Raw genomic sequence first — 144,179 nt, 5'->3', positions numbered from 1 at the left:
AGTAGGGTAGCTATGGATACTACGAGATTCGAAGAAAAAGAAGTACTGACACTTTTGAAAAATATAAAAGTGGATAAGTCTCCAGGTCCTGACAGGATATTCCCTAGGACATTGAGGGAAGTTAGTGTAGAAATAGCAGGGGCTATGACAGAAATGTTTCAAATGTCATTAGAAACGGGAATAGTGCCCGAGGATTGGCGTACTGCGCATGTTGTTCCATTGTTTAAAAAGGGTTCCAAGAGTAAACCTAGCAATTATAGATTTGTTAGTTTGACTTCAGTGGTGGGCAAATTAATGGAAAAGATACTTAGAGATAATATATATAAGCATCTGGATAAACGGGGTCTGAATAGGAACAGTCAACATGGATTTGTGCCTGGAAGGTCATGTTTGACTAATCTTCTTGAATTTTTTGAAGAGGTTACTAGGGAAATTAATGAGGATAAAGCAGTGGATGTTGTCTATACGGACTTTAGTAAGGCCTTTGACTTGGTTCCTCATGGAAGGTTGGTTAAGAAGGTTCAATTGTTGGGTATAAATGCAGGAGTAGCAAGATGGATTCAACAGTGGCTGAATGGGAGACGCCAGAGAGTAATGGTGAATGGCTGTTTGTCAGGTTGGAGGCAAGTGACTAGTGGGGTGCCTCAGGGATCTGTGTTGGGTCCACTGTTGTTTGTCATGTACATCAATGATCTGGATGAAGGTGTGGTAAATTGGATTAGTAAGTATGCAGATGATACTAAGATAGGTGGTGTTGTGGATAATGAAGTAGATTTCCAAAGTCTACAGAGAGATTTAGGCCATTTGGCAGAATGGGCTGAAAGATGGCAGATGGAGTTTAATGCTGATAAGTGTGAGGTGTTACATCTTGGCAGGACAAATCAAAATAGGACGTACATGGTAAATGGTAGCGAATTGAGGAATGCAGTTGAACAGAGGGATCTAGGAATAACTGTGCATAGTTCCCTGAAGGTGGAATCTCATGTAGATAGGGTGGTAAAGAAAGCTTTTGGTGTGCTGGCCTTTATAAATCAGAGCATTGAGTATAGAAGTTGGGATGTAATGTTAAAATTGTACAAGGCATTGGTGAGACCAATTCTGGAGTATGGTGTACAATTTTGGTCGCCCAATTATAGGAAGGATGTCAACAAAATAGAGAGAGTACAGAGGAGATTTACTAGAATGTTGCCTGGGTTTCAGCAACTAAGTTACAGAGAAAGGTTGAATAAGTTAGGTCTTTATTCTCTAGAGCGCAGAAGGTTAAGGGGGGACTTGATAGAGGTCTTTAAAATGATGAGAGGGATAGACAGAGTTGGCGTGGACAAGCTTTTCCCATTGAGAATAGGGAAGATTCAAACAAGAGGACATGACTTCAGAATTAAGGGACAGAAGTTTAGGGGTAACATGAGGAGGAACGTCTTTACTCAGAGAGTGGTAGCGGTGTGGAATGAGCTTCCAGTGGAAGTGGTGGAGGCAGGTTCGATTTTATCATTTAAAAATAAATTGGATAGGTATATGGATGGGAAAGGAATGGAGGGTTATGGTCTGAGTGCAGGTGGATGGGACTAGGGGAAAATAATTGTTCGGCACGGACTTGTAGGGCCGAGATGGCCTGTTTCTGCGCTGTAATTGTTATATGGTTATATGGTTATTCCCCAACACCCCCCCCCCCCACCCCCCCCCCCCCCCCCCCCCCCCCCCGCGATGGTCTTCCCCTACGGCCTCTCCCCAGAGCCCCTCGGGCTCACCCAAACGTGCCCTTAAATTTTCGGAAGAAAAGGTTAATGAGGCAGCTCCTTACCGTACGAGGACCGGGCGGGTTAGCCAGCCGTCTGTTAGATATGGTGACTATGTTTAATCAATGTTTAACCGATTATGTTTAGCCAATATTATTAGATGTGGCATTTTGCATTTAACAATTTATGTACTCATTGTAGTGATAACGCTGTATCTACTTTTCATTTATAGAAGAGAACAATAAAGATGCTTGTGCTTCAACCTGTGTGAGTCTGAGCTCTTTACAAATGGCCTACCCCTTATTCTTAAACTGTGACCCCCTGGTTCTGGACTCCTGCAATATGGGGACCATATTTCCTGTATCTAGGCTGTCCAATCCCTTAAGAATTGTAAATGTATCTATAAGAACCCCAACATTACATGATTCTTTTCAAAGTATTGTTCCAAATCATTATTTTATGGTAGCTTTTGGATAAAGTGAACAATGTCCAGTGACAGAAAGAATGAAGCAGGTATATGGGGAAATTGGGGCATACATTTCTGGTTTCACATTTCATTACCTTTTTCATGAACAGCTTGGGCGAGAACAATCTCTCAAGGTTGTCTCTTCATCCTCTTCATGCCCCTGCTCCTCAGTTGCATAGCAAGAACCACCATGACACTTGATGTTCTTCTGTTAAATACTACAGGTCTCCTCTGGAGTGGTCCATGCTATTGCATTAGCTTGCCATATATCTTTTATCTCATTTGCCTAGCAGGATGATTTTCATTGTTTACATGCCCTTCAAGTGTGCATGTATTATGTACTGTAGAGTATCAGCTGATTGCTGTCGCCACCTAATGGCCATGTTTTCATTTGCTGTTGGGCTCGGGTGCAACTGGGACAGAGTCCTGAAAGATAATGAAGAGATTATCACCATCAGGCTATTGGCAAAAGGCTGCCAGTAATCTGCATGATTTATTGTCTGTGAGCACACAACAGAATCACCGTTCCAATAAAAGGAATTGTTAACATGTAGTGCCAGTACAGTGACATACCTACACTCAGTGACACACTGTCTCATGACGAAGCAGGGTATGGCATGTGGCTGCTCCTCCTGTTTGGGACTGGGAAAGTAGAATGAAATGTCATTCGATTTTTTTTTCCAAATTAAGAGCTTAGGTCTTCTTTATGCTTTTGAGGCAGCAGAAGTCCGCAGTAGGGTGATGCCATCCGGTTTGACATCCATAGGTGCCTGCCCTCAAAAGGGCGCATGCTCTGGGTTGATGACAAGCTGCCGCGCTGCTGCTGTCTCTGTTTGTTGTCGTTCACCTGACTGAGGTCAGTTGACAGGGCTCACCACGGGGAGGTCGACAACATGAGCCCCAGAGTTTATGTAATGGCTCTTACACAACAGCGAAGAAAAGAATTAGATTCTGGAAAAATTCTCAGCTCTAACTTGGAAAATACACAATGCACAATGTTTCACAGCAGCATGTGGAAAATTACTTTGCTGCTGTCTACCAAACGCATGGTAAATCTTATTCAGCCAATTATAGCCATGTTATTGTATGCTCAAACATCAGCAAAGTTATAGAAGGTGTTGTCGACTATTTACTCAACTATAACCTGTTCATCATTGGTCTGTCTAGATTCCTCTGGGAACACTCATCTGGGTATCTCATTACAGGTGTGGTCCATGCATGAGTCAAAAGAGCAGAAAATAACAGTCCAACATTAATTAACCAAATTAACCAACGATGAATGGTCAGAAGCTGGTTATCATACACTGAGTGACTCCCCTAAGCCTTTCAACAAGGCATTAGTCAGAAGTATGAGGGCGCACTCTCCATTTGTCTGGTGGGTGCAGCTCCAATGATTATGGTCATGTTGAAAGGCTTAGGGGAGTCACTCAGTTTATGATAACCAGCTTCTGACCATTCTTCATTGGTTGGCCCATGTGTGGTAAAACTGTTACTTTTTGCTCTTTTGCCTCATGCATGGACCATGAAGAGTCATAGAATCATACAGAGTGGAAACAGGCCCTTTTGCTCAACTTGCTCACGCCAACCAACATATCCCATCTCCAGTACTTTAGTCCCACCTGCCTGTGCTTGGCCCCTATCCATCTAAACCTATCCTATCCATGTACCTGTCTAAATGCTTCTTAAACATTGCAAAGGTACCTGCCTCATCTACCTCCTTGCAGCTCGTTCCATGCACCCACCACGCTTTGTGTAAAAAAGTTAGCCCTCAGGTTCCTATAAAAGCTTTGCCCCCTCAGCTTAAACCTATGTCTTCTGGTTCTCGATTCCCCTACTCTGGGCAAAAGACGGTGCATTTTTCCGATATATTCCTCTCATGATTTTGTATACCTCTATAAGATCACCCTTAATTCTCCTACACTCCAAAGAATGAAGTCCTGGCCTGCTCAACCTCTCTCTATAACTCAGGCCCTCGGGTCCAGGCAATATCCTTCTCTGCACCTTTTCCAACGACAACATCTTTCCTATAACACGGTGACCAAAACTGAACACAATACTCTAAACCCGCTGAGTTTCTACAGCATTTTTGTCTACCTTTGATTTTCCAGCATCTGCTGTTCCTTCTTAAACAATACTCTAAATGTAGCTTCACCAACGTATTATATAACTCCAAAATGACCTCCCAACTGCAGTATATTCAATACTCTGACTGATGAAGGACAATGTGCCGAAAGCCTTCTTGACCACCTGTCTATCTGCGACACCACTTTCAAAGAACTATGTACCTGCACTCCAAGATCCCTCTGCTCAACAACACTCCTCAAAGCACTACCATTCACTGTGGAGATCTTGCCCATGTTAGACTTCTCAAAATGCAACACCTCACATTTCTCTGTATTAAGTTCCATCAGCCATTCCTCAGCCCACCTGCCAAACCAATCAAGATCCTGCTGAAATTTTTGACAACCATCTTAAATACTTACAATACCACCCACTTCAGCATCATCTGCAAACTTGTTAATCATGCCATGTATATTTTCATCCAAATCTTTGATATAGATGACAAACAGCAAAGGGCTCACAGCTTTCTCCAGAGCAATTAGAGATGAATGATAATGTTTCTTAAACATTGCAAATGTACCTGCCTCAGTAATGCTCTGGTCTCACAGGTGTATGTAACAAAAGATTCAAAATTACTAATCCACTCATACCTGGATTTTTCAGAAACATTGAAATCAGGAAAAAGTCCTTCAGTTGCAGCCATAGCACTTCTATAAACTTATTTAACCTTTCCTTGTATTTCCAAACACTCACGATCCACATCCTCACTTGCGACCCTACACCTTATTAAAACCATTGCTCTCTATCACCCCGACTGCTGACATGGCACTACTCTATATCCACATCCTTAAGTCTACTGAACACACGCTTGAATGAATAAGGTGAATTACAGCATTAATAGTACTGTATATTGCAAGATTTGACCGGCCTCACTGGCTTTTGGTGTCAGCAACAAAACTGCTCACTACCTCAGGTTTATCTTGAATGCTAATATAGACCTCAACTTTGTTTCCTTATTGCACATTGTCTCCATTTATGTCCTCAAGCACAAATGATCAATTCTATAAGAACCTATTCCTACTAAAAATAATTCGAAGTGGTGCTGGACTAAGTCAGGCAGCATCTCTTGACGACACGGATAGAGAGGCAGTTGGAACACTCAGAAAAGGAGCATTAATTGCTCATTTTCCTCATACACAACCAATAATAGCCCCTGGTTAATTATTCCACATTTTGGCTTTAAATGTGGTGCAAAGGCCATGTGTGCAGAGTAGAAGATTGGAAAATCTTTGGTTTGCATAATGTTTGAACAGTCTATACTGATAACAGATAAAACATTTGTTAATCAATTAGACATCCCTGAAACTGCATGTATTGCTTATTTTATGCAATTTTTTATTTCAACATATTGATATATGTTACAACAATGTTGAATCTTTCTCTTAATTTGAACTTGGAGTTATTGAGTTATGTTGCCCTGACCAATGTTGATCCATCAATCAATATCACTGAACAGTTTATCTCGTTGAAAGAAGACACAAAGTGCTGGAGTAATTCAACGGGCCAGGCAGCATCCCTGGAGAACATGGATAGGTGATGTTTCAGGTCGAGACCCTTCTTCAGACTGATGTGGAGGGGAGGGATGAAAGATGGAATACAGGAGGGGCAGGACAAGACATGACAGATAACATGTTGATACATTTGAGGAAGGTTTTTTGATGGTCAGATGGGTGGACAAAGTCCAGAGAAAAAAAGACTTAAGGTGTAAGACACAAGGACTGAAGAGTTGCAAATTGTGAAGCTAGAGAGGGGTATGTTGGTGGAAGAGGAGGGGGAGGGGAGAAATGTGTGCAAGTCCAGGTGGGGTGGAGGGGAGGGGGGAAGTGGGGAGAGGGGGAGGGTTATATAGTTACCCAAAATTGGAAGATTAAATGTTCCAAATGCCATTAGGTTGTATGCTACCTAAGCAGAATATGAGATGTTGTTCCTCTAGTTTATGTGTGACCTCACTCTGGCAGTGGAGGAGGCCCAAGACAGAAAGGTCAGTATGGGAATGAGAAGGGGAGTTAAAATTGTTATCAATCGAGATATCCAGCAGGCTTTGGTGGACCAAGCGTAAGTGTTCAGCAAAATGATCACCAGGTCTATGCTTGGTCCCGTCGATGTATAGGAGGATGCATTTGGAACACCGGATGCAGTAGTTGAGGTTAAAGGAGGTCCACGTGAACCTCTATCTCACCTGGCAGGAATGCTGGGCTTCCTGGATGGAGGTGAGGGAGGAGGAATATGTACATGTGTTACATCTCCTGTGGTTGCAGGGGAAAGTATCTTGGGAGGAGGTGGTTTTTGCGGGAAGGGATGAGTGAACTAAGGAGTTGTGGGGGAGTGATCTATGTGGAAGATAGAAATGTGTGGGGACGGGAAGATGTGAGAAGATGGGATCAAGTTTGAGGTGATGGATATGTCAGAGTATGATGTGTTGGATATGGAGGCTGGTGGGGTGAAAGGTGAGAAACATAGGAACTTATCCTGGTTCTGTCTTGGGGAAGGGGAGCGAGAGCAGAACTAGGGACATAGAGGAGGTGTGGGTGAGAGGTCCATTTATGACAGCGGGGGGAGGGGGAGGGGGGGGAGGGGGGGGTTTGGGGAGGGGGAGGGGGGAGGAGGGGGGGGGGGAGGGACCCTGTTTACTAAAGAACAAGGACATTTTGGATGCCCCAGAATGAAAAGTCTCATTTTAGGAGCAGATGCGGGGGAGATGGAGAAATTGACAGTAGGTGATAGCATCTTTGCTAAAGACAGGGTTGGAGGAAGTGTAGTCCACTTAACTGTGGGAGTCAGTAAGTTTGTAGTGGACGTCAGTTGATAATCTGTCCCCTGTGATAGAGACAGAGAGATCAAGAGAAAAGAGAGAAGTGACAGAGATAGATAGTCAAATGAATAGATTTTAGTTGATAGACAGCCAAGGGAGAGATAGTCAGAGTTTACCACATTGCATTGCGTGTAGCATTGTACACAAATAAGATGCTATGTATTCTATATTATTATTGGGACTACCCTTGAAGAATGTCTCTACTGTAAAACAGTTTGGGAAATCTCAGACTGGTGAAAAGCACTATGTAGAGGCAGGTAGACACAAAAAGCTGGAGTAACTCATGGGTCAGACAGCAAATCTGGAGAAAAGGAATTGTGACGTTTCGGGTTGAGACCCTTCTTCAGACCCCCGTGAGTCTGAAGAAGGGTCTCGACCCGAAACGTCACTTATTGCTTTTCTCCAGAGATGCTGTCTGACCCGCTGATTTACTCCAGCTTTTTGTGTCTATCTTTGGTTTAATCCAGCATCTGCAGTTCTTTCCTGCACACTGTGTAAAGGCAGACCCTGTAATTTTACTTCGGAGTCACGTGAGTGACTACGTGAAGAACCCGCTCAGTGCGCAGGCGCGGCATTACGCCAGCAGTGCAACAGCGGCTTGCAACGGGAGTTAGGCTGTCCCATTACAGGATGAACCGGACCGTCAGGTGAGTACCCTGAGGTCGGGTTTTCTTTTACAGATGAGCCTTTTTCTGCTTGTGTTTTTTACAGGCAGAGAAAAAGACTCTGGAACAAAACTGTCCCTCGTTTTCCCGTTGGGGAGGGGGGCAGCAACAGGCGGTAGGAGCGTTACCCGGTGTTCCGTAATTCCCCGACACCGTGCCGAGGCCAGCCCGCTAGTACCTGAAGCAGCGGGCTGGACGCATAGCCACTCGAGAGGCATCCGGCAGGTGTTCCCGATGTCGGACGGGACGTCTCTCCACCCGCACGGGGGGAGAGAGAGCCGCCTGAGCCGCTGGAGCGGCTCACGGAGCAAGTGCCTGCGAGACGCGCTGCTTGAGGGGCGCTCTCGCTACTACAAGGCAAAAGCTCCAGAAGAACCTGTCCCCCGCTCGACTCCAGCGGAGGAGCGTTCCATTGCAGGGGGGGCAGCAACAGGCGGTAGGAACAATTACCGGTCGCACCGCTCTCCCCATCACCGCGCCGAGCCCAGTCCCGCTAGTGCCTGAACTGCGGGCTGGATGTCTAGCCATCCGAACAGGCATCCGGCCGGTGGCGTCCGATTCGTCGGACGGGGACATGTCTCCACCTAAATGGAGGAGAGACAGCCGCCTGAGCTGCATCCAACAGCAATTGGAGCAGCTCCAGCGAGATGCGCAGAAAGAGCGCTCTCGCGGAGGGAGGTCAGGCACCCCCTCCACAGTGCCTCATGCACTGCCCTCTGCTCCCTCATTACTGGAGGCTAGCATTGGTGACCAGGGCTGGGCTGGTCTGGAACAGGGGCAGGCGGACGAATTCGGGAGTATGCCAGGGGTGCAGGAACATGAAGAGCTGTTGGGTGTGATGGACCGCTTGTAGCAACCCCACGGGCTGGAGCACCGCTGGAACCAAGAATGGCGGCCAGCATCAACCATTACTGGAAAAGGTGCTCGCTGAGGTGCTGAAACAACACAGCACCAGAAAACGGTGAGGCCCTCAAAGTAAAAAGTGTCAACAGCCAAATCTGGGGGTATGTGGGTCACACATCCAGACCCAAGAACTCAAGCTACAGCGGATCCTAAGGCTCCTGACGTCAGCCATCACAGCCTTTGCTCGTTCCGTGGAGACCACGGAGATGGATACCTGCCAGCAGGATGTGCTGGCATTAATGTGTACCACACAATTTGAGATCAACAATCTCCGGAGGGAAACATAAGACCTGCCCTCAATCCCAAATTTGTTGGCTTGTGTAAAGCCCTAGCTGCGGAGACGGACGCGCTGCCATTTGGGAAAGATTTCAATAAAAACTGAAGGAGATGCAGGAAGCATCAAAAACCTTCGGCCTAATGAGGGCAGGCCCCGGGACGCGCAAACCAAGACCTCCGATACCCAAGTGGCAGCACCCCACGGCATCCACCAGTCGACGTCCGCAATATGGGACTGGTGAACGCTTGGGGTCCGCACATTATCCCCAAAGATCTTTCAGATCAGGGCCCGCAGTGGACCCTCTGGAAAATGCGCCTCCCCCCAACATCGCCAGCACGTCAGAACAAAATCTTCAGGAAAATGAAGAAACAGAATCGCCAATAACCATGGAGGTAGGTGGGTCTGGTCCCTACCAGCATATAGAGAATAAGGGTGCTTTATTAACAGGGGGGAGATTACACTTGTTTAAAGAAGCATGGGGTATGGTCACGAGTGACAAGTATATACTCAACAACATTACAGGATATAAAATACAATTCATGTCAGAAAAAACGCCGCCAGTTCAACAAAGGCCCCAAAGGGTATTTCTCCCTCCATCAAAGAGAAACGTGAGGGACAAGCTGAACTGGTGAGACTTATCACAAAGGGGGTCATCGAAAAGACCAAACATGAACCTTTGGAAATTGTATCGAATACATTCACTAAAACCAAAAAAGATGGTGTCTGTCGCATCATCATTGACTTAACATCACTAAACAAATTTGTTAAGTATATACATTTCAAAATGGAGACATATGTTACTGCCAAACAACTGAATTCCAAAGGACACTTCATGGCAAGCATTTATCTTAAAGATGCTTACTATCTAGTACCCATATACAAAGATCATCGCAGATACCTAAAATTTATCTGGATGGTACAAAGCATTGCCCTATGAGCGAACTTCAGCCCAAGATTATTCACCAAAATATTGAACCCAGCCATGGCAATACTAAGAAAACAAAAACATATTGTCATGGCATATCTGGAGGATATTCTCATAGTAGGGAAAACGATGGAATTGGCTGTGGCAGCAGTATCAGCTACAAAACAGCTCCTCGAAACTCTGGGGTTCGTCCTACATCCAGATAAATCTAAGTTGAAGCCATCCACTATCATGGACTACCTGGGCTTCACAATTAACTCAGTCCATATGACTGTTACCTTGCCAAAGGCAAAAATGGTTGAATTAGCACAATCATGCAACAAATTAATGGTCAACGAGCGACCAACTATTCGACAATTAGCAAGAGTAATTGGGGAAATGGTAGCAGCATTTCCGGCTACACAATTCGGACCTTTGCACTATCAAAAATTTTTACAGAGAGCAAAGGTACGGGCAATAAAACGACATACAGGTCACTATGATCGTGTCATGAACTTACCCACTGAAGCAATATCAGAGCTACAGTGGTGGGCAGAAAATGTTTGGCATAGTTTCAGCCCTATCTTTATCACTAACCCTACTTTAGTTATTCAAGGCTGGGGAGCAACTAACTCCATATCCAGCACAAGTGGTAGATGGACTAAACTAGAGTCATCATTACTACTTACACTGGGCATTAACTATCTAGAGATGTTGGGCGCCTTTTATGGTTTAAAAGCATATGTATCTAATATGCAGCACTTGCATGTTCGGTTACAAATTGATAAATACTACGGTGATGGCTTATATTAACCATATGGGTGGCATAAAATCATTATCATGCGACAAATTGGTCAACATGATTTGGCAATGGTATGTCGAAAGACATATTTGGCTATCAGCTACTTACCTACCAGGTAAGCTAAACACCCATGCCATGAGAAAATTAAACGCCAGGATTGCAAGTTTGAACAGACCTTACCTGGAACTGGGATTGTCCAAACAAACCATCACCACCATGTCGGCATCCCTTCGAACATCCACCAAGAGGCAGTACTTAACCAGCATCAAAAAAGGAAGAAGTACTGCCAGGAAACATGGACAACATACGCAACAGCTACAGCCACCAACATACTGGAGTTCCTGGCCATCTACACCACGATGTAGGGATCAGCTACAGTGCCATCAACACAGCGCAGAGTGCTCTTTCTGCTTATCTCAAACCAGCGGCAGGACAACAGGCGATGGGATCCCATCCACTGGTGGTAAAACTGATGAAGGGCATTTACAATATCAAGCCCTAAGCCCAGGTATACCCATATTTGGGATATCAGTGTGGTCCTGACATATCTCAGGGAATGGCCACCAGCCAGATCCCCCGGCCTCGAGCAAGCTACACTAAAGACGCTTAGGTTGATGGCACTTTTATCCGCTCAGAGGGTCCAGTCACTACACCTATTGCGACTGGACAACATGATCACAGCTCCAGACCAGATCTGTCGTTATCCAGCGACTGGTCAAACAGAGCAGACCAGGAACACCTAATCCAGTCGTGGCTTACCCACCAGAACCACGGCTATGTGCCATGACCTACCTACTATCCTACATAGACACAACCAGAATATTCGAGGGAGATGAAAAGCCTTGTGGGTCAGTCACAAAAACCTTATGGTGGGGTACGAGCCAAACCATTGCGAGATGGCTCAAGCAGGTGCTAGAAATTGCTGGGATAAACACTAACATGTACAAATTTTATTCCACCAGGGCAGCATCCATGTCGACGGCTAAAGAATGGACATGCCTATACACCACATCCTGGCTACAGCAGGATGGTGGGAAGGGAAAAGACCGTTCAGAAATTTTATAATAAGCCGTTGGCAAAACCTGGTTTATTTGCAGTAAAGATTTACGAACTGCAAATATTTAATTTAAGCCCAGGGGAGCAACTTAATTCTTTGTTGTTATTGTTTAAAAAATACCATTGTGTTTTTCTACAAATAGACTCATTGGTTCATTACGATAACACTTCCTCCCTCAAGAACTTCGGCAGTGAGTGAAATGAAACTGTTACACGGTTTGAAATCACAGAGCTTTGAAATCTTCACGTAGTCACTCACGTGACTCCGAAGTAAAATAGTAAGATTAAACGAGAACTTACCAGTTTGAAGTTTGATCTGTATTTTATGAGGAGTTACGATGAGGGATTACGTGCCCTCCGCTCCCACCCTCATTATATGGATCAAACTAATAAATTGATGTCTCCTTGTCTTTACTATGTTTACTTCAAAATAACTGTGTCTATCTGTGATTCCATATCTGCTTGGAAGTATGCCGCGCCTGCGCACTGAGCGGGTTCTTCACGTAATCCCTCATCGTAACTCCTCATAAAATACAGATCAAACTTCAAACTGGTAAGTTCTCGTTTAATCTTACTATTATTTCAAAGAAGTGGTTGGTGAGGCAATGATAACTGTGGTTGATGATGGTGAGCTCTTCTGATTGGATGGTTTCTGGGAGGACCAATGATCCTTTCACCTCAGGAGATTGCAACCTTCACGTGGTCCAACCTGTTTCGATTAATGCAATCAACCCGATGTGCACAAACAATTAGATCAAATAGAATAAGTTGACCGACAACTTTAGGCTGTGCACGGCATACGCAAGACAATGAACCTCAGGAGAAGTTGAATCCAGAGCCACTCAAGAGTGTTTTGGTGCAGCTGATTCATCTGATCAGCAAAGGAAGTTTCTACAGCAGTGCAGGCGAGGATCACAGGCAGGCTCCCAGTGAGTACACTAAAGCACCAAGGCTGTTTGAGCCCGTGAAATCCCAGTCACGCCACCACAGATCAGCACATCTGCAGATCAGCGCAACTGCTGACACTGAAATTGAACTCTCAATGTTAACACTGCTGACTGTTTGCAACTGATGGTCCTGTTTGGGAAATATCTACTCCTCAGCCTCAAGCTGACATTCATTTTAAATTAAATCTCTCAAAAATATGTGCTCCATTTCCTCATCTACATTTCAATGGTGTCTTCATCTCAGGAGGTCCCCTGGGGTGAGGATTCCTCCAGTTCTATTGAGGCCAATGTAAGACCTGTGGATTCTGCCACAGGAGATGTTTGACAGGGCTGGTGGATCGGTGGCTTGGAAGGTGGTGGACTTCCTCCACTATTTATATTAGTTTTCTGTGTCATTTGAGTGAATGGATTTGTAGTAATCAATGCCATACTGAATGCTCTTGCTTAATTTTGAACAATTACAGCCCATGCATTCTCTTGAATTTATAATAATGTTAGAATTTTTCAAGGAGCCTTTGAAAGCTGTATCAAAGCTTCAGGTCAGGATCAAGTATCAGGAAAGCACCAGCCATTGCAAGGCCTACTGAAGCCAGCAGAAGGTAATCACGTCCATAATGTTGAGTTTCTATGCCTGGGAGAGGATGCTGATCTTGGTTTGCTCAATATTCCAGTGGAGTTTGAGGATTTTGCACAGAAGATGTTGGCTGTATCTCTCCAGTATGTTTGAGGTCCTTTCTGTCCATGTCCCAGATGCATACAGAGGTTTGTCTCACTGCTGCCCACCAGTAGACCATGAATGTTGTGCCAGACATGATGTCATGAGTTTAAAACATAGCTTTCCTCAGAAATAGGAAAACGCTGTGCTGGTGCAATGATAAATATCATCATTAATGTGAGTCTTTGTTGAGAGATTCCTCCCGAGATATGGGAACGGGTCTTTGTTTTCCAGATATCATGGATTATGTAATGGAATTGTGTTGTGCCATAGAAGCAGGTTGGTATTTGGGAGAGGGCAGGAGAATAGGATTGAGAGGAAAGATGGATCAGCCATGATTGAATGGCGGAGTAGAATCGATGGGCCGAATGGCCTAATTCTGCTCCCATTATTTAAGAATTTATAATCTGCAAATGTTTGGTGTGTCGCCCTTCAATTTATTTCAGTGAATCAGTCAGCAATGACTCCGAATTTAATCCCTGCACTGCAGTTCAATGTCTTGGAGTGACCTTAATTCTGAATGAAATTGGTGTAGATTAAACTGTTTACCTTTTGCTTGTAAATTAGTTCCACTCAAGTAGAAAGCTTGTTGGAAATTACATGCAGAATTGAGAAAAGAATTGGGTCAATGATGCAGACTCATTTTATATCAATCAATTGGTGTCTGCATCAGAACTGCTGCTTAAGATTACATCTTGAATACCACCATGAGACAGCAATAAATATCTGAAGGCAATCAAATTTGAGAAGCTTATTCAATTAATAAGCTTGTTTAATCAACACCTGTTTCAATTGAATTTGTCCTTTTTGATGTTGCAAGACCCCTTCACCCAGGCCTTACACTATTACGCAGGGGTTCACAACCGCAAGCATTTAGTCTTAACACTAAATTAACATTAACACTATCCTACGCACATTTGGGACAATTTTTACATTTATACCAATTAACCTACAAAAGCTGCAGTTCAATGAACACTCCGACAACCTACAAAGCTGTACATCTTTGGAGTGTGGGCGGAAACCGAAGATCTCGGAGAAAACCCATGCAGGCCACAGGGAGAACATACTAACTCATTACAGACAGCACCCATAGTCTGGATCGAACTCGGATCTCTGGCGCTGTTAGTGCTGTAAGGCAGCAACTCTACCACTGTGCTACGGCACCTTGACAATAGAATTGCAGCCAATTTTCACAAGCAATCAGGCAAACTAAAATTATAAAATACATCACAATTTGACCAAATCAGTAAGATGCAAAAGGAATTTTTTTTCTCAAAAGTTGCATTAATAATATAAAATATAATTCTTTGAGGCATAAAGTCAGATGCATGGACCAAAGACCTATGACGACAGGAAGTGAAGACATGCCTAAATAAAACATACAGCGAGTACAGGCCCAGTGCTGTCAAACGCTCATCATATGTTAACCCGATCAGCCCTGGGAACATTCTCGTGAACCTCCTCTGGACACTTTCAAATGCTAGCACATCCTTTTTATCAGATATGGGGCACAAAACTGCTGGCAATACACCAAATGTGGTCTAACCAGTGCCTTATGAAACCTCAGCATTACATGCTGTTTTTATATTATAGTCCTCCTGAAATAAATGCTAACATTGCATTTGTCATCCTTACTATTGGTCCAACTTACAAATTAACCTTTTGGGAATCCTGCACCAGTACTCCCATATCCCTTTGCAGCTCCAATTTCTGATTCTTTGTTGCATAAGGTTGCACTTAAATTAGGTGGAAAAGAAGTACTAGACCAAGTGCAGACCCGTTGCAATCCCCCAACGCAATATTCCACCACTCACCCGTTCCCCCAATGCAATATTCCATCACTCACCCATTGGCCCCAACTGCGCAGGGGCGGCTCATTTACCCCCATCCCCCAGCACTCCATCCCCCTCGTCTTCACCTTCCCTCCTCTTTCCCCTCGCCTCCTCCCCTCCCCATCCCTCCCTCACCTCTCCCTCCCTCTCCTTTCCCTTACCCTCAGTCACTCCCTCCCCTCTCCATAACTCCTCTCCTCCCTACCCCCTCCTATACATCTATCTCCCACCTCCCTCACTCCTCACTTCCCCATCCCCCCACTATCCCTCCTCACCCCCACTGCCCTTCTCTCCCTCTATTCCCCACTCCCTACCTCCCCCACTCCCCCCTCCTCTCCCTTTATTTCCCCCTCTCCCCCACTCTCCCTCCTCACCTCCCACACTCCCCCCCCCCTCTCCCTCCCTACCCCCTTCTCTCCCTCAATCCCCCCAATATTCCTCCTCACCTCCCCAGGATCTCGAGGTTACAGCTGTCAGCCTCAGAGCCAGCTTCAGTGCCCAGGCCCCAGATCATCAATGCCAGGCCCCGAATCGTCGGATCCCAGGCCCTGGATCGTCGGCGCCCGCAGACGCAGCCCCACCCGCTCTTCACCCGGCAGAGCGTTAGTTATGCATACTCTTCTCACTCCACTCCTTCAGCTTTATTTTCCTCGCCGAGTGTGGCGGGCACCGCCAGTGACTGACAGCGGATGCAGCCAATCAGTGCGGCAATGGTGCAGGAAGGGGCGTTTCGCCGGGCAATGGTGGGCAAGGCGGGCGCCGCCGGTGACTGATAGTGGAAGCGGGCAATCAATGTGGCGATGGTGCAGGAAGGGCCGTCGCTGTCCCGGCCATGGCAGTGACTGACAGGAGAGGAGACCAATCTGCATGGCGGTGACAGACAAGAGAGCAGACCAATCTAGGCATGTGCGTTTTGTTAAGGCTTTTAAACCTTAATAACTTTTAAAATATACCATCGATCGGAACAAAACTTGTTGCACTTGCAGCACAGGAGAATGGCGAGTAAGGTGGTGAAAAATCGTAGCACTATCGTGTACCGTTTTTGCACAAATAGAACCACCACACAAACCAGAAGATAACAAGATCAGAGTTTAGTTATATACTCGACCAAGTGCAGACCGTTGGGTCTGCTCCTCCAACGCAATTGTTCCCTACTCGTAGACCCCACTGAAGGCGTGGTCCTCCTGATCACTGCTAGCCGAGCCATTGTGACGTCATCTGTTGAAGCTGGTCGTTTTAAATTCAAAGTCTTTTGATTTTTTTAAAAACTTTAATCAGTAATGTTGAGAAATAAAGTATAAAATGTTCAGTGACAGTGTTCTCTTCCTAGAGGGGGAAAATGTGAATCAGAATATGTAAAAATCTTGTGAAAGTTGGCATTTTCAAAGCTTTAATCGCGAATAACGTGGCAAATATAGGATGAAATCTTCAGTGAGGCGATCACTGCTAGCCGAGCCATTGTGACGTCATCAGTTGAAGCTGGTCGTTTTAATTTCAAAGTCTTTAGACTTTTTTAGACTTTTAATCAGTAATGAGTAGAGAATAAGTTGAGAAATAAAGCATAAATTGTTCCGTGAAGGGGAAAATGTCAATCGGAATATGTAAAAATGTAATCGTTACCGCTTAGTGTTTTTGCGAAGATGTAAAGACAACCACATATATACACACATATACACACATGTACAAGATCAATCTTTTAATAAGTATATCATATCTATATCTATATCATATAATTATTAAAAGTCTGATCTTGTATGTGTGTATGTGTGTGTGTATATTTGTGTGTATATTTGGTTGTCGTTACATACAGGGAGACAGGGGAGTGCTGGAATCTTACGGTCGGGAAGGGCTTGAGTTGGTGGACCATGCCTCCCGTGGGGGCTATGGGTCGGGAACGGGTGCGTTAGGGGAGCAGACCCGTACGGGTCTGCATTTGGTCTAGTATTTATTAAAAGTCTCATCTTGTATGTGTGTGTGTGTGTGTGTGTGTGTGTGTGTGTGTGTGTGTGTGTGTGTGTGTGTGTGTGTGTGTGTGTGTGTGTGTGTGTGTGTGTGTGTGTGCATGTGTGTATGTGTTATTCTACCTTCGTCAAAATGCCAAGCACTAGTGCAGAAATTTTTACAGATTATTAATTACATTAACCCCATCGACAAAATAAACTGCTTCACATTTCATGCTATATTTCACAAGTTATAGCGTTTTTAAAATAGTGAAAACCAAGTTTATAAATGGCAAATGTCCTTTAACCTGCTTCGAGTGACGTCACAAACAGGGGTGGGCATCCACCAAGGTAGAGTGAGTGGCCACCAGCTTCCAGTGACGTCAGGGGGATGGCCGCATTTAAATTAACGTTCCGCTTTTTCCGGCCTGGCCTTCTACAAGTGAAGTCCCGGCTGGGGTTTTACGCGGCCATCAAGGAGGCATCGAGACCACGGTGGAGAAGGAGACATCGAGACCGCAGTGGTGAGGCCCCGTGACAATGGGCCACTGGAGAGGTGAGGAGGGATTGTGGGGGGATTGAGGGAGAGGAGGGGGTAGGGAGGTTATTTGCCACGTCTACACTCCCTCTCTCGCCCCCTCCCTCTCTACCCTCCATCCCCTTCTTTACCCCCTCCCTATCTCCCTTCACTCCCACCCTCTCTACCCCCTCCCTCTCCCTCCCTCACCCTCTCCCTCTCTACCCTCCCTCCCGCCCACTCTACCCCCTCCCTCTCCCTCTACCCCGTCCCCCTGTCTCTCTACCTCCCTCCCTCTCAGCCCCATCTCTCTCAACCCCCTCCCCCTCCCTCCACCCTCCACCCTCCCTCTCTACTCCCCTCCCTCCCTCTCCCCCTCTCTCTCCCTCTCTACCCCCCTTCCTCTCCCTCTCTACCCCCCCTCCCCCTCCCTCTCTACCCCCCGCCTCTCTAGGGATTGAAGAGGGAGGGTGAAGAGGAGGAGGAGGGAGGGCTGGGGGATTAGGAGAAATGAGCCGCACCTGCGCAGTTGGGGGCTATGCGTGAGTGGTGGAATATTGCGTTGGGGGAACGGGTTGTGTTGCGGGAACGGGTGAGTGGTAGAATATTGCATTGGCGGAGCAGATGGGTCTGCACTTGGTCTTGTGTACATATATAGATTGAAGATAATAATTGGTATTTTAATCTGTCTGAACCTGTCAAATATTGCTGTGCAGTCTTTTTCCACTTTGTGAATAGTTTCACCACACTGCTTGTATTGGTTCAACAAAGTAACTCACCAACAGTTGATAATGGGATCATACTGTTTGCTGTCAGTCGTTGAGCAATCTCAATCCGTGGCCCGCAATAGGAAACTATCCATAATGCAATACTAAAGGCAAATCTCAGTCAAATGTGCTTGAGGATAACTGTGTTGGAGAATTTAAAAAGTGCCACAGTAATGCAGCAGGGGGAGCCTTCCCGAAACTTAGGTAAGAACATATTCGTGGGAAAACGAAGGACTTTTGGATGAGAATCTGGCTGGGATTGTTTGGTCTTGGCAGATATCCATTTTTTGATGGACTTACATAAGATGCTGGGATCTGGAGCAATAAAGAAGCTGCTGGAGGAACTCAGTGAGGGACCAGTCCTGATGAAACGTCTCGATCTGAAACATCAACCATTCGTGCATGGATGCTGCCTGATCTGCTGAATTCCTCCAGGAGCTTATTTTTTACTCTAATTTTTTACTTTTAGAGTGAGTTAGATATACTGTGGATGAGCCAATGTCTAAAGCCCAAAATACATCTTTGGCAGTAAGCCACCCTTCTTTCAGCACAACACTAATGTCAGGGTAAATCATGTCTTCAGATCCGTGGAGCAGAATTTGCATTATTGATTATAAGGACATTGTAATGCAGTTGAGTTACTTTTGGATTTGTAAAGAAATGTAAAGAATCCTACTAAAAATCCTGTTCCCATCCCATCCTGGAAGACTTTAGGTTTTGTGATGAGTACATAGAAACATAGAAAATAGGTGCAGGAGTAGGCCTTCGAGCCAGCACCGCCATTCAATATGATCATGGCTGATCATCCAAAATCAGTACCCTGTTCCTGCTTTTTCCCCATATCCCTTGATTCGGTTAGCCCAAAGAGCTATATCTAACTCTCTCTTGAAAACATCCAGTGAATTGGCCTCCACTGCCTTCTATGGCAGAGAATTTCACAGATTTACAACTCTCTGGGTGATCCCACAGATTCACAATTCTCTGGGGGATTCCACAGATTCACAACTCTCCGGGTGATTCCACAGATTCACAACTCTCTGGGTGCACGAGCCCTAAGTAGTTAATAATTCAACGGGATTGGAACTCCCAGTAAACTATGACGATATTGTTAAAGCTTCATGTAACTGGTTTGATGACATACTTGAGAGGGGAAAAAGTGTGATTCACAAGCGAAAGATTTGAAGTTAATCAAAGCTGACTTTGGAAAGATGAGATGGATATTTACCACAATAGATGAAGGAAAGCTATTAATGGATTAAACTGTGGGTGAACAGTAGGAGAGATACAAAGGGACAAAGAGCATGAAGATCTCATGTTATAGCAGAGACATATAGATCTGAGTGGGTGGAAAATAGAGATTACACGGTGAGCCAGGTGCCGAACCAGCGGGATTTCACAATAGTCAGACTATTATCTGGGTTTTACTGCATATCTTTTTCCCAAATAAGGACACCAGAACTGTCCAGTACTTCAGGTGTGATCTCCCAAAAAAACTCTACATTTGTAGCAATACTTCCCTTTTTCTAAATGCCAACCCTTTTGTAAAAAAGGCCAATGGGCCGTTTAGCTTACTAAATGTCCACTACTCCTGCCTGACTTTGTACGGTTCATGTACACAACACCTAGATTTTCTGTACTTAGCCATCTACAGTCTTTCGCCAATTATATATTAGTCTATCTTTCAATTCTTCATGCCGAGGTGCTTAACCTGCCACTCTCCCATGTTAAACTCCAGTTTCCAAGTTTTCACTCACACACTCAATCTATCTTTCTTCATTGCAACATAGCCTCCCGCCTCTTTTTGTACTATCAGCTTTGATATCTTCCATTTATTGCCCATACCTGCCTTTGGTTGCCTTTCTCTTAAACTGCAATGAGAAGCAGCTCTGCAAAGAGCAGTGCAATGAGTGACTGGAGAGGTTTCCTCTAAAGGTAGTTCAGATTCAGGAGCATTGGTGCAGTCTAGAGTTATACTTGGGCCTGACTAGAAAAGGCAGCAAACTTCCTTTCACAAAGAACATCATGAAATAGTTGGGTTTTCATGGTAATCTTAGTTTCTTTAATTCACGAATATCAACTTCTCTTTTCTTAGATATTTTAAGCTTTATTCACAGTTTGGATCTGTTACTGAAATCACGTTTCCTAACAGTAGTTAGTAAATGGTCACTTACGTGTGTCTAGATTGAGGAGCTGTTGAAACGTTGTCGCTCTCCCTCAATATGGTATCTGTACATGGATTGTGCGGAATGTGGAAGTTAAATGTGTAGCTGTTGACCTCAGAGAACATTGAGGAAGTAAAGAGGGACTATGCATGTTGGAGAACTGTGAAGCCCCTCTTTGACTCCCCGACACACTGGTGGGAAGCAACCAAGGAGAACATCAAGAGGTTCTTCATATTTAAGGGGGTTCAGAGAGCAAGACAGAGTCTGTGGGAATTGTGTCAACTCCAGACAGATTTGTAGCAGCTGCTCCTTCTGCAGTCGAGAGGGGTGGATGTGAGGGAGGAACCTAGAGAGTTGAAGGGCCGGCAAGCTTGGCTCTTTACCTCCAAATCCTCCAAGATTATATGCCGATCCAGGGTCCACCACGTGGAGCAGGAAGAGACGTGCTCACGCTCCTTCTTCCATAAGGTTCACAGGGTTCAGTAACACCCTTGCAGACGGACATGCTAAGGATCTGCACATCCTTTTACACGGATTTGTACGACAGAAAGGCCACAGACAGCATTGCCTCCCAGAACTTTCTGTCCTCCATCACGGAGGTCTTGGAGGACAGCAAGCGGGAGAGTCTGGACCAACCACTGACCCTAGAGGAGCTGACTGGCTCCATCCGTTCCTTTGACTCGAGTAAAACTCCCGGAAGCGATGGCTTACCGGCCGAGTTGTATTCAGCTCTGTGGGACAGGGTGGGCCCGGACCTGCTGGAAGTGTACAACGACATGCTTCTAGCCGGCAGCATATCAGACTCCATGAGGAAGGGCAGCATCTCCCTCATCTACAAGCAGAAGGGGGAGATGAATGATAGAAGGAATTGGAGACCCATAACATTGTTGAATGTAGATTACAAGAACCTATCTAAGGCCATCGCCAACCGGGTCAAGTCTGCTCTGGGACGGATGATCCACCCATATAACAATTACAGCACGGAAACAGGCCATCTCGACCCTTCTAGTCCGTGCCGAACACATAATCTCCCCTAGTCCCATATACCTGCGCTCAGACCATAACCCTCCATTCCTTTCCCATCCATATAACTATCCAATTTATTTTTAAATGATAAAAACGAACCTGCCTCCACCACCTTCACTGGAAGCTCATTCCACACAGCTACCACTCTCTGAGTAAAGAAGTTCCCCCTCATGTTACCCCTAAACTTCAGTCCCTTAATTATCAAGTCATGTCCCCTTGTTTGAATCTTCCCTACTCTCAGTGGGAAAAGCTTTTCCACGTCAACTCTGTCTATCCCTCTCATCATTTTAAAAACCTCTATCAAGTCCCCCCTTAACCTTCTGCGCTCCAAAGAATAAAGCCCTAACTTGTTCAACCTTTCTCTGTAACTTAGTTGCTGAAACCCAGGCAACATTCTAGTAAATCTCCTCTGTACTCTCTCTATTTTGTTGACATCCTTCCTATAATTAGGCGACCAAAATTGTACACCATACTCCAGAATTGGCCTCACCAATGCCTTGTACAATTTTAACATTACACCCGGACCAATCCTGTGCTGTACCTGGCAGGAAAATCTCAGACAGCCTTGGGCTGCTGAGAGATACCATCGCCTACGTGCAGGACAGACGGGTGGATGCCTGCCTAGTCAGCTTGGACCAGGAGAAGGCCTTCGACATGATATCATACACGTACATGAGAGACGTGCTCTCCAAAATGGGCTTTGGGGAGGGAATCAGGAATTGGATCCAACTGCTCTACACCAACATCCGTAGTGCAGTCCAAATCAATGGGTGGGAATCAGACAGCTTCCCCGTCAGGTCTGGAGTCAGGCAGGGTTGCCTTCTCTCCCCTGTCTTGTTTGTCTGCTGTATTGAACCTTTTGCCGAGTCCATCAGGAAGGACGCGAGCATAAGAGGAGTGACATTGCCAGGTAGTGGGGGCACTCAGGTCAATACTACCTTGTACATGGACGATGTTGCTGTCATCTGCTCGGATCCAGGGTCGGTCCACAGATTGATCAGCATCTGCGACCAGTTTGAGTCGGCCACGGGAGCCATGGTGAACAGCAGGGAGAGCGAGGCCTTATTCTTTGGCAACTGGCCCGACCGATCTTCTGTCCCCTTCACCATCAAGCCTGACTTCGTGAAGGTGCTGGGGATCTGGTTCGGGGGGGCTGAGGCGTGTGACAAGAATTGGCTGGAGTGGATAGCCAAGGTGGGGAAGAAGCTGGAGCTGAGCTCCATAACGGGGAAAAATTTGGTCATCAGGTGTGAGCTGCTCTCGGGGCTGCTGTACTTGGCACAAGTGTGGCCTGTCCCTCTCTCCTACGCCACAGAGATCACCGGGGCCGTCTTCCAGTTCATCTGGGGGTCGAGGATGGACCAGGTGAATCAGGCCACAATGTATAAGTCAGCAGACAACGGGGGTAGAAGCATGCCCAACGTCGCCCTCGCCCTGGTGGCTGCATCAGGCGGAGTGTAGAGACAAGACACGTGGGCACCAAGTGTCACTACCTGCTGTGGTTCTACCTATCCCCAGCTTTGCTAAGGATGGGCCTGTTGCAGATGCCACACAATGTGCTAGTCAGCTGGACATTGCCGCTTCATCTGTCGTTCATGGAAAGGTTCTTCTGGACCAACACCTTTGATCACAATTCCAATGGGCAGTGGTCAGCATGGAACGTCCTGCAGGCACTGCAGGGAAATGACTCCATGGATCCTGTGGCGTGGTTCCCAGAGCAGACTGCCTAGCACGTCCGGCAAAATGCCTCATCGCCTGAACTCACCAACAAGCACCAAGACCTGGCTTGGCCGGCAGTGAGGGGAGCCCTCCCAGTCAGATCCTTCCTGCTCCGTCGTAATTTCACTACCAGACGCTCTTTGGTCTGCCCGAGCTTCGTTCACCTCCTGGCAGAGCGAGATGTCTGTTGGGGAATGTTGCCAACTGGCCCGCTGCAGACTGCAGGAGTACGTGCTGAGGGATGCACTGAAGCTCGGTGCAGCCAACACTAAGGCTCTATGGGGGAGGACCACAGTCTAGATCCTTCCGCTGCTGGACATGGGGGGGCAGGGTGTGGTGGAGACACACTTCAAAATAATGGAAGGGATTCCACGCCAGTGGGCCACATGAGTGGCAAGGGTGGGGGTAAAATTGTGTAATTTGTGTAAACAGTATTGAATGTATGTAAAGCCTCCAAGAATGTCGGATGGAGTTTTGTAAGGATCATGTATTGTATGTAATTATTTCTCGAATAAAGAATATTTTGAAATTTAAAAAATGTAAATGGATGAAGCGCTTAACCCTGGGTTCTGAGCCCTGTTTTTGCAGGAGGCTCTAATAGATATTTGGTCTCGCTGATGTAAAGGAAGCTACATCAGGAACACCAAATGCAGTACATGAGGTTAGAGGAGATGGAGGAGGTGCAAGTGAAGATCTGCTGGGGTCCCTGGATGGATGTGAGAGAGGAGGCATAGGGCCAGCTGTTACGGCAAGAGGGCCCTGAAAATTATCGGACTGGCTGCAAGGACACAAATGGGCCCCGACCTCGGGTGTTTCACAGAGGAAGAGGACTTAACTTTCTGGTGCCTTTCCCCACAGAGGAATGTTTTGATTCTGCTGTGGGGGGACGTTTGTGTTGAACTGTATAATGTGTTGTGTCCATTTTCTTTATTTTTTTAACCTTTTTCTATGGTTTGTATGGAAACTTATTATTTATTTTATGTAAAACACTTTGGTGTCAATGCGAGTTGACTTAAAACGTGCTATATAAATAAAACTTACTTACTTACTTACTTACTTACTTACTTACTTACTTACTTACTTACTTACTTACTTACTTACTTACTTACTTACTTACATCTCCTGCGATTGTAAGCAAAAGTACCTGTTGAGGGGGTGGTTTTGGGTGGGAAGGGATTAGTGAACCAAGGAGTTGCAGAAGGAGAGGTCCTGGCGGTACAAGGTGGAGGTGGGACGATGTGATGGTTCTGGGCTCACGTTGAAGCCGGCGAAAATATCAGGGATGATGTGTTGGATGAGGGGGCTGTTGGGGTGAAAGGGAAAGATGAGGAGAGCTCCCCTTCCGCCCAGGTGCAACAAGGATGGACTTCCCCTCATCCTTCCCTTCCACCCCACCAGCCTCCCCATTCAACACATCATTCTCCGACATTCTTATTTGGAGTTGAAAATCCAAAAATATTACATTTGATCCTGAGAGACAGGAGCAGTGGGATTCTCCTGATAGTTTTGTGTTAGCTGGTCTGTGAAATTCCAGTTGTAGCGGATTACTTTTTTGGGGAGCTTCAGTGGCCTTGACACAATCTATTTGAACAACTGATTTTTTTTTATTTGCTTGGACCTCACTCATGTTTGCACATTATATAAACATTGCTGACATTTATTTTGTCTCACTGGTATCTTTTTTGACTGCACCCTCCCCCATATGCCAGAAACAAACATAAAGTCGTACTAAAAATAAGTCCAGTAATGGACATTTGAATCCTGTCTGCTTACACATTATCAATGTAACAGTGCAAAGTAGCTCACTATCAATCTGAAACAAATGCACACTAAGCATGTATTTTAAAAGGGTCGACTAAAACATAATCTAGTTTCTCAATATCACAATGAAAAAAATCCTGAGATATATTCAAAAGGTGATTGACTATATCCTTGAAATGGTAGAGAATGTGAGAACAATGAAAAGATTAACTACATTGCTCTTTAAAAGAGCTGGAACACACATAAAATAGACTTATGGCCCTGTCCCACTGCATGAGTTCAAGTGCTCTCCCGAGTTTAAAAAAAAATCACTCGTGGTTAGCACATAGAATGAACGTAGCGGGTACGTCGGAGCTCGGGGACGTCTCTTAGCGGCAGGTACTCGGGAAATGCGGTAAGCTCGGGAAGACTCGTGAAGATTTTTCAACATGTTGAAGAATGTCCACGAGAGCCCCGAGTACCGACGAGCGGCCATTACCGTAAATCTCCGAGTTCGAATCAGGGCAAACTCGGGAGGAATCTTTGAATGAACTCGTACAGTGGGACAGGGCTTTAAAGGGCCTGTCCCACTGTACGAGGTAATTCAAGAGCTCTCTCGAGTTTAAAAAAAATCAAACTCATGGTAAGCACGTAGAATGAACTCGGGAGAACTCTTGAATTAGCTCGTACAGTGGGACAGGCCCTTTATTTAGTTGGATTCTACACTGCGTCTGTGCGTAATTGAATGAGTATGATATTCATTCTGGATCTGAAGCAAACGTTCTAATCCAAATGTAATCATACCTTTGACTACATTGAAGAGCTAAACCATGACAAGACATAACATCACTCCTCCTGTCAGAGAATTCCAGGAATAATATCCAAGATACATTTGCTAGGCACAATTATGATATATTTTTAGTAACAACAACTCACATTTATTTGTGCTTTAAAAATAGGTGAACATCCCTCAATGCCTCATAAAATTGCTGGAAATTGCAAAGTCAAGGAATTAGATTTTAGGAGGATGTACCTATAGGTTGGTTAAAGAGGTGGATTTTTGTACTGGAGTATGAGTAGAGGGAAACCACTTTTATTCCCCATCCTATTCCCAGACCTATCCTGGGCCTCCTCCATTGCTCGAGTGAGGCTACAAGCAGACTGGAGGAACAGCACCTCATGTTCCACTTGGGTAGCTTACAACCCAACGGTATGAACATTGTGTTCTTCCATTTCAAGTAATAATCCCCTACCCACTCTCTCTTTCCTGTTCCCCTCCCCAGCTCATTCCTCCCTATCTCCCACCCCTCCCTATCACCCTATTCCTTTCCCCTTCTTCATACATTCATCCATAGTCGAGTCCCTCATTTCCCTTTTATCCGCCATCCCTCTCTCCCCTCTCCCCTGTCCTCTGTCACATATATTCCTCCCTCTTTACAATTCATTCCTCTCCTTATGTGACATATTACTGTCTCCTTTGACACATGTGCCAATCAATCCTCCTCACCTGTATCCACCTATTCCCGCAAGAAATGCAACACCTGTCCCTTCACCTCCCCCCTCGACTCCATTCAAGGACCCAAGCAGTCGTTCCAGGTGCGACAAAGGTTCACCTGTATCTCCTCCAACCTCATCTACTGCATCCGCTGCTATAGATGTCAGTTGATTTACATCGGGGAGACTAAGCGGAGGTTGGGCGATCGTTTCGCCGAACACCTCAGCTCAGTCCGCAATAACCAACCTGACCTCCCGGTGGCTCAGCACTTCAACTCCCCCTCCCATTCCCAATCCGACCTCTCTGTCCTGGGTCTCCTCCATTGCCAGAGTGAGCACCAGCGGAAATTGGAGGAACAGCACCTCAAGGTCACCTGGGGACCTTGCGTCCGGATGGCATTAACATTGAATTCTCCCAATTTTGCTAGTTCTTGCTGTCTCCTCCCCTTCCTTAACCCTCTAGCTGTCTCCTCCCACCCTCCCACCCGCCCGCCCTTGGGCTCCTCCTCCTCCCCTTTTTCCTTCCTTCTCCCCCCCACCCCCCATCAGTCTGAAGAAGGGTTTCGGCCCGAAACGTCGCCTATTTCCTTCGCTCCATAGATGCTGCTGCACCCGCTGAGTTTCTCCAGCAATTTTGTGTACCTTCCACCTATCACCTGCCAGGCTTGAGACCCCGACAGTCCTTCCAGGTGAGACAGAAGTTCACATGCACCTCCACTAACCTCATCTACTGCATCAGGTGTTCCCGATGTGGGCTACTGTACATTGGCGAGACAAACCGTGTCACTTAATGCTTATGTTCAGTCCTTCTGCTGGATTTTCCCGGTTATTAGCCACTTTAACTCCCCACCGCCCTCTACCACTATCAGTCTGAAGAAGGGTCCTGAGCCAAAACATCACCTATTCATTTTCTCCAGAGATGCTGCTTGAACCGCTGAGTTACTCCAGCATTTTGTGTCTATCTTTCCTATAAACCAGCATCTGCAGTTCCTTATTATTACATGATAGCACTTCTGTTTCTGTTGCAGAGCTTTTGGATCTGAGCCGACAAGAGAGACAGCACACAGGGAATGCTGTGCTGGGATTACTGCCTCCTTTTGTAAGGAACATTAAGGTTCTCTGTTCCTAAACCAACTGCAGTTAACAAACCCCACAGCAAAAAATGAAAAAGAAAAGGGAAATTTTCATGGTTCTTTGGCAACATTTATTAATCAACCAGGAAATTAATCGGAATATTTTGTCACTTTGAGCATGCAGTGTGCAATTTTGTTGCTACATATCCTACTATTCAAATAATGACGATATTTCAAATGTGTTACGCAAGCTACACGTTTGAAATAAGCCCTTGCTCTTTTTTTCCTTAAGATTTCTGCATTTGGCCATTCTTTAGCTCCTGATCTTTAAATATATCAAAAGTGTGAATCAGTTCAAAAAATGAAAATTTTTGACACACAGTATGCTGAAGTAACTCAGCGGGTCGGGCAGCATCTCTGGAGAAAAGGAACAGGTGATGTTTCGGGTCGAGACTGAGGGTCAGGGGAGAGGGAAACTGGAGGAATGACAAGGTTTAGATCACATCAGAGCTGGCATCAGTGACCAAGGAGAGGTGGAGCTCACAATGGTCCATTGTTGGCTGTGGAAGTGGTGATAACAAAGGGATATATGGATGCAAACAATGGAACCAGCAGGTCAACTAGGCTGGGGGAGGGGCGGAGAGAGGGACTACAAGGGTTATTTGAAATTAGAGAAATCAACATTCAATACTCAAAAATGTGCAATTGCTTCCTGTTAAAGCATGAAAGGGACCGCTTTAATTTGCAAGTGTGAATGCGGAAACTGGCTGCAATTAAATTCCCTCAAAGCTAACACCAATTGTAAGGAATAGTCAGCCGTGTTAACGGCAGGTCTTTGCTCTCAGTGTGCAAGAGTGAACAGTGAGGAAGGATATCTAAGTTTGCAACGGATCTTGATCAGTTTGGAAGGTGGTTCAAGGAATGACAAATGGAAGATTTAACTCTGACAATTGTGAGATGCGGCACTTTGGGATGTCAAACCAGGGCAAGACTTTCACAATAAATGGTAGAGCCCTGTAGGGTGTTGCAAATCAGGGAGACCTGGAAGTACAGGTGCATGGTTTCCTAACACAGGAGAATTGTGTGCTAAAGCCTTCAATGGGAAGGATATGGAGCACAAAGTTGTGACATCATGATACAGCTGTACAAGTCCTCAGTGAGATCACACTTGGAGTACTGTGTGCAGTTCTGGTGACCCAGCTACAGGAATGATTTCATTATGCAGGATAAGAGATTCACTTAGATTGAGTGAATCCAAACCCTGAGATTATGGACGAGTTATAAGGAGTGGTTGGATAGGCTGGGGCTTTGTTTGAAGGGTAAGAGGCTGAGGGGTGACTTTTTGAGAAGTGCAAGATCATGAGGGGTATGGATAAAAAGAATGCTCACAGCCTTTTTCCCCATGGTGGAGGGTTTTATATCTAGAGGGTTTAGGCTGAAGAGGAGAGGGGAGAAATTTAAGGGACCTCAGGGACACATTTGTTCACTCGGCGGGTCGTCCATATTTGGAATGAACTGTCAGTGGAAGCTTTTGAAGAAGATACAGTTATGACTTTTAAAAGACATTTAGATAAATATATGGATTGGAAAGATGAAGGGGGGATATTAGCCAAATGAAGGTAAATGGGACTAGCCCAGTGTGTCATATTGGTCTGCATGGACAAGATGAGCTGAAGGGCTTGTTTCCATGCTGTATAGCTCAATGTGCCTGCTACGGCAGCAAATTAGATGATTTATTTACCCGCTGTGGGTGTGACTGGGAACTCATCGGCTCAAATCGCTTGCAGTTTCAGGGTGTCCATTGAGGGTCCGTCTGTGATTCTCATCTGTGCTGGTGTAAACTCCTTTGCTGATGAGATGAATCTGAATGCAACTCCACCAAAAGTGAAGGAATCCCTGGTCCTGTCAGGAATCACCCAAACATAAGAGTATAACAACATCAATGCGGTGAGCACTGTCCCAATAATGACTTCTGTGAAAGAATGATAGAGCCTGCCTTTATACTGTGCTCTCACCAGCCTGAGATGTGCCAAACTCTTTTACCGCAATTTGGTAGTCTTCAAGGGTAACGTAGGAAACTGAGAAACGACTTTATGTGCAAGAGCACTTGCACACCTTGAAAATTCAACACACAAACATGCACAAGCAAACAGGCCACAAACATACATGCAAACATCCTCACGTGCACATCTAAAATACCTGTTTGCATGCAAATACAGGTACACGCAAACACACATATGCAGATAGACAAAAGCACACACACACACTCATATGCACGCAAACAAATGAATACAGACACACAAATGTAACTGTACATATACTACACATGTGCACAAATACATGCACACACCAACACATGCACACATGGTTATAAACACATGCAAAGAAACAAATACACATAAAGCCAAACATGCTTGTATACAGCACAAATACACACATTGATGCATATATACCATATACAGACACGTTCACACACACACACACACACACACACACACACACACACACACACACACACACACACACACACACACACACACACACACACACACACACACACACACACACACATGCAATCCATTCCAGGAAATAAAGTGAGTTACTGTAACAAAGAAGGGTAAAGGAAGGAAGCAGGAAAGGGGGAAGGAGAAATGAGAAATGAGGAAGTGAGCAGAGAGGAGGAACAAAAAAAAGGTTGGAGAAGAAGGGAGTATGTAGGCAGTAGAAGGAGGAGAGAGATGGGACGGAGATAGTTGGAGAGCAGAGAGAGAGCATTGTCGCTATCAATCTTAAAGTGGATGGGACTTCAGTATTTAAATAGGATTCAATATTCAACATAATTTTCTTGCTTAATTTCTCTGACACTCAGCCTTCAAAGACCAAGTCCAGAGCCCATCCTGAATTAAATGATTCCATGACAGTATTAGTCTGGGAGTGTGTTTACCAACCATTATGTATTGCACAGAGCTTGCGATATCTAAATAAATGTTTGACATTGAAGCAGGATGCCAATTTTCCTCAATGTAACTCTATAGCGGTGGTGGGGGTGGGGCCAAGAGTAGCCAGGACAGCCACATCTTCAAAAGGTGTGGCCAGTGTTTACCTTGATCAGCTGGCAGAGCTTGGCGGAGGCCTGGCTGAAGACACCAGTTAAGCAGCCAGTCTATCTAGACACAAGGAACAGCAGATGCTGGTTTTATAAACCCACTCTATCTGCTGTGTGCTGCATTCCCTGGGCCCAGCCTTTGCTGGACCCTGATTTCATGCAATGTTAGACGTGGCCTCCAGAGAGCACCATCTCTCACTGCAACTGCACGGTGCTCTTTTAAAGAGCTTCTACCGGTACCACATGTTGTAAACTTCTGAGAATTACCCTCCCTGCGTCAGCTCCCTCCCTGTCTTAACTCATAAATTTGAGCAATGGTCAGGCTTTAGGAAAAGGTAATTGGCAAATGCCTGTCGAACGTTTTTATTCTCTACTTGTAGGTCTTTAATATCACAATATCCACTGTTACTGGAGATAGTCTGGCTCAGGACCTGTGTTGTTCCCAGAGTTCACTGCCGCTTGTGGCCCCTACTCCCCCTTCCCATCCACTCCCAAAACAAACCTCGAAGCCCATAGTCACCAAGCCCAACTCACAACCTATCCCTAACTGTTGGGACATAGCGCCCTGGAGTCATATGATGCATACATTGGCAAGTCAGAGCAGTCAGAATGCAAATGGCTCCATCCAAGTCCCGATCCTAAACGTCACCCATTCTTTTTCTCCAGATATGCTGCCTGACTTGCTGAGTTACTCCAGCACATTGTGTCTATCTTCAGTATTTACCAGCATCTGCAGTTCCTTTCTACCCAGCCTGACGTATCAACCGGTCACCTCCTGTCCTATCACAGTGAGGGCCTATTCAAGTGTGAGGAACAGCACCTAATCTTCTGTTTGGACAGCCATCCAGACTCAATATTTAATCCTACAACTTCAGGTAACTTGGTTCGTCATTCTGTATCAGTCACTCAGCTGTAATATTACTCAGCCTGATTTTCTTCTCTCTCTGGGAGTGAAGGACATGACTAACCTCACCTGCTGGGTACGTCCTCCTGCCGTACATTTCACAACTTCCACACTCTCTTGTCACAGTTTAGCCCTGACTTCTGAAGTCAGCAACCTGAGGAAATATCCTCTTTTTTTTGCGATATCTAAATCAAACACGATACAAAAACCAAAATAAACCAAAACACATCCACCACCTTAGTACAAAATCACCAACTTATCTAAATGTTCAAATAATGATGTTACAATCCTTACAAATATATTAAATAACTACTATACAACTATCTGTACTATACAACTACTATACGTCCCCCTCTCTAACACCACCCAGGCACGGACGTACCCCCGGTAAAGGAGCAAGCATCTAGCTCGGGCAAAGCCCTTTTCCGCCTGGCGCTGTGACTCGCGATGGCCAGCTTGGCCAGGCCTAGGAGCAACCCAACCAGGACATCTTCGGCCCTGCCCATTCCCTAGATCCCTTCACCAGTCCTTCGGTTGCTGACAGCAGAGCCACTCCTCCCAAGGAAATAGCCTCTTGGCTGTTATCCTGTCAGTGTCTCAAGGAACCTCATATGACTGAGTGGATTCCACTTCTTAATCTGCTAATCTCCAGTGAATGTGGACCAATATTACTCAATGGTTCCCTGTGGAATAACCCCTCATTCCTGGAATTAATCCACACTGACTCCAAGGATAGTATTCCCTTCTTTAGTACAGAGACCAAAAATTCACATGTCTTCCAAACAAAGTCTTGCTAAAGGCCTGTAAAGCCTTAGTAAAATGTCCTTCTCTTTTGTGCTCCAATCTCTTGATAAAAGTACAATAGCCATTTGTTGCCAGATCACACTCTGCACTTAGAAACATAGAAACATAGAAAATAGGTGCAGGAGTAGGCCATTCGGCCCTTCGAGCCTGCACCGCCATTCAATATGATCATGGCTGATCATCCAACTCAGTATCCTGTACCTGCCTTCTCTCCATACCCCTTGATCCCTTTAGCCACAAGGGCCACATCTAACCCCCTCTTAAATATAGCCAATGAACTGGCCTCAACTACCTTCTGTGGCAGAGAATTCCACAGATTCGCCATTCTTGCATGTTGCAACTAGCATGTTAACACCCTGCAGTCTGTAGGTAACTTCATCCTAACCAAACTCTCTTTGTGAATAAAAGAGCCATTGTCAGGGCAGAGAGGAGTGTGCTTCACTTGAGATTTAATATCGAACTTAACTCTTTCAGATGGTGGAACTCCCACATACTTCTACATGTGAAAGAGATATCTCCTTAAATTCTTGGGGAAAAAAGTGAAAATAAATGTCTTTCCCCACCTTTTGGAAATCTAGAATGTTTCAAATATCGATTTGCTGAATTGAAAATCAGCACTCATTTAGCTAAATTAAATCTGCATGTATTAACAGTTTATGAAAAAATATGTCTTTATTCCTGACCAGCATATCTTCCTTGTCAACAGAAGAAGCTTTCCCCTCCTTTTCTAAATCACTTCTTGTTCCACACTGTCACTGTCACCTCCTGTCCCAGATAATTTGCCGTTGTGACCTTAATGTGTTTTCCATATTCTCCTCACATGATGCATATGAAATGGAAACTTTCCAAATGTTCCAGGACAAACTCTTCCTCTCCCAGGCAGCAACCTGAGTGAACCCTGTAACTAATAATAACCAGTTCCATGTAGACTCTTACCAGTGAAGCCGAGTCCAAAATAAATTCAATGTCCCTTTGCTTACTCTACCCTTGGTGTCACTGCTAATCAAATTTGGAACTGCAGATGCTGGTTTACACTGAAGATAGACACAAAATGCTGGAGTAACTCAGCGGGGCAGGCAGCATGAAACTAATATTGTCCTTTCTCATTTTATTATTACCTACTGTAGCAATGTTACAAAATTTTGAGATTTTAAAAATCAAGTCTGTAATTTATCCCATCAGATAAAAAGAAGTTTAATTTGTCACCTAATTCACTTTCATATCTTCAGTATTAAAACAGTTATGGCCATTTTCATACTCGGAAATTAGCATCGTGTTCTCTATTGCTTTTCCATTGACAACACAAAAGCTGTGACCGAGGACAGTCAAAAGGCCATAACTTTCTTAAAAATTAAGAGAACTAAAAGAAATTTTCAGTTATTATAGATTGAAGGATTCTGAAACAAATATGAAACAATCTTACTTAGATGACTTGAAATTAAAGAATATAATTAGTTAGTTACCTAATTGTAGCTAATTACAAAATTCAATTACTAGATCTAAACATCTATCAATTTCTTAAGCATAGATTAACATTTTTAAATAGCCTAAGTGTCCAAATAACATTCACACAAGAATTCACAATATAACATAATTTTAAAATCTCATTATCATGGATTTATAGGCCAAATGGAAGGAATTTAATGTTTAATACCTGTAAATTAATGGCCATTTAAATCAACTTGCCAGTGGGTTTTTCTGGAACGCGACCATTTGGAACGTTGCGGTTTGCAGTGATTTAGACCTCCATATCGGCATGAAAAACGCTGCCGGTTGGTATGGGGACTAAATCACCATTTCGCAACTTAAAATGTGAATTAAAGGCATCTTAAGGACCACTTTTATACATAAAAATAAACAGCTTTCTTTTACCTGTCACCTACATGAAATCCGTCCCCGTTGTCGGCGTTGACGGCTTTAGAAGCTGATTTTAAAATGACTCCAGCGCTGAACGAGTTGGGCGATTAAAAAAAAAAGACACAGAACGGCCGTCGGAACGATTCTTCAGCAAAAGTTTGCACTCCAACCAAATATAATCCAGGACAAGGTAGGAAAAAAAACGCATTTTAACCCCGCCCCCCCTCAAAGGCGCCAAAATCGCGCACACGGCCAGTGGCAGAATTGCAGTGCCGCTGAAGGTAAGTATTGTAACATACCTACCTACTGGCATAACTCCTCAAATAACAAGGTGTCTTTAAAGATTAACTTCCATGGAATAGTCACTGGAGTATCAAACAGCATTATAGATTATTTTTATTTCCTTTGAATATTTCCATTTTAACTATGTTAAATTTGTGGGAGATGTAGATTGAAGTGTTGTTTGCCTGAATCTTGACTACTCATTTTCTATTGAGAACGGCGCCTTGTGGCTGCGGCTGGCTCACCTGCAGTCTGTCTGTCTTTTTTCTGTTTTTCGTCTTGTTAGAGTATATTTTCGGCTTATTTTTAGTTTATTATTAGTTGTGTATATGTGGGGGGGGGGGGGGGGGGGGGGGGGGGGGGTGTAGAGGGGTGGGGGGGAAACTTTTAACTTTTTAATCTCTTCCTTGAACGGAGACGCGACCCTTTCCTTGTCGTGTCTCCGTTTGCTGGGGCCTAATAACATCGTGGAGCCTCGGAGGCCTCACCATCGCGGAGGTGGCTGGCGCAGAGGCTGTGGTGGCGTGGCAGCGTCGACCCGACTGTGGAGCCTCGGAGGCCTCGGCCGCAGGCCCTGTTGAAGGTAAAATCGGGAGCTTGCAGGTCCCTGGTGGGAGACCAAATTCCGAGAGCTCCCGCAACAGCAACTTCGCCCGCTCCAAATCGAGGGGTTTGAATCGGCCCATCGCAGGGCCTTACATCGCCCGGTGCGGCTTAATCAGCCGCAGGACTTACCATCGCCCACCGGGGACTTTAACATCAGGAGCCTCGATGCGGGAGAAGAGTAAAGAACAGAGATGAGATAAGACTTTTGCATTCCATCACAGTGAGGAGGTGTTTGGAGATTCACTGTGATGGATCTTTGTGTGAAATTGTACTGTTTTTGTGTTATGTTTATTTTATTGTTATGACTGCAGGGAACGAAATTTCATTCAAACCTCTGTCTGTTTGAATGACAATAAAGGAAATTTGATTTGATTGATTTGATTGATTGGAAAATGCAAGGGGTCTGGTGTCAGCTGGCCATTGACATCAACATAAGAGCAAGGGCTCATGTGATGAAACCACCAGATGTACATTCGGTTGCATCAGGCAGTGTGAATTTAAACACTGTCTGCATTGCTATGAATAGACACAGGTTAGTTGCGTAGAAGATTCCCCATGCTTGGTTTTGGCAGTTTGCCAATTTAATCTCATAAAACAGGTTGTTTTATTGTCGACATAAGGGACTACTGATGCTGGTTTACAAAAAAAGACGCAAAGTGCTGGATTAACATGGGGGACAGGCAGAACAACCAGAGTCAAGTCCGATAAACGCACTTCAATTGCACAAAGGATTTTAGGACTACCTGATGTGGTGAAAGGGTTTGGACAGATGCAAGTCTGTCGTTCTTGGTGATGACTCTCAGTGCGGGAGAGACTGTTCGTTTTCAAGGCGTTTCAGTAGAGACAATGGGCTGTATGTGGATATGATGTTAATCCACAAGGGGATGTGGTTCAGGAGTAAATTTCAGGTTAAATCTGACAAAATTGACATGGGTAAGCACTCTGTTTAGGAGAGAAACGTTTCCACTTAAGCCAAAGATAGACTCAAAGTACAGGAGTAACTCAGAGGGTCAGGCAGCATCTCTGGAGAAAAAGGATAGGTGATGTTTCGGGGGTCGAGACCCTTTTCCAGACTGGTGGAGTCTGAGAAGGATCCCGACTCAAAATGTCACCTATTCTTTTTCTCCAGAGATTCTGTCTGACTCACTGAGTTACTCCTGCAATTTGTGTCTATCTTTGGTATAAAACAGCATCTGCAGTTGTTTGTTTCTATATTTCCACTTAAGCCTGTCAGTCTTTCAATTATAGTCACAGTTCTTTTGCTTTAAGCTAGTCGGGGTGCTTACTAGACCACCGTAAGTTCCTCAGTGAAAGCAGGACAAAATCTCAGTGGCAACTGTGGAGTCCATAACATTGTCTTGGCCCTCCACAGCAGGCCTGTTGGCTGTAATGTGCATGTCTGCAGAGTCCCTTTAAATCACAGAGAATAGGTCATATCAGAGTGGTCTGGTGCTAAATAGACCAGAAGCCTTGAAAAAACTAATAAGTAAATGGCCAAGTTAAGAAGCCACCAAAAGGGTAGGCCTACTTTTAAAGTTCACATGTCTACTTTATTGAATGGTTATTAAAAAAAGAACATGCATTGAAATACATGCATTGAAGCTTTTCACTGTACCTCAGTACACGTGACAATAAAATAAACTAAACTAAACTAAATACAGTCATTGCAATACTGGAGAAAGTGCAGCAAGTGATGAAAAGGTTGCACAGTGGCGCAGCAGGAGAGTTGCTGCCTTACAGAGACCCGGGTTCAATCCAGACTACGTATGCTGTTTGTACAGTGTTTATACGTTCTCCCTGTGACCGCATAGGTTTCATCCAGGTGCTCCAGTTTTCTCCAACACTCCAAAGACGTCCAGGTTTTTTAGGTTAATTGACTTTGGTAAAATTGTAAAATTGTCCCTAGTGCGTAGGATGTTGCTGGTGTATGGGGTGATCGCTGGTCAGCAGTAAAGTAAAGTGCAGCAGCCATTTGACTAGAGTTATAGAGTCATACAGCAAGGAAACTGGCCATTCTGCCCAACTCATCCATGCCGAAAAAGATGCTCCATCTAAGCTAGTCCCATTTGCCCCGGTTTGGCCCATATCCCTCTAAACCTTTCCTGTCCATGTACCCATCTGTGTCTTTTAAATGCTGCTATTGTACTTGCCTAAACTACTTCCTCTGGCAGCTCATACCTTAAATATCCACCACCCTCTGAATGAAAAAGTTGCCCCTCAGTTTCCTATTAAATCTTACCCCTCATCTTAAACCTATGTCTTCTGGTTTTCGATTCCTTTGCCCTGGGTAAAATACTGTGTGCATTCACTCTATCTATTGTATACCCCTCATGATTTTATACACCTCTATAAGATCACCCCCCAGCCTCCTGCACCCCAGGGAACAAAGACAGCAGCTGAGAGATTAATCTCTGATAGTAGGGGGAAAACTACATTTACCAAACAAAGAGGATATCTCAGATCCTAAAATGACAAGCCTCATCCTGGAAGCAAATGCGACAGAGACGGAGAAATTGACAGTAGAGGATGGCATCTTTGCAAGAGGCAGGTTAGGAGGTGGTTTAGTCCAGATAGTCGATGGGTTTGTAGTAGACATCAGTCAACAATTACTTTGGTTTAGTTTAGTTTAGTTTAAAGATATTGCGCGGAAACAGGCCCTTCGGCCCACCGGGTCTGCACCGACCAGCGATCCCTGCACATTAACACTATCCTACACACACTAGGAACATTTTTTACATTTACCAAGTTAATTGGTGCAAACCTGTACGTCTTTGGAGTGTGGGAAGAAACCGAAGATCTCGGAAAAAACCCACGCAGATTACGGGGAGAACATACAAACTCCATACAGACAGCACCTGTAGTCAGGATCGAACCCAGGTCTCCAGCACTGCATTCGTTGTAAGGCAGCAACTCTACCTGTGCCACTGTGACCACCCTATAATCCATCCCTGTGATGGAGACAGAGATATCAAGAAAGGAGAGACAGTGATAGTCCAAGTGAATTTAAAGGCAGGGTGGAAGTTATTGGTAAAATTAATGAAATCAATGAGTTCTGCATGGGTTCAGGAGGCAGCCCCAGTGCAGTCGTTGATGCAGCAGAGAAAACTCTGGCAGTTGGTGCAGTGTACATTTCGAGCAAGGACTGTTCAACGTAACCGACAAAAAGGCAGTCATAATAATAATAATAATAATAAACTTTATTACGGACTCAAGGTCCAGACAAGGGGCAACATTACATTAAAAATGCATTGCATATTAAATATCATAAATATATATAAAATCATGGTATATCACATAAAAACATCATAATTTATATTTAACAAAAACCCACAACACTTAAGTTAAAAATCCAGATTAAAAGATGATCAATGTCCTACAACGAGACAACGATACCAGTGTCTCCACAGCTGGGATTCGTAGCGTGTAGTGCTAACCCTTATGTTTGTCAAGGCCACAATAAGCACATGTTTAGATTCATTTATCCTGCAAATGAATTTATACATGTGGTGTCTTAGGATAGCTTCTAAAGTACTGACTCCTGCAGCCACAAACATATTACTGGCACTACACCATCTAGGTTGCCTTAGCAGTGTTCTCATGGCATCGTTATATGCCACCTTTAGTCTCTGCATACTTGTCTTTAAATAGTTCGACCACAGGTGCGCAGTGTAGAGGGGTGTGCAGTATGCTCTAAATAGCGACATCTTCACCACATCTGCACACGCACCAAATTTACGCAAGAGGATATTTGCCTGTATATACAGCATGCGTCGTTGCCTATAAATATCCTCATCATCTGTCATTTGTTCTGTAATAATATGCCCTAGATATTTTATCTTATTACAGACACTAAGATTGTTGTCAGATAATTTAAAAACAGGATATTTTAGGCATTTATCCTCTTTGGTTCTACAGACCATAACAGCACTCTTACTAGCATTATATTTAATGTCATGTTCCACACCATACACGGAACATCATAGATGGGTCCCATACAAGAGTCCATAGTTACACCTTTAACCAGTGGCGGACTGGGTCTAAAAATATTGGTTGCCAGAAGACAAAGGGGGCCCACTTCATCAGGGGCCCACTTGCCATCGGGCAAGCTGACACCCTGGCCAGTCCGCCACTGCCTTTAACTTGAAGAAAGTGAGAGGAGTCAAAAGAGAAGTTGATGAGGGTGAGAACAAGTTCCACCAGGCAGAGCAGATTGTTAGTCAGTGGAAACTGATTAGGTCTGTTGAAGAAAAAGAAAAAGACCACAAAAATAAAACATTAGTGCAAAACACAATTCAAATACAAGTAGATAGTAGCGTGAAGGTGGTCCATTATCGAGGTAGGGTTTGGGTTGTGTAGGTTGGTTCATGAACCTGATTGTTGTGGGAAAGATGCTATTGCTGTTCTTGAACCTGGTGGCGGAGGGTTTCAGGCTTCTTTAGTGCCTGTTTGTGAGGCAGCGAGAAGACGGCCTTATCCAGATGGGTGGGATCCATGATAAAAGATGAGGCAGTGCCTCATATAAGTGTTTTCAATGATGGGGAAGCCTGTGCAGCACTGGACTGATCCAGCAGTCTCTGTAGCCTCTTGCATTCCTGTGCATTGGAATTGTGGTATCAGGCCATGGTGCAACCAATCGTGATCATTTTTACAGTACATCTGTAAAGGTTTATTTATTTATTTTTTAATTTCAAAATAGATTTTATTCAGGTAATAAATATGTACAATACATGAACCGTGCGAAGAATTCATCCAACATTTTCGGAGGCTATACAAATTGTTCAATGCAGTTTACATACATTTCTCAAATTTTACAAATCTGTCCCCCACCCGTGCCACTCATGTGGCCCCCTGGCATGGAATACCTTCCCTTATTTTTGAGGGGCGTCTCCACCATACTGTGCCCCCCCATGTCCAGCAGCGGAAGGACCCTAGACTGTGGTCCTCCCCCACCGAGCCTTGGCGTTGGCTGCACCAAGCTTCAGTGCGTCCCTCAGCACGTACTCCTGCAGTCTGCAACGGGCCAGTCGGCAACATTCCCTGACGGACATCTCGCTCTGCTGGGTGGTGAACAACGCTCGGGCAGACCAAAGAACGTCATTTACCGAGTTGATGACCCTCCAGCAGCACTCGATGTCAGTCTATGAATGTGTCCCTGGGAACAGTCCGTAAATCAGAGTCCTCTGTGACGGAGCTGTTCGGGATAAAGTGTGACAGGGAACAAAACTAAATACTAAATTATTTTTTAAATAATTATTACAAGATAGTAACCAGAGACTGTTGGAATTTTTATGTAAATTCCAATATTTACAGTATTCCTTAGTTAAACAGCTGATCAAGCAAATTTCCAAATCTGCATGAGAAAACACATCAGTTTTGACACAATTTCTTAATCTTTACATTACATAACAGAACAAACAATTAAATACATGAACAGGGTGCTAATGAGTGATAAATGGGCACTATAAATAGGCAAGATTATTTGAAAGTCAACAAAAAAGGAAAAACACCGAGGACACTGGAAAAGGACAACAGGTTGAGCAGCTTCACGGAATACTGAGCTGGCATTCAGGGTGTGCTGCTGCTCACATCTATCACCACATTCACATTAACATATCTCAGCAAAAATATACAGCATCCTATCAAAGCTTATTGTCCCATTTATGATTATGACTTCGGCACCACAGTAACCAATTCGTAGATTTACATTCCACAAATATTGTAGAACTTAACTTTTTATGGGCACGATGCAAACTACTTCAGCTTTTTGCTCGGACTAGCAGCAATACCGACAAAAGTACATTAATTACTGGAAAAGCAATAAGAAATCGAAATTGGATAAGGAACAGCAAAACGCTTGTGGTGAGAAGAGACTGGGAAATGAGTATGACAGGGTTTGTATGTTGAAACCTACATGTGTTTCTTCATATAATGAACAATGGCCAAGAAGATTAAATTTCATCACCGTCACCTACAATGATAGAATGAAAGAGACCATGCTCGCATTGTGAAAAATTCTAAATTAAATTTGGATGAGAACATACAGGTCAAGATTAGCAAGTTTGCTGAGGACACAAAAGTAGTGTTTTTACAGGTAGTGAAGATGGTCGTGAACGATCGCAGCAGGATCTGGATTGATTGGCCAGGTGGGTGGAGGAATGGTTGATGGAATTTAATACAGAGAAGTGTGAGGTGTTGCATTTTGGGATGTCGAACAAAAGCAGGACCTACACAGTAAATAATAGGCCTATGGGTAGTGTTGTAGAACAGAGGGATCTAGGAGTACAGGTGCATGGTTCCTCGAAGGTTGAGTCGCAGGTAGATAAGGTGGTCAAAAAGGCTTTTGACACTTTGGCCTTCATCAGTCAGAGTATTGAGTATAGAAGTTGGGAGGTCATGTTGCAGTTGTATAAGGCGTAGGTGAGACCGCATTTAGAATATTGTGTTCAGTTCTGGGCACCATGTTATAGGAAAGATATTGTCAAGCTTGAAAGGGTTCAGAAAAGATTTATGAGGATGTTGCCAGGACTAGAAGGTGTGATTTATAGGGAGAGGTTGAGTAGGCTGGGTCTCTATTCCATGGTGTGCAGGAGGCTGAGGCGAGATCTTATGGATATATACAAAATCATGAGAGGAATAGATCAGGTAGATGCACGGAGTCTTTTGCCTAGAGTAGGGGAATCGAGGACCAGCGGACATAGGTTCAAGGTGAAGGGGAAAAGATTTAATAGGAATCCAAGGGCACACAAAGGGTGGTGGGTGTATGGAACAAGCTGCAAGAGGAGGTAGATGAGGCTGGAAGTATCCCATAGTTTAAGAAACAATTAGACAGGTACATGGATAGGACAGGTTTGGAAGGTTATGGACCAAGCCCAAGCAAGTGGGACTAGTGCAGCTGGGTCATTGTTGGCCGATGTGTGCAAGTTGCGCTGAAGGGCCTGTTTCCACACTGTATCACTCTATGACGATTTCTGCTGTCCTGCTAGAGGAATTAGCCTCAATCTGTGTACTTTATGTCACTGTCACACAGTTGGTACTGTCACAACTCACAGCTATTCAACCGTGGCAGTCACAGTCACAGTCACTGGTCACACTTCCCCCTTTCTTGCAGGAGAGGATGCACATGACAGGTGGCAAGAATGAATATCAGTGAGTTTTAGCTCCATAGTGCTGGCTGACATGAGAATGGTCGGGGATAATGGTGGACATGTCTACGTAGAATATGGAACAGTGTGGCACAGGAACAGGCCCTTCGGCTTGCCATGTCTGCATCGACCATGATGCCGACCTAACTAATTGCATCTGCCTGCGCTTAGTCTGTACATTTCTATTTCCTGCCGGTTAACTGTCTGTCTAAGTGTTTCTCAAATGGCGCTATCATTCTGCTTCCACCACCACAGCTGGCAGCATCCTTCATGCATCCACCACCCCTGTGCAAATAAATTGCATCACACACCTCCTTTACACTTTGCCCCTCTCTCCTTAAACTCTCTGACATTTTGACATTTGACATTTCCACCCTGGGAAAAATATTCTGACCATCAACCCTATGTATGCCTCTCATAATCTTATATACAAGTAGCAAGTCACCCCCTCAGCCTTCAATGCTCCGGAGAAAACAATCCAACTTTGTCCTACCTTTCTCAATAGCTACAGTAATACACCAATCCAGGCAATATCCTGACACAGTGGCATAACGATAGAGCCGCTGCATTACAGCACCAGGGACCTGGGTTCAATCCTGACTATGGGTGCTGTCTGTACAGAATGTGTATGGTCTCCCTGTGAGCACATGGGTTTACTCCGGGTGCTCTGGTTTCCTCCCACACTCCAAAGACAAACAGGTTAGTAGGTTAATTGGTTTTGGTAAAAATAATAAATTATCCCTAGTGTGTAATATGGTGCTAGTGTACAGGGGTGATTGCTGGCCGGCATGGACTTGGTGGGCCAAAGAGCCTGTTTCCACGCCGTATCTCTAGTCTAAATCCTGGTGAACTACTTCTGCACTGTCTGCAAGCCTCAATATGTTTCCTATAGTGTGACAACCATAACTGCACACAATATGCCAAATGTGGCCAAATCAAAGTAATATACAAAACTGCCGATGAATCTGATGAAGGGACCCGACTCAAAACATTGTCTAACCATTCTCTCCATCTATGCTGCTTGACGTGCCAAGCTCTTCCAGCTCTTTGTGTTTTGCTCAGGATTCCAGCATCTGCAGTTCCTTTTGTCAGTCAATTTTGTTCCTTTTGTTTAAGACCAAGTCTGTCTTCATCGACAGGTCGGTGGAGGAGAGAGTCAACAACTTCAAGTTCCTGCTTGTGAATATCTCTGCAAATCTGTCCTGGATCCACCACATTAATGCACACATAAAGAACGCCCTTCAATGCCTCTACTTCCTTAGAAGATTGAGGAGATTCAGCATGTCGACGATTACTCTCTTGAACTTCTACAGGTGTGTGGTAGAGAATATATTGGCTGCTTGCATCATGGCCTGGTTTGGCATGCTCCGGAACGTAGGTGATTATAAAAGTGGTGGACACTTCACAGGTACTGACCTCCCCACCATCAAAGAGATCTATGGGAGGCAATGCTTCAAAAAGGCAGCTAGCATCATCAGGACCCACATCTCCCTAGCCACACTCATTTCACTCCTGCCATCAGGAAGAAGGTGTAGGAGTCTGAAAACCATGACCTCCAAGTTCAGGATCAGCTTCTTCCCAACAACCATCAGGCTATTGACCACTGCAAATACCAACTAAATTACAAATTACAAACTGTCTTGGTTGTAACTAGGACTTCGGACCTTTGTTTTGTTTTGCACTAACATCGTTTTTTTAAATTTATTGAACTTCTTTTTTCTTTGTTTATTACTTTATCTATTGACCACTGTGTTTACAGACCTGCTGTTTATAGCTGCTGCAAAGAATAATTTCAATGTTCCATTTCAGTACATGTGATAATTGAACACTCTTGGCTATTGACTTGAAAAAGGGCTTCCGGGACAGACAGGTAGGCTGGAGTGCCTTATATCTGTGGTAGAGAAATTATTGGAGAAGATTCTCAGAGACAAGATTTACTCACATTTGGAAAGCATGGGCTTATAAGGGAAAGTCATCATGGTTCTGTGCAGAGGAGTACCTGCATCACAAATTTGTTCTGTGTTGAAACATTCAGCATCACCTGTGGCCTTTCCTATGACTGGCAGTATCTCTTGCAAGGGAATTTATAACGCACGCACGCTGGAAGTGATTCAGTGAGCAACCTATGAATGCTTTGATGACTGCCATGGTTGAAGAGCTGTGAGGATAGGGCAGTGGGTTTGTTTTCATTGATTTTAGTATTTCTGTGTTTTTAACCTTCTCCATGCACCGACGACTGACACACAAGAGGTTGGTGATGCAATCACATTTGTAACACTTCCTCCCTCAGCACTTAACAAATCGTGTCCTGTTTTAAATTTCTGAAAACTATTTATTTCCGGTTTATCTGGCAATCTCTAAATTCTGTGATAATGGGTTTGTGCCAGTCTACCTTTCACTGACATGCTGTTAACATGCAATCAGGTACAATATACAAATCCCCAGTGCCCAGATTAATGCTATGGGTAGTGAGGGAGGTGAGGTCGGGAGGAAGAGCAGGGTGGGTTGTGCAAGGCTGGAGCAGCACAGGTTGCTTGATCACCTAACAAGGCCGGTAGTTCTGCTTCAGTAGTCTAGACTACATAAGAAAGGAAGATGGGTGTACATAAGCAAACAGATGGTCCACTGACAATTCTGTCAGGATGCCTACATTTGATCTTAAAAGGAGTGGAAAAACCTGGCTTCAATGGGGCACAGAGCTTTGCATTGATGATGGAACCCATCTTTACCAATGTGGAATGTTGTTCAACAATGGTTCAATGGTTTCTTTATTGTCACGTGTACCACACGTGAAATACATTTTTTGTATATAGCTCAGCAAGACTATCCTCGTACATAAACACAATTGCCCCAGTTAGTGCAGTATGCAGAGAACAGTCCAATGGGTCCAGATGCAAGAGACGCCATTTTTGAGCCATTTTATAGTCCCAGCTGCAGCTGATCACAAAGGCCGTTGCAGCCGTTGCCTCCATTTTGATGTCCCACTCCATGCTTGGCCCTTTCCCTTGTTCCCCAGGGGCGCTTCTCGCAGCCGATCTCAAGCGCGCAGAAGAACCCCCCCCCCCCCCCCCTCCCCCGGTTCCTCTTTCCTGCGTCCACCCCTGTTGCCATCTCCTTCCACCCCATTTCCATTTCCCGATCCACGGGGTGAGCAGGAGCCGGGCTTGGCGGCCTTCCCTCTCTGAGCGAGCAGGGCCTGCGATTGGGATGCAGCCACGGCTTACCGGGCTGCCGGGCCATGCTCCATGCTGCTGTCGTGCCTCCTTCGGCCCTCTCCACCATCGAGGGCCTGCACTGTTTCCCTTCGCCGCTCCGACTCCCTCTCCCGGTCCTCGGATTCTCGTTGCCGTGGCAGCGAGCCAGGCCTGTTGTCGGCATTAGCTGCTGCCCATCGGAAAGCAACCGGGAATCAATTTTCCCAAAGATACCACGACGATGCACCATCGGATGGTCAATATCTTTGCTTCCAGGGCAACACATGTAGCTTCCATCAAAGGTCTTTGGCTTGCACTGAAAGTTCAGAGGGTTCCTGTCACAATTCTAGAAAGCTTGGCTTTTCCAGAGCGTCAGAACAACTGTCAGATGACCAAAGCCAGACTCTGGTACACTGACAGCCCAGAGGCAGGGTTATCAAGCTTCAGACAATACCCTGCCATGAATAGATGAATGAATAACCATGTTGTTCAGGAACCAGCCATTGTTACACTGTCAAAAGCCACAGCCTCAGGGAACTGCCACAGAATGCAGGAATCATAATCACCACCAGGATGACTCGCACTCCCCAGCCTGACTTGCATCCAGCTTCACTGTGATGGAAGAGGCATCCCAGTCAGTACATGGGAGTGGTCCAGTTCATGCAGCAGCCTGCACCATGGGGAACCCAAATAAACTCTTGTGCTCTTTCTGCCAGCTTCTCTCAGGCAAAAGAAAGTGAGATGAAAGATTTCTCTATATCGAGCGCGTCTCAGTGACCTTCCTTACTCAGCAATATTCTGCAAACCACAAGATGCCACTTACAGTAGTGGTAGGAGCCTACAAGGAAACGGCCACATATGTCACCTTGGCACCTTGGTTGTCACAGGCAATGCTTTCCCCTGCTTGTGGTTGCACTTGTGGCTGCAGTAACTGACAATCATACCTTCATTATGAGGCAGAGACCACATCAGAATGGATGCAAACTGTGAGAAGAGGTTTGCTTTAATGACTCTTGATGGGCATGGTATCTGGTAGGAACCCTTCTCCTCTAACCCCACTCCATTTTCTGACAGCTTGTCTCACTCTGTGCTCATTCTGCCTTCTCTAGATTAAAGGTAGACTAAAATGCTAGAGAAACTCAGCGGGTGAGGTAGCATCTATGGAGTGAAGCTTTGGGTCGAAACCCTTCTTCAGACTGATGTGGGGGTGGGGGGCTTGAAGAAGAAAGGAAGAGGCGGAGACAGTGAGCTGTGGGAGAGCTGGGAAGGGGGGGGGGGGGGAAGGAAGGAGAAAGCAAGAACTACCTGAAATTGGAGAAGTGAATGTTCATACCGCTGGGGTGTAAACTACCTAAGCGAAATATGAGGTGCTGCACCTCCAATTTGCAGTGGGACTCAGTTAGAAATTGGCAAATATGATGTTGTGGGAATTACAGATACATGGCTGCAAGAGGGCCAGGGCTGGGAACTGAATATTCAAAGATATATACCGACTATCGAAAAGACAGACAGATGGGCAGAGGGGGTGGGGTAGCTCTGTTGGTGAGGAATGAAATTCAGTCCCTTGCAAGGGGTGACATTGAAACATGAGATGTGGAGTCAGTATGGATAGAACTAAGAAATTGTACGGGTAAAAAGACCCTAATGGGACATCCACAGGCCCCCAAACAGTAGCCTGGATATAGGGTGCAAGTTGAAACAGGAGTTAAAATTGGCATGTAGCAAAGGTAATGTTACGGTTATTATGGGAGATTTCAACATGCAGGTAGACTGGGAAAATCAGGTTGGTACTGGACCACAAGAAAGGGACTTTGTAGAGTGCCTCCGTGATGGATTCTTAGAGCAGCTTGTATTGGAGTCTACCAAGGAGAAGGCAATTCTGGATTTAGTGTTATGTAATGGGCTGGATTTGATAAAGGACCTCGAGGTTAAGGAGCCATTAGGAGGCAGTGACCATAACATGGTCAGGTTTAATCTACAATTGGAGAGGGAGAAGAGTAGATCGGAAGTGTCAGTGTTACAGTTGAATAAAGGGGACTATGGAGCCATGAGGGAGGAGCTGGCCAAAGTTGACTGGAAAGAGACCCTAGCAAGGATGACAGCGGAACAACAATGGCAGGTATTTCTGGGAATAAAACAGAAGGTGCAGGATCAGTTCATTCCAAAGAGGAAGATAGATTCCAAGGAGAGTAAGGGGCGAATGTGGCTGACAAGTGAAGTCAGGGACAGTATAAAAATAAAAGAGAAGTACAATGTAGCAAAGATGAGCGAGAAGCAAGAGGATTCGGTAATATTTAAAGAGCAAAAGAAGATAACTAAAAAGGCAATACAGGGAAAAAAGAAAAGGCATGAAGGTAAGCTAGCCAAGAATATAAAGGAGGATAGTAAAAGCTTCTTTAGGTATGTGAAGAAGAAAAAATTAGTTCAGGCCAAAGTTGGACACTTGAAGACTGAAAAAGGTGAATTTATTATGGGGAACAAGGAAATGGCAGATGAGTTGAACAGTTGGATCCGTCTTCACTAAGGAGGACACAAACAATCTTCCTGATGTACTAGTGACCAGAGGATCTGGGGTGACGGAGGAACTGAAGGAAATCCACATTAGGCAGGAAATGGTGTACTTAAGGAAATAGCTCTAGAAATCATGTACGCATTGGTGATTATTTTCCAATGTTCTATAGATTCATGATCAGTTCCTGTGGATTGGAGGGTAGCTAATGTTATCCCACCTTTTAAGAAAGGCGGGAGAGAGAAAACAGGGAATTATAGGCCAGTTAGTGGTGGGGAAGATGCTGGAGTCAATTATAAACGATGAAATAGCGGCACATTTGGATACCAGTAACAGAATTGGTCCGAGTCAGCATGGATTTACGAAGGGGGAATCATGCTTGACTAATCTTCTGGAGTTTTTTGAGGATGTAACTAGGAAAATGGACAAGGGAGAGCCAGTGGATGTAGTGTATCCACAGACTTTCAGAAAACATTTGATAAGGCTCCACGTAGGAGATTAGTGATTAAAATTAGGGCACATGGTATTGAGGGTAGAGTGCTGATGTGGATAGAAAATTGGTTCGCAGACAGAAAACAAAGAGTAGGGATTAACGGATCCATTTCAGAATGGCAGGCAGTGACTAGTGGGGTACCGCAAGGGACCGCAGCTATTTACAATATACATCAATGATTTAGATGAAGGGAATCAAAGTAACATTAGCAAATTTGCAGATGATACAAAGCTGGGTGGCAGTGTGAACTGTGAGGAGGATGCTATGAGAATGCAGGGTGACTTGGACAGGTTGGGTGAGTGGGCAGATGCATGGCAGATGCAGTTTAATGTGGATAAATGTGAGGTTATCCACTTTGGTAGCAAAAACAGGAAGGCAGATTATTATCTAAATTGTGTCAAATTGGGAAAAGCGGAAGTACAACGGGATCTGGGGGTCCTTGTACATCAGTCTATGAAAGTAAGCATGCAGGTACAGCAGGCAGTGAAGAAAGCGAATGGCATGTTGGCCTTCATAACAAGAGGAGTAGAGTATAGGAGCAAAGAGGTCCTTCTGCAGTTGTACAGAGCCCTAGTGAGACCACACCTGGAGTAATGTGTGCAGTTTTGGTCCCCTAATTTGAGGAAGGACATTATTGCTATAGAGGGTGTGCAGCTTGGATTACAAGGTAAATTCCAGGGATGGCGGGACTGTCATTTGCTGAGAGAATGGAGCGGCTGGGCTTGTATACTCTGGAGTTTAGAAGGATGAGACGGGAACTTATTGAAACATTTAAGATTATTAAGGGTTTGGACACACTAGAGGCAGGAAACATGTTCCCAATGTTGGGGGAGTCCAGAACCAGGGGCCACAGTTTAAGAATAAGGAGCAAGCCATTTAGAACGGGGATGAGGAAACACTTTACCACACAGAGTTGTGAGTCTGTGGAATTCTCTGCCCCAGAGGACAGTGGAGGCCGGTTCTCTGGATACTTTCAAAAGAGATCTAGATAGGGCTCTTAAAGAAAGCGGAGTCAGGGAATATGGGGAGAAGGCAGGAAGGGCTACTGATTGGGGATGATCAGCCATGGTCACATTGAATGGCGGTGCTGGCTCGAAGGGCCAAATGCACGTATTGTCTATTGTTTATTGACAAGGGGGACTCTGTCCTTGTTACGAGTGGGGGGATGGGGAGTGAGAACGGAACTCCAAGATATAAGACCCTGGTGAGAGCCTCATCTATAGTCGAAGAGGAGAATACCATTCCCTAAAGAATGAGGACATCTCCGATGCCTTGATTTGAAACACCTCATCCTGGGTACAGATGCGGCATAGACAGAGGAATTGGGAGTAGGGAATAGAGTCCTTACAGGAAGCAGGGTGGGAAGAAGTGTAGTCCAGATAGCCATGGGAGCCAGTGGGTTTGTAGTAGATGTCGGTCAGTAGTATGTTACCGGCGATGGAGGGTTCCTTCCCAGCTCTCCCACAGCCCACTGTCTCCGCCTCTTCCTTTCTTCTTCCCGCCCCGCCCCCCCCACATCAGTCTGAAGAAGGGTCTCGACCCGAAGCGTCACCTACTCCTTCCCTCCATAGATGCTACCTCACCCACTGAGTTTCTCCAGCATAGGTTAAGCTCAGTTCCCAGAAGCCTTACAATGTCACCCTTCTTAGGTAGCAATTAATTTTCGAGTCATGGAGTCAAACTGCTTGGAAATAGACCCTTTGGCCCAACTAGTCCATGCTGACCAAAATGCCCCATCTACACTAGTCTCACCTGCCCATGTCTGGCCCATATTTCTCTAAGAATCCATGTATCCGTCCAAATGTCTTTCAAATATTATATTACCTGCCTCAACTACCCCATCTGGCAACTCATTCCATATCATTGAAAATATAGGAATGCTCCAAATGTTAATTGAATAACATCAGCAGCCATAGATAATAACCCAGCAACTAAGCTGTAAGTAATTCCTTGTTCTTAAATAGCATTTGCTGCAGGCTCTCTCATTCCATTTAAATAATCGGAAGAATGCTCACATATTTTGTTCCTCATTTTTGACACTTGTGTGTTTTTGTCAAGTTCCTAAAAAGGAAGCCACGCCACGCCACGCCACGCCACGTACTCTGCCCCCAAATGAGGGAAATAAGGTTGAATTTGTTAAAGTGGTGAATTCCAATAAATAATTAAATGGTTGCGGCATGAATGGAAGCTACTATAATTTTGGTCGGTAGGGTGTAGCAGGGAACATTGCATCAGCTGCCAACTAAAAATATCTCCTATTTCATTTCCGTCTATCAATAGAGAGATCAATAATGAGCAGTCAAACTAACCACATGCACTATTCCCAAAGACAAGGTAGAGGCTGCAGTCAGGGGACTTTTAAAATATGTACTTGCACACTGTGAATATAAACAAATCTTTTGCAATGTATTTCAAGGTGCTGAATCATTCATTCTGAAACTTACCCTCTCAAGCATTACTGACTGGTGAACAATTCTTTCTGACCTACACCCAAAGTTTTCTTTGTCATATGAGCAAACAAATCCAAAAGTAGTACAACCCATGTAGGACAACTAGCTTGCTAGTCTGGTTTAATTTGATTGTTGGAGAAGTAGATCAGCTGGATAAACTCCAGATATAACTATCATATGTTGTGATGCCTATCTGAACATTGCACTGACAAAAATATCAGGTTTATTGCTCATCGCAAGATACAATGATGATGAAGCTGATGACTCATTATGACATTTATTCACTATCAATTAATCTGCCCCACATTCAGTTATAAGGTGAGGCAAGGTTCTCTGTCAAGGCAGTCAGTATGATGAAATTCAAATAATCTTTAATGTGCCAGCAATGGCTTTGGTCAATTGAAGAAAAGATTGGGCGGCGCAGTGGTAGAGTTGCTGCCTTGTAGCACTTACAGCGCCGGAGACCCGGGTTCGATCCTGACAACAGGTGTTTGTCTGTATGGAGTTTGTATGTTCTCCACGTGACCGCGTGGGTTTTCTCCGAGATCTTCGGTTTCCTTCCACACTCCAAAGATAGACAGGTATGTAGGTTAATTGGCTTGTTGCAAATGTAAATTGTCCCTAGTGTTAATGTGCGGGGATCGCTGGTCGGTGCGGACTCGGTGGGCCGAAGGCTCTGTTTCCGTGCTGCATCTCTAAACTAAACTAAACTAAAAAATATTAGAATTTCAAGACCTCTGTTCTGGCATAAAACACAGCGTCTACAGGGTAGCAGAGATCTGGACTACGTAAGACAGGAGTCTCAAGGTACTGGGAGATATCACAAGCACACACACACGCACATAATTGTTCAAATTTACTGGAAAGATAAGCAAAGTTATGCTGAATCCCTCTCCCAGGTCAACATCCACAACAGTCAGGCACTAACTACAATTAATTGGCCATGTTCGAAAGCATAACATGCTCCCACTCTTTCTCCAAACTCCATCACAGAAGGAGATTACCAGGCAGACATAGGAAAAGATTCAAGGATATGCTCAAAGCTTCATAAAGAAATGCAACATTCTTGGCCTCTGGGAACCCCAGTCTCATGGCCGTCAAGAATCATGAACGTTAGAGTGTTTATTTCTCACATGTACTGGATATGAACAGGAACAATGAAATGGATATAGAGGATTTGGGATGGCAATGAGAACCTCAAGGCCATTCCCAACCGGACATTTCTGTCCTCGGCATTCTCCATTGCCAGAGTGAGATGATGTCCAAACTGGATGAAAAACACCATATTCTGCTTGGGTGGCTCAATGAAGAGTGACGTTATGTACACTTTAGAACATGCTGATGAATCACCCATATGCCACTGTCCCTGGGTTTCTTCCCATTTCCCAAAGACATAAGGTTGATAGGTCACCTGACCATGGTAATTACCTGGCCAGTGGTAAAATCTGGGGGGAGGGTGATGGAATTTTGGAGAGAATAAAATAAAGGCGGTGTGAAATGGGTCAATGGCATATGGGTTAGTCATCAGCTACAAGCTAGCAGCTCTACTAACTGTGCCACGAGCCGCCTACATTGTCTGGGGCCTTTGCACTCCCATAAATAATAACCATTGCATTTTGATAGGTTACTGAATATTAAGAAATCAAGAGATAGTGCAGGAAAGTGGCATTGAGGCAAAGATTCAGCCTTGATATTTGACAGATGGGATCAGGTGGGAGTGACCAAATGGACGACTCCAGCTTTTGTTGGTTATTCTTATTCTCTAACTTTCTCCAAGGAGAATATGCCCAGTGTTCAATACTCACTTCATTGACCAATTGCAACCCACGCCACTAACCATTATTCTGATCACCCAAACCATACCTGAATTACCAGTCAGAAAATTGAGTCATCAGAAAGATGACACGTTCACCGATGCATGTCCTTAGTGAGGTTGCTTCGAAAGATCAGATTAGGTTTCGTGCTTTAGCTGGAATCAAGAGAGCTAACCACAAAGAGGAAATGATTCAGAATAAGACTGAAATACAATAACCACATTCTGTTGGGTGAACGAATAAATTAAAAGCATCCTGGATGTTGAGAGAATCAAGAGATGCAGGGTTAGTTCAAGAAAGTGGAACTGAGGCAATAGGTTGGCCATGAATAAAGCAGGAATGTAGAGCATGACTTCTGCATCCATTTTTTATGTTCCTATTGTTGATCCTATTACCTATTTAGGGCATCAACTGATGTGTCGAACAAAGAGACTCTAAACCAAGGTTTAGTACAACGAGAAAAACACAGAGTGCTGGAGGACCTCAGCAGGTCAGGCAGCATCTGAATGGATAGGTGACGTTTCGGGTCGAGACCCTTCTGAATGTTTGGGTCCCGACCCAAAAGATCGCCTATCCATTCCTTCCACAAATGCTGCCTCACCTACTGAGTTCCTCCAGGACTTTGTGTTCTGCTTAAGATTCCAGTATCTGCAGTCTTGTGTGTCTCGTTTAGTACAACTTAATCTTTATTAGTACTTCAATTACTTCAGCATGCCACTAACTTCTAATAATTTCTCATTTGAGTTACTGTTCTAGCTTATCGCTTCTTATGCTGAATTACAAGACTCTCGACATGCACTCAAACACTATCCAGGTGAAATGAAGTGAACGGGTTCACACTGCGGATGTTGTCTTCTGAGATCTGAAAATGTGCCCTCCTCGCAATAGTTGTTCCAGATATCTTTACTAAAGTCTCAGACAGTCCATCTTTTAAATGATTTTCCTTCAATTAAATTATTTAATATTGTCACTTATCTAAGGAGTGGATAAACAACACACATTTTCCTCCCTTCTCAAGCTCCAGAATTACAAGAGTGCTATTCCATACTTTCAGTTCACCATACAGTCTCTTCACCGGTTGGCCATTCCCACGCCCACTTGCCTTGTTTATACTGTTTCCCACGGTCAGATCACGTAGCTATGAAGCTACAAATGCTATACTCAGACTCTCAACTAACCTTCCTTCACTGTGCTTTCCTTGTTCTGAGGTCCTGTTGCTCCTGCTCTTTCTGAGTATTTTAACCAATATCCCTCTAGGGTGCTTTAGCCAAGTTTATTTTTTGAGGCAAATCCTGATGTAATCTCACAACTGGTTAATACTTAACTTAAACACCAATTATCCGTCCCAGACACTCTCTTTTAACAAATGTTATCTTTTATCTAGTTTTAAACTAACCTGAGGCAGATTCAATGGAGTTTCAGTTTCTTGCCTCTACCTCACCTGGAGGATTGGATTCAGAGCTTTCTCCAAACTCATTATTTTTAAAGTGACTAGCAGTGGCTTTCCCACTTTGCCATCCAATTGGTCAAGCCAAAAGAAGTTTCTGGAAGGCCACAGCAGGGGTATAACTAAAGTTCATCAGCAAGCCAGGGCAGCAGTAACTCTGCCCTGCTACTGAATCTTAACTTCATCTGGTATTCAGCTGTGATGAGACCTAAACAAGTCAAGTCAAGTCAAGTTTAACAGCAGCCAGCAAAGCCAGTGAGAACCACAACCAGTGAAGGGATCACCTGAGGTTCCACGGAGGAGTGAAGATGGCATTGACACCACCTGTGGCAGGTGAGCAGCCTCCGTGTAGAGCAGAGAACCCTGGACTGTGGAAGTCCAGCGAGGACACTTGTAACCAGCCACTTCCCTCTCCAGAATGTCCCTTCACTCCCCACTGGGTTCCTCCAGCAGTTTGTGTTTTGCTCAAGCCTCCAGCATCTGCAGTCTCTTGTGTCTCCAGCTTCAGACTGTATGTCTGGTCCAGCTAGTTTAGATGTAGATTCCCATCTTCCACTTGTCTAAGATCAGCTTGGCCAACTGTCCCCATGGCTCCCAACTTTCCTGTTCAGGGAGCTGCTTGGCCACAGTTCTCATCATATAGCAGAGTGCCCTTTCACAGCCTGTCATGGTGTTTGAACCTTTTCTCCAGCTACATGTGCATCAATAACATAGATACAAGAAAGTGTTTCTATCATTTTGGCCTGACCAGTGACAGTTAATACATGAATGTTGCATCACATGGATGGGACAGCTGAGATACACCACTTATTGACTCAACTAGCAAGTGCAGCTCTTCACGTAGCAAGGGGCAATGCCTGGCAGCACATCCTTTCAGTCAGAGTAGCAAGGCTGCAGGATTGATGCTGCCTTTTGAGCTGCCAACATTTGGAAGCCAGCCCAGCAGAGTCTGAAGTCTCTGCCAAAAGCCTCAAAGGAGCGGTTTAAAATGACACTCTATTATACCACATTATAACTCTAAAGGAAAGCTTATTTTACTGAAATCAAATGTATTATTTTTCATTCAGTCTGAACAAGGGTCTCGACCCGAAACGTCACCCATTCGTTCTACCCAGAGATGCTGCCTGTCCCGCTGAGTTACTCCAGCATTTTGCGTCTATCTATTAGGTTTCATTGTTGGGGGCTGTTATTTTCCCTGCATGGTTGATAAGTGAATTGTAAGAGCAAAGTCTGTGTTTGAGCAAGCTCTGTAGTGGCATCTTGGTTGCTGTTGTGATGCTTCGCCTCTTACTTCCGGTTCCTTCTGCCTCATGTAATTGATGTTTTGCACAACAATCAGCAGTGTAGAAATGAACTTCCCATGCATTTCCACTGTCATTTTTCCTGCACCATAAATTATTTATAATGCAGAGATATTTTGGCACTGTTTAAAATGACAATATGATTGCCTATAAATAAAGCTGTCTGTTACATGGCCAAGGGATTACTCTGAGACATTTGAAAACATATTCTCATGCCTGGGGGGGTGTAAGCATTATAAACCCTTTAAACCCTGAAGGTGATGATGATGGCCATCATCAGGGCATTAACACTGGTAGCACAGCCATTGTCTTCTTGAATGAAGGTACACAAAATTGCTGGAGAAACTCAGCGGGTGCAGCAGCATCTATGGAGCGAAGGAAATAGGCGACGTTTCGGGCCGAAACCCTTCTTCAAACCCTTCTTCTTGAATGATCTCCTCATCCAGGAATGCTGGTAAAGATGTTAAGTAGCAGCCTCTGGAAGGGCATATACGTACATCCTTAACATTAGCAGAGAAAAATGCTGAATATTGTTAAAGAAGAGGTAGCAGGGCACTCACAAGGGAACAATCGAGCAGAATCAACATGGATTTATGAAAGAAAAATCAATTTAAAATAGTTCAATCTAAAATAGGCTAAGTGAATGGGAAAGGATGAGGCAAATATAATATAATGTGAAAAAAATTGAGATCTTACACTTTGATAGAAGAGTAATCGTTCTCCAATTATATGGCTTGCTCGTGAGATCACATCAAGAGCAGTTTGTATGGGCGTGATCTTACCTAACGAAGGATACGTACAGTATATAATGGAGGGAGACAATAAAAGGCTCTGAGATGGTGAGTTTGTCATATGAGGAGAAATGAAGCAGACTTTGCCAATAGTTTTTGAAGAATGAGAGGTGATCTCTTTTAAATGTATGATATTATTATGCTGCTTGACAGGCTGGATATAGGGTTGATGTTCTGCTGAGCTGGTTGCCGTGTACTAAGGATGACAGTCCCAAACCAAGGCTTGTCCATTCAAGGCAGTGCTGAGAAAAGAAACGTCACCCTAGTGGGGAATGAACCCTACGATTGCCCAAACCAGGAAGGCAGTGCTGAATCTGTGGCTGAGTCTGACTCTATCAGTCTGATTCCAGGCACCAACTCTCAGACACCTCCTCCTACTTATCCTTGGACCATGACCCCACAAACGAGCACGAGGCCATTATCTCAAACACTATCACTGGCTTCATCACTTCAGGCTGCCTACCCTCCCAAGCCTCCAACCTCATCGTTCCCCAGCCCTGCACTGCCCGATTTTCCCTTCTCCCCAAAATCCACAAACCTGACTGTTCTGGCAGACCCATTGTTTCTGCTTGCTCTTGTCCCACCAAACATATCTCCACATACCTCGACTCCATCCTACCTTTGTCCAAGACACCTCGCCAGCTCTTCGTCTCCTCCATGACTTCCATTTTCCAGGCCCTCATTCCCTCATCTTCACCATGGATGCCCAGTCACTCTACACCTCCATCCCCCACAAGAGGGTCTTAAGCCCTCCGTTTCTTCCTCGACCGCAGAACCAACCAATCCCCGTCTACCAATACTCTCCTCTGCCTACCTAAGCTGGTCCTTACTCTCAACAACTTTTCCTTTGACTCCTCCCATTTCCTCCAAATCCAAGGCGTAGCTATGGGCATGCACATAGGCCCCAGCTATGCCTGCCTCTTTATAGGGTACGTCAAACAATCCTTGTCCGAGGCGTACCGTGGCCCTATCCCCGAACCCTACCTTTGCTACATTGACGACTGCGTTGGTGCTACCTCCTGCACCCATGCAGAACACACTGACTTCATCCATTTCACCACTAACTTCCATCTGGCACCCAAATTCACCTGGACCATTTCCGACATCTCCCTACCGTTTCTAGACCTCACTATCTCCATCGCAGGTAACAGACTACTGACCGACATCTACTACAAACCCACTGACTCTCATGGCTATCTGGACTACACTTCTTCCCAGCCTGCTTCCTGTAAGGACTCTATCCCCTACTACTAATTCCTCCGTAAACGCTACATCTGCGCCCAGGATGAGATGTTCCAAACATTGGAGATGTCCTCATTCATTAGAGAACAGGGGTTTCCCTCTTCAACTATAGATGAGGCTCTCACCATGTCTCTTCTATATCTCGTAGCTCCGCACTCACTCCCCACTCCCCTACTCGTAACAAGGAACGAGTCCCCTTGTCCTCACTTTCCACCCTACCTGCCGTCACATACAATAGATAATCCTCCGACATTTTCGCCACCTCCAACGGGATCCCACCACTAGCCACATCTTTCCATCTCCTCCCCTTTCGGATTTCCGCAGAGACCGCTCCCTCCGTAACTCCCTGGTCAATTCGTCCCTTCCCACCCAAACCACTCCCTCCCCTGGTACTTTCCCTTGCAACCACAAGAAATGCTACACTTGTCGCTTTACCTCCCCCCTTTGTCTCTCCAGGTGAGGCAGAGGTTCACCTACACCTCCTCCAACCTCATCAATTGCATCCGCTACTCTAGGTGTCAACTGCTCTACATCGGTGAGACCAAGCGCAGGCTTGGCGATCGCTTCGCCCAACACCTCCGCACAGTTCGCATTAACCAACCTGATCTTCCGGTGGCTCAGCACTTCAACTCCCCCTCCCATTCCGAATCCGCCCTTTCTGTCCTGGGCCTCCTCCATGGCCAAAGTGAGTCCCACTGCAAATTGGAGGAGCAGCACCTCATATTTCGCTTGGGTAGTTTACACCCCAGCGGTATGAACATTGACTTCTCTAATTTCAGTTAATCCTTGCTTTCCCCCTATTTCCCCTCCCCTTCCCAGCTCTCCCACAGCCCACTGTCTCCGCCCCTTCCTTTCTTCTTCTCGACCCCCCCCCCCCCCCCCACCCCTACATCAGTCTGAAGAAGGGACTCGACCCGAAACGTCACCTATTGCTTCGCTCCATAGATGCTGCCTCACCCACTGAGTTTCTCCAGCATTTTTGTCTACCTTCAAGACAGAGATGATATGTTTGTAGATAATAATGCAATCAGGGATATGAGTTTAGTGCGGGAAAGTGAGGTTATGATAAAAGATCAACCATAATTTTACAGAATCACACAGCTGATACAAGGGGCTGAATGGTCTCTCCTGCTCTATCTATGGGATCGTTGTGGGACAGATATACATTTGCACACCCACTACAAATGATAGTGTTTTATAAATTAGAATTAGAATGTCCTTTACCTTTAATTACCCTCCCCCACCATTTACACATAACCTCTGTTCTAATACTTGATTTTCTTTTAAACACTCTTCTGCTTCCATTCTGAATTTCAAAATAGTGGAGCAAACAAGCTCCTGAACTTTCCTCCCACCTTTACCTACTCTTGCACCTTTTTCAAATAAATAGGAATTGCAACCAAGTCAGACAATGGATGAAGAAAATACACGGCGACTCTCTGTTAGATTTATGTGTGTACAGCATATGGAAATGAGTTGTGAGTGTGATATATGTGATATGCCGTAAGCATGCATGCTTCTTGGTTTTAGTCTGCACACGTTCTGAAGAGTTCCATCTCTCCTGGAGTTATTTATGTAGGTTTTCCTTAGTCATATTGATGTAAAATCAACATCGCATTGAACTACATTTAGTCACGATTTCACACGGCCACAAGTACCCTCCACATTGGCAAAAGCAGGGCAAGCAAGCCTCACAAAGTCGAATACTCCTCCTCCGCAAGGTTCCTGGTTAGAAAAAGTGAAATGTAGCTTGTTGCCCTTGATTTATCAGAGACCTCAATTATTCACCAATGAATAAAAAACCGTGAGGTATTGCCAACGTCACTAAACATCAATCTTCAACTTGGAAAAGATGTTGTAAAAGTCAATTGCCATGGTTACCTTGACAGCACATGCTTTGCTCTGAGATTGCATTTGTGCCTGAAAATAGTGGAATGATTCATTATGGTTCATCTCAGTAAAACACATTTAGATTGAGGAAATGCTTGTAGGATACAGATGGACTCCTCTTGCTTGTCCTCCACAGTTTTCCTACATTTGGTTCCTTTGTACAGCTTCCACTCTTTCTCCCTGTCATGCTATTATACATGGGAAGTTTGTGTTTCTGACACCAAGTTTGCAACCACCATTTTTTGAAAATCTTCAAATCAGGAGAAAGTACTTCATTGTTGGCCAAACAATTTTCCATATAATTTAGCAATTTGCCACAAGTCTGGATAACATCCTAAGGCACAGTGAAGCAGCTTGAAGAGCCAGAGACCTTGGTTCAAACCTGGCTGTTTCTTCCTGTGACTGTTGGGGTTTCCCCCTGGAGCTCCTGCCTCCACAACATCTCTAAGATGTGCAAGGTGCTAGTTTAATTGGCCATTGGTGTGCCAGTAAATGGCAGAATCTGGGGGGGAGTTAAATAGAATGGGGGAAGAATATAATAAAATGGGATTAATGTCAGATTAGAGTAAATGGGTTGTTGATGGTCAGTATGTTCTCAGTGGGTTGAAGGTCCTGTTTCTGTGCTGTATCTCTTGATGACTTGATCACCAAGCACCTGCAGAACCAAGCCAAAGGGAATCCACATTAGTCAGGAAATGGTGTTGGGTAAACTGTTGGAACTGAAGGCAGATAAATCCCTAGGGCCTGATGGTCTGCATCCCAGAGTACTCAAGGAGATGGCCCTAGAAATCATGGATGCATTGGTGATCATTTTCCAATGTTCTCTCGAATCTGGATCAGTTCCTGTGGACTGGAGGGTAGCCAATGTAATCCCACTTTTTAAGAAAGGAGGGAGGGAGAAAACGGGGAATTATAGACAAGTTAGCCCTACACTGGTAGTGGAGAAGATGCTTGAGTCGATTGTTAAAGATGTTATAGCAGCGCATGTGGAAAGCAGTGCCAGGATTGGTCAAAGTCAGCATGCATTTATGAAGGGAAATTCATGCTTGACTAGTCTTCTGGAATTTCTTGAGGATGTAACAAGTAGAATGGATAAGGGAGAGTCAGTGGATGGGGTGTATCTGGACTTTCTAAAAGCCATTGACAAGGTCCCACACAAGAGATTAGTGTCAAAATTAGAGCACATGGTATTGGGGGTAGGATATTGACATGGATGGAGAACTGTTTGGCAGACAGGAGACAGGAAGCAAAGAGTAGGAATTAATGGGTCCTTTTCAGAATGGCAGGTAGTGACTAGTGGGGTGCCTCAAGGCTCGGTGCTGGGACCCCAGTTATTTACAATATATATTAATGATTTAGATGAGGGAATTAAATGTGACATCTCTAAGTTTGCGAATGACACAAAGCTGGGTGGTAGTGTGAGCTGCGATGTGAATGCTATGAGGCTGCAGGGTGACTTGGATAGGTTGGATGAGTGAGCAGATGCAGTATAATGTGGATAAATGTGAGGTTATCCACTTTGGTGGTAAGAACAGGAAGGCAGATTATTATCTGATGGTGTCACATTAGGAAAAGGGGAGGTGCAACGAGACCTGGGTGTACTTGTACATCAGTCACTGAAAGTAAGCATGCAGGTACAGCAGGCAGTGAAGAAAGCTAATGGCATGTTGGCCTTCATTGCGAGAGGATTTGAGTTTAGAAGCAAGGAGGTCCTACTGCAGTTGTACAGGGCCCTAGTGTATTGTGTGCAGTTTTGGTCTCCTAATTTGAGGAAGGACATTCTTGCTATTTAGGGAGTGCAGCACAGGTTCACCAGGTTAATTCCCTGGATGGCGGGACTGACATATGATGAAAGAATGGATCGACCGGATTTGTATTCACTGGAATTCAGAAGGATGAGAGGGAATCTTATGGAAACATATTAAATTCTTAAAGGATTGGACAGGCTAGATGCAGGAAAACGTTTCAGATGTTGGGGGAGTCCAGAACCAGGGGTCACAGTTTAAGAATAATGGGTAGGACATTTAGGACTCAGATGAGGAAAAACCTCTTCACCCAGAGAGTTGTGAATCTGTGGTATTCTCTGCCACAGAAGGCAGTGGAGCCCAATTCACTGGATGTTTTCAAGAGGGAGTCAGATTTAGCTCTTAGGGTTAAAGGAATCGAGGGATATGGGGATAAAGCAGGAACGGGGTACTGATATTAGATGATCATCTATGATCAAATTGAATGGCAGTGCTGGCTCAAAGGGCAGAATGGCCTACTCCTGCACCTATTTTTCTATGTTTCTATGTTTCTAAAAAAAAAGAAACCAACAACTAACGTGAATATACTGTGTAATTAAAGAGCTCATTGACTGAGGTTTTTTATCGTAACAATATCCAGCACAATTCCATGAGAGGATTTAAATGGAGAATTGAGTTCTCAAATTGCAGATTTAAAACCAGATAAACAATGCACTCTGATTGATATCTTGGTCTGCCCACATGAATACTTTAAGACCAGGCTAAGCTAAGGCCCTTACCATGATGGCCTCATAACTTGCTCCACATACACTGAGTGCACGATTCTGATACTGAAGAATGGTCTTGACCTGAGACGTCACCCATTCTTTCTCTCCGGAGATGTTGCCTGTCCCGCTGAATTACTCTAGCATTTTGTGTCTATGCACAATTATGATTTATGGGTTAGTCACAAATAAAAAGTGGTTCTGATATATTTTGCAAATTGGATGAGTATTCTCAGTGCAATTATAATTCCTGAACATGAAAACAACACCGTTGGAGTTCTCAGTCGGACTGGGACCAAGGGTGACTGATTCCTGCTGACATACAATCGCTGTGGTCTCTTGCTGATTTTTCTTCTCCCCTAACTAGTCATGTGTCTCAAAAGTATCACTGTTTTAGAATCTCTACCTGAGAATGACTCAGGTATTTCTGTTCACATTATGCTTATTACTGTCACATGCTTTCTCTAAGGAACTGGCAATGTTGCTTGGTTTCAGATTGAGATTCCCTCTCACAGTCATTAAACTAATGCCTTTTGACAGATCCTATCAACAGCATCTCACATGATTAACAGACAGGACATCCCAAGGCATTTCACACAGATAACGATAAGGACAGCTAAGGCTGATCAATGGGACAACTATTCGGAGAACCAAGGACATGGGTTCATTTTGGATGAATACAGATCAGTGGGATTAATGCTGTGGTACTAAATGCAGGCTTAAATGTAAGCATGATGCTAAAGTGATGTATACGCAGGTTGTTGTTTGCATGTCTCTCCTTTGAGAATAATTTGATGTAATGGAAGGATTCACAGGCTGATTAACATTGATGCACCTTAACATGAATACATCTATGTTTGTAACCATTGGATACTATCTGACAGCTGACAGGGTTCAATCTCACAGGGAATGACTATAATGAGTGTGAACATCGACACCCAGATATTTTGCTGCATGTAAATTCAGTTTAGACCCAGTTGTGCATAAGTTCAAACACTGCACATACAGAATCATGAACCTTCATTCACAGTCATGTGCTTGCAACATCACAGGATAGAAATAAACTGATAACAAAGGAACATAGGATCATAGGCTTTTGCTCAACAGTGCCAGTGAGAATCCTGTGTTCTTTACTGATCTCGGTGGTATCGTGTGGAAGATTACATGTCAATTGTTTTTCTATGCATTCTCTCAGCCCTTTATGTATCGTGTACCAATTGTTAAGAATAATCATAGTCATGCAGCATGGAAACAGGCCCTTCGGCCCCACTTGCCCATGCTGACCAACATTCCCCATCTACACTATTCCCACCTGCCCATGCCTGACCCATAAACCTCTAAATATACAGTATCTTATCCATGTGCCTGTCCAAAGGTCTCTGAACCATTATGATAGTACCTGCCTCAACTACCTCCTCCAGCAGCTCGTTCCATATACCCACCGCCCTTTGTGTAAAATAGTTACCCCCTCAGGTTCCTATCAAATCTTTCCCCCTCACCTTAAACCAATGTCCTCTGGTTCTTAATTCCCCTACACTGGGCAATTGACTCTGTGCATTTACCTGATCTATTCCTCTCATGATCTTGTATACGTCTATAAGATCACCCCTCATCCTCCTGCACTCCAAGGAATAAAATCTTAGCCTGCTCAACTTCTTCCTATAGCTCAGGCCCTCGAGTCCTGGCAACATCCTAGTAAATCTTTGTCAAAGAAGTCATCAATTGGTTGAACACAATTTCTCATCCATAAAATTATACCCACTCAGCTTCATAAGTATTCTGTTACAATTTCCTTCATTTTCCTAACAAACTGGCCTGAAGTCATTTTCACTCCCAATATTTTCAGTATTTTGCTGTCTTCTTCTCAGCTGGGACTTTTCTGCAATGTAAAGTCCAATAAATATATTTAAGCAATATTATTCTATTAAATGTGAACTTGAGAGTACATAATATTTTCTGTGGTATTCATAACACAGCAATGATAAAAAGATCTTTGTTTTGATTGCACCTACTAACATGCATACATTATTATATTACAGTTAAAATGTACCTAGGGCAAATTTTTGTTCCATTACTCCCCATTCCCAATTACTTTTACATTGCAGTGATTGAAATCCAAGTGAAGTTTAAATGGCATCAGAAAAATAAAGCCTCCGGAATGGATGATATTCATTACGTGGTTGGTTGGAGTCAGTATCAGTACAATTACTATATTAAACTTTGAATCTTCAGATGTCCTGGTTCGAACTAAAACTAAAGACAAATAATAAGCTCCTCACACATTCCCCTGCACGTATCTCTGTCACTCCTTTAAAATATACCCCTTCTTTGAACAAGCTCTTAAACATCACATCTGAATCAGGTTCCATCTGATTACACTCCTTGAGGATGTTCAGATACATGCTCAATTAATAAAACAACGAGATTGGGGACATTTCTATTCAACCTGTCAAAAGGAATTTGGGGGGTGGGAGGGTGGGGTTTAGAAATAGTCAGTGAGGTAAACAAACATAAAAGTTGAGTGGCAAATGATAATAGTGCTACCTTTCCAATATTTAACTGAAGGAAATAATGGGTTATCAGGGCTGTATGTTGTTACAGACAGCCTGACAACTTGCATGTCATTTTAATATTATACTTTTTCCATCCCCCTCGATATTCCAGATTAATAAAGTAAGGTTTTGTCAACTAATTGCAAATCAGGCTAAATCAGGAGTGGAGCAACCGAGTGGGGGGTGTGGGAGGGAGGTGTCCCCCCTCCCACGGTAGGGATCTTTTGCAGAAGTATGATTTCAATGTTTTTTGTTTGAAGTATTTTTAAGAGGTAACTTTTTATGGGGTAACTTTTTCCACACAAAGGGTGGTGGGTGTATGGAACAAGCTGCTAGAGGAGGTAGTTGAGGCAGCGACTATCCCAACATTTAAGAAAAGTTTAGACTGATACATGGATTGGACAGGTTTGGAGGGATATGGACCAAAAGCAGGTAGTATAGCTGGGACATGTTGGCGGGTGTGGGCAAGTTGTGCCGAAGGGCCTGTTTTCACACTGTATCACTCTATGACTACATTATATCTCCACCATGCATGAATGCTTCAAATCAAGTGGTTGAGTTTTATTGCCATTTACTCAAGCATAGAAACATAGAAAATAGGTGCAGGAATAGGCCATTCGGCCCTTCGAGCCAACACTGCCATTCATTATGATCATGCTATTCATCTAAAATCAGTACCTTTCCTGTTTTTTTCCCCATATCCTTTGATTTCGCTAGCCCCAAGAGCTAAATGTAACTCTCTCTTGAAAACATCCAGTGAATTGGCCTCCACTGCCTTCTGTTGCAGAGAATTCCACAGATTCACAACTCTTTGCGTGAAGAAAGTTTGTCCTCATCTCAGGCCTACCCTTTATTCTTAAACTGTGATCCCCTGGTTCTGAACTCCCCCAACAACGGGAACATTTTTCCTGCTGTTACAGTAAGTGAAAATCTCGCAGGCAAGCAGAATGCTTTCTCCAACCACCCCCATTTGAAGGCCACTATCTTCCACCATTTCCACCCAGTGCTTAGTACTTACTTCCAGCAGCCACTGGTTGTCCTCCAGGATGCACCGAGCCGCAGCCTGGTCCATGCCGGTCACCTGGGCGAATTTGGCACAGAGATTCTCACGGCAGCGGCGCAACGCATCCGACGCCTCCGACGGCCCGGGACTCTTGCACTGAGGCTGCTCCATGGCCGGAGTGCAAGCCTCTGACGGCTCTGAGGCTTGCACTGAGGCTGCTCCATGGCCGAAGCTGCAGCGAGCGACTCGCCACCCCGGCAAACACTCGCAAGCTCGGCAAACACTCGCTAGCCCCGGCAAACACTCGCCAGCCCGGCAAAAACTCGCCGGCCCCGGCTCCCCGTCCGCATCCGTCTCCGCCACTACTTGTGTCTCCATCCCTCAATCAGCCCCGGCTTTCTAACACTCGCGGTCCATGCACTTGATATGCGTTTTAAAATTTTTGTTGATCACAGAATTTCTCATAACAGAGCATGAGAAATTTGTGATCAGCGTGAGAATTTGTCGAAATGCGTGATTCTCACGCTCAATGCGTGAGAGTTGGCAGCCCTGTTGGGAACAACTGATGTGTGGGGATTTCAGTGGTGCTGGGAGCTGGGGGAGAAGGGGGGAATGACTCGCACAGGGTGGGGGATTGCACTGGGCCTGGGAGCTGTGGGGGGTGAGTGGGGGGGGGGCGAGGGATCAACAGGCAGCAGTGTGAGGGATTGCACTGGAGCTGGGAGGTGGGGCGGGGGTGGGGGGGTGCGGGGCAGGAGACTGACTGAAGTGTGGGGATTGCAGTGGTGCTGGGAGACCATCCCCAGCATGATCATGTTAAAAAGCAGTGGATAGCCCCAAGTTGGTTTAATTTTCTGTTTGAAGCTGATTGGTGCTGTTTCAGCGCAGCAACATGAAGAGTTGGGTCCTCTAGGTCTTTTTTTGGACCTGCAAAGCACTCGGCATCTGGTCCAGGCACATTCCCCAGATGCCTATTTTCTCCCAATACTAACATTACAGACACTGATTTCATGATTCATATTTATTATTTATTTTCTGCCTGCCGTATTAGCACCTTACCTACTCATGTAATGCTGATATAGGCGAGGCGTTGTTGAATTCCTGGGCTATTGTGGAATTTAACTTCAGCAATCGCACTTCAGAAGAAGATATGGTGTGAATTTAATAATTTCCCTGTGTCCTGATTGTACTGATTTTCATTTGTTCACACCTGTTTTTACATCCCAGCATAAACTGGCACGGCTTCAAGATTATGGCAAAATGTGCACAAATGTGTATAGGAATAACTTAAAACTAACTGTGCTATTGCCCCACAGGAGTTTCATCCCACCCCTCAACCTCACAATTATGCACACTTCACTGACATTCATCTTATCTTGGTGCTGAGTGTAGGATGTAAATATAGATTTGCCCACATTGCTCAGTCATTCCAATTTTAGATCAGCAATGAGTTAATAGACTACTGGCAATGCTATTGGCTACCATAGAATGAAGACCAGTTTTATTCTCAAGACAGACACAAAAGGCAGGAATAACTCAGCGGGTCAGCCAGCATTTCTGGAGAACAGGAATAGGTGTTGTTTACTGGTCGAGACCCTTTCATCAAACTGAGCTTTGGTGTCTCGGTTTAAACCAGCATCTACAGTTTATCCCTATACATTATTATTATCATCTCTTGGGTCAATAGGCAATGGCTATAAAAGTACTTGCTGAGACTTAAATACAAAAGGTTCAATTTTAACTCTATTTAGGCAGCGCCCGGATAGAAAGGCAGAGGGGTAAATGGAGCGGGGTAAATGTACACATGTTACGAGTGGCATTAAAACTGCCAGTGCTCAGGAAGTAGCAAATTCTTGGCAGCCTAACAGAATATAGTGCCAGAGTACTAGAGCTATACAAGTCCTTTGGCAAAACACATCCATGTCATAAAAGGTGCTTAACCCATTTGCCTGCTCCTGCCACATACTGTATCCCTCCATACTTTTCCTATTGATGCACTTTCCTAAGTGTCTTTTAAATGTAGTAATTGTACCTTCTGTCACATTCTCTGGCAGCTATTTCCACCTATGCACCACCATCTGTGTGATATAATTGGCCCTCAGGCCCTTTATAAATCTATCCGCTCTCACCTTAAACCTATACTCTCCAGTTTTGAACTCTCCTATTCTAGGAGGAGACTGTGGCTATTCAGTTTATCAATGCCTCTCATGATTTTCTCCAACTCCATAACGTCACTCCTCTGCCTCATACTCCAGGAAGAAAAAGGCCCAGCCTATCCTTGCGGGGGGGGGGGGGGGGGGGGGGGGGGAGCGGTTAACAAGTTGGGAGTATAAAGATGGAGTTAAAGGTGAAGTGAGTACAGGAAAAGTTACAAAAGACTCTCAAATTAATGGGAAGGAAAGTTCGAGAAAGGATAAGAGAATAAGGTCAGGGCCAATAGTGACCGGTGTGAGAGGGGAGGTGAATATCGAGGTTAAAGTGTTGTCTCGGAATGCGCGAAGTATAAGAAATAAAGTGGATGAGCTTGAGGCTCAGTTAGAAATTGGCAAGTATGATGTGGGAATTACAGAGACATGTCTGCAAGAGGACCAGGGCTGGAACTGAATATTCAGGGGTATACGTCATATCAAAAAGGAGGAATGAAATTCAGTCCCTTGCAAGGGGTGGCATAGAATCAGGAGATGTAGAGTCAGTATGGATAGAACTGTGGAATTGTAAGGGTAATGTAAGGGTTATCTACAGGCAGAGGCCCGGGACCGTTGGAGACAGTGGAGGAGGGTCAGGGCGGTGAGTACTTAAATCGGGCGCGGGGCTTTCTTTCACAGAGGCCCGGGACCGTTGGAGCGAGTGGAGGAGGGTCAGGGCGGTGAGTACTTAAATCGGGCGCGGGGCTTTCTTTCACAGAGGCCCGGGACCGTTGGAGCGAGTGGAGGAGGGTCAGGGCGGTGAGTACTTAAATCGGGCGCGGGGCTTTCTTTCACAGAGGCCCGGGACCGTTGGAGCGAGTGGAGGAGGGTCAGGGCTTTTAGAAAGCCTGTAACGTTCCACACTCCATAGGGAGGGTTCTGGTGGAAGCCGCTGATTGGCGGAAGCAGACTAGAGGAAGCAGCTGATTGGGTGCAACCTCAGGTTAGCATTTCTGCTTTCTGGTTAAAGGTACAGTGCTTTAGTAAAGGTACAGTGAGCCATGGGTACAATGGGCTAAAGGTACAGTGCTTTTTGTTTATATAATAAAGGTGCAGTTTAAAGGGCAAGAGGGAGCAGCTGTTTGTGAGTCAGATACCTGCTGATTTCTCCCAGCAGTTTCTATTGTATTATACTGGTATCGGATCCAGGGTAAGGCGAGAGAATGACAGTCAGAGCAGTGTACTGTTCTGGATGTCAGATGTGGGAGGTCATGGTGTCGGATGGCCCTCCAGACGTCCACATCTGCACCAGGTGCAGAGAGATGGGGCTCCTAAGGGACCGTATTAGGTTCCTGGAGCAGCAGCTCGATGACCTCTGTCTGGTCAGGGAGAGTGAGGAGGTCATAGAGGGGAGTTATAGGGAGGTGGTCACTCCAAAACCACGGGAGAGAGACATGTGGGTCACGCTAAGGAAGGGCAAGGGGCAGAGGCAGGAACGAGTGAGTACTCCAATGTCGGTACACCTTGCAAATAAGTACTCCTGTTTGAGTACGGATGGGGGTGACAGCCTGCCCGGGGGTAGCGACAGCGGACGGGCCTCCAGCACAGAGACTGGCCCTGTTGCTCCAAAAGGTAGGGAAAAAAAGAAGAGGGCAATTGTAATTGGGGACTCTATTGTTAGGGGGTCGGATAGGCGTTTCTGTGGACGCAGTCGGGAGACCAGGATGGTGGTCTGCCTCCCTGGTGCCAAGGTCTCGGACGTGTCTCAATGCATCCAAGATATCCTGAAATCAGAGGGAGAGGAGCCTGAGGTCGTGGTATATATTGGTACAAATGACATAGGTAAAAAAAGTGAAGAGGTCCTGAAGGGAGGATTTAGGGAGTTGGGAGGAGAGTTAAGGAAAAGGACCAAAAAGGTAACAATCTGAGGATTACTGCCTGTACCACGCGACAGTGAGAGTAGGAATGGAGCGAGGTGGAGGATAAATGCGTGGCTGAAAGACTGGTGCAGAGGGCAGGGATTCAAGTTTCTGGATCATTGGGACTTCTTTTGGGGAAGGTGGGACCTGTACAGAAAGGATGGGTTGCACTTGAACCCGAGGGGGACCAATATCCTGGCGGGGAAATTTGCAAAGGTCACTGGGGAGACTTTAAACTAGAATGGTTGGGGCGAGGGACTCAAATAGAGAAAGCTAGTAGACAGAATGGGAGGCAGGAAGCAGAAAAGGGAAGCACTCGGACACAAGAGGAGAAAGAAAAAAAAGGAAATAAACAGAGAAGAAGAGACGGGGGGTCTCTTAAATTTGCATATTTTAATGCTAGGAGCATTGTAAGAAAGGTGGATGAGCTTAGAGTCTGGATAGACACCTGGAAGTATGATGTTGTGGCGATCAGTGAAACATGGTTGCAGGAGGGCTGTGATTGGAAACTAAATATTCCAGGATTTCGTTGCTTCAGGTGTGATAGAATTGGAGGGGCAAGAGGTGGAGGTGTTGCATTGCTAGTCAGGGAAGATATTACAGCAGTGCTTTGGCAGGATAGATTGGAGGGCTCATCTAGGGAGGCTATTTGGGTGGAACTGAGAAGTGGGAAAGGTGTAGCAACACTTATAGGGGTGTATTATAGACCGCCAAATGGGGAACGAGAATTGGAAGAGCAAATATGTAAGGAGATAGCAGATATTAGTAGTAAGCACAAGGTAGTGATTGTGGGAGATTTTAACTTTCCACACATAGACTGGGAAACACATTCTGTAAATGGGCTGGATGGTTTGGAGTTTGTAAAATGTGTGCAGGATAGTTGTTTGCAGCAATACATAGAGGTACCTACTAGAGGAGGGGCAGTGCTGGACCTCCTGTTAGGAAATGAGACGGGACAGGTGGCGGAGGTATGCGTTGGGGAGCACTTCGGGTCCAGTGATCACAATACCATTAGTTTCAATATAATTATGGAGAAGGTCAGAACTGGGCCTAGGGTTGAGATTTTTGATTGGAGAAAGGCTAACTTTGATGAGATGCGAGATGATTTAAAAGGAGTGGACTGGGACATTTTGTTTTATGGGAAAGATGTAGAAGAGAAATGGTGGACATTTAAAGGGGAAATTTTAAGAGTACAGAGTCTTTATGTTCCTGTTCGGTTGAAAGGAAACAGTAAAAATTGGAAAGAGCCCTGGTTTTCAAGGGAAATTGGACATCTTGTTCGGAAAAAGAGGGAGATCTACAATAATTATAGGCAGCATGAAGTAAATGAGGTGCTTGTGGAGTATAAGGAATGTAAAAAGAATCTTAAGAAATAAATTAGAAAAGCTAAAAGAAGATATGAGGTTGCTTTGGCAAGTAAGGTGAAAGTAAATCCAAAGGGTTTCTACAGCTATATTAATAGCAAAAGGATAACGAGGGATAAAATTGGTCCATTGGAGAAACAGAGTGGGCAGCTATCTGCAGAGCCAAAAGAGATGGGGGAGATATTGAACAATTTATTTTCTTCGGTATTCACCAAGGAGAAGGATATTGAATAATGTGAGGTAAGGGAAACGAGTAGAGTAGTTATGGATACTATGAGTTTCAAAGTAAAAGAAGTACTGACACTTTTGAAAAATATAAAAGTGGATAAGTCTCCAGGTCCTGACAGGATATTCCCTAGGACATTGAGGGAAGTTAGTGTAGAAATAGCCGGGGCTATGACAGAAATATTTCAAATGTCATTAGAAACGGGAATAGTCCCCGAGGATTGGCGTACTGCGCATGTTGTTCCATTGTTTAAAAATGGTTCTAAGAGTAAACCTAGCAATTATAGACCTGTTAGTTTGACTTCAGTGGTGGGCAAATTAATGGAGAAGATACTTAGAGATAATATATATAAGCATCTGGATAAACAGGGTCTGATTAGGAACAGTCAACATGGATTTGTGCCTGGAAGGTCATGTTTGACTAATCTACTTGAATTTTTTGAAGAGGTTACTAGGGAAATTGACGAGGGTAAAGCAGTGGATGTTGTCTATATGGACTTTAGTAAGGCCTTTGACAAGGTTCCTCATGGAAGGTTGGTTAAGAAGGTTAAACTGTTGGGTATAAATGCAGGAATAGCAAGATGGATTCAGCAGTGGCTGAATGGGAGAAGCCAGAGGGTAGTGGTGGATGGCTGTTTGTCGGGTTGGAGGCAGGTGACTAGTGGGGTGCCTCAGGGATCTGTGTTGGGTCCTTTGTTGTTTGTCATGTACATCAATGATCTGGATGTAGGGGTGGTAAATTGGATTAGTAAGTATGCAGATGATACCAAGATAGGGGGTGTTGTGGATAATGAAGAGGATTTCCAAAGTCTACAGAGTGATTTAGGCCATTTGGAAAAATGGGCTGAAAGATGGCAGATGGAATTTAATGCTGATAAATGTGAGGTGTTACACCTTGGCAGGACAAATCAAAATAGGACGTACATGATAAATGGTAGGGAATTGAAGAATACAGTTGAACAGAGGGATCTGGGAATAACCGTGCATAGTTCCTTGAAGGTGGAATCTCATATAGATAGGGTGGTAAAGAAAGCTTTTGGTATGCTAGCCTTTATAAATCAGAGCATTGAGTATAGAAGCTGGGATGTAATGTTAAAATTCTACAAGGCATTGGTGAGACCAAATCTGGAGTATGGTGTACAATTTTGGTCGCCCAATTATAGGAAGGATGTCAACAAAATAGAGAGAGTACAGAGGAGATTTACTAGAATGTTGCCTGGGTTTCAACAACTAAGTTACAGAGATAGGTTGAATAAGTTAGGTCTTTATTCTCTGGAGCGCAGAAGGTTAAGGGGGGACTTGATAGAGGTCTTTAAAATGATGAGAGGGATAGACAGAGTTGATGTGATCAAGCTTTTCCCTTTGAGAATAGGGAAGATTCAAACAAGAGGACATGACTTCAGAATTAAGGGACAGAAGTTTAGGGGTAACATGAGGGGGAACTTCTTTACTCAGAGAGTGGTAGCGGTGTGGAATGAGCTTCCAGTGGAAGTGGTGGCGGCAGGTTCGTTGGTATCATTTAAAAATAAATTGGTTAGGCATATGGATGAGAAGGGAATGGAGGGTTATGGTATGAGTGCAGGCAGGTGGGACTAAGGGAAAAAAGTTGTTCGGCACGGACTTGTAGGGCCGAGATGGCCTGTTTCCGTGCTGTAATTGTTATATGGTTATATGGTTACCGGCCCCCAAACAGTAGCCTGGATATAGGGTGCAAGTTGAATCGAGTTAAAATTGGCATGTAGCAAAGGTAATGCTACGGTGGTTATGGGAGATTTCAACATACAGGTAGAATGGGAAAATCAGGTTGGTACTGGACCCCAAGAAAGGGAGTTTGTGGAGTGCCTCCGAGATAGATTCTTAGAGCAGCTTGTACTGGAGCCTACCACGGAGAAGGCAATTCTGATGTAATGTTGTGTAATGAACCGGATCTGATAAGGGAACTCAAGGTAAAGGAGCTATTAGGAGGCAGTGAACATAATATGATAAGTTTTAATCTTCAATTTGAGAGGGAGAGGGGAAAACCAGAAGTGTCAGTATTACAGTTGAGCAAAGGGGACTATGGAGGCATGAGGGAGGAGCTGGCCAATGTTGAATGGAAAGAGACCCTAGCAGGGATGACAGTGGAACGACAATGGCAGGTATTTCTGGGAACAATACAGAAGGTGCACGATCAGTTCATTCCAAAGAGGAAGAAAGATTCTAAGGGGAGTAAGAGGCGACCGTGGCTGACAAGGGACGTCAGGGACAGTGTAAAAATAAAAGAGAAGAAATGTAACATAGCAAAGATGAGTGGGAAGTCAGAGGATTGGGAAACCTTCAAAGGACATCAGAAGATAACTAAAAAGGCAATACAGGAAGAAAAGATGAGGTATGAAGGTAAACTAGCCAAGAATATAAAGGAGGATAGTAAAAGCTTATTTACGTATGTGAAGAGGAAAAAATAAGTTAAGACAAATGTGAGTCCATTGAAGACAGAAACAGGTGAATTAATTATGGGGACCAAGGAATTTGCAGACGAGTTAAACAGGTACTTTGGATTAGTCTTCACTAAGGAGGACACAAACAATCTCCCAGATGTATTAGTGGCCAGAGGACCTGGGGTGACGGAGGAACTGAGGGAAATTCACATTAGGCAGGAAATGTTGGGTAGACTAATGGAACTGAAGGCTGATAAATCCCCAGGGTCTGATGGTCTGCATCCCAGGGTACCTAAGGAAGTGGCTCTAGAAATCGTGGACGCATTGGTGATCATTTTCCAATGTTCTATAGATTCAGGATCAGATCCTGTGGATTGGAGGGTAGCTAATGTTATCCCACTTTTTAAGAAAGGCGGGAGAGAGAAAACAGGGAATTATAGACCAGTTCGCCTGACATCAGTGGTGGGGAAGATGCTGGAGTCAATTATAAAAGATGAAATTGCGGCACATTTGGATAGCAGTAACAGGATCAGTACTAGTCAGCATGGATTTGCGAAGGGGAAATCATGCTTGAATAATCTTCTGGAATTTTTTGAGGATGTAACTAGGAAAATGGACAAGGGAGAGCCAGTGGATGTAGTGTACCTGGACTTTCAGAAAGCATTTGATAAGGTCCCACAGAGGAGATTAGTGGGCAAAATTAGAGCACATGGTATTGGGAGTAGGTTACTGACATGGATAGAAAATTGGTTGGCAGACAGGAAACAAAGAGTATGGATTAAAGAGTCCCTTTCAGAATGGCAGGCAGTGACTAGTGGGGTACCGCAAGGCTCGGTGCTGGGACCGCAGCTATTTACAATATACATTAATGAGTTAGATGAAGGGATTAACAGTGACATTTGCAAATTTGCAGATGACACAAAGCTGTGGAGGCCAATTCTCTGGATGCTTTCAAGAGAGATTTAGATAGAGCTCTTAAAGATAGCGGAGTCAGGGGATATGGCGAGAAGGCAGGAACGGGGTACAGATTGTGGATGATCAGCCATGATCATATTGAATGGCGGTGCTGGCTCGGAAGAGCCGAATGGCCTACTCGTGCACCTATTGTCTATTGTCTTTCCTTATAATTCAAACCCTCAAGTCTCAAAAATATCCTTGTAAATCTTTTTTGCACCCTTTCCAGTTTTATAACATCCTCCCCATAACAGGATGACAAGAACTGTACACAGTGCTCCAAATGTTGTCACACCAACGTCTTCTAAAGCTGCAACATGCCATCCAAACTCATGTACTCAATAACCTAACGATAAAGTCAAGCATGCAAAACACCTTCTTCATCAGCCTGTTCATCTGTGTTGCTAGGTTCATGGAATATGTACCTGCACCTCCAGATCTCTCTGTTCTACAACATTGCGCAGGCCCTATTATTTATTGTGTAAGTCTTGTCCAACCAAAATGCAAATCCTCGCACTTATCTGAATTAAACTCCATCTGCCATACATCAGCCCACTGGCCCAGCTGATCAAGATCCCATTGCAGTTGCAATGAAGTGGCAGCTAGAGATCAGTCAGGGGATTAGGGTGGAGAAGTTGGTTAGCTGGGAATAGAATCTATGAAAGTAGTAATTCCTTGTGGAGCTAAAAGACAATTGCATTTATACTGTGTCTTCACTTGACCTCAACATTACAACCCCAGCGCACAGCAAAATTACACAAACAGCAAGTTCAGATGAACATATAATCTGTTTTGGTTATGTTGGTTGATGGATAAATATTTGCCAGGTCCGTTTGCTTGAGTTTAAAACAGGTAAGGAACAGGTGGAGCTTCGGTATTGTTGAAAGAGCAAGAAAGATAGAAACTTAGAAACATAGAACTGTACACAGAAACATGAGTTACTCCAGCATTTTGTGTCTACCTTCGATTTAAACCAGCATCTGCAGTTCTTTCCTAGACCCATAGAAACATAGAAAATATGTGTAGGAGCAGGCCTTTCGGCCCTTCGAGCCAGCACTGCCATTCAATAATATCATGGGTGATCATCTAAAATCAGTACCCCGTTCCTGCTTTTTCCCCATATCCCTTGATTCCGTTTGCCCTAAAAGCTAAATCTAACTCTCTCTTGAAAACATCCAGTGAATTGGCCTCCATTGTCTCCTGTGGCAAAGATCAGTGCTCAGGTGTCTGGAGAGGAACCTGAACCAGCAACCTTCAGATTCAGAGGCAACTGCACTGCCATCAAGCTACAGCAGTCACTTCAGTTCCCCCAGGCTTCACCAAGGAAAACATTAAGATTCAGGTGCTGACCTGCTTTTTAGACATTAGACAATAGACAATAGATAATAGGTGCAGGAGTAGGCCATTCGGCCCTTCGAGCCAACAACGCCATTCACTGTGATCATGGCTGATCATCCACAATCAGTACCCCGTTCCTGCCTTCTCCCCATATCCCTTGACTCCGCTTTAAGAGCTCTAACTAACTTTTTTATCTACTTCTTCATTCAGACTCAGTGAACGCATAATCAGGGTCTTATTGATAAAAAAAGGTCCTACATCAGAAATTTGTCCCAAATACAATTATTTTTCCACATAACTATCAATCGAAATCTGGCAGAAGGAATGGGTGATGTTTTGGGTTGAGATCTGAAGAAGGGTCTTGACCCAAAATGTCACCCATTCGTTCTCTCCAGAGATACTGCCTGTCCCGCTGAGTTATTCCAGAACTTTGTGTCTATCTTCAGTGTAAACCAGCATCTGCAAATCAATGCACAATCCAAATCTTACATTTGGTTGGAGGAGGATGCCTTTGATTAACAATATATTGATGTCACTGGCATTTATCACAAATCTGTAATTACTCCTGAACTTAGTTTAGTGTAGTTTAGAGATACAGCATGGAAACAGGCCCCATTGGCCCACCGAGTCAGCGCAAACCAACGATCACCTGTACGCTAGTTAGATCCTACATACTAGGGGAAATTTACAGATGCCAATTAACCTACAAACCTGCACATCTTTGGAATGTGGAAGGAAACTAGAGCACCTGGAGAAAACCCACGCAGACACAGGTAGAACAGACAAACTCTGTACAGACAGCACTCGTAGTCAGGATCAAACCTGAGTCTCTGGCACAGTAAGGCAGTAAGACGCCGGCCCTTTCCTGTTCCTCTAGGAAAATAACCTGCTTCCCTGAGTACTGCAGTTATGAGTCAGCAACATTGTGATCTTAGTAGTGAAATATAAATCATATCATATTCACAATCACATTACAGGGCCTGTCCCACTTACACGACTTTTCAGCAACTGTCTTCGACCTTCAAACTCGAGGGCACTCGATGGCACTCACCTGAAATGCCTCGACACGGACACACACACACACACACACACACACACACACACACACACACACACACACACACACACACACACACACACACACACACACACACACACACACACACACACACACACACACACACACACACACACACACACACACACACACACACACACACACACACACACACACACACCGCAAAGGCAGGGGCCAGGGAAAGCGGGGGAGCGCTGTCTTAAATTCACACCCGCGATGAACAGGAAGGTAAAAGACGGCTGGCACAGTGTACGGTAAGTCCTTTAGAGAGCGGGGAAGGGGGGGGGGGGGGGGGGGGGAGAAGGGGAGAGAAGGGGGTGAGAAGGAGTGGAGACACTTTTAAGAAGCCAGACAACTTTTAATAAAGTTTAGCGGGCATTTAACATTACCGGTTGGTTTTCCTTGGTTCTGAAAACTCCAATGAGCCAATTAAAATGCCCAGTCAGCAACGAAGATTGCCTACGGCTACCTCGGCTGCCTATAACTACATAGCGACCCCACTCCACTGCACTACGAGTTCAAAAGAACCATGCCGTCCAATTTTTACTCGCGGAAAATTTTTCAGCAAGCTGAAAAATTTTCCTCGACCAAACTGAGGCTGCGAATATGCAGGAACTTATCTCGAGCATGAAGGAGAGTTACAGTGACCTCTAAGGACCACGTGTCGACCATGCTGCGAGTTTGTGGCGAGCGCAAACTCTTCTAAACTCACAAATTAGGTCGCCATAGTGGGACAGGCCCATAAGGAGGAATAATTGATGCAAATAGTTTGCATGTGTTTGTGGGAAGATGGATAAGCAAACAGAAAAGCAAGAAATATGAGGATCTATTGGTAGATTTATAGAAGGGCAAGTAGAGACTCTTATGGATATGAATGCCAGAAATGTTGGCCTGAAAGGCCTGTTATAGTGCTGAAAATTCCGTGAGTGCATATGTTTCCACTGTTCAATCCTTTCTTCATTTAGGAGATTATCCTTGGAAGAATTAATTTGACCTCATATTGTTTGTTAGTTGCACCTTCCAGAAATATACAGATTTTTTAGTCCATGTTTTAGATCCAATCAGATTTTATGTGCAGCATAAAATGAGAAAATTAGTCCTTGATATAATTGTTCCTTGGACTGAACTTGAAGCTTAATGTCGGCAACAGAGAAACTCAGTTTACCTGCCTTATGCTGGGTACGTGTCAAACACAAATCTGAGTTTGATAAGTTCTGAGAGGGCTATTTACAGAGAACGCTGCTGTGTTGAAAACATTTGTAATGACAAATCCTTCTTTCTCGTGCTAAGTGTTTAATATCATTGTGACAGTGACCTTTCATTCTAAGCCGCCTGTCTGCTGTACACTTTGCTAACTGGTGGTACGTGAGCAAATGTACCAAAACATTGCAATCAATATCTAAAGAAGCAACAGTAAAGTTTACTCTATATTGAGAGGACTCCACAACATGTGCCATTAGTCTAATCCCTCCCACGTGAATCCCACTACAGCCGAGAATTTTGACCAAAGTAACCATTTCAGGTCTGATTGTGTCACTGCAGGAAATGTGGAAAGCAAAAATCCAACCAACTTCTGAACTGAACGGTCGAGTGTGACCTTGAAAGCTAGTCATTAGTTCATTCAACTGAGTGAGCTAGTCAGTTTGCTTGTGCTGGAGACCTGAGTGATGAGGAAAGGTTGGTAAACATTTACACCTTTGTATCTGGACAGGAGACATCAGAATGATGCTACGGGTTTCTAGCGGAAGATTTTAAAACAATGTTGAAAGTTAAGCAAGAATAGTAAACAGCGGTGTTAGCAAAAGGGGAGGAAGATACAAAATAGGAAGAAATAGAAATAGAAATAAACAAATAGAAATAGCAAATCCCATGAGATTTTGTGCATGCAAAGAGTGAATAATGTTTGGATATAGCCCTCAGATAGAGCAGTGGATGATGCAGTAGGTGTTAGGCTGCGTTAGATGGATGAGTTAGGTCAGCCCAGCAGCCAACATTATCCAGAATGATAGACACGAAATGCTGGAGTAATTCAGCAGGACAGGCAATATCTCTGCAGAGAAGGAATGGGTGGAGTTCCGGGTCGAGACCCTTCTTCACACTGAGAATCAGGGGAGAGGAAGACTAGAGATATGGAACGGTAAGGTGTGAAAACAACATATCAAAGAAAACGATGAATCAAGGAAATATAGAATGGTTCTGAGGGGAAGGTGACAGTCCAGTGTCGCCTTCCAGAGAGAAGAGCTTCAAGGAGTTTGTGGCCAGGGTGAGAGATGATCTTACCCGCTCGCTTCCTGGCCCTTGCAGTGTACAGTTCGTCAATGGGGGGAAGGTTGAAGCCAACAACCTTCTCGGCTGATCAGACGATGCACTGCAGTTTCCTGGTGGCTGAGCCAAACCAGACCATGATGGAGAAGGTGAGGACAGACTCAATGATGGCAGTATAAAACTGGACCATCATTGCCTGCGGCAGATTGTGTTTTCTCAGCTGCAGCAGGATGTACATCCTCTGTTGGACCTTTTTGACTGTGGAGTCGATGGTGGCCTATTTAAGGTCCCTGGAGATGAAGATTGCAAGGAACTTAAATGACTCCACAGATGTGACAGAGGTGTTGTTGATGGTGAGTGGGGGGGGAGAGGTGGGGGAGCTCTCCTAAAGTCAACAATCAATTCCACCATCTTAAGAGCATTGAGCTCCAGTTGTCAGTCCAGGACACCAGCTGTGTCACTTCCTGTCTGTAACACATCCCTTCCCACCCAAACCACACCCTCCAAGGTACATTCCCCTGCAACCGCAGGAGATGCAACACCTGTCCTTATACAGTACCTCCTCCCTCGACTCCATCCAAGGACCCCGACAGTCCTTTTAGGTAAGACTGTTCACTTGCACCTCCTCCCACCTCATCCACTGCATCCGCTGTTCCAGGTGTTGACTCCTGTATATCGGCGAGACCAAGCACAGGCTTGGCGATTGTTTCGCTGAACACCTCCGCTCAGTCCGCCTAAACCTGCATATTCTCCCGATGGCGAGCTCCCCCTCCCATTCCTATAATGACCTTTCTGTCCTGGGCCTCCTCCACTGTCAGAGTGATGCCCAACCCAAATGGGAGGAACAGCACCTCATATTTTGCTTGGGCAGCTTACAACCCAGCAGTATGAATATCGACTTCTTTAACTTCAAGTAAACCCTTGCTTTTCCTCTCTCTTCATCCCTCCCCAGCCATAGTTCTCTGACCAGTCTGACTGTCCCCTTGATTAAATGTTTATCTTTGTATGCTTCGTTGTCACCTTCCCCAGCTAACAATGATCCATTCTACATTTTCCTTGAGCTTCGTCCCCTTTGATGTCTGATTTTCACACCTTACATTCTATATCTCTGTGTTTCCCTCTCCCCTGACTCTCCGTCTGAAGAAGGGTATCGACCAAAATGTCACCCATTCCTTCTATCCAGAGATGCTGCCTGTCCCGCTGAGTTACTCCAGCATTTTATGTCTGTATATATCGGCTTATGTATGCCTTGTTGTTGCCTTCCCCTTAGCTAACAACGAACCATTCGATGTAAGAAAGAACTGCAGACGCTGGTTTAAATCAAAGGTAGACACAAAATACGTCTTTGTTTGCACTCCTGAGTGGAATGGCATTGATTACATGATACAGGTGCCAGAGGAGATTTTCCTTGCATTATTAGTCTTTCTGGGTTTCACAGGTGATTACATGGCTGTGAGCTGGGTGCGTTGGGGAGAAGGTATGCATAGCAGGCAGGTAGGAACATTAATAACACTCCAACTATCATGAGTGAGAGGGTCAAACTGTCTTTTTTTGCATGGACATGGTCTCTTTCAGATGCCTGGCCTTCAGACTTTGGCATTGTTGCAAAAAACAGTAATATCTAATTAAGAGCTCATTCCTACCCAGCGTGATATTCACATTTCATTGCAAGTGGTAATTGGAATATCATTGAACCTTAATTGGTACACGTGACAATAAAAGACCTTTGAAATCTTTGAAGTTGGGTTTCATACAAGGAAGTTACTGCTTTAGTAAAAATCACTGTGATACAAATAAACTGTATCATACTTCCACAAGCATGGTGTACTTGGTTTATTATTAATGCAGTAAACATTTTTGCTCATTTCTTTCATTGTAGCTCTGCCATAACATGGGGAAGGGGAGTAAAGAACATCCAAAATACTTAGAACTCCATGAATTCTAGACCTTGCTCAGCATATTCATGGTAATTTGAAGATTTTCCACTCCCATGATTATGGTAGATCAGAGATGAGACAACACAGCTGCATGATAATATCTATTGCCTATAGTCTTATGTATTAAGGGCATTAGATTAAATAAAGTATAAAGGATGGGTTGTCCATAAACCTGCTAATATTAGTCTCTTTCCACTACAAACAATCTGAAGAACGGTCCTGACCTAAAACGTTGCTTATCTGTCTCCTTTAGAGATAATGCCTGACCCACTGAGTTATTCCGGCTCTTTGTGTTCTATGAAAAATTCCAGCATCTGCAGTTCCTTGTGCAATTGATTTATTTTTGATGGAAACAATTGCGATCTTTAATATTTGCCTTTGTTATGGGGAAACAGAAGACAAGATAGATCAATGATCTGTTATAGACAATAGACAATAGACAATAGGTGCAGGAGTAGGCCATTCATGGCTGATCATCCCCAATCAGTACCCCGTTCCTGCCTTCTCCCCATATCCCCTGACTGCTATTTTTAAGAGCCCTATCTAGCTCTCTCTTGAAAGCATCCAGAGAACCTGCCTCCACCGCCCTCTGAGGCAGAGAATTTCACAGACTCACCACTCTCTGTGAAAAAAGTGTTTCCTCATCTCCGTTCTAAATGGCTTACTCCTTATTCTTAAACAGTTGAACTGAGTCTGAAACTTAAATAATAATCAATTTAGTCACTTTAGCAAGTTGTATTAAAGGCATGTCATTGCACAATGACAATTAATTAGTTGATTGTTTACAAGAAAAGTATTTCTGAAAAATAAAATCTGTGAATACGTCAACTTTTTCAGAGCAGATTGGCCTAGAAAGGTACTGAATCATAGACAGATTTCTACATCCCGAATGAAAACCTACAGATATCTGCATCCCTACAATTCCTTCCGAGTGTTTCCCAATCAGAAACCTTGGATGAACTTTGAGATCCGCACTCTTCTGAAGTCCAGACACAGAGCATTCACGTCCGATGATACAGTGGCCTACAAGAAGTCCAGATACAACCTTGGTAAAGCCATCAAAAAGGCCAAAAGGGACTTCTGCTCCAAACTGGAGGACGAGACAGATGTTCGGCAGCTGTGGCGAGGCCTGAATGCAATCACCTCCTTCAAGGCGAAACCAGGAGGCAGCTCGAATGCCGGCGAAACATCACTCCCTGACGAGCTCAATGAGTTTTACGCACGCTTTGATAGGGAGAATACTGATGTGCCTTCCCGAGCTCCCATTCGCTGTGATGGTATTTCAGTCTCAGTCACAGAGGCCGATGTCAGGAAATCCTTCAGAGGGGTGAACCCTCGAAAAGTGCCTGGACCTGATGGTATACCCGGTCGTGTTCTAAAAACCTGTGCGGACCAACTGGCTGGAGTTTTTACGGACATTTTCAACCTCTCACTTCTGAGGTCTGAGGTCCCCACCTGCTTTAAAAGGGCATCAATTATACCAGTGCCCAAGAAGAGTAAGGTGACGTGCCTCAATGACTATCGACCAGTGGCACTAACGCCGGTGGTGATGAAGTGCTTTAAGAGGTTGATCATGGAACAAATCAACTCCTACCTCCACAAAAACCTGGACCCACTGCAGTTCGCTTACCGCCACAACAGATCAACGGTGGATGCGATCTCGCTGGCCCTCCACTCCGCTCTGGACCACTTGGACAACAAAAACTCATATGTCAGGCTGTTATTCATCGATTACAGCTCGGCATTTAACACAATCATCCTCTCCAAGCTGGTTACCAAACTCGCAGAACTGGATCTCTGCGCATCCCTCTGCAATTGTATCCTCGACTTCCTCATTCACAGACCACAGTCTGTTCGTATTGGTGGAAATGTGTCAGCCTCGATAACAATCAGCACGGGAGCACCTCAAGGCTGCGTGCTCAGCCCCCTGCTGTACTCACTCTATATTCATGACTGCGTAGCCGGTCACAGTGCGAACTCCATCATCAAGTCCGCTGACGACACCACTGTTGTGGGACATGTCACTGATGGGGATGAGTCAGAGTATAGAAGAGAGATCGAGCAACTGTCCATATGGTGCCAGCACAATAACCTGGCCCTCAACACCAGCAAAAACAAGGAACTGATTGTGGACTTTGGTAGGAGTAGGATGGGGACCCACAGCCCCATTTATATCAATGGGTCAATGGTTGAAAGGGTCAAGAGCTTCAAATTCCTGGTCGTGCACATCTCTGAAGATCTTTCCTGGTCCGAGAACACTAATGCAATTATCAAGAAAGCTCATCAGCGCCTCTACTTCCTGAGAAGATTACGGAGAGTCGGTTTGTCAAGGAGGACTCTCTCTAACTTCTCCAGGTGCACAGTAGAGAGCATGCTGACCGGTTGCATCGTGGCTTGGTTCGGCAACTTGAGCGCCCTGAAGAGGAAAAGACTACGAAAAGTAGTAAACACTGCCCAGTCCATCATCGGCTCTGACCTTCCTTCCATCGAGGGGATTTATCGCAGTCGCTGCCTCAAAAAGGCTGGCAGTATCATCAAAGACCCACACCATCCTGGCCACACACTCATCTCCCTGCTACCTTACTGGGACGACAGATGGCACAATGGGCTAAGTGTTCGGCTGGCAACCGGAAGGTAGCCGGTTCGAATCCCGCTTGGAGTGCATACTGTCGTTGTGTCCTTGGGCAAGACACTTCACCCACCTTTGCCTGTGTGTGAATGTGTGTGAGTGATTGGTGGTGGTCGGAGGGGCCGTAGGCGCAGAATGGCAGCCACGCTTCCGTCAGTCTGCCCCAGGGCAGCTGTGGCTACAGAAGTAGCTTACCACCACCGAGTGTGACTGAGGAGTGAATGAATAATGCGATGTAAAGCGCCTTGAGTATTAGAAAGGCGCTATATAAATCCCATCCATTATTATTCATTATTACCTTCAGGTAGAAGGTACAGGAGCCTGAAGACTGCAACAACCAGGTTCAGGAATAGCTACTTCCCCACAGCCATCAGGCTATTAAACCTGGCTCGGACAAAACTCTGATTATCAATAACCCATTATCTGTTATTTGTACTGTATCAGTTTATTTATTCATGTGTGTACATATTTATATTATGGTATATGGACACACTGATCTGTTTTGTAGTAAATGCCTACTATGTTCTGTATGCTGAAGCAAAGCAAGAATTTCATTGTCCTATGACACATGGCAATAAACTCACTTGACACTTGACATTTGACACTAATTCAAAGTTGCACATGATGGAACATACATTTTATGTAACAAGAGTGCCATCATCAATAGGACACATAAAAGGAGATTTGTATCAATTTTTTAGAACTTAATTTGTAAAAACTGAAATTACTGATAGTTCAGCAATTAACCTTTTTTCTATAGTTACAGCCAAATAATGTGGAATTATCTAAACTACTTTTTATAGGAAGTGTGCTAAATTGTAATGAGTGGATTTGCAAATGCTATAGTGAGGTAAAAATGATTGGTTGTTATTTTTTTTCCTCACACTAACAGAACTTTACTGTGGGAAGCTGGTAAATAAGCTCCCAAATGCTATACAACTAATTAAAATCTTATGAAGTGCAGCGGCTGTGCTGATGTGGCCAAATGCAAAGAATAATTTACACACAGCCTGGTCTGAAATTTGGTATAACTCATGATCTAATTGAATAGCAAAAGATCCTCGAGGGACTAAATAGTCTCATGTTCAATTTGATCAGCCATGATCATATTGAATGGCGGTGCAGGCTCTAAGGGCCGAATGGCCTATTCCTGCACCTATTTTCTATGTTTCTATGTTTTTCTATGTTCCTGAGACCCTATGAAATAAATACATTCAGTCCTGAACAACAAGACGGTAGGTTCTGAGCAGTTTGAACAAGCAAATATAAATGTTATCTTCTTTTCAACGGTGGAAATTCAGGTTGGATTTAACAGTAACTAGACCAAGTGGGACCCGTTGGGTCCCTATCACATTGGAGGCCTGGCCCCCCAACGCAACCCATTTCCCCAATGCAATATTCCACCACTCAGTCGTTCCCCCAATGCAACCCGTTCCCCTAATGCAATATTCCACCACTCATCCATAGCCCCCAACTGCCCCAAACCCCCATTTCCCCTTATTCACCATCCCTCATTTTAAACTTTAAAAAAAAGGCAATTGCACTTGCTAGGGCTGGCAGGACTCAGTGTCCTGGAATTGCAACATTGTAGTGGGCAGGGCTACAATCCCATTGTGATGTCATAGCTGTAACTGCCAGTGCAGAGGGAAGAACATTTTCTCAAATTGGGATTTTGTAAAGTTAAAAATAACTTGTCAAATATAACATAAATCTGAACGAAACTTGATACACCACACCACAGGACAATGGTGAGTAAGGTGGCACATAAATTGCAGTGCTATCTTGTACCATTTTTGGCATAGTTCAGGCCATGAAAGGCACGAGCACAAACAAACACGCAAACTCACACACAGACAGGATGAGAGTTTTAGTAATATATAGATAGATGATAATCATGCCTCTGAATGAAAACATGAGTATTGATCAACATTTGTGAAAAGGCAAAGGAGGTCACTGCCTTTAGTTCCAAACATTTTCATATAACCATTTCACTGCACCGATTGTCTCAAATCACAGTTCCGAGTCACAGGTTGTAGACCCACATCCCAATGGAGTGACTAGAGCAGCTAATTACAGCTGCTTCGATACTACAACTGCAATATACTGCCCCACAGGCAGAAGCATTGTCCTTCTGTGTATTGTGTATTGTGGAGTATTGTGTGCAGTTTTGGTCCCCTAATTTGAGGAAGGAGTGCAGCGTAGGTTTACAAGGTTAATTCCCGGGATGGAGGGACTGTCATATGCTGAGAGAATGGAGCAGCTGGGCTTGTACACTCTGGAGTTTAGAAGGATGCGAGGGAATCTCATTGAAACATATAACATTGTTAAGGGCTTGGACACACTAAAGGCAGGAAACATGTTCCCGATGTTGGGGGAGTCCAGAACCAGGGGCTACAGTTTAAGAGTAAGGAGTAAGCCATTTAGAACAGAGACGAGGAAACACTTTTTCTCACAGATTGGTGAGTTTGTGGAATTCTCTGCCTCAGAGGGTGGTGGAGGCAGGTTCTCTGGATGCTTTCAAGAGAGAGCTAGATAGGGCTCTTGAAAATAGTGGAGTCAGGGGATATGGGGAGAAGGCAGGAACAGGGTACTGATTGGGGATGACCAGCCATGATCACATTGAATGGTGGTGCTGGCTCGAAGGGCCAAATGGCCTGCTCCTGCACCTATTGTACCATTCTACTGCTTTTTTTAAAATTGCTGTTTATTTTCCCTTTTTCCTTCCGCCCACAATATTTAATATGTAAAATAATATGTGATTCTGTTCCATTCTGTTTGTAGTTTGTTTGGTTGTTTGTTTGTTTGTTTGTTTGTCTTTTTGCACAAAGTCCGCGAGCATTGCCACTTTTCATTTCACTGCACATCTCGTATGTGTATGTGACCAATAAACTTGACTTGTCAATTGTCTATTGTCCTTCGGACGGTAAACTCCAGCCTCGTCTACCCTGACATGTAAGCATAATCTACTCCATTATTTGAGGAGCATACCATTTTGTATTGCATTATTTGTTCTTCAACATTACCTTAAAGGAAGACAGACACAAAAAGCTGGATTAACTCAGCGGGTCAGGCAGCATCTCTGGAGAAGGAATAGGTGACTGAAGAAGAGTCTCGACCCCCGAAACGCCACTTATTCCTTTTCTCCAGAGATGCTGCCTGTCCCGCTGAATTACTCCAGCATTTTGTGTCTAACCTCACGGTGTTTGCCTTGACAACGGAAAGGATACACTTTAATGCAAGGCTTTAATTCTCACTGCTTGAGTTTCCTGGGGTAGCGTCGCCAGCTGTGGCCGCTCGCCCGCACCGCTCGCCTGCACCCCCTCTCGGTCTCCGTGAGCCAGCACTCGCTTCCCAGCAGCCGCCCATATGCTGATGGCAGACGCGGCGCTGCAATTGGCAACACAGATCGTAGTATCTTTGATTGGCAAGGTGGTCGGTGACGCCCGACGGGCGGGGCTGGACGGAGCTGGTCTGCAGCAAGCGATCCCGAGCGGGGACGAGGAGGAAGGCGGAGCGGAGTAGCAGTGGTAAGAGGCACTGGCCGCTGGTACAGCCAGCCCTCTCCACAGGCACAGTGGAGCTGCGAGCTTTCCCCCAGCTCTATGAATTGCAGCAGGTAAGTGAAAGAGAGAGAGGGTGGAAAATTCTGGCTGATAGCAGCCGAGCGCAACAAATGGTGAGGTTAATGCAGGCGGCCAATGCGCTCTCGGGACTTCCTGCTAACTGCGATCACTGTGCCTGGCTTAGGAGGTCGGGGACAGATTATTCGTAGGTTAAAACTAGAAGTGTTTTAGGTTGATTGCTTTCTAAACTTCCATTCTATGATTCGTTATTAATCATGACATGATAGATCAGATGAAGCTAACTCCTCGTTGCTTGGGTCTGCGGTGGGGTACCTAAAGGAACGTCTCCCTCCTGACTGACCAGGTCCTTGAACCCTTCCATGAGGGGACGTGGACGAATTTGATTGATGAGGTTCTCCGTCGCTTGTTTGATTGGAGCTGAGGGGAAGGGAGACCTGCTAAAGTGGGGAAGGAGTGTTGCTATCTTGCGTCTTAAATAATGACTTCGCTACAAGAGTTTATGTAACTGAACGACAAAAGAGCAAAAGCTTTAAAAAAAAATCCGATGTGTATTTTAAAATATGGGATTGCAACCTCGTTGCCTAGTTTAGAGCATAGGATAAAACGGCAAGATATTTGCATTGATCTTTCTTGCAGTCTTCTGGGTGGGAGTTCTTCTGAATTTTAGTGCTTTTGTTGGTATGGCGTTGGCTAACTCTCCCGCAAGTTACGATTGCATCCTCACTTCATTACCACAAAGGATCTGGACTATCATTACTGAAACAGGACTGCAGACCGAGTTCGCGTTGAGGGGGAGGGGAGGGGAGAAGTGTCCAGAGGCGCCTGCTTTAAAAAAAAAAATCTTCGTGGTTGTCAGCTAGAGGTCATTTTAGATATCGACCTTAGTGGTTTCCAATAATTTGAAACCTCTCAACATCAAGAGATTAAAAACGACATGGATATCCCTTGTAGTTCTACAGTTTTGAGAGATCCGTGGCTGACCTTCATGTTCCTTTACTATTTTCACTTACATTTAATTTCTCTGTCCCTTCAAGTGAGTTTACAGTTGCCTAAATATAAAACATTGATGAAAAGAAAATAGACTGGACTTACATAGCGCCTTTGACATCCTGATGTTTGGGAGTGCTTGATGGATATATGAAATATTCATGACGAGTTGCCACAATTCTTGTGTTACAAGAGAAAGAGTTCACAGACACAAGTGAGCCAAATGAGCGGATAATCCACTTCAGAAATACGGCCTAAAAAAACGAATGGCCACAACATTGGGAGGATGCATTTGCTTTTCTTTGACATAGGGACAAATAATATTTCATATCCACCTGGGAGGTCAACGTTGCTTCAAAATGGTGCTGAACTGAAATGCTAGATTGGATCATTCACTCGTTTCTAGAGCTCACAGCTTCCTGATTCCATGGAGAGTTTGACGATTGGCCCACAGCTGGCACCAAATGAATGACCAAAAAGCAAACCGCGGAGCAGCAACTCCAGCAGCATCACTTGGGTAGATGGACAGACGACATTTGGGGTCAAACAGTCGTTTGACTATTTACCTCCACCGATGCTGCCTGACCTGTTGCCCGACTCCAGCAGTTTGTCTTTTTTTGCTCAAGAATCTGGCATCTGCAGTTACTTGCGTCACCACCTTAAGAAGGTCTTCTGTTCTGTAGCTGTCAAACATGCTACACCTTAAATATTATTTTCATAAATCCCAAATCATCACAAATGGCGATGTTTAATTCACAGAAGACAGAATTAAAACTTTTTTTTAAATGAGCCCAGGGTGTGCTTTGAAAGGCTATTTGGTAACATTTCTTTTGGAAGTATGCGGTCTCATAATAAGTTCATTTCCAAAATGCCTGGTCATGAGTTTGGGGTTTTCTGGAGCCAGCTGGGGAACAAGTTGTCGCACAAATCTTCATATCTGTGCTTAAGCTGCACAGGACTCTGATATTGTGCATTGTTATTAACAATACTGGAGCAGAGTTCTTAAAGAATTGTAGCCACCTCAGACACTGGCTCAACACCTGCTGTGGATAGTAATCAGTGAGCTTTACTGGTTAAACTTCTACCCCGAGAATTTGTCTTTAGTTTTATTTAAAGACCGAATGTGGTGTCGGGTTGCCGCTCCTGGAATGCTGCTCAGTCACTTTTATAATCCGAATAAACACAAGCACCAGAAAGAATTTAAAAGTGGGGTTCATACAGAAAACTATGGTTTAGGGATATTTACACCCCATATCCACCTCTTTCTGATTATTGAAAAACATTAGTGGCTCAATGCCAAGGTCTTGATTTGGACTGTGAATTAGTCTTTTTTAAATTTGTGTGAATGCATCGAAACAATGTAAAGTACATACATTTAGAGGGGAAAAGATGTTGGCAGCTTTGCCCATTGCCACAAACCCAGTATGAATAGACGATAGATCTGACTGATGTTTGAAGCCTGAATGATAATTGTCTGTATTAATGTGAAAATTCATATTTATATTTTATTTTATTGTTTAAGGTTTGTGTGAGCAGTGCCAAACATGTTTAGCTCTGCATCTATTTAGTTGAGCTTGGGGGGAAAAAGAAACATTGATAACAATTTATTTAATTTATGTCATGCCCTTTAGCATTATCCCAAATGCCTTGTAGGAGCTCACATTGGACCAGAGAAGGGGACATTAGAACAGTTGATACCATCTTGGTTCGAGAGCTCAACTTTAATAAATAACTAGAAGTAAGAAGAAGTGGAGACATTTAGGCAGGTCATTTAACACCATACAAGAACACAAAATAAACAGGAGTGGGCGTAGGCAACCCAGGCCTCTCAAATTTGTCCCACCATACAATATGACTGTGGCTGATTTATACTGGTCTCCATTCCTGTTCTATACCAGATCCCCCAAAACCCGAATTCTTTCATTTTTCAAAGTTAGATTATCATCACCTCGAATGATCTTGCCTCCACCAACCTCTTGGGCAACAAATTCCAGTGAATCTCCACTCTTTTCCACAAGAGGAAAACTCCCCCCGCTCTTCGGACAATCCTCAGCTGACCAATGACCTGAACAAATTCTACTGCAGATTTGAGAGACAGAAACATAACCCCGGTATCCCCTCCCCCACCCCCTCCCCAATTACCACTTCACACCTACTTACATCCTGACTCCAGTCTGCAAAGACTGGACCCTTCCCCCAACAACTCCCCAATCACCACTTCACACCTACTTACAGCCTGACTCCAGTCTGCAAAGAATGGGCCCTTGTCCACTACCCACCCCCTCCTTGCTTCCCAACATCAGTCTAGTCACTTCTTGATCAATAACAATAAACATTGAGGAGGTGGAGAGGCTATTCAGGAGACAGAAAAGCCCCAAATCTCCAGACCGGACAATGTTTCCCCCTCTACCCTCAAGCTCTGTGCCGAATAACTGGCACCAGTCTACATAGACACTTTCAACCAGTCCATGCAAACCTGCACTGTCCCTGCCTGTTTCAAAGTCTCCACTATTGTTTCTGTATCCAAAAAGCCAAGGAATACTGGTCTTAATGCATCAGGCCTGTCGCACTGACCTCTGTAGTCATGAAGACCCTTGAAAGACTTGTGCTGACCCACCTGTAAAATATCAGAAACCCCCTGCTGGACCCCCTGCAATAGATCAGTGGATGACGCAATCACTGTAGGCCTGCACTTCATCCTCCAGCACCTAGACCACCAGAGGACCTATGCAAGGATTTTGTTTGTGAATTTTAGCCCTGTATTCAACACCATTGTGCCAGAGCTACTACACTCCAAACTCTCCCAGTTGACTGTGCCTGAACCCCTCTGTCAGAAGATCACCAACTTCCTGACAGACAGGAAGCAGCATGTGAGGCTGGGAAAGCACATCTCGGACCCTCAGCATAGGAGCACCGCAAGGCTGTGTACTCTCTCCCTTCCTTTACTCTCCCCACACCAAAGACTGCACTTCCACAGACTCCTCTGTCAAGCTGCTCAAGTTTGCGGACAACACAACCCTGATTGGACTAATCCAGGATGGGGAGGAATCGGCCTACCGACAGGAAGTCACACAACTGGCGTCCTGGTGCCATCGCAACAATCTGGAGCTCAATGCTCTAAAGACGGTGGAATTGATAGTAGACTTTAGGAAAGCTTCCCCCTCCCCTCCCCTCCCCCCACTCACCATCAACAACACCACAGTCACATCTGTGGAGTAATTTAAGTTCCTTGGAACCATCATCTCCAGGGACCTTGGGAATGGAAGGCCACCATCGACTCCACAGTCAAAAAGGACCAACAGAGGGTGTACTTCCTGCGGCAGCTAAGAAAACACAATCTGCCTCAGTCTGAAGAAGGGTTTCGGCCCGAAACATTGCCTATCTCCTTCGCTCCATAGATGCTGCTGCACCCGCTGAGTTTCTCCAACATTATTGTGTACCTGCCACAGGCAATGATGGTCTAGTCTTATACTGCCATCATATAGTCTGTCCTCACCTTCTCCATCGTGGTCTGGTTTGGCTCAGCCACCAAGCATGACGTCTGGAGCGCGTAGTTCGATTAGCCGAGAAGGTTGTTGGCTGCAACCTTCCCCCCCCCACCCCCATCGACGAACTGTACACTGCAAGGGCCAGGAAGTGAGCGGGTAAGATAATTTCTGACCCCTCTCACCCTGGCCTCAAACTCTTTGAATCACTTCCCTCTGGAAGGCGACTCTTGACTGTCAGCCAGACATAAAACTGCTTTTTTCCATGAGCGGTAGCTCTACTCAACAAACAAATGTCTGTAGCTTCCTTTTGCTCTGGTATTTTATTTCATTTTTCACATATTTAAATTATAATGTTTTATTCTTAATTGTTAACTGTATATCGTGTTGTTATGAGCAAAGCACCAAGGCAAATTCCTTGTATGTATACATACTTGGCTAATAAAATTTATTCAATTCAATTCAGAGAATAAGCTTGGTCAGCTATTGGTGGGGTAAGGAAGCTGAGAATGGGCACAGTGTCAGAGATTGGAAGGGAAATGATTGTGGGGGAGGGACAGTGCATTGCTGGTATGAGCAGGAATGAGAATTTGTTTTAATTGTTAAGTGGGAATTGATGAAGGCTACTGAGCATGAGTTGGATGGGTGAAGTGACATTGTGAATCTGCTTACGTGGAGCTGAGCTATAGACAAAGTGACGTTTATGGAGGATGGAAACAATCTGTTGCTGTGTATTGATGGGAGTGTTCACTGGGTGTCACATGGTTATTTTGCTGAGTAAATATGGCTATGCCTATTCTGATCTGTCCCTTCAAATCTTTCTCTACTTGGTCGATGTTGGAGGAAATTAGATGAATTGTTGTTGGTTCTCGGGTTAAAGATTATTTTTGACACTGTACCTTGACATTGTTTTACACACTGCGTTTCAGAGTAGGGACTGATTATTCTATTTGTTTTTCAGTTTTATTTTAATAAAAATACTCCCTGGCTCAGCAGTTGCATTCCTTTCTCTATTGAAAGGCTTTGAGTTCAAATCCGAGCACAGATATTTGAGAATATAATCCGGCCTAATATTTCAGTATATTTTATGAATCAAGTGGAATAATATGATCAGAGCTTTTAACTGATGATTTTTTTTAAATTATCCTTTTTTTAATATCAAATTCAAATAATCACAATGCCATAGTGCATTTGCACACTCATTCTTGGATTATAAATCTGGATTGTTAAAAACTTTTCACGTACCAGTTGGGACTGGAAGTCATAAGGTAAATGGATATTGGGAATCTGAGGTAAAATATGGATTTCAAATGATAGTGAAGGACATTTTTATCAGTGTGTTAATTCGGTTACTCGGCTGTGCATTTTTGTACAATTTAACAAAGCTTTTTAGGTATGTCCCGACGAGCTGGAGTGATGAAAAAAATGAATGTACTGCAGCTCCAGTTCATGGGTTGGTGTCATTACCTGTAGATTACTTGCCCGTGCAGCAGCAGACATCTGCTAAGTAAATATTTTTTTTATGTTGGGGGAGGGAAACAAGATGGATTGGGGAGAGGAGAGAAAGGAAACCTTGTGCATTTGCCCTTTTCTGACCTTGAGAGTTTCATGGCTAACCACAGTTTTAAATGGGCTTTTGTTTAAATTAGGCTTGTTGCCTTTTTTTTATTATCTGGGGGATGGTAAGCTTCAAAAGGTGCATTAATTTCTAAAGACTTCTGTTCCTCCTTTGTATTCTGTATAAACTATTAGATTAAACAAATGGATTGCATTTCATTTTGATTAAATAATGTGTGAAATTGATGTTACATTAAACATAAAGCCCCATTGTTTGAACAGTCGTTTATTAATCTATACTGTACAACTAAAGGCTTAGGTCCACTCCCCTCGACAACTCCAAAGAGAAGCATTATGACTGAGGTGACTTGGCAAACGTAATAATAATTTTGCAGTCATTTGCTGGTCATTAGTGAGTTTATCTCAAGGTTGTATGGACACTTCATGCCATTTGCTCTGTGGCACAGCTGATGGTATCAGGTTTCATTCTGAAATAATCTCTGTGGGGGAGGGGTGGATAGCCCGTTGGCGTCTAAAACCAAGGAGTTACATGCACACGGTAACACAGAAGATTGTGGAATGCAAATACTTACATGTGATGGGTTTTACTTTTCTTCAATTTCTTAACCCACAGTTCACCATTTAATGTTCATAGTTGGTCCTACACACAGGAACCATTTTTCCCTCCACTTGATCCTCTCATCCTTCATTCCTAACGTCACAAATCATCTCATCTTAGCCTTGAATTCTTGCTGCAACTCTGCCTCATCTAGTCTCTGGGATAGAAAGTCTAATGGGTCTGTCCCACTTACGCAACTTTTTCGGCGACTGCTGGCACCGTCATAGGTCGTTGCAGGTCACTGAAAATTTTCAACGTTGAAAATCCAGCGGCAACCAGAACAAGGTACGACTCTGGGCGACTACTCACGACCATGCAGGCTTCACCCCGCGACATGTCTCCTCAGTCGCCCAAAGAGTCGTAGCGTATTTCTGGTTGCCGCTGGATTTTCAACATGTTGAAAATTTTCGGCAACATCCAACGGCCAATGATGGGTGCCGGCAGTCGCAGAAAAAGTCATGTAAGTGGGACAGGCCCATAAAGATTCCAGTACGAGTTAAGAAATTCTCAACCAAAATGTGGGCAACAGAGATGATGGAGACGTTACATCTGGAAAGAATTAGATTTGTCCTATTGGACAAGTATAATTCTTTTGAACAGATATGGTCTCCATATATACAGTATTTAGAGAAGTAGCTGTTCTTGGCAACACAGCTCGACGTGCACCCTGCGGGATTTGGTGAGAATAATTCATTTTTATATTGGAATTACATATATGTCTTTATTGATACTATCACTTGTGTAGTAGTGTTATTAATAATACATATTGTGGTTACTAAAAATGTTTTTTTTTTTTTTTTTTTTTTTTTTTTCGTTTCTCTTTTCTTTCTTATATATAATCAAATTATTATTTAATCACTCTCTTAATGATTTATTCTTTCTCTATTCTTTCTCTATCATTATTTCTAAAAAAACAGTAGATAAGTATTACTAGTGTTTTACTTAATGCAAATTGAATTAATTTGATATAAAGTTGTTTGAAGCATTGTAATTGATTACCTTTAATAAAAAAATATATTAAAAAAAAAAGAAATTCTCCTCTGAACAATCCAAAAAATACAGCCCTTAATCTAGATGCAACATACCACAATCCCCCTACCCCTCCTTTTCCCCAGTTTTAGACAAAACAGCCTCAGCTCTGCCCTGTCAATTCATTTCAACTTTTACTGATTCAGTTAGGTCATTTCTCATCTAAATGACAAAGTGTAACCTCTTGCCCCTTCAATCTACCCTCTCAGAATTATCCCCTCATTCTAGGAATCAACAGTGGAATCGATACTGGAATCTACACTGACTGCACCATCTATCTCCAAGTATATATTTTTTTCGACAAAAGCTGCTAATAATGCTGCTGGTGGGGTCTTGCCAAAAAACACTATTGCAGGAGAGTCTCCTAATTCTTTATTCTATCACCCCAGTTAATAAATACCTCATGCCGCTTACCTTCCTAAGCACAGTCACTTTTTGTCAACTTTCTGCATTGCCAGGCAGGCTTAACATTTCTGTTCTGCCCACCAAAATAAATGAGATCACATTTTCCCATGTTAAACAAAGTTAATAAACTTTTGGTTAAGCATATGGAGGTTTTGCATTTTGTGCAGTCAAATAAGAGTTGGTCTTGGTGTTGTGTTTGACTCGGATATTGTGGGCTGAAGGGTCTGTTCCTGTGCTGTTCTATGTACTTGCACATTAACCAGTTTACAACTTTTTGCTGATCCTTTCTATGTAAACATTAATACCAACTTAGTTAAGGAAATACATGCCCTCCCCAGGTTAGGAACAACCAATACATATGAATATGTATATAAGAGATGGGTGGGTTGAATGGGGATGGATTTTTTATCTTATGCCAGGTGGAATTTCCACGTTTTTTCTCTGAGCTGCAACACTCTTGGGGGTGGGGGGCTGGCTGGAGCTGGGAGGCAAGGCAGACTCGCTCATTCAATGATCTGTTCTTCCCGTGTGCACTCACTTTCCCGCCGTAGCTGATTAGTTCATTTCCGACTTGCAAACGGTTTGTGTAACAAACCGTTCTCAAGAACAGAATTCCGTTGTAACCTGACGACCTCTTCACCAGTGATGAAAATATTGGTTAAAGACTTGGGGAACATTTGAGAAAATGAGAGGGGGTTGAAACGAGGTATGCAGAGCATGGACCACAGAGAGCCAGTGGTGGAATAATTAAAATCATGAATTAAGGCTGGATATAGGTGTGCACAGGAGGAATTTATAAGCAAGGATAAGAACACTTTAAAATGAAGGCCTTGCAGGACCGAGAATTGGTATAGGCCTGAGGTGATGAGTGCAATTTATATCGCAGTCAGTATCTGAGTAGATTTGTGGAGGCTAGTGATGAGTGCATTGGAAAAAGTCAAACCTAGATATGATAAATGATGAGGTTTCAGCAGTGTCTGTGCAGAGGCAGGAGCAGGGAAGAGCAATGTTACAAAGGTGAAGCGGGTGATTTTGGTGATGCTGTGGTTTTGTGGTCAATGTATGCCTCAATGACGAGCAGTGTACAGAGTTTGCAAATGGTCTGCCTGCTGGTTTTTGCACTTGCTGAAGTACAGGAGTGCACCTCGCCTTAAATTGCTGATTTCAAACCAATGCAGAGGAGTAATGAACTATAATGCAAGTGTAAGTTTATTCTCAGTCCTGGCCTCCCTCGTCCACTTGACCCTGTCCCTGGAATCAAGTTCATTACTGATTTTGGTGAAGTTGTTTTAAAGTAGCAATTGGATTGTAATTTATATATGTCGTTATGCATTTACCACATGCTCAATGTACATATAATATATGTCCTCGGGTCGATTTGTATTCCATTGTTGGAGCATAGAAGCTTGGGTAGATCGGGATAGAAACATAGAAAATAGGCGCAGAAAGAGGCCATTCGGCCCTTCGAGCCGGCACTGCCATTCATTATGTTCATGGCTGATCATCCACAATCAGTAACCCGTGCCTGCCTTCTCCCCATACCCCTTGATTCCGCTAGCCCCAAGAGCTCTATTTAACTCTCTTTTAAATTCATCCAGTGAATTGGCCTCCACTGCCTTCTGTGGCAGAGAATTTCACAAATTCACAACTCTGTGAAAAAGTGTTTTTTCTCTTCTCAGTTAAATGGCCTCCCCTTTATTCTTAGACTGTGGCCCCTGGTTCTGGACTCACCCAGCATTGGGAACATATTTCCTGCATCTAGCTTGTCCAGTCCTTACCATTTTATATGTTTCTATAAGACACCCTCTCATTCTTCTAAATTCCAGTGAGTACAAACCCAGTCTTTCCTCATATGACAGTCCTGTCATCCCGGGGATTAACCTCGTGAACCTAAACTGAACTCCCTCAATTGCAAGGATGTCTTTCCTCAAATTAGGAGATCAAAATGGAACACAATGCTCCGGATGTGGTCTCACCAGGGCCCTGTAAAACTGCAGAAGAACCTCTTTACTCCTATACTCAAATCCTCTTGTTATGAAGACCAACATGCCATTAGTTTTCTTCTCTGCCTGCTGTACCTGCATGTTTACTTTCAGTGACTGGTGTACAAGGACACTCAAGTCTCGTTGCACTTCCCCTTTTCCTAATCTGACACCACTGAGATTATAATCTGCCTCCTTGTTCTTGCTGCCAAAGTGGATAACCTCACATTTATCCGCATTTATCTCGCCATTGGCTGCCATTCTGACAGGGACCTGTTTATTCCTACTCTTTGTTTCCTGTCTGCCAACCAATTCTCTATCCATGTCAATACCTTACCCCCAATACCATGTGCTCTAATTTTGCCCACTAATCTCCTGTGTGGGACCTTATCAAACGTTTTCTGAAAGTCCAGATACACTACATCCACTGGCTCTCCTTCATCCATGTCACGTCTTTAAAAGATTCCAGAAGATTAGTCTGGCAGGATTTCCCCTTCATAAATCCATGCTGCCTTGGACCAATCCTTTTACTGCTATCCAAATGCCCCATTATTACTTCTTTAATAATTGACACCAGCATCTTCCCCACCACCAATGTCAGGCTAACTGGTCTATAATTCCCCGTTTTCTCTCTCGTTCCTTTCTTGAAAAGTGGGATAAAAACATTAGCGACCCTCCAATCCACCGGAACTGATCCTGAATCTATAGAGCATCGGAAAATGATCTCTAATGCGTCCACGATTTCTAGAGCCACCTCCTTGAGAACCCTGGGATGCAGACCGTCAGGCACTGGGGATTAATCAGATTTCCGTCCCATTAGTCTACCCAATACTATTTCTCACCTAATGCAAATTTCTTTCAGTTCCTCTGTCTCCCTAGATCCTCTATCCTCCAGTACATCTGGGAGATTTTTTGTGTCTTCCTTAGTGAAGACCGAAACAAATTACCTGTTAAACTCTTCTGCCATTTCCTTGTTCCCCATAATAATTTCACTCGTTTCTGCCTTCAAGGGACCCACATTTGTCTTTACTAATCTTTTTCTCTTAACATACCTAAAGAAGCTTTTACTATCCATCTTTATATTCTTGGCGAGTTTACCTTCATACTTCATCTTTTCACCCCGTATTGCCCTTTTTGTTACCTTCTGATGTCATTTGAAAATTTCCCAATCCTCTGGCTTTCCACTACTCTTTGCTATGTTATACACCTTTTATTTTTGTTTTATACCTTCCCTAACTTCCCTTGTCAGCCACAGTTGCCTCTTACTCCCCTTAGAATCTTTCTTCCTCTTTAGAATGAAATGATCCTGCATCTTCTAGATTATGCCCAGATATTCCTGCCATTGCTGTTCCACCGTCATTCCTGCTAGGATCCTTTTCCAGTCGACCTTGGCAGCTTCTTTCTCATGCCTTCATAGTCCCCTTTGTTCAACTGCAACTCTGACACTTCTGATTTAACCTTTTCCCTCTCAAATTGCATTTTAAAACATATCATATTATGGTCACTACCTCCAAGCGCTTCCTTTACCTTGAGTTCCCTTATTAAATCTGGTTCATTAGACAACACTAAATCCAGAATTGCCTTCTCTCTGGTAGGCTCCAATACAAGCTGCTCTAAGAATCCACCTCGGAGGGACTCCACAAACTCTCTTTCTTGGGGTCCAGAACCAACTTGATTTTCCCAGTCTACCTGCATATTGAAATCTCCAATCACAAATTGGCATTACCTTTGTTACATGCCAATTTTAACTCCTGCTGCAATTTGCACCCTCTATCCAGGCTACTGTTTGGGGGCCTGTAGATAAGTCCCATGTGTCTTCTTACCTTTACAATTCCTCAATTCTATCCACAGGGACTCTACATTGTCAGTCCCTATGTCACCCCTCGCAAGGGACTGAATTTCATCCCTCATCAACCCACCACCTCTGCCCACCTGCCTGTCCTTTCTATAGGATGTATAACCCTGAATATTCAGTTCCCAGCCCCGATCCTCCTGCAGCCATGTCTCTGTAATCCCCACAATGTCATATCTGAGCCTCAAGCTCATCTACTTTACTTATACTTCACGCATTCATATATAACACTTTTAATCCATTACTCACCTCACCTTTCACATCGATTCCTATTTCACTTGGCCATACTCCCCTATCCCTTCGTGAGCTTTCTGTCCCGTTAATTCTAGTGTCCAACTTTTCTTATACTCTCTTTCCCTTTAACTCCATCCTTGTATTTCCAATATGTCTCCTCCCCCCCCCCCCCCCCCCCACCACTATGGGAGGGGTAAGTTCACTTAGCCTGATCGTAACCTAGCTCCAGGACTCCTCTTCTAGTATCCTTAGTTATTTGGAAATGTCATCCTCACTTGCATTGAGTGCCAAAATAATCGAAGCCGATAAGCTTTCTGTGTAAGAAGGAACTGCAGTTGCTGATTTACACCGACGATAGACACAAAATGCTGCTGCAACTTAGTGGGTAAGGCAGTATCTCATGGGATGTTGCCTGACCCCCTGAGTTGGTCCAGCATTTTGTGTTTATCTTCTCATAGCATTTCTGCTATTTGGCTCAGTTGTTCAGAAGGTGGAGAGTCCTTAAGAAAGCTAGTGGTTGAAAAATAACCAATATTTTAAATATCTTCAAATTTGTGATTATTTGAAAAAATACACAAAAGACTATCATAATATGCCTTCCGACTTACTGGATGAAGCAATGAAGACAAAGGCGGAATCAGCTAACTTAATATCGTACTTATATAATATCATTTTAAACATAGAAATACCCACAACAGATGGAATTAGAAGAGACTGGGAACAAGAATTAGCTATAAAAATTTCAAAAGAGAGCTGGGATAAACATTTACTACAGGTGCATAAATGCTCGATCAATGTACGACATACGCTTATCCAATTCAAAACATTACATAGACTATACTATTCAAAAACTAAATTAAATAAAATCTTTCCTAATGTTTCACCAATCTGTGATAAATGTCTGTGTCAAGAAGCTACCATAGCGCATTCTTTTGTTTTTTGTACAAAAATCCAAAAATTCTGGCATGGAATATTTGATATTTTTTCAAAATTAATTAAAATAAAACTGGTACCAAAACCAGAATGGATCATTTTTGGGATATCGGAAGGTATCCCTGAATTAAACGTGTATCAGAAGAATTTACTCAATTACGGGCTAATAATGGGAAAAAAGCTCATACTTAAATTCTGGAAAAATGCGCCCACACCAACAATAAAAATGTGGATATCAAATATGTTTGAAACATTACATCTGGAAGAGATGAGATTCCTCTTAGCAGATAAAGCAAACCAATTCCAAAAGACGTGGTCTACGTTTATGGACCTATTACAAGCATGAGGTGCAATAGTAATTTTAAAAAATAAATAAATAAATAAATGGTATCAGGACCTGGCATTGGGAGATAAAACAACAAAAACAGACTTGGTTGGTAGTCTTTCTGCGGAGTTTAATGTTATAATAGAGCGATTGTCCTTACTTTCTTTTTCTTTCTTTTCTAGGGTCTACTTTCTTACTTTACTTCCTTCTCTAACTTCTTTTCTAAGGGGCTTTCTTTTCCCAACACTCTTCTGCACTTCACAACTCTTGCGCACCTTCTTTACTTTCCTTACTTCTATCTTTTTCTTAAAGCTTTAAAAAAAAAAAAAAAATGAAGCGGTACAAAAAATGTATTAAGATATATGTGTTGTGTGTTATTGTAATTTACCGTACTTCTAATAAAAAAAAAAAAAAAAAAAAAAAAAAAAGAAAGCTAGTGGTGATTGATGAAACTTACCCTTGTATAGTGCCTTCCAAAACATTTTACAGCCAAATAAGTTATTTTTTGAAGCGTTGTCACTATTGCAATGTAGGAATTTAGCGGTGCTATTTCAATGCGGCTAATTTGGAAAGAACAGAGTCTTACAAACCGTACAATGAGGGAATAGACTGGTACACAAAATTGCTGGGGAAACTCAGCGGGTGCAGCAGCATCTATGGAGCGAAGGAAATAGGCGACGTTTCGGGCCGAAACCCTTCTTCAGACTGATGGGGGGTGGGGGGGGGGGGAAAGAAAGAAGGAAAAGGGGAGGAGGAGGAGGAGCCCGAGGGCGGGCGGATGGGAGGGTGGGAGGAGACAGCTAGAGGGTTAAGGAAGGGGAGGAGACCCTCGGGCTCGGGGAATAGACTGTTTTGGTTAAGGGATCAACATTTTCTCCACCACTTGGGTTAAGTTCTTTGTAAAGTTTTTTTTAGTTTTAATGAGAAATAGTCTTGAAATGTTTGCATTTACTTGGAATTACTTGGACCTCAATCTATCTTTCAATCAGGAAGTGGAATTACGGACAGTTCAGCACTTCAGTACTGCATTTTCAAAGTCATTGTAGATTTTTGAGCTAAAGTCTGTGCACAGGACTTTACATCGCATACTGTAATCTTTCCTCTGTATCTTGGCATCCATTTTCTCCTAAATATTAAAAGGGACCCTCTCTCCTGTTACAGATGGCATATAACAATGGTTCGTGAAAATTTAAGAAATGGATGAGAAGTAAATGAGTGTTCTATTTGTGAAAGATTGCTACACTTTCCTCCCTTTGCTTGGTAAATGACAAGCAAAAAGTCACCGTTACTTGTGTCTGGGGTGTAACAATGAACTCTGTCCCATTTTTAATTGTGTGCTTTTTTTTTGTTTCCTCCAGCATGCTTGAGATCTTATCTCCCACATCCACAATGCCAATTGACATCGCTATGCAGCTCTACCTTCCTCCTCCATTCAAACAACTGAGCTACACACGAAAGAGAACACTGAAAGTAACCCAACCACTGCGGCCATGCATCCACCTTCACCTTGGTGAAGATACGTCAGATAATAAGCACAGAACCAAGGAGCAGAAGCATGTTTCCTTTGCCGACAGTAAGGGCTTGCCCTTGACTGCAGTTAAGTTCTTTGATTTACACAGTTTAGATTTTTCCTTCACTATTGATGAGTTGATCAGTAGTTTAGTAGACCTAAAGACAGCAGACAAAGACAACCTGCTCTTAGATTTTGCACAGCCTTCGTCTGATTTCCTGGATTTCAAGAACCGCCTGGAAACTGAATCTGTCTGTCTTGAGAATTGCTTGTTACAGGAGGGTATGATTATGGGGACTATCAAGGTGAAAAATATTGCATTTGAGAAGTCCTTGAAAGTAAGGATAACATTTGACACTTGGAAAACTTTCCAGGACCATGACTGCTGCTATGTGCACGATCTTTACGGTGGCTCCGATAGAGATACTTTTTCATTTGAGATCCGCTTGCAGGAACACATTGCCCCACATGAAAGGATAGAGTTTGCCATCTGTTACGAAAGTGATGGGAAGACCTTTTGGGATAGTAACAAAGGGCTAAACTACAGGTTAATCCGATCGGAGCTGACACACACTCCGGAGATAGGAAAAACAAGTCAGTCACTGGATGCTTTATTGACTGATTCTGACCAAATGCCAGGGTACGGGATTGAATATGATCGCTATGGTGGACTGAGGTGCTCCTATGGCGTGTTCCCTGAATGGCCTAGCTACACTGGTTACGACAAGATGGGACCTTACTACTGAACAAATTACTTAGGAATGGATGGTTTTAACTTTGTTTTTCAATGTACATCTGCTGGTTTATAGTAGCCTCAAGCATAGTGAAGCAGGTGCAGGTTATAAACAACTACGTGGGCTTTACCAGCATGTCAGAATCTTGCTCATTTACTAAATCCGATGTGTAAGTATGCAAGCTCGTGTTGTAAATCAGAATACAAGTGCCTTCTAAAGGTCGCAGAACAGTGCTCTTTACCAAGTACATCAAGTGCCCAACTTCTGTATTCCGTGCAGCAAGTTTTTATAAAATTTCCTGCAAGTTTTATAATTGTTCTGAGATGATGAACAAGCCGCTGATGAAGCCACTCAATCAGTTCCGAAATATCTCAGGCTCTCTGACTATTCAACTGCGCCAAAGTATTTCATTGCATTTCATCAGCACTTGGAATGAACTTGTAGGTCGTGTAATGAAGGCATCATGTCTGCAGCAGTAGGAGGTTGTGCTGGAGGTCACAACAAGCCACATCCAGATGATCTTTCTCAATTATATTCTTCACAAAAAAAAAGTTGGTCTGTTTAATACAGATACAGGTTTAGTCTTTGAGCAAAGATCCTGTTATCATTGCTGTGATTACGTAGACTTCTATTTTTGTAATTGTAAACCTTTGCAGAGCTGTGTTGATTTTGATCAACAGACTTTTCCGCAAACCGGTTTGATCAGTTTTAACTCTGGACTGAAAAGGTTGAACGCATTCACATTCAGTCGGCAGAAATGGTGAAAACAGGTGATTTTATGTTAATTATTGCTAACCTTTACATTAGTTTTCACAAAAGAAACTTGAACGTGACTTTTTTTAAAGTCTTGCACATTATCGCTGAGGAACTTGCATAGAAATGTTTTATTGACTGCTGCTTCTGTGCAATCCTAATTAATGGCTCAAAGTAATTTGAGTTGAGAGTCACCCTCCTCCTCTGGAGTGGAACATTTACCTGTAAAATGTATTGTGCACCAGTCACTGTTTTTGTGGTTAATTATGCTACTTGCCAAAACTGAACCCATATAACTGTGCCCGTAAAACAGAATAATTGTCAGTGAGCAGGAATAGGCACTTTCAGTTGATTATCTGAAGGGACTGTTGACTAAGGTAGTAGTCAGGATCTGTAGTTCTACACTTTCACGCCTAAGTACTTCCTATCATGTGTAGCAGATAAGTAAACCTTTCTATTTGGATGGGCATAAGAATCAGCTAAATCACAGGTCAATTTTAATAAGAGCAGTTTCTGGACAGGCACTCTCCATGATGATCATTCCCAGCCACGAGCACCCCAACAAGAATCAGCGATGGAGCTAGGAAATTGCTGCCTTTGTCCAGTAATGTTGTCAAAAAGTAAGCTGTCCAAGAGACAGCTTCTCGGGCATTGAGTTGACATTCAGCCTGCAGCAGAATACTGAGCTCTCATCTCCTGCACTTTAATTCTCCATTTCAGTCCCACTCAGACTTCCTCATGTAACCACCCATAATATTCAATGCAGCACTGCAGATGCCGGAAATCTGAAGTTCTGATGTTGGTGTTCTAAAAAAGATGACACTGTTACTCTCTCCAGAGATACTGCCTGACTTTTCCAGCATTTTCTGTTTTTATTGCAACCCAAGCTGAGCTGGAATATCAGCACTTTATTTTCCGTGGCTTTATTACAGACTCTTATTCACCTCTACAATGTTTCTACTGTGTCAATATACAACTAAAATCAACTAATCTTTCGTCTCCCTTATTGCCCACTCCAGCCTTGCAAAAAAAGTTTTAGATCCAGTTTTGATGAAAGATAGTGGATCTGAACCATTGCTTGCTCCACAGTTGTCTCCTGACATGACTGAGTATTTCCGGCATTTTCTGTTTTGAAAAACTTGTTTTATTTTCCCCAGCTTCTGCAACCTGATGAATGTAATATAATTGAAGTACAAATTACTGCAGTGTCTGTCCATTATTGTTCAAGGGGGGTTCATATGGTGATGGCCATTGAGCACTTATTAGCCATACAAAGTTTTCCCAATTTCCTCCACTGCCTATTTACAGCACACAACTCTTCGCTAGGCAAAATAATCATTCAGATTCTATTTTTATAGTCTGGCATTCTAGTAAGTTAGCTGGTGCTTTAAGGAATATCATGTCTTTCACACTTTTCTTTCTGAAATTGCAATATTATTTGCTTTGGCTATGGATTTCAGAAATGAAGGCACAAAGGCCTTTTAATTTTTCCCAGTGTTAAATCAAAATATTATTAAATTATATTAGTTTAGGCAGAAGAGGAGGCCTTTCAGCCCATTCCATCTCAAGTGGAGTAATACCATCCATTCCATTCCCTGTTCTTTTCCACGCTGCTCAGCTAATCTTTCAGTAGTATGTATTTAATTCACTTTTGATTCTTTCCTTCAACTCTCCAGATATCTTTATATCCCTAGTGCATCATGCCCACAATGTTAAATGCATTCCCTTGGTTGTGGAACCATTCACTAATGGAAATAATTGTTGCTGTTTATGTAAAGCAGTCACAATCCTCTACACTTATTATATTTCCTCTCCGCCTCTTTTGCTTTTAGAACAACAACCCTAGCTTCCTGAGTCAAATCAAATAGCTGAAATCCCTCATCCCTGCTTTTCTGTTGCTTCTATAAGACCTTCACATCCTTGTTAAAGAATGATCAGACTTGAGTGCAATACTTTAGTTGTAGCCTGTACCAGTGTTTGTACGTTCCACATAATATCCCTATTTTCTTGTACTGCCTCGATGCATCCTAGATCACATATGCACTTCCGCTTGCACAGATTTCTGTCAATATCCTCTGTGCAACACGCCCTTCAACTGTAGACCTCAATTCTAATTCTCTATCCTCAATGCAGTTTTGTTCTGAGTGTTTTTGTGGATAATCATGCCTCTGCTCAGTTTGAACTTGCATTAAAGCATAATGGCAACTGTGATAGGTAGAGACGTTTTCTGACTTCTGACTTTGTTTTAGCACATTGGGCTGGTTGACCATCTGCCCACCAGGAGAGACTTGCATTCATTATTGAGCCTCTAAATTTTCAAAGGGGTTTTGGATACATACAGGAGACATTGTCGAGTTGGAAATGACCAACAATCCTGTTGAATTGGTAGAACCGGCCCAGGAGGTAGAGTGCCCTCTGATACCTGTGCAAATATGTACTTTGTGGCTGTTGTACTATTTTTGCCGATCACTGACTTATGAACAATATTGTGTTTATGCTTTATATAATAAAGATTGTCTTCAAGTCAAATTCTTCTTTAATTGAGTTTTTCATGCGGCGCCAAATGTTGTTTTAACCTGACTGCAAGTTTTATCCAGTAACTATTACCTCGCATGTAAAGAGAACTGGGAGGAAGAACAAGGGCAGAGAGATAGAAACAAGGCAAAGCTCCTCAAGATCCCAGGCCTCAACCGCGGTAATCAAACATGGTTTGATCCAGCACATACCGCAGCAAATTTTGGTTGCTTATTTGTACAATAATGCAAACTATTTATTACCTGTTCAGTGTTTGATCACATGTCAGTGTCCAGTCTGACCCATAGCCAAAGGTTTCGACTTGTATGTAATTTTTAACGTTTGTTAATCTCTTCTATGGGGCACAGAAAAAAATATGATGTGATATCATTCATGGCCACGAGGGGCGGTATGGTGGCACAGTGGTAGAGTTGATGCGTTACAGTGCCAGAAGCCTGAGTTTGATGCTGACTACAGGTGCTGTCTGTACGGAGTTTGTACGTTCTCCCCATGACTTGCGTTGGTTTTCTCCAGATCTCCGATTTCCTCACACACTCCAAACACATGCAGGTTTGTAGGCTAATTGGCTTGATAAAACTGTAAATTGTCCCTAGGGTTTTTTAAAAATGGGGTGTGGGGATCGCTGGTCAGCGTGAACTCAGTGGGTACAAGGGCCTGTTTCCGCACTATAAACTGGACTAAACTAAAGCCACGAGTTGTAATTAACTTGATCATCCTAAAACTATTATAAATATCTAACTTTGTCAGTCTCATTGGGTTCTACATTTCTAAATGTCTACATTCTAGCATGTGCTAAATGTAAAGCAAGACATTTTGGCAATTTCTGTAAACAATCACAAACTGAAAACTTGGAAAACCAGTTGATCCACAGAAAGAGGAATTCTTGACCATCAGTCAGTTCAACAATACACACCTTTCAGAATCAGTCCCCTCCCTAATGTTTTTGTTGCGCTCTTCCTGTCAATTATCTTTTATTAACCAATGGGTAGCAAGGTATGAGCTCAAATAATTCAGGACATCAAGGTAACAAATGATAATTAGCTTTATGTGAAAATTCATGATATAAATCATAGCTATGAATAGCAATACCAGACTTGAAATTTGAGCCTTAAGGACTGAGAAATCTAAGAAACAGGTGGGAATTAATGTCTTAGGATCAATTGCAGCAAGAAATGATGAACATAAATAGAAGTAGGTCATTCAGCCTCAGGTGCCTGCTCTACCTTCAGTAAGATCATGACTCTGCTCTTGCCTGGCACTATTTTCCTGCATGCACCCTGTGCTCGGATTCCCTTCATATCTAAAAAAATCGATTGATCATAAATATACTGCACATCTGATGCCTCCGGGTAAATAAATTCCTCCCCTATGGTGAATAGCCAGCCCCTTATTTTAAGAGTGACTCCTGAGTCGAAGCATCTTAGTCAAGAAAAACATCTCCATTCTACACTCAGACCCTTTTTGATGAGCACTTGTGGCCACGTGTTCTGAAGGAATTTGATGGAGGCTATTTATGATGTTGGCTATTTTTCTGCAGTAAGGTGAGGTTACAAATTTTAAGATGGGAAGATGTCAGAGATTTAAAGGAGGAGTTGAGACATCTGTTGCATTAAATTGTGACCTTGACTGTGTTGATCTGTGTTGTATGTATGATAGATACTTGGAGACCTGATCATAGTGCAGAACAGTGAGTGGTTAATAGTGTTAAATATGAACAATTAATGGTGAATAACTTGTTTTCATTTGTTTAACGTGCCTCCTTGGTTTACATGGAAGTAATTGTTCTAGACACTGATAAATTCTGTCCCAGGGAGATTTAAACTATCATTTGTTTCACAAATATTTTCCCTGAAGACAATCTGACTGGATGCTGAGCCCATGCCATGTATCCATCTTATACTGCAGAAAATCCAGTCCTGACCCAGGTAAAATGGGTGCAGAATTGGTTTGACCTATTCAGGAGACAAAGCATGGAAGTGTTTAACCCAATGGTAGACCATACACTCTGCTGCATTGAGACTCGTTTCCACAAAGTAAATCTTGAGTGTAAATGAGATAAACACCAGACAGCAACTTCTTTGCCCCAAAGGGCTGTGGAGGCTCAGTCACTGGAGGGATTTAAAGGGAGGTAAATATTTGAAAGATCGTGAAAAATAAAGGCCATGGCAAACTGCAAGAGGAATTGGGGCCTGGGGCAGATCAGGCACGATCATATTGAAATGTGGAGCAGGCCTAAGTGACCAGCTACCCTACCCCGGCTCCTATTATTTTAATACAAGAGTAAAAAGTGTTTTATTGTCATATGTCCCAGACAGAACTTCTTACTTTCTTACCATAAGAAATCCTTATGGGCCTGATCCACTTAGGTGGTTTGTTAGCAACTACAGTTGACTCGTTTGTCGCCACATGTTCACTGGTGGTCGCCGGGAGTAGTCTCCTCAGTCGCGCAAAAAGTCGTAGCGTCTTTCTGGTCTCCGCTAAAATTTTCAACATATCGCTAAATTTTCGGCAACAGTGGGATTTAGGCCAATGAGCGTAGCTTGACTTCTCCTGACGTAGATGCTGTCGTAGGTTGTCGCCAGGATGAAGTAGGTTGTCGCCGGTTTTTCAGCGACCTGCTACGACTTTGACAGTCGCTGGCAGTTGCCTAAAAAATTGCTGTGGGACAGGCCCATAACTTGCAGCAGCACTCCAGAAAATGTAAGCATAGTACTCTGTAAACAATATAATAAATAGAGCCAGGATGTTTAGGCACTAAAAGGCATAATAAAATTACAAAAAAGGCATGAAAATGCATTTATTGACAAAAAAGGTATTTATTTCCACCACCAAAATATGGTTAAAAATGATAATATAAAGGTATACTACATTAAATGACATAAGTTGCCCGGTTGCACGTAATTAATAGCATTTTTTCAAATTATCTGGTGTTAAACTATGCCGTCTGTCAGACAGAATATGCTTCAGTTGTGAAAAACTTCTTTCTACCTCAGCTGAAGTTACTGGTGCATACCCGAAACAAGCTACAGACTCTATATTCATGTCGATATCTTGTGCATTACAACTACCTTTGAGAACTTTAGCTTTGTTTTCTATTTCTTCAAGATCTTTGTTAGCTAAAATCACTCTCTCACATTTTCCTTGTGAGGAGACAAGCTTGAGTATTTCGCTTGGGTTGTAACACCCCAGCGGTATCAACATTGACATCCAATTTTAGATATCCGTGTCTTCTCCCTACTCCCCCTCCCCCATCCCAGCTCTCCTTCTAGTCCTACTGTCCCCGCCTCTTCTTTTCTTCCCCCACCCCCCCACATCAGTCTGAAGAAGGGTCTCGACCTGAAATGTCGCCTATTCCTTCTCTCCATAGATGCTGCCTCAACCGCTGAGTTTCTCCAGCATTTTTTGTCTCCCTTCGAGTTTACCAGCATCTGCAGTTCTTTCTTAAATATATCTTGGAGAAGACTGAACCAGCGGGCAGCGACACAAACGCTTGATGAACGACCAACGGCGGCGCCCCCGGTTTCGCCCCGGTGGTGGAAGTTTTCTTGTAAGTTATACTATGTTAATGTTAATAATGACATTAATATTAACATGTTAACATAGAAAACGTCATTGTAATCACGGTACAACTAGAGAAAATAGCACAACCTTTTAGCAAAGCGGCAAAAAAAGGCTGATTTAGGCACTCGATCGTGAAAAAGGCATTATCCTGGTGAAATCATCAAATAAGGCATGAAAAGGCACGTGGCATTTTTGGAAAAATCCTGGCTCTAATAATAAACAAAAAAAAAGTTTAGTGCACAAACACACACGTACGTACATCAGAGCTGCCAATGCTATAAGAATACTGATGGACGATTTTGTGTTGTTAAATCTGACCATAGATAATCGTAACAACCAGTCACCGCTGTACCGGCCGAGGTACAGCGGGCAGGTGTGAACAACCGTAATCGGCCCGATATCCTGTTTCATTAACATACCACTCGCCAATGAAAAAGTAATAACCCGGTGAAATCGACAAGATCTTGCTGCTTAAAAAATGCAAGGATATAAAAGGCATACTGTACCTCTAAAAATTATAGCAGATTAAATCTATTAGTATTTTAAATTTCAAGATCTGGATGATTATTTTTGTAAACATTGATCTACCACGGTGCTTGGGGTTAAGGGCTGAAATATTTCTATCTCTATCTCCATCTCCTCGGCATTCCCGGAATCATTTGGCATTTTGCAAAGACAACAGCATCTGCAGTTTCTTCCTATAGAAGAAGAACCTGGCCGGAAAAACAACTCCTAATCCATTCCCTCCACAGATGCTGCCTAGCCTGCTGAGTTCCTCCAGCACTCTGTTTTTTATTTAACTCTGAAATTGAAGATAAACACAAAAATCTGGAGTAACTCAGCACAGGCAGCGACTCTGGAGAGAAGGAATGGGTGACGTTTTGGGTTGAGATCTTTCTTCAGACAATCACAAGTACTCTCAACGACGAGAGTTCAGTTTAGTCTGAAGAAGGGTCTCGACCAGAAACGTCACCCATTCCTTCTCTCCAGAATTGCTGCCTGTCCCGCTCCAGGTTTAAACAGAGCGCCGTCAGTTTAACGCGTGGGAATTTAAACGAAGAGCTGTCAGCTGCAGCGCTATGGGTTCTAAATGTAGCGCTACCGGCTGGAGCGCTATGAGCTTTAAACATAGCGCTATGGACTTTAAACATAACGCTATGGGTCGCAGACTGTTCGGGAAAATCTTTGGAATTCTCTTTCTCAGTGGAAGTTGAGCCTTTGATTATTTTTCAGGCAGTGGTAGAATTCTGGATAAGCTTAGTGGTGAAAGGTTACCAGTGGGATTGCAGTTACATTGGCCTTGATTTTACAGAACGGTGGGTGGGCTCAAGGGGGAGGGAGGGAGGAAAAAAGGAAGGAGAGGGAGGGAGGGTGGGAGAGAGAGGGGGAGGGAGAGAGAGGGTAGGGAGAGGGAGGGAGAAAAAAAGGAAGGAGAGAGGGAGGAAGAGAATGGGAGGGAGGGAGAGAAAGAGGGTTGGAGGGGGAGGGATGGTGGGAGAGAGTGGGGGGGGAGAGGGAGGGAGGGAGAGAAAGGAGGGGAGGGAGGGAGGGAATAAGGGGTAAGGAGAAAAAAAGGAAGGAGAGAGGGAGGAAGAGAATGGGAGGGAGGGAGAGAAAGGGGGTTGGAGAGGGAGGGATGGTGGGAGAGAGAGAGAGGGGGGGGGGGGGAGAAAGGTGGGGAGGGAGAGGGATGTTTCCAAAATGGCTTCTACATCATCATCTGGTGCTAAAAGCAGGAAGCAGCCGTTCAAACAGCAGTATACAAAGAGATGGCAATGAATGCACTGTCAAGCACTAGAAGACATGTCAATTGGTAGCAAATTTATGCATTCCTGTACTCTTACATAGGTATGACCGCACATTAAAAAAAAACATTTTTTTCAGTAAAATGGCACTGTGTAAAAATACTGATTTTCAGGTGCTAGAATACTGAAACGCTGACAAAACTTGGCAGCTCTGCTACATACACACAAAAACAAACAATAATAGTGTGGTTAATCCAACCACAAAGATTTGTCATGCTCATAAGAAGTGGATAAAGATTGTATAGACATCCTAATCTTGAATTCAGGAACTTTCTGCATGAACTTCAACTTCATGGAGGATTTTTCTATGTCTCCTTATCCACTTAATATTCAATCCTATTCTTAAAATAAAAGGTTCGCCCATTGTTAACTGCTTGAAATTCATGTCAGTATTTGTTCAAGCTTTGTCATTTGAAATTTCAAACCATGGTTAAGTGTCTGCCACCAGATCTAATGGACATTATTAAAACTTCTGAATCAGAATAAATTCACCTGGTCTGAGGAAGGTAACATATTTAAGCTACATCAGGCATTCTTTCAGATAACTGTGTATTGATTCTTCCAGCAAATATGTAGGCCATCCAATCGTGCGGCCTAGGCAGGGTCTTGGAATATGGCACCATGATAGTTCACAGCAGGGAAGATGACTATCTGGCTCAGCACATCTGAACCAGCACTTTTTGAAGCAATCCAAATCCAAATGCCCAGAGCTCCCTCCCCCACTGCTGGTATTTTTCTTGGATTTAATTATTTCTTCTTTGTGCTAAAAGGGCTAGATGTCTCCATCGCAATCAGTCCTTACAGTAAATTATTCCAGCAACACACTGTGTAAAGGAGTTTCTGTTGACCTCTCCCCTTTCTTGGTGAATTGAAAATTAACGTGCCCCCTTTTCCATAAATCACTCTTATTAATACTCATTATTCCTCTCCTGATCTAAATTTGGCATTGCTTGTATTTCTTTTCCAGAGCCTGACCTAATAGTTATAAAATTGCTTTGCTCACCGCCTCTAAAGAAAGAAGCTATATAATTCCGCTTTCTTAAAGGGACATTCAGCAGCATATGAAGATATACACAAAATGCTGGAGTAACTCGGCAAGACAGGCAGCATCTCTGAAGAAGGGTCTCGACCCGAAACGTCACCCATTCCTTCTCTCCAGGGATGCTGCCTGTCCCACTTAGTTACTCCAGCATTTTGTTTCTATCTTTAGTGTAAACTAGCATCTGCAGTTCCTTCCTACACATTTCAGCAACATGTGACTGGATGCATTTAGTATGGCAGTATTAGAGGACAGCATATTTCAATTTGGATGGAGAACTGAGAAAAGAAAACCACTGGACACCATAAAGTAAACATACAGTGTGCTTTGAACTTGGTTACTGTGGTGACACACAGCAATGCCAAGTAATTCAAGATCAGTATTTATATTCCACCATTGCCTTCGAGTTCTGTTAAACAAAATTGACTTTCCCACCAATTGTTGATACTTGGCGATTGCCCTCAATCTAATGGTTCAATGTTTCTTTATTATCACATGTACCAAGGTACAGTGAAATTCTTTTTTCGCATACTGTTCAGTAAGATTATTGCCATACATAAGTACAATCCCCGGTCAAGTACAGAATGTACAGAAACAGTCCACTGAGTTTATATGCACGAGTCACCAGGTTTTGGCATCATTTTCAGAGCCTTGTTGTAGCTGGCCATAAATGCCCATTGCAGCCGTCACATTTTGTTATGTTACAGCCTTATTTTAAAATTGATTAAATTATTTTTTTTATCATCAATCTACACCTAATACCCCAGAATGAAGAAGCAAAAACAGGTGTTTAGAAATTTTTGCAAAGTAATTAAAAAGAAATAACTGAAATATCACATTTACATAAGTATTCAGACCCTTTGCTATGACATTCAAAATTGAGCTTAGGTTCATCCTTCCATTGATTATCCTTGAGATGTTTCTACAACTTGATTGGAGTTCACCAGTAAATTAAATTGATTGTACATGATTTGGAAAGGCACACACCTGTCTATACAAGGTCTCACAGTTGGCAGTGCAAGTCAGAGCAAAAACCAAGCCATAGAAACATAGGAGCAGGAGTAGGCCATTCGGCCCTTTGAGCCTGCACCGCCATTCAATATGATCATGGCTGATCATTCAACTCAGTATCCTGTACCTGCCTTCTCTCCATACCCCCTGATCCCTTTAGCCACAAAGGCTACATCTAACTCCCTCTTAAATATAGCCAATGAACTGGCCTCAACTACCTTCTGTGGCAGAGAATTCCATGAAGATGAAGGAATTGTCTGTAGACCTCCGAGACAGAATTGTGTCGAGACACAGATCTGGTGAAGGGTATAAAACAATTTCTGCAGCATTGCACGTCCCGAAGAGCACAGTGGCCTCGCTATTCTTAAATGGAAGAACTTTAGAACCACCAGGACTCTTCATAGAGTTGGCCGCCCAGCTAAACTGAGCAATCGGGGGAGAAGGGCCTTGGTCGGGGAGGTGACAAAGAACCCGATCGTCACTCTGTGAGAGCTCCAAAGTTCCTTTGTGGAGATGGGAGAACCTTCCAGAAGGCCAACTATATCTGCAGCACTCCACCAATCAGGCCTTTATGGTAGTGGCCAGACGGAAGCCACTCCACAGTAAAAGGCACATGACAGCCCGCTTTTGCTAAAATGCACCTAGAGGACTCAGAGAAGAATGGGAGAAATTACCCAAATACAGGTGTGCCAAGCTTGTAGCGTCATACCCAAGAAGACTTGAGGCTGTAATCGCTGCCAAAGGTGCCTCAACAAAGTACTGAGTAAAGGGTCTGAATACTTATGTAAATGTGATATTTCAGTTATTTCTTTTTAATTACTTTAAAAACATTTCTAAACACCTGTTTTTGCTTTTTTATTATGGGGTAATGTGTGTAGATTTATGATTTAAAAGAAAATAATTTAATCCATTTTAGAATAAGGCTGCAGTGTAACAAAATGCGGAAAAAGTGAAGGGGTCTGAATACTTTCTGAATGCACTGTATATTCCAGATCGCCACCGAACCATCGTCCCTCTCCTCACCCTTTGTGCCCCAGGGATGCGTCTCGCCGACCGGCCCTTTTTCTAGTGTCTGCTGCCTTCGCCAACTCCTTCTACACTTATACCAAGCCAATAAACATACAAACCTGTACGTCTTGGGAGCAACTCGTCCTACAAGAGAAAGCAAAAGATCTCGGAGGAAACACATGCGGTCATGGGGAGAACGTACAAATTCCGTACAGACAGCACCCGTCGTCGGGATCGAACTCGGGTCTCTGGTGCTGCAAGCGCTGTAAGACAGCAAATATAAAATTGATTGGAGAGCGATGATCCCGAGAATGATCCCAGAACAAAATTAAAATCTGATATTTAGTTACTACTGCTCAACCCATCCACAATTCTTCATATGTTTAAATATTTGTTGCAAAGCTTGACTCAGTCATTTTGTAATCCAGAGAAAGCATTTCCATTGATACGGTGTCTTTGATATGTTCTCAGGCTGTCAAAGAGCATTTCACAGCTAGTGGTATGCATTCACTCTTGGAGTCAGTTAATACAGCCAGTTTGTATCCAGCAGAATTCCAGAGATTAACACGCTAATCACACACTTCAGTTACATCGATTTATTGATAGAAATGGACTTGGATGCTAGTGAAACACATACCAACATTATTCCATTGTGGCATTCATGCCTTACACGTCTCTAACACCTTCACACCTGCAGCAAAACAACATACACAGAAATGTGCACATATAGTTATTCCACCTTTGCAGCCTCTCTTTTAAACTCAAAGCAAGTTGTTGATGAATCTTTTGCTTTCTCTTGTAGGACGAGTTGTCTTGTCATCTGGCTCAACAAATGGGAGAGGAGCCTTTTCTGAGCTCTGTCTGGCCAAAGTGGTTTCTGCCGTACTGGAGCCTGTAACTCAGGGAAGATGCACATTGATACAGGGATGTGGTGTGCAGATATGTTGGACATCCTTTTGGATCTCTCTGTAGCATAAATTGCGAATAAAATATGTTCCTCATCAGCACCCCTCTTACTGGTGCACTTCCCTCATGATTACCATTCTTTTTCCGTAATCACTATTGATTTGAAAGATATTCTAACTGGTCAGCCCAACCCCAAACCAACAGCTGAGGAGAAAGACCAGCAGCAAAGAATGGGGCTGTGTTAATAAGTTTGAAGCTTCCAGGCACAAGCTTGGATCTTGCCATCTTATGGGATGTTGAGAATGCCGAGGTGGCACGTATCTTATAAGACCCTTGGTACTTGTTGACCACAGAAAGGCCAGTGATTCGGGCAGATAATGGGTCTGCAATACAGAGAGTGAGGTCAGATGGAGTTCTGTTCGTAAGGATTTAGATGAGAACTTCAGGGGGCATCCTAGCAGCTCGACATACTGCTTGCAACAGCATATTATGCACACGCTGTTGGTGATAATTCTGTGTGCTGAGTTAATTTGCTATTTTTTCCATGAAGTGTGTGCAAAAAATGAAATGTTTAATCACATTGTATTTAATTAGCAAGTGCTATATGGCAGAGTTTTTAGGCCAAACTGTTTTAATATTCTATATGTTGGATTTATTTTGATGACAATTTAGGCTAGCAATTTGGTGTAGTATTCAGACAGTTCTGTACGAGACAAATCTTTCAACTGAGAGTGAAACTGCCTTGGTCAAACATTGCAGATCCAGAGACACTTTGAGAAAGAGTGGGGGAGTACTTCCAATGCACTGAATAATAATGATCTCAAACAACACCTAAAAACAAATGATTTGTTCATTTTCTTATTGCTGTCTGTGAAAGTTTTCTGATTGAAATTGTCTATCGCATTTCCCAAGATTACCTTAACCGTTACACTCAGTATGTTTTTCACTGACCTTAAAATGGCTTAGAGTGTAAGAAGGAACTGCAGATAGACACAAAAAGCTACAGTAACTCAATGGGACAGGCAGTATCTCTGAAGAGAAGGAATGGGTGACGTTTCGCGTCGAGACCCTTCTTCAGATGGCTCAAAATGGTTTAGAATCTTTTGAGGTAATAGAAAAGACCATATAAAAACATATAAAAGTTTTGTTTAAAACTTTGTTTTGGTAATAACCACCATCGGGTTCATGGATGATCCAAAAAGTTATTTCCTGTTTTAATAAATTGACAATTGTTATCATTTCAAAATTTAACGCGTTACATTAAAATGAGTGTATATAGACATAATCAGTGTTTGACAGATTAGCCTGAAGTTACATTGCCTGAATCAACACTATGGAATGTGTCTCTGGCAAAGTTCCATACATGCATTTTTTGGTTCTCTGACTCCTCCACCAGACAGATGTAACCCCACTATTTATGAAAAATGAGACTCAGAAGCTGGGAAATTATGGACTTATTTGATTAATACTAAGAGCAGGGAAGCCATTGGAATTTATAATTACGGCTTGATTTGGTAAGATATGGCGCACTGTGTACAATTCATGGCACTCCACCTTAGAAAAGGTATATTTATTTTGGAAGGAATGTTGAATACAAGGTGGAATTGGCTTAACAGTTAGTATTTCTCAAGTGAATGCCCAGCCAAACGAAGAGAAAATGGAATAGGAAACAGATAAACTCACCTTGAAATTATAACCTGTAAGATGACTTAAACTTTGAAGAATTTGAGGAGTTCACATACAATGGTCTGAAAGGTGCTCACTCACTAATTATATAATACAATCAGCATTTTGAAAGAGGGCAGTGTAGATGAAGTGAGCGAAAGTCAGTGTGGATTATTCCACACAAGGAAATCGGGGTATGCTGGGACTGGCTGACAAAGCTGTCTTGTAGCATATGATCAGATGTGTAAGTGAATGGCTGAGTAGACATAAGAAGCAGCACAGTGGCGCAGCAGTAGAGTTGTTGCCTTATAGCGTCTTGCTGCCTTACTGACTACGGGTGTGTCTGTACGGATTTTGTACGTTCTCCCCGTGACTGCATGGGGATCTTATAGAAACTTACAAAATTCTTAAGGGATTGGACAGGCTAGATGCAGGAAGATTGTTCCCGATGTAGGGGAAGTCCAGGACAAGGGGTCACAGCTTAAGGATAGAGGGGAAATTCTTTAGAACCGAGATGAGAAAAACATTTTTCACGCAGAGAGTGGTGAATCTCTGGAACTCTCTGCCACAGAAGGCAGTTCATTGGCTATATTTAAGAGGGAGTTAGATGTGGCCCTTGTGGCTAGAGGGATCAGGGGGTATGGAGAGAAGGCAGGTACGGGATACTGAGTTGGATGATCAGCCATGATCATATTGAATGGCGGTGCAGGCTCGAAGGGCCGAATAGCCTACTCCTGCACCTATTTTCTATGTTTCTCCGGATGCTCTGGTTTCCTCCCACATTCCAAAGATGTCTAGGTTTGTAGGTTAATTAACTTCTGCAAATTGTCCATAGTGTGTAGGATAAAACTAGTGTACACGTGGTCGTTGGTCGGTGTGGGCTCAATGGGCCGTAGGGCCTGTTTCCACGCTGTATTTCTAAACTAACTAAAAAAGTTACGTAAAAAGGAGTTAAATAAACTACCTCTGCACTCCTTGGAATATTTTAGGTTAATGGATTACACGATTGAGATTTTTTTAAATTTTGAAAGGAATTAATATTGCAGATTGAAACAGATGTTTCAAATCAGGATCAGACATTCCACTTCCCCGCTCCTAACCCATTAACTTTAACATAGACGCAATCCCTCTATACCTTCATCCCACATCAGGAGGGTCTGAGGAACCTTCTTCCTGAATGAAGGTTGAAGCAGTTCTTCTCAACGAACATATTAATTTGCCTGAGTGAACTCAAACACATTTCATTGTACCGTTGACCCTGTGTTAACCGACATATGACAAATAAAACTGAACTGAACAATAATAACATTAACTTACATTTTTCTCAAAGACATCACTTTCTCCAGATCACTGGTGTAGTTATAGACACTCATATGGGGTCAAGCTACGCATGTCTTTTTGCAGCAAAAGTGGACAAATGTTGGTTTCAGTCCTTCCTGGGCTCACTCCCCTCTTTTTCCAAAATATAGATAACTATATTTATACCTAACATTAAAATATTATCACTTTCGCAACAAATTTGCACGCTACTCGCCTCTTCGCATGGTTCATCCTTTTCCTTTCCACGCCTCTCCATCTCCATGTCAGTGGAAAGGATAAGTAGCAACACCCACTCGAAGCCCATGACACTAAGGCTTCCTTGATTATCTTCCTTCCACTCGGTTTCCTGTAAGGATTTAATTCTATTTTCTCAGTTCCACTGTTCAATCGCATTTGCTCTGATGATGAGATAAAATGTCTTCCACAGTGGACAGCCTGCCTGGACGTGCCTGAAATTCAAGAGAATCAGGGGTGGAAGTTAGTGGAGTGGCTATCATGGAGAAGGTGCTTGCGAAGCTGAAAGGGCTGAAGGTGGAAAAGTTACCTCGAACGGATGGACTGCACCCTAGGGTTCTGAAATAGGTGGCTTTAGAGATTGTGGAGACATTAATAATGTAAGAAGTAACTGCAGATGCTGGTTTAAACCAAAGATAGACACAAAAAGCTGGAGTAACTCAGCAGGATCTCTGGAGAGAAGGAATTGGTGACGTTTTGGGTCGAGACCCTTCTTCAGACTGGTTAGGAATAAGGGAAACAAGAGATATAGATGGTGATGTGGAGAGATAAAGACCAATGAATGAAAGATATGCAAAAAGGTAACAATTATGAAGGAAATAGGCCATGGTAAGCTAGTGCGACTTGGGTGGGGGGAGAGAGAGAGAGGGAATGCTAGGGCTACCTGAAGTGAGAGAAATCAATATTCATACAACTGGGCTGCAAGCTGACCAAACTAAATGAGATCCTGTTCCTCCAATTTGCACTTAGCCTCACTCTGAAAATGGAGGAGACCGAGGACAGAAAGGTCTGTGTAGGAATGGGAAGGAGAATAGTGATGTTTCAGCAATCACTAGAGCCAGGAGTGGCTCCAGACGATTGGAAAATGTCCAATATTACCCCGCTGTACAAGAAGGGAGCAAAGCAGAATAGTGGAAACTTTGGGCCGGTTAGTCTGCCTTCAGTGGTTGGTAAGATTTTAGTCCATGAGAAAGAATTAGGTTACGTGTACTTAGAAAGTTCATGATAAAATAGGCCGAAGTCAGCATGGTTTTGTAAAGGGGAGATCTTGCCTGATGAATCTGCTGGAATTATTTGAAGAAATAAATCAGACAAATGAGAATCAATGGATGCTGTTTACCAACATTTTCAGAAAGCTTTTGATAAGGTGTCACATGTGAGGCTGCTGAGGAAAATGAGAGCCCATGGCAATAAAAGGCAGACACTAGCATGGATAGCAGGTTGGCTGGATGGCAGAAGGAAAAAAAGAGGGCCTTTTCTGGTTGGCTGCCAGTGACTAGCGGAGTTCCGCAGGGGTCGGTGCTGGTGCTGTTACTCTTTACAATGCATATTAATGATTTGGATGAGGGGATTGAAGGCATTGTGGCCAAGTTTGCAGATGATATAAAAATAGGTGGAGGGGCAGGTAGTGTAGAGAAAGCAGGGACTCTGCAGAAGGACTTGGACAGGTTGGGAGAGTGGGCAGAGAAGTGGTAGAGAGAATATAGTGTAGCAAAATGTAGAGTAATGCATTTTGGTAGTAGGAATAAAGGCATGGACTATTTTCTAAATGGGGAGAGTATCCAGAAATCTGAGGTGCAAAGGGACTTGGGAGTGCTGGTGCAGGATTCTCAAAAAGCTAATCTGCAAGCCGAATCGGTAGTAAGGAAGGCAAATGCAATGCTGGCATTTATTTCAAGAGGGCTAGAATACAAACCAGGGATGTAATGCTGAGGCTCTAGAAGGCACTGGTCAGGCTGCATTTGGAGTATTGTGAGTAATTTCTCTAAGAGCTGCTCCATATCTGAGGAAGAACGTATTGGCTCTGGAGAGGGTCCGGAGGAGATTTACAAGAATAATCGCATGAATGAGTAGGTTAAGATATGATGAGCATTTGACGGCACTGGACCTGTATTTGCTAGAGTATTGAAGGATGATGGGGAACCTCATTGAAACGTACAGAATAGTGAAAGGCTTGGACAGAGTGGATGCAGAGGGGATGTTTCCACTACTGAGAGTCTAGAACTAGAGGTCATAGCCTCAGAATTAAAGAACATTCCTTTAGGAAGGTGATGACGAGAAATTTCTTTAGTCAGAGGGTGGTGAATCTGTGGAATTCTTTGCCACAGAAGGGTGTAGAGGCAAGTCAGTGGATATTTTTAAGACAGATTCTTGATTAGTACAGGTATAAGGATTTATGGGGAGAAGGAAGGAGAATGGGTTTAGAGGGAGAGATCGATCAGCCCTGATCGAATGGTGGAGTAGGGAGCTAAGATCCTATAGCGAGCAAGATAGTCCACTCCTGCGAAATGCAATGGGCTGACGTGTAGTACGCAACGGAGCGGAATGTCGGTCATTTCTTCGTCCATTTCAGTAATTCCGACCCGACTTTGGTTATCCCTCTCGCAGTGTCATCAACGTTGCGGGGGAACAGTTTGTGTTAATAAATTATAATTTTTTTTAAATGTTTTTAAATGTCTCATGTGCTGTCTGAGTTGATGTTTGTATTAAACTTGCACTCTGTAATTCATCTAATCACACTGTTCACAACTGCGGTATTTGGTTAAATAATAGCAATAGGGTGATTTCACGAAAGGTCACTGGATCATAGATCCTCACCCACGTGACCGCAAAATCCAACTGGGGTACAAACGTCACTTCCAGTACATGTTATTGATGCTGAAAACGATCACTTTCAAACCTGTTAAAAACCGCGAAAACGGCCCGTTTTTGAGCTGTAAATAACTGGGCCAGTCGGGGTGACCGCGAGGCACAGTTATCTTACTTTACAGTCCAGAAGATAAAGAAAAACGAAGGTAGACAAGAGGGCGCTGAAGGGGCAACAACAGCGGAAGTTGTTTGCCGTGCAGATATAAAGATCGAAAATTATCGCGTTTGCTCGCTGCATTTCATCAAAACTAAGGCATTATTGATTTGATGAAATGCAGCGAGCAAACGCGATAATTCCCGATATTTTCGATCTTTATATCTGCACGGACAACAACCTCCGCTGTTGTTTTCCCTTCAGCGCTCTCTTGTCTTTACCTTCGTTTTTCTTTATCTTCTGGACTGTAAAGTAAGGTAACTGTGTCTCACGGTCACCCCGACTGGCAGTTATTTACAGCTCAAAAACGGGCCGTTTTCGCGGTTTTTAACAGGTTTGAAATTTCGCGTTTCTAGCATCAATAACATGTACTGGAAGTGACGTTTGTACCCCAGTTGGATTTTGCGGTCACGTGGGTGAGGATCTATGATCCAGTGACCTTTCGTGAAATCACCCTATATATGAAGATTCCAATTGCTCTACTTCCTTAATTTTTTTTGTGTCTATAGAATTGCTTTTCAACAATAAATTGGGTCTGGTCTTCCCAATAGCCAGAGAGTGGATGAGATCTGTCTGAAATGGTGGGGTTATCTAAATGAGGTATTTGTTTTGAGCAAGATTAACAAATGATGTATAACTTAAGGATGATTTTATTTAGCGACCATACAACTGATTAGATTGTGTAGGAAAGAACACACATACACACATATATATGAATGTGATATAGATGTATATAATCATATAACACACACATATATATTTCTCCAGATTTTTATATATAATGATAAACTTTATTACGGACTCAAGGCCCAGACAAGGGACAACATTACATAAAAATACATTAATCCTCCCCGCAACTTTACCCTGGCGTCCCAGCCGTGATGATCCGGGCCAGACTTCCCACACGCTGTGGAAGGAACATAGGCATCTTTTCGCTTTTTATTGTGATTTATTGATCTTTTTAAAGCTGAATATCTGATAACGACACATTAGATGTGAACGCCATGGCCAAAGCAAAGGAGCGAGTGCGGAGACGGAAGCCGGTTACGGAAATGGTGCCGAGGATTACCCATCAAAGATCCCATGACCCTACCAAAGAACCTATAGCAAGCAAGATTGATCACCCGACGAACAAGACGTAGTACGGTCATGGGCTGATTCATGGGTAATTTTCGGCCCCATTTCCGTAACCGGCTTCCGTCTCCGCACCAAAGATCCCATAGATAACTAGTGCGAGCAAAGATAACTAGTGCGGAGACGGAAGCCGTTTACGGAAACATCCTCGTAAAAATAAAAGTTATTTGGTAAAAATCTTCTCATCTTCAGAATTTTAATTTATTTACACAAACTGTTCCCCACAACGTTGATTACACTGCGAGTCGGGTCGGGTTACGGAAATGGATGAAAAAAAGGCCCACGTTCCGTTGCGTACTACACGTCAGCCCATTGCATTCAGCAGGAGTGAGTGATCTATCGTGCTCCGCTATAGGATCTTTGGTCGGATGACGTAGTTTTGTAGATGACGTGTTTTGTTCCTCCAGCGATCTGACCGCGCACCTCCTACTCCGCGACGCGCATGCGCGGATGCACGCCTCCCTGCGTGCTCGACGCGCATGCGCCGATCGGCTCTCCGCTCTTCGAGCCCTTCTCGCCAAAGATCCTACAGCTCCGCTATAAGATCTTTGCTTCTCGCTCCTCGACGCCTGTTCCCGTCTGGCGGAGGTGACGTAAGACGCTAGCGCGCGGAGGCGGAAATGACGAGCGTTGTTTGCGCGGCGGTTGGGGCGAAGATGGAGGAGGATCAAAAGGAGAACTTTCCGCGGGCTCCCGACAGCGGCCCTGGTCCTGGTCCGGCGCAGGTGAGGCGAGGCGTGGCTGTCGGCCTGAATCATCAGGGCCATCGCCGGCACTGCAGGGTATGAAAGGGGAGCCGTGATGGGGGTGAGACGCCACCGTCCGCCCACTGCTCGGACAGGCGCTGCTCTCCCGCCAACATCCCGCTTCCCTGCCCCTCACTCCACTGACCCACCGATGTGAAGGATTTTCAGTTATGCATTTTTGTTTGTTGTTCTCTCTGGGTACCCCCACTCACGCCAGCAAAAATAATTTTATTTGACAGCCTTTGCATCAACTTGAATCTAGATCTTGTATTAGCAACAAGTAAATCTTTTTTTGGATCAGAAGAAATTATAGTTGGAAAAAATAGTAAACTTAACTAAAAAAATTTTGGAAGGTGACAGATTTAAGCATACTGAAATTATTCCTTCATGTCTGCCACCCTCACATCTTTATCTTTCCGATAAGGAAACGTTTTACTTCGTTCATTTTTACTTGTCAATAATTTTTGTGTAAATTATATGGAGAATTTTCATATGACACTATTTGTGGTACAACTTGTATTGTGTAAATGGAACTGGCCTAATTTGTTATGCAGTCACATAGGATAATTCACTGATTTGTGCTGGTCTCCCCTTGCCTTCAGCTGAAGCAGCGCTGCAGACTTGATGGTCAAGAATATCCAATAAAAGCTACTCCTACAACCTACATAAAAGACTTCAGTGACCCAGTCTACAAAGAAATTGCTGTCACAAATGGTCACATCAACAGAATGACTCGTGATGAGCTCCGCACAAAGCTAGCAGAGCTCCATTTAGAAACCAGGTGAGTAATATGTTGCCATTGATGAATGACAAAAATACATGCAACTGATCCACTGTGAGAACTTTCCAACTTAGTCCCACTAGAATTGTATTTTTATGAAGTTTAGTTTAGAGATACAGAGCGGAAATAGGCCCATTCGGCCCACCGAGTCAGCGCTGACCAGTGATCCCCGCACACTAACACTATCCTACACACACTAGGGACAATTTTACATTTATACCAAACCAATTAACCTACAAACCTGTACGTCTTTGGAGTGTGGAAGAAAACCAAAGATCTCGGAGAAAACCCACAGGGAGAACGTACAAACTCCGTACAGTAGTCGGGATTGAAACCGGGTCTCCAGCGCTGCAAACGCTGTAAGGCAGCAACCCTACTGCTGTGTCACAAGTTGTAATTGTTATTAGGAAGTTTTACTATGTTAAACATAAATTGTTATGGTTGCACATTCATTTCGTTAAATGTGACGGGCTGATAACAACGATGCAAGAAGGTCGGAAATGGTGAGGAGTAGATGACATTATGGAGGCCTGAGATCCAAATTTAGATGTCATTGAAAATGAGCAAGATACCACATATATGCCCTCATTTTATTCTTTCATTAGGAACAATTAATTAACTAGTAATCTGTGGCTAGTATAAAAAATAACGCATCTGCGACTTGCTAAATTTTTTAGCTAATTTTATTATTCAAAAATTGAACTTTTTTTAGGTAATGGTATCTATGGACTTTCGTCATGTTTGTAATGGAAGTTTGGCTGGGAATGTGTAAATTGTTCAATGATTTTATATCCCTTCTATCCAACCACAGGATTACTATGCCATATTGATTTTTGTTGAATTTTTATAGAGCCTAAATTGTAATAACTGCTCTGAATAAATTATACAGGAGGATAAATATTCCACGTATTATCAAAGATCTGAGTGAATGGAAGATGCATTTTCACTTTGTTTTTCATTAGTTCCTTTTCTTTTTTCCCTTGTCATATTTTCCTGTCACATTTATCCTTTGTGGGCTTCACTACCTCCATTATTTGTATTTGAGTTGCACAAGAGCTGCTTACTCATATGTGTACCATGTCTTGCTATTATTGACTCCATCTTGTTGTCTTACGACCTTTAGGGGAGTGAAGGATGTGCTGAGAAAACGGTTAAAAAACTTCTACAAGAAGCAGAAACTGACTCAGACTTTGCAAATCAAGTCAGAGTGTTCAGATATGTACTACGATTACATCTGCGTTATTGATTTTGAAGCAACTTGTGAAGAGAACAATCCACCAGAATACCTGCATGAAATTATTGAGTTTCCCATTGCTCTCATGAATACTCGCACGCTTGAAATTGTGAGTAATTGTTCAAGTTTGTTATGTCACATGTATGGAGAGGTACAAGTACGACAAAAAATGTTGCTTGCAGCAGCATCAAAGGCACATAAGCTCTGATAAATGCATTATGTGCGCACTACTTGGGCACTACACAAAATTCGAAAAGGGGTGGCACAGTGGCGCAGCGGTCGAGCTACTGCCTTACAGCGCCAGAGACCCAGGTGCTAGGCTGGATCCAGATTACGGGTGCTTGTCGGTGTGGAGTTTGTACGTTCTCTCCGTGACCTGCGTGGGTTTTCTCAGAGATCTTCAGTTTCCTCCCACACTCCAAAGACGTACAGGTTTGTAGGTTAATTGGCTTGGTATTAGTGTAAATTGTGTCTAGTGTGTGTAGGATAGTGTTAATGTGGGGTGATTGCTAGTCAGTGTTGACTCGGTGGGCCGAAGGACCTGTTTCTGCGCTGTATCTCTAAATTAAACTAAAAAAGAAAACTGAAAAAAAAACATTATTACAATAATATAATTGGTACAAAAACAAGTCCATAGCCCTGTAAGAGATGGGCCATAGTCTTCATTGTTGAGATAGAATTATGATTGTGTTGGTTGGTTCAAGGACCTAACAGTTGTTGGAAAGTAATTCTTCCTGAACCTAGTGCTTTGGACATCAGGCTTCTGTAACTCCTGCTCGATGGTAGCAGAAAGAAGAGAACATGGCCTGGATGGTGCGGATCCTTGACAATAAATGCTACCTTCTTGCGCAGCACCCTGTATAGATGCTTTTGATAGAGGGGGGGGGGGGGGGGGCTTTGCTTGTGATGGACTGTCCTAAGTCCAACTTACTGCGGCCTCTTGTATTCCTGGTATATTGGATTTGCCATATCAGGCTGTGATGCAATTAGTCAGGATAGTTTCTGCAGTACATCTGTAATAGTTTGGTCCAAGACAGGTCATCAAAGATGGTAATGCCCAGGAATTTGATACTGCTAACTCTTTTCACTGCTGACTGTATGTTTTATACATCTTGGATGAAATTGAAATTCTTGTGCCTTATCAAGTACCAAAGCTTTCAACTCCACAATTCAGCTTGGCCATATAGGATGCATTACAATTGATAATCAGAATCTTTGTCAAATGAGTAGTTTTAATGGTACATTATAAAGAAGGAAGCAAAATGGGAATAAATTCCAAAGTGTTGTTGTTTGGCAGCCAAAAGCAATCTGGTGAGTGGTGGTGGAGGGAGGCAGATTTGGACCACGTCAGAAACCTGAAGCTTGAAAAGGTAGAATTTAAAGATGGATATAGTCTTAACTGTGGCGACAACAAGCAGAAGTGTGGTGGGTCAAATAGGTCTTCATGGGTATAAACCCCAGAGCAGTTTATTTTTTATTTTTATTTTTTTTATTATTTTTATTAGAAGTACGGTAAATTACAATAATACACAACACATATATCTTAATACATTTTTTGTACCGCTTCATTTTTTTGAGCTTTAAGAAAAAGATAGAAGTAAGGAAAGTAAAGAAAGTGCGCAAGAGTCGTGAAGTGCAAGAGAGTGTTGGGAAAAGAAAGCCCCTTAGAAAAGAAGTTAGAGAAGGAAGTAAAGTAAGAAAGTAGACCCTAGAAAAGAAAGAAAAAGAAAGTAGGAACATTCGCTCTATTATAACATTAAACTCCGCAGAAAGGGGACTACCAACCAAGTCTGTTTTTGTTGTTTTACCTCCCATTGCCAGGTCCTGATACCATTTATTTATATATTTATTTTTAAAATTACTATGGCACCTCATGCTTGTAATAGGTCCAGAAACGTAGACCACGTCTTTTGGAATTGGTCTGCTTTACCTGCTAAGAGGAATCTCATCTCTTCCAGATGTAATGTTTCAAACATATTTGATATCCACATTTTTATTGTTGGTGTGGGCGCATTTTTCCAGAATTTAAGTATGAGCTTTTTCCCCATTATTAGCCCGTAATTGAATAAATTCTTCTGATACACGTTTAATTCAGGGTTACCTTCTGATATTCCAAAAATGATCCATTCTGGTTTTGGTACCAGTTTTATTTTGATTAATTTTGAAAAAATATCAAATATTTCATACCAGAATTTTTGGATTTTTGTACAAAAAACAAAAGAATGCACTATGGTAGCTTCTTGACACAGACATTTATCACAGATAGAGCAGTTTATTTCTAGATGACGGATTTACAGAGAGCCAATACCTCACCGTACCAAAAACCCTGGTTCATCCCTGACCTCTGAAGTTTGCACATTCTCCATGTGACCGTGCAGATTTCCTCCAGGTGCTCTGGTTTATTCCCACATCCCTGAAGGTCGATGGGTTAATTAGCCCATTAAATATTTGTGTGTAGGTGAGTGGTAGAATCCAGGAGGAGTTGGTTGACATGGATTGGGCCACAATGGCTAGCTTCTGTGCGATATTTGTGCCTCTGGGGTAAAGTGAGGTGGAGAGAAGGGTAAAGAAAAAGGAGTGGACAAGATAGTGTTGGAATAGTAATCGGAAATCAAGAAACTGCAGAGGTTAGAAATTAAAGTAAAATGCTGGAAACTTTCAGCAGGTTGGACAGCACCTGTGGAGAAAGTGATTTAGATAAGTGACCTTTCATTAGAACTGTTTTGATGAGAGATCACCACTCTGAAACATTAACTATTATATGCCATGAGCAGAATATATGCTTGCAATTTTCTATGTTGTCAGGTATATAGATGCCAGTGTAGTAACTATCAGTACAAGAGTATCGTTCAGGACAATATTTCTTCAATGCGGCAGTGGAATGTTCTCTGATCCAATAGACTGCTGTATTCAGTGTTACAAGCCATTTCTTTATCACGAGGAGTGAATTGAATTGACTAGACACTAGCTTCTGTGATAACGAGGAACAGGGTTGCCCTTGCATGGGATTAAATCGGTGTAAATGGTTTACAGACTTCTTAATGCACTCTGCACAATTAATTTTCAAGACACAGTATTGGAGAAAGCTGACTTGATGTTGGGGAATGAAGCTGATCAGTAACAGTGGAATCAGTAGGAAAGGATTTTGATGTGAGTAATTGTTAGATTTAGCATATTTTTGAGAAAAGACAAATATATATTGGGAATAAAAGTTCTCAGTTGGGGAAAGGTAAATTTGACTAAACTGTGAAGTGATCCAACAAAAGTAGATTAGAAATTAAATTAATGTCCGCAGCATAAGGTATTCAAGTGAACATTTGAAAAGTAAAAGGATTGAAGGTCTAGACACAGGATGCATGGCGACACAATACAGAAGAGAATCTTATAATAGTTAGTGTGCTCAATGCTTCAGAAAACCTCGAGAATGGAAAGTGTAAGAGTGAAAGGAAGAACATTTTGAAAATAATAGGTTATATTAAAGAAAACCTAGTAAAGTACCTAGTGCATAAGGAGTGAGAGGATAATTAAGAAAAGAATAGGCCATGTTGAGACAAAATCAGTTAAACGTTATTTTCTTAATACATGTTTTTAGAAAAGATAGCAAGAGCAAGATGTTGAACCAAAAAAAGTGCTTAATTGTTTTGAAGATTGATATGTTTTGGTCTCAGATGAATGAGGTTCCATTGTTTGAAATGGGGAAAAAATGTTAATGTTTGGAAAAAGGTTAAGGATGCTATTAAATGGCATGTATAATTCACAGAATCACATTAGTCATTTGGCTGGCTCTGTGCAAGAGCGATCTAGTTTTAGCCCCATTTCCGTTCTCTCTCATCATAGTCCTCTGTACATTTGTTTCCAGGTCATGATTGGAAGTGCCTCCACTATTTTCCCATCCCTGGCAATACATTCCAGATCCTAACAACTCGATCTTTCCTCCTGTAATATTTTTTGGGTTCTTTTACCAGTCCCCTTCCTTCTATGACCTCTGGGTCTTGATTTTGTTGCCAGGGAATAACGTTTCTTTAATTTTTCTATTCTGACACCTCATTTTAAGGAATTATTATATTAGGACTGCATTCACTCCAGGCTCTCTCTTTCCTATTTGAGGATATTGATGGAAAGTTTTTTTTTTCTTTTTGGCATGGTTTCACTGCAGGCTGGAGTATTTGATGTAGTCCCACATGGCAAACTGTTCAGTAGACTAAAAGCTGACGGATTTCTTTTGAGTGAAAAGTTGTTTCTGAAATTAGATTAGTGACAGGAAGGAAAGTATAATGATCAGGTGTTAATGTAATTAGAAGGCTATTTCCAGTGCTTTTCTTGTGTTTTGTGCATTGGTTCTTGACATCTTGTAGTGCTATGGCGTCTTTGGATCGCAAGGATTTTGCGGATTGGAGGTCAAATTTCAATGGAGTCATTGAAACTAATGGAGGTAAACCTGGATAATTTTAATTTCTACAGACAGAACGTTTGTTCTTTTGAATTGGAATGTAATCAGGCATGGTGATACTTAATCTGTTGAACTCCTTCTATGTTATTTTGCCTGGAGGCTTCTGATGCGAAACATTACTTTTCCATATTCTGTTCCTGTCTAATATCATGTTAACTCAAATGAAAAAGCGGCTTTCCTGTGAAGTCTACTTAATGACATCTTGTTGAAAACAGCTAAGTCAGTACAGAATTGACACCACCAATAAAGGTTGCAGCCATAACCTTTTTTGGGTGTGTATTCTTTGAGTTTGCACCACATCTAATTTTAAGATTCTTGCTCATTATCATTCATATCATTGATCTTTTTTGGCCTTTGTTGTGTGGAAGTAAGCTCATGTATGTGCCTATATTAAAAGCACTTTGGCATATTCTGAGGCTGTGAAAGGTGCCAAATAAAATTATATGATCCTTTACAATCATATCATTGAAACCTACGGTCCTGAGAAAATACTAACATAAAGTAACTGTTATTTTCAAGGAGGATACATTCCAGGAGTATGTTAAACCAGAACAGAAACCCACCCTTACAGAATTCTGCACCAAACTCACGGGCATCACACAGGTAATTTTATCAAATACATTGTTTCAATTTGCAGTGGTGTTCTTTGAAATGGTAATTTAAAAAAAATCAAAACTTGTGCCTAACTTTTTCTTAAACTTTTTTTTGCTGTTAGAATATTTAACAATATTCTATAAATTGGCTATTTGTGGCATAGTTTGAATAGTCAGGTGAGAGTAGTCAATTGAGGTTGAATACATACAGTTACTAAACAGAGAACCCATCTTTTAAATTATATACTTTTTGCTGTAGTCTAAAACTAATCCTTTTAATTTGGTGCAGCATAGAAAATTAAAACACACATTTAACCATATAATAACCATATAACAATTACAGCACGGAAACAGACCATCTCAACCCTTCTAGTCCGTGCCGAACACGTATTCTCCCCTAGTCCCATATACCTGCGCTCAGACCATAACCCTCCATTCCTTTCCCGTCCATATAACTATCCAATTTATTTTTAAATGATAAAAACAAACCTGCCTCCACCACCTTCACTGGAAGCTCATTCCACACAACCACCACTCTCTGAGTAAAGAAGTTCCCCCTCATGTTACCCCTAAACTTCTGTCCCTTAATTCTCAAGTCATGTCCCCATGTTTGAATCTTCACTACTCTCAGTGGGAAAAGCTTATCCACGTCAACTCTGTCTATCCCTCTCATCATTTTAAAGACCTCTATCAAGTCCCCCCTTAACCTTCTGCGCTCCAAAGAATAAAGCCCTAACTTGTTCAACCTTTCTCTGTAACTTAGTTGCTGAAACCCAGGCAACATTCTAGTAAATCTCCTCTGTACTCTCTCTATTTTGTTGACATCCTTCCTATAATTAGGCGACCAAAATTGTACCCCATACTCCAGAATTGGCCTCACCAATGCCTTGTACAATTTTAACATTACATCCCAACTTCTATACTCAATGCTCTGATTTATAAAGGCCAGCACACCAAAAGCTTTCTTTACCACCCTATCTACATGAGATTCCACTTTCAGGGAACTGTGCACAGTTATTCCCAGATCCCTCTGTTCACCTGCATTCTTCAATTCCCTACCATTTACCATGTACGTCCTATTTTGATTTGTCCTGCCAAGATGTAGCACCTCACATTTATCAGCATTAAACTCCATCTGCCATCTTTCAGTCCACTCTTCCAACTGGCATAAATCTCTCTGTAGACTTTGAAAATCTACTTCATTATCCACAACCCCACCTATTATCATCTGCATACTTACTAATCCAATTTACCACACCATCATCCAGATCATTGATGTACATGACAAACAACAGTGGACCCAACACAGATCCCTGTGGCACCCCACTAGTCACTGGCCTCCAACCTGACAAACAACCATCCACCATTACTCTCTGGCATCTCCCATTCAGCCACTGTTGAATCCATCTTGCTACTCCACCATTAATACCCAACCATTGAACCTTCTTAACCAACCTTCCATGAGGAACCTTGTCAAAGGCCTTACTGAAGTCCATATATACAACATCCACTGCTTTACCCTCATCAATTTCCCGAGTAACCTCTTCAAAAAATTCAAGAAGATTAGTCAAACATGACCTTCCAGGCACAAATCCATGTTGACTGTTCCTAATCCCTGGGGCACATTTTAAGCTACAATTTAAGTCTTAGACTGAATACGGTGGGCGGCGCGACTCTCGTCAGCAGCGGCCTCTGCAGTCCGTCTGCGTTTTTATTATTTTATGTCTTATGTTTTTATGTAGTTTTTGTTATTTGTGTTGGGGTATGTGTGGGGGGGGGTGGGGGTAACTTTTAAATCTCTCCCTGCACGGGAGACCCGACCTTTTCTTTGTCGGGTCTCCGTTGTCGTTGGGGCTGCAACGAGGAGCGGCCTCCAACAGGAAGACCGGGGGCTGTGGTGCCGACTACTCACCTCACCGTCGCGGAGCTGGCCGAGTCCAGAGCGGGTGGAGCTGTGGTGGACGCTGCTGCGACCCGACCCCCGGAGATTCGGTGGCTGCAACTGCGGGTTTGGCGGACAGTGACACCGGGAGCCCGCGGGTCCCTGGAGGGAGACCGCTTTTCAGGGCTTCCGCAACGGCGACTTCTCCCGCCCGAGTTGCGGGGTTGAAGAGCACCTGAGCGGGGCCTTACACCATCGCCCCGCGCGGCTTGGAATGGCTGCGGGACTGCGAGCGCCCACCGGGTGCTCTAACACCAAGACCCGGTGTGCGGCCTTGCATCACCCGGCGTGGCTTTAATGGCTGCGGGACAATTCGCCATCGCCCGCCGGGGGCTTTGACTTTGACTTTGACTCTGACATCGGGGGGGAGAGTGCAGTGGAGAGATAAGTTTTTTTGGCCTTCCATCACAGCAATGTGATGGATGTTTATGTAAATTATGTTGTGTCTTGGGTCTATTTGTTTGTAATGTGGCTGCAGAAACGACATTTCGTTTGGACCTCAAGGGGTCCAAATTACAATAAATTGAATTGTATTGTATTGTATTGTATTGTTGAGCAGTACCTTCATTAAATACTTGCTATATTTTGTAATACTGAACATTTGTGTCGCATGATGAATGATTAGGAAAATAGGGTTCCAAGAACATTTTGCTTCATCTTTGTCTCAAATAGCACCCCATTATTTTTAAACAATTACTCTGTTCCTGATTCTCCTACAGGAGGAAGCATCACATTACTCTGTTTAGGGCAGCACTGTGGTGTAGCTGGTGGAGCGGCTGCCTCACAGCACCAAGGTTTAATTCTAACCTCTGGTTATGTCCGTGTGGAGATGTACGTCCAAACAGCGTATACGTCCTTCCAATATCTTTGTGGGCACCTTTATCAATATAAATACAAACTTTATCCCCATCATATGCTTTCCTGTGGCCACATCTATATACTATTAAAAGTCTTGTCTGTCTGATCAAAGAACTATGCCAAAACGGAACACAATAGCACAAAATATTTTGCAGAATTGTACTCGGCTTTTCCTGTGGTTCGTATCAAGTTTCTTCACATTTGATGTTATATTCAAGAAATTTTACATTTTTAAACTTAAACTCAAGATTTGGGAATAAAGGGGGGACCTGCGCCAAAACAGTACACGGTAGCGCATAAATGTTTGCAACACTTTACGCACCTTGGTCTCCCCTGTCAAGTTTCCTTCAGATTTTATGTTATATTTCACGTTAATATTTAAACGTTTCAAAAAGCCAAATTCTCAAAATAACTGTTCCTGTGTTACGCGAGGTTTCTGACAGTTGCAGGGATGACGTCACAATGGCATCTCACAGACCAGTGCGTCGGGGGGAGGGGCTTGGCCTAGAGACATAGAAAGAGATACAGAGAGAGAGAGAATATTGCCTTGGGGAGTGGGTTGCATTGGTGGACCAGGCGTCCCATTCGGAAAACGGGTGAGTGGTGGAATATTGCCTTGAGGAACAGGTTGCGTTGGGGAACAAGGCCTCCCGTGGGGGCTATGGGTGAGTGGTGCAATATTGCGTTGGGGGACCAGGCCTCCTGTGTGACAGGGACCCAACGGGTCGCACTTGGTCTAGTTTATAATAAAAATGGTCTCATCAGGGACATAATTTGGTCATGAGCTTCCCATCTCTCCTTTTTTCAACGGAGGACACCAAGCATTTTATCTATTTTTCAATATTAACTACATGTATACAAGAAGATTAAGCAAATAATTGGAATAGTTAATGCTGAAGTGGCAAGTGTTGTTGGTGCAGGTCATCTTTTCAACCATTTTGTGTGTTGTGTTTATTCCAGGATATGGTGGACAAGGCAGGGAGTTTTCCAGATGTTCTTCAACGAGTAGTTGATTGGATGAGAGAGAGAGAACTAGGAACCAAGTGCAGATATGCAGTATTAACTGATGGGTATGTGATTCTAAAAAATATATAATGCTTAGATTTATCGTGAAAGAAACCAGAATTGATGAAGGGTGAATGTAAAATTATTATAACTACCTTATAAATTTTCTGCTTTAACTGCCCGTAACTTAGTCTGTGGACATTGTTCTGAATTCAGTGCGCAAATTTGCCTCCTAACATAACATTAAAAAAACATAAATTTGCATCAGTATTTGAAGAAGGGAAAAGTGAGTTAAAACTAAGTATGGACTCGTCTCCATGCAATCAAAATCCTTCTGCTGGTCTAGCATCCAGACCTATGGATAAACCACTGTGAAAGATTTTTAAGTTTCTGAAGTTTATAAACCTCTTGCTCTATATTGCATTAGTGTGTGAAACATTTAACATTGTTCTAAGTTTTGTATCATTGTCTGTTGATTTACTTTAAAAAAATGTTTTCCCTAATCGCAGGTCCTGGGATATGAGCAAGTTCCTGAATGTTCAGTGCCACCTCAGCAGAATCGAATATCCACGGTTTGCAAAGAAATGGATTAACATCCGAAAAAGTTATGGCAACTTTTACAAGGTTTGTGATGTGTTTTAGCTTGCAAACACGGCTACAGACATTAAGAGTCTAGTTTTCCCTGCTATTATACATTGAACATGTGTAGGATGTAACCAACAGCATGTGTTTCTAGAGACCAGGCAGTTGTCCTCTTTCTGGTTGTATTCTTTTGCTGATTTTGCCCATTTAAAAATGTGGAAAACGCTCTTCTAATTGCTTTTGGTGGTAAAAACTTAAAACGGGCATTTAACTATATACGTGCTGTGGTAGTATTACTAACATTAAATGAATTATGTACAGGTGCTGAATGTTGCTTAGGTATCCAGAAGTGGATTCTGATATTGAAATATAACATTGTCCTTGATTTAAAATGTTGGTAGAACGAGATATTGGATTAATAAGTTTGGTTCAAATGTGATCGAATGCAAGTCAACATGGGTGAGTTCACTGTTATTTGCACTGAAGAAGATAGCATTATAATTGAATGATGAGTAGAAGGAACAAATATGGATGTATTGGAAGGGAATTTTTAAGAGTTAAATTTAGCTCAAAGGACTAAAGGAATCGAGGGATATGGGGGAAAAACAGGAACTGGGTACTGATTTTAGATGAACAGGCATGATCATATTGAATGGTGGTGCTGGCTCGAAGGGCCGAATGGCTTACTCCTGCATCTATTTTTCTATGTTTCTATCCATTATCTACTTAATGTGGTTAAATTATGGCAGTTTTGTGCTCAGTATTAGGAAAGTGTAGAATATGAGTCTTTTAATCAATTGTCTGAATCACTGCAGTATTACATGGATGAAAATATGATTGTGGGCCTGTATTTATGCTGCGGGTTTTGCAATAGAGTAAGATTCCAAATTCCACAATACTCAATAAAATGTAATGATCCAGTTGAAAGGTAGTACTGGTAATTTGTATATTTGGGACGGCCTAGTTTAATTTAGTTTAGCGTTAGTCAAAACATGCCCTTCGGCCCACCGAGTCTGCTCTGACCAGCGATCACTAGTTCACAAACTAGGGACAATTTTCAGAAGCCAATTAACCTAAAAACCTATACGTCTTTGGAATGGGCGAGGAAACCGGAGCACCCGGAGAAAACCCTGCAGTCAGGATCGCACCCTGGAATCCGGCGCTGTAAGGCAGCAACCGTGCTGCCCTTGGCCATGTGAAAGCTGCACTTTTAAAAGTAGCATTTTAGTTATGTATATCGTACCTTATGGTCATGTATTTTTTCTTTACCCATATGATGGTTCATTTCTAGTACCACTGGAAGTTTGGGCTCTTTAGTGCATGAAGAGAACACTTTGGGGACAATACTGACCGATGTGGGGGGAGAAAAGTGGAATGTAGACCTCTAGTGTACCTTTCACTTTCTCTTCTACATTAAGTATGTAAATGACTAAATAATACAATCTGAAATCCAAGATCATCTTTAATCAGTATTCAAACTATAGCGGTACAGCAGGTTGTTAGTTGTTAGAACATCATGACCGCTTCCAAGACTGATAGTTCACCATACCCAGGAATCGCTGCAGGCCGAGCACATCGGTGGGGGCAGGCATCTCTGAGATGGCGGCAGCTAGCTTTCTTCGGTTCCGGCCTGAGACCGTCGGGAGTGAACACATGATCGACATAGGTGACCTCTGAAACCCTGAACTTACACTTGTTAGAGTTGAATTTCAGGTTGATCTGACGTGCCCGGTCCATGATAAGCTTTAGGTTGTAGTCGTGCTCCGGTGTGTTGATGCCATAAACCAAGATATCGTCGACTATGATGGCACATGGGAGGCCCTGGAACAGCAGTTCCATGTTCCACTGAAAGACCTCGCTGGCCGAGTTAATGCTGAATGGCATTCTTAGAAACTTGAATCTGCCAAATGGAGTGGTAAATGTGGTACGGTTTGACGACTCGTCGTCCAGCGGCACCTACCAGCTCTTTGCATCGAGGACAGAAAATACGGTAGCTCGGCCGATCTGTGCTGCAACGTCCTCAACAGTCCTCATAGGATAATGCGGGCGCCTGATGGCGGAGTTCAAATCTTTCGGATTGATGCACACACAGAGCTCGCCTTTATCCTTCTAGAAAGTAGCAACCATGGTGGAGACCCATTCAGTGGGCTCACTGATCTCCTCTAGCATGTCTAAGGAAACCATGTTCTTTAGATCAGACTCAATCCTGTCTCTCATGGCATGTGGTGCGCGAACGACAGGGTCAACATTGGGTTCAATGGATATCTTGTAGGTCACAGGCAGCTTGCCTAGTTTGTCATCGAACAGATCAGGGTATTCTTTCATCGGGTCCACCGATATCAGTAGCTTGTCGACCGACTGGTCAAAGGAAATCAGTCCCAAGTCCTGGCATGCGTGGATGCCCAACAGAGTCACAGAGTCAGAATTCAAAACATAGAAGGTCAGATTCCTTGTAGTCTTTTTTCAGCACGCATTTAAAAGTGGTTCTTCCCAGTGGAATCAGAACCCCTCCCCCCCCCCCCCCCCCCCCCCCCCGTAAGCATGCAGAGTGGAGTTGTCTTTAGTCAAGGCCTCGTTACTTCTTATCTTGTTGTAGAGGTGTACAGACATTACGTTTACTTTTGCTCCTGTGTCTAATTTGGCCTTGAAACTTATTATTAACCAACATCAGAACTGTAGGATCGAGAATCTTACCAGCTGTGTGCAGGATTGAATACACAGTTGACTCCGCTTGTGAGTTAATTGGACTGTCCTCGGGGGCAGAGTCGAACTGGTACTGAGAAGCAGAGATTGTTTGGTCTTGTTGTAGCAGGTGTCAATTAGACGCTGAACTAGAGGGTCTCTCCCCACATGCTCTGCAAGCGGCAGAGAAATGGTTCATCTTCTTGCAGTAGTTGCAAGACTTCCCGTAAGCAGGGCATGTGTCTCGCTTATTGTGGAGATAGTTACAGTTAGGGCATCTCCTAGGAGGCTCATTGACAAATCCCCGATTAGCCGGTCGAGGGGCCTCAGTCATACAACTTCTGTTGTCTGTCGGTGCTCGCGGTCTGTCGAACCCCGTCAAATTGATAGATTTTGTTTCTGTGTCACGCTGCTCGCTTAATGGAGCGACAAACTCAGCCAAACGACAGGCATGCGCGGCCTGCTCGAGAGTTAAATCAGGATTCCGCAGCAACTCCAACCGTAGCTTTTGATCATTCATGCCAGGCACTAATTTGTTCCTTATCAGCTGATTAGCCATTGTCTCAAATCGGCACCTCTGGGCCATGTATCGTAAATCACAAATGAATTTCTCCACCGGCTCATCAGGAAGCTGGTGTCTCGCAAAGAATTTGTCTCTTTCTAAAATGCGGTTCGACGGCAGGTCACCTATCTCACTAAATTTATGCAACAACACATTAGGTTCGTTTACAGATTCTCCAGGTGTAAACTACCTGGACGTTGGCGTCGCGAATTTCAGGAACATATTCAAAAGTCCGAGCTCTCATCATGGCATCGGGACCCGCAAGGTTAAGTAGAAAGGAGGCTTTGACAGCGTCTGGTTCATTTCGGTGGATGATGTCCATGTAGTGTTGGTAATCAATCTCAAATGTCAGCCATCGCTCGCCAACGTCGGAATCGAAGATAAGCTGTGCAGGCTTTCTGCAAGATTGAGCCATCGTAAAGCAAAAAACAAAACTGACAAAGAAATAAAACCCGATAGACGGAAGCAGTGGGTTACTCAGAGTTGACTGACACCATGTAAATGACTAAATACACAATCTGAAATCCAAGATCATCTTTAATCAGTATTCACCCTATAGCGGTACAGCTAGTTGTTAGAACATCATGACCGCTTCCAAGACTGACCAGTGCAGGAAGCGGGTGTTAGTATAAATTGTACAGTAGGGTGGGGTGAGTGATGCTATTCTGCTATGATTGGTTCTCATGCATAAACCAATCTACAAAGTACTTGGCTACCTTTTGAAGAGAAAATAATACCATTTCAAGAATTTTGCTGTTGGATTGATGTTTTTCCTTAAATGTTTGGATTTCCAGATCTCTACAAAAAATAGCACTGGATCTTGACAAGTGGTAGAATGTAGGTGTGAAACCTGGATAGTTAGAGCCTATAATTTGAGACACAGGAGAGTGCAGATGCTGGACTTCAGATCAACAAATAATCGGCAGGAGGACCTCAGCAGGTCAAGTAGCATTTAAGGATGAAAATTGTCAGTTGATGTTTCAGGTCAGCACCATTCAACTGGACTGGAGACATGAAAAGTGACTGTCCATTTCCTTCCATGGATGCTCCTCGACCCATTGAGTTCCTCCAGCAGATGGTTTAAGTATAGAATCCAACTGCAATAGTGTTAGCTATGTATTGCAAGGATTGATTGTTGAGAATGTTTGAGAAGCTTCATTGAAACCTAACACTAAACACCATGGTGGTTAGCAGGAGAACAGTATTGTAGATATTGTAGGTAATAATAATAATAATAATAAATTTTATTTTTATAGCGCTTTTCTAAGACTCAAAGTCGCTTTACAATAGTAACAGACAATAGCAAACGGAGAAGCGGCGAACAAACAGCGCCAGCGTCCTCTCCGTGCAGCACATAAAGAAAGAATACAGACATAACAATAATAGACATTTAATCGGAATAACATATAATCGGAATATAACAAATAATAAAGACATCACAGAGACACAAATTAAAAACAGAATTCAATCCAAAAACAGAAAATCAAAAACACAGTGTGAAGAGAGAGCAGCGGCAACCAATTCGTGCCAGCGTCCACTCTCCCTTCACGGCAGCCATCTTGGACACAGACCTACAAGACTACAGTTAGACAAAAAAAATCATCCCCCCACAGTGGATAGCACTGTGGGAGAAGGCACAATGTCCAGTCCCCACCCCATGTTCACCCCAAAGTCAGGCCTATTGAGGCCACCGCAATTGCCTCTACGGAGGCCCGATGTCTTGTAATGTAATGCTTCTATCTATGGAGGGAAATGAACAGTCAACATTTAGTGTTTGTGAAGCTGGAAGACTTCTGGAGTGTGCGGCGATGGGAGTAGGCCATTCAAGGGCCTGTCCCACTGTCACGACCTCTGCCGAGTTTGCCCTTGACTCATACTCGCAGCATGGTTGTCACGAGGTAGTAGGAGGTCTTAGGTAGGTCATAGCAGGTCGTGATGCTAGTCATAGGTACTCGTGGCATCAAGTAGGTTGCAGCGTTTTTTTTCTAGCCCGATGAAAAATACCCATGAGTAAAAAAGGTCGTGAATTCGGTCGTGAAAGTGGGACAGGCCCTTCAGTCTGTTAAGCTTGTTCCACATATTTCCCCACAACTGACACTTGGGAAATTTTGAGTGATATTGGTCGAGGACTTTCTTGTACATTTCATTTCATTTTGCTGTTTAACTTGAACTGATTTTGATGCGTGCTATCACCATCAGGTTCCTCGGACTCGGACCAAACTTGCCTCCATGCTGGAAAATCTCGGAATGGTGTATGAAGGTCGGCCTCACTGTGGATTGGACGATTCTCGAAATATTGCTCGGATTGCTATCCGAATGCTCCAGGATGGTTGTGAACTACGTGTCAATGAGTGCCTGCATGCAGGGCAACTGGTAAATGTCCCCAATACCTCCCCATTGGAGAGTGCTCCTCCTCCTTACTCCCCGTGGCAGAAAGTTTAGGTACCGGAATACTGGAATGGAGAATCCAGTGTGCCCAAGTAGGTTTGAAGGAGGAGTGAAGGAGCACAACATTCAGACTATTTGTTGGCAGTTGTAATGGACTATTTTTTGTAAATTGCCTTGTTCAGAAGCACCACCTGGATTTTGTGCTTTATTTTTTTAATTCTATGTCACAGGGTTGTCTATTACCTTTCTGCGTGTGCTGTAATGCTTATGATACAGTGTGAAATGCTGCAAGTCGGGAAAATGGGAATTGACCAAATTTCACTTAATTGGGTTGAACTATACATCCGAAGTCCGTCAATAAAGCATTGTTTTGTATTACTTCAGCTTTGCCTTTTCATATATTAGAATTGTGAAACTGGCATGTAGTCAAATATTTACAAAATCTCTTAGGCAATATATTATATTCATTAGTGATCAGTTTGCCTTGAATATCCATGTGCCCCACACATTCTCCATTAGCTAAAGGAAGTCAAGTAACAGCAATGTGCAATTTTTTGTTTTATTTTATTATTCATCTTACTTTGGACTGTTGCACCCAGTGTTGTCCAAGTCTTATTTTCTCTGCTGTACCAATGTAGCAAAATAGTATATTTAAGTTGAACAAACCAATGTGACAGAATCCTGCCTATTGTGTTTAAGAAAGAGCTGCAAATGCTGGAAAAATTGAAGGTAGACAAAAATGCTGCAGAAACTCAGTGGGTGAGGCAGCATCTATGGAGCGAAGGAATAGGTTGTGTTTCAGAAGGGTCATGACCCGAAACGTTGCCTCTTCCTGCGCTCCATAGATGCTAATTTTGCTTACTGCTCACCATAAAGAAACTTTGCTTATTTCCCTCCCTCACCTGTAATGCTGTTTTTTTGTTTTTGTTTGTTTTTTTGCTACAGAAGAGTGCTCCTGGTATTCTATAATATAATTTTCAGATGTTTCTTTGAACAGTTAGACTTGACTGGCATATTAGATCTGCAAATATTGTGGAGATTTAGACTGAAGATTATTTTGATATTAGATTGTTTTTATTGCTTGTACACTTAATAATAATTTCTCTTCATTACCACATTTTAATATTTTATCCAGCTGCTATAAATCTCAACTCATTTTAAAGGAAGTGAGTGAGTTCCTCATTATCTATTTGCTCCGTATGTGCATGAGCAGATAGGTTGATGTGCATTTTCAACAGCACATTGAGAGCAAAGACTAGTGATACACACGTTTTCACTTGAATTTACGATAAAAGCTAATTCACTTATTTTTGTACTTTCAATGACCACTTTTGCTAATCAACATACTCTATAAACACAACTTCCTATTGTGAGCGCAGAACTTGCCCTTTAATGTTTACTCATTTCTCTTTGTGAAAGTTGGAAAATATCAGAACTTGTTACACCTGTTCAATGCCTTTGTTTGAATTTGTTCATTAAAGGCTAATTTTTAAAACAACTTTTATTCACTTTGACATCTGGTTTATGGAATACTTTGCATATTCAGTAGTCATACAGGAACAATGTGTTGATGTTCTATCTAAACTAATGTTCTCATTCACTGCCATCTGCTACGTTATGATTGAATGCATTGTGCTTTAAAAAAAAATCTTCTGTAAGGATCATCTAGCCAGGTGCATTCTATAAGTTTCTTTGTACCTCTTATCCTGGTGTAGCACCACTTTCAATAGACAAACTTTTCTTTGGTGGTCAGACACCCTTACAGATGATTATTATCCTTCAGATGATGCTGCATCGGCAGGTTTTGCAGCTATTTCCTGAGAGCTGTTCTTGTCAAAGTCATTGTCTTCAATCTCTATCATAAACTCTGTTCCCTGTTCACCAGCTCTGACATTCCCTGTGAACATTTAAATTGAATCCAACCGTTTACATCCTTGGTACTATATTTCATTCCAAGATGAGCTTTCAGCTATATCTGTGAATCACAAATGTGCATGTCCCACCTTGGTGACTGCAGGAGACTATTCAGTCACCACATGTTCGCGGATGGTTGCCGGGGAGTCACCTTCATGGTCGTGAGGAGTTCCCACATTCTGGGAACTAGTCGCGGCCTCATGGTGGATCTGCGCACAAGCGGTTTTTACGATTTTTAAACCTTGCTAACTTTTACAATATACTACCGATCGGAAAAAAACTTGTTACACTCGCAACACAGGAGAACGGTGAGTGAGCTGACAAAATATGGTAGCGCTATCGCGTACCGTTTTGAATATAACGGTCAGGAGGTCACATTGCAACCTTAGAAAACTTTGGTAAGGCCACATTTGGAGTATTGTGTGCAGTTCTGGTTGCCCCATTACAGGACTGATGTGGATGCTTTAGAAAGAGTGCCGAAGACATTTATAGACAATAGGTGCAGGAGTAGGCCATTCGGCCCTTTGTGCCAGCACCGCCATTCAATGTGATCATGGCTGATCATCCCCAATCAGTACCCCGTGCCTGCCTAATCCCCTGACTCCGTTGACTTTACCCGAATACTGTTTGCATTAGAGGGTATTGGCTACTAGGAGAGGTTGGACAAACTTATTTTTGTTTCTCTGGAGCATCAAAGACTGAGGTGAGAGCTGAAGGAAGTATATAAGATAATGAGAGGCATGGATAGGGCAGACAATCCGAACCCTTTTCCAAGGGTGGGAATGTCAGATTAGAGGGCACACCACAGCTTTAAGTTTAATTTAGTTTGGAGATACAGCGCTGAAATAGGCCCTTTGGCCCACCGAGTTTGCTCAGACCAGCGATCCCTGCACACTAACACTATCCTACACATACTAGGGACAATTTTACAATTATACCATGCCAATTAACCTACAAACCTGTACATCTTCGGACTGAGGGCTTCGGTCTGAGAACGTCTTAAGATGAGAAGGACAAAATTAAAAAATGTGTGGGGCAAGTTTTTACAAAAAAGTGGTTCTTGGAATGCATCGCCGGGACTTTCTATTTGGATTTCTGATGGAGGGGATGAACACTCTAAACACTGGTGTTCTCATGTGTTTAGATCACTGAAGCTTCTTTCTTCATGTGAGTAGCCGGTGTAGTCTTGCTCACATTTCCACCAGTGTAGCATCAGGGATGACAATGACCACACCGACACTCGCAAGAGGGTGAACTCAAGTGATATGGTTCATTTATTGTGACAGGTAGGTCCAGGTCCATGTAAGGGTGCTGGCCCTGGCTGTCAGTGTTCATATGAAGAAGCAATGGAGACCTCGGGTTTGTCCTGGCAGCTCTGTCCTGGTCTCGAAGGAGGAGGAACGATGATCTCAGGCTGTGACCTGAGGTTTGGCCTCTCCTCACCTGTCTGCTGGTGATAGGGATCTGAGTGACAACGGGGGTGCCGTTACAAAGAATATTGAAACTTGAGAAAGGGGAAAGGATATACAAAGACATTGAGCTGAGTGAAATTGCAAGAATGATTATGCTGGCTGGGACGCATTCCTCTGGCTAAATTAAAATTTGGCAGT

At 43.4% G+C, this 144,179-nt stretch overlaps 2 protein-coding genes across 2 annotated transcripts; both read left to right on the top strand.

Annotated features, from left to right (window-relative positions):
* Positions 1 to 87,258: 87,258 nt before the first annotated feature.
* ppp1r3b (protein phosphatase 1 regulatory subunit 3B) lies at positions 87,259 to 106,340 on the top strand. The gene is made up of 2 exons (XM_033017906.1): positions 87,259 to 87,438; positions 102,173 to 106,340. Exons 1-2 carry the CDS (start codon positions 87,425 to 87,427, stop codon positions 103,068 to 103,070), a joined length of 912 nt encoding a protein of 303 aa, XP_032873797.1. The 5' UTR covers positions 87,259 to 87,424; the 3' UTR covers positions 103,071 to 106,340.
* A 16,971-nt stretch (positions 106,341 to 123,311) lies between these two features.
* eri1 (exoribonuclease 1) lies at positions 123,312 to 142,153 on the top strand. Its single transcript, XM_033017905.1, has 7 exons — positions 123,312 to 123,557; positions 124,181 to 124,359; positions 125,483 to 125,702; positions 130,563 to 130,646; positions 134,397 to 134,506; positions 134,951 to 135,065; positions 140,467 to 142,153. The coding sequence occupies exons 1-7, from the start codon at positions 123,453 to 123,455 to the stop codon at positions 140,707 to 140,709; spliced, it is 1,056 nt and encodes a 351-aa protein (XP_032873796.1). The 5' UTR covers positions 123,312 to 123,452; the 3' UTR covers positions 140,710 to 142,153.
* The last annotated feature ends 2,026 nt before the right edge of the window (positions 142,154 to 144,179 follow it).

This window comes from Amblyraja radiata, chromosome 3 (assembly GCF_010909765.2).
Source record: "Amblyraja radiata isolate CabotCenter1 chromosome 3, sAmbRad1.1.pri, whole genome shotgun sequence".
Classification (NCBI taxonomy): domain Eukaryota; kingdom Metazoa; phylum Chordata; class Chondrichthyes; order Rajiformes; family Rajidae; genus Amblyraja; species Amblyraja radiata.
This window is presented reverse-complemented; position numbering and strand designations above follow the sequence as displayed.

Coding starts and splice junctions, on each gene's coding strand:
- eri1 (XM_033017905.1), top strand. CDS start 123,453: ATGACGAGCGTTGTTTGCGCGGCGGTTGGGGCGAAGATGGAGGAGGAT. Junction 125,703..130,562: donor ATACTCGCACGCTTGAAATT/GTGAGTAATTGT, acceptor GTTATTTTCAAG/GAGGATACATTCCAGGAGTA. Junction 134,507..134,950: donor TATGCAGTATTAACTGATGG/GTATGTGATTCT, acceptor CCCTAATCGCAG/GTCCTGGGATATGAGCAAGT.